The sequence below is a fragment of the Episyrphus balteatus genome, chromosome 1, assembly GCF_945859705.1.
Source record: "Episyrphus balteatus chromosome 1, idEpiBalt1.1, whole genome shotgun sequence".
Classification (NCBI taxonomy): Eukaryota; Metazoa; Arthropoda; class Insecta; order Diptera; family Syrphidae; genus Episyrphus; species Episyrphus balteatus.
The window spans coordinates 19,034,252-19,148,077 of record NC_079134.1 but is presented as its reverse complement, the minus strand read 5'-3'; the positions used below and the strand labels follow the sequence as shown (position 1 = coordinate 19,148,077).

General features: G+C 28.8%; 3 protein-coding genes across 7 annotated transcripts; all 3 read left to right on the top strand.

Annotated features, from left to right (window-relative positions):
• Positions 1 to 4,316: 4,316 nt before the first annotated feature.
• Positions 4,317 to 61,835, top strand: LOC129906300 (slowpoke-binding protein-like). Its single transcript, XM_055982000.1, has 11 exons — positions 4,317 to 4,387; positions 25,743 to 26,206; positions 26,285 to 26,401; positions 29,305 to 29,472; positions 49,117 to 49,324; positions 49,394 to 49,630; positions 49,761 to 49,942; positions 57,273 to 57,474; positions 60,748 to 60,873; positions 60,983 to 61,125; positions 61,711 to 61,835. Exons 1-11 carry the CDS (start codon positions 4,382 to 4,384, stop codon positions 61,748 to 61,750), a joined length of 1,893 nt encoding a protein of 630 aa, XP_055837975.1. The 5' UTR covers positions 4,317 to 4,381; the 3' UTR covers positions 61,751 to 61,835.
• Positions 61,801 to 68,592, top strand: LOC129906299 (uncharacterized). 2 transcript variants are annotated; one of them, XM_055981999.1, is made up of 2 exons: positions 61,801 to 61,929; positions 66,089 to 68,592. In XM_055981999.1, exon 2 carries the CDS (start codon positions 66,093 to 66,095, stop codon positions 68,328 to 68,330), a length of 2,238 nt encoding a protein of 745 aa, XP_055837974.1. In that variant the 5' UTR covers positions 61,801 to 61,929; positions 66,089 to 66,092; the 3' UTR covers positions 68,331 to 68,592. The 2 variants fall into 2 exon arrangements, with proteins under 2 accessions (XP_055837974.1, XP_055837973.1); XM_055981998.1 differs by having other exon boundaries at positions 61,812 to 61,929; positions 66,086 to 68,592.
• An 8,738-nt stretch (positions 68,593 to 77,330) lies between these two features.
• Positions 77,331 to 107,035, top strand: LOC129906304 (mitochondrial carrier protein Rim2). Of its 4 annotated transcripts, none has more exons than XM_055982005.1 (8): positions 77,331 to 78,236; positions 102,251 to 102,449; positions 102,611 to 102,678; positions 102,742 to 102,873; positions 102,937 to 103,210; positions 103,278 to 103,498; positions 106,494 to 106,609; positions 106,873 to 107,035. In XM_055982005.1, the coding sequence occupies exons 1-8, from the start codon at positions 78,190 to 78,192 to the stop codon at positions 106,908 to 106,910; spliced, it is 1,095 nt and encodes a 364-aa protein (XP_055837980.1). In that variant the 5' UTR covers positions 77,331 to 78,189; the 3' UTR covers positions 106,911 to 107,035. The 4 variants fall into 4 exon arrangements, with proteins under 4 accessions (XP_055837980.1, XP_055837979.1, XP_055837981.1 ...); XM_055982004.1 differs by having other exon boundaries at positions 102,251 to 102,470; XM_055982007.1 differs by lacking the exon at positions 77,331 to 78,236 and adding an exon at positions 99,382 to 99,536 and having other exon boundaries at positions 102,251 to 102,470.
• The last annotated feature ends 6,791 nt before the right edge of the window (positions 107,036 to 113,826 follow it).

Genomic DNA, 113,826 nt, shown 5'->3' with positions numbered 1-113,826 from the left:
TGTGTTTTTTTTTTTTAATTGGGAATTACAATTGCTAAAAATAGACCCAAATAACTGATAATGCCAAGATATTTTCCATATTCAATTCAATTTCTTGAAAATATTTGTCAAATATAGAATCAAACAATGGCGAAAAGATAAAAAAATAAAAAAAAAAATAACTTGAGAAAATATGATCTCTTCATAAATTACCACCACCTGCCAAGAACGTTTCAATTTTCTTTTCAAGGATGATGACACGACTCAAATTGAATTTTTATTTTCAATCATTTTTCCATTCCAGCAGTAACTTAACCATTCACATCAGGAAAATGCAAAAAAAAACTACCAACCAACCCACAAAACGACAACGATGACGACATACAATTTATCTATTTTCAAATCTTGGAAATTCAAAACCGTTTCCGTGGAACAATTGAAAAAAATACACTCCACTCACACACATAGAAAAAAAAATAAGAATTTTTATACATTCTTTCATCAGATGTCAGGAAACCCTTTAGGCTGTCTATAAAAATGAAAAAGGATACGATTCATTCCTTTTTTATTTTTTTATTTTTGTTCGTATGCACTTTTCATTATTTTTGATAGAGTAATTGAAGACACTTTCCTCGCTAAAAAAAGGAAAAATCTGTTAAAAAAAATCTTTTTTGGCTCAATGCCAATATGCATGAAAGAAAAGGCAAAATCTGAAGTAGTGTTTACAATTCACAATATTTTTCCATAAACTAAATTTCCAAATGAGACACCATCATGAAATGTCGTTAGGGTAATGTTAGAGAGTACTTATCTATGGAATGGAAAAGTTAATAATTTGATTGGAAAAGGTACATAAAAGTTTATTTTAACTTAGGGGAGTCTTTTATTTTGAAAAATAAAATAAGCAATTGAAGGCAGAAGTTGTTTCAATTTACTGAAACTTAATATTCCAAATTAAAGCACAGTTATATTTGCATTAAGTTATAGTGAAATAAAATATTATTTAAAAATAAATTTACTCCACAAAAAGAGACATCAAAGAGCAAAAAAAAAAATATTCTGTTGGTAAATAAAATTTGGAACTATAGAGGTTTATTTCAAGAACACTTTCATTCTAAAGAGTGTCAAGGACATCAAGAGTTTCAAAGAACAAAAAAAAAACTTGAAAGATTTTTTCAAATTAAATTCAGTGTTAAGTGTTAAATTTTACTTGTACGTCTTGACCCAACTATTTTAAGGATTGACAAATAAAACTCAACAGCTTTGTCTGTTTAACTACCCGCCTGTATAATTAACATTCATCTTACACAAAAAAAAAAGTTTATTTACTTGAAACTTGGCATTTAGCCTTTTTTTTAGATATTCTTAAGAAGTGAAAGAAAAAAATACATGTAATTGCTCTTATGGCTTTGTGCAGTAAATGATTAAAGAAGCTATTATGTTACAGCTTTTTGTTTTAATAAACTATTGGAATTTAAGATTTGGTTAAGTTTTCAGAAGAAAAATAAAAAAAAAATCGAAGTTCAAAAATTAAATTAAATTATTTTTTTAAACATTTTTTTTTTTTTTTGAAAGTTTGATCACATTTTAAACTTTAAATTATAAAAAATATCTGTCAGTAAATTTTGAATGAAACTGACCCTTGATGAAATAAATGATATTAACTAAAAAATAGTGTCGATTTTTGCAAGTAAATTTCCTTTTTCCGAATTTTTTGAGAAAAACTAAAAATGCAGTTTTGTTAAAATTACTGACAGAATTACTTTTATCAAACAAAATCATGAGAGCCATTTTCGAGAAAATTGAAATTACTTGAAAATTCTGTATGCGGAGGTACATTTTTTTAAGCTATATAAAACATATTAAAAAACAAAAAAAAAACAAAAAAATCATCTGCACTAAATTTCAACAAAATCCATCCACCCGTTTGAGCTGTGAGGCGACGAACAGACCGAAGGACGCACAGAGGATTATTCGACCTCAAAATCCGGTCAAAAATATTTTTAATGTTTTTCTTATTGGAATTGGCCTTAAATATTATTTTCTAACTTATAATGCATTAAAAAGTTACACTGAAAAAAATTTTCGAGTTAGTTAAAAAAAAAATTAATTAATGAATTTTTTTTTCAATTTTATTTAATTCATATAACTAATTTTTACATGAAATTTTTAAATATTGTTAATATTTCAAGTTAAAGAAAAAAAACATTTTTTTTAAGCAACAAAAGGCAATTTGACTGAAAATACCTCAAGACTAAAAAACCATATTAAAAAAAAAAGGTGGAAACATGTGGAAATTTTTTTAATGCACATGAGATGACAAAGATGTACAGTTAAATATAAAAGAAAATTTTTTTGCCCGATCATACCCGAGACTATAACAAAAACACTTTTTTTCTACCGAAAATTCCATAAATATTCACGTTTTTCTATGCACTCATGTCATCTCAATTTTTAATATATTTTCAATAAAAAAAACCTTGGACATGCATCAAAAATTTTTCACAATATTACCACAAATCACAATCAAAAACAGACTGCAGTGTTAATGATTAGAAAACAAAATAAATAGGTTTTAGACTATGATCTTGGGGATAAGGGGGTCAACAGTTATTATTTGAAACCGGATTTAGTTACCATGGGTATTGAGTAATGCGAAAAGCAAAAAATAACGGGTCGAATGCGATTTTTTTTTTTCTTATCACTTATGATCGGATTTTGGGGTCAAATACTCCTCTGTGGGTCGGTACGAAGAAAATCACTTTTTTAGACATCTAGTTTCAAATCCTCGAATTTTTCTTAGACCGAATCAATACTTGCCCATGGTAAAAAAAATGACCTTTGCGGATTTTTTTTCCAGCTATTGTAGCTCTTTAAAAAAAAATTCGAACATTTTTTTTGGTACAATGTCCAACTTTGTAGCTTCAACCTTTTTTAAATATTCAAGATTTGTTTGAAAGCTAGCCCAAAAGTGATCTTGCAAAATTAAAAAAATACGAAATTAAATTTTTTTACAGAGAAAATTTTTAGTCACTTTTAATTTTCAATAAAATTTGAATTTTTCTTTTCTAAAAATTGTAGCCTTTCAAAAAAAAAGTTTGTTTCTATAGGATAGAAAAATATTTAAAACTCGATTTTTTTTTTGTTAATCCTTTAAAGCTCTGAAGGGAATGTATGGCTGATACTCATTTAACACAATTGTCTTTTTGCTGCTCTCAAAATCACTATGATCTGGAATAATGAATATCTGAACTAATCAATATGTCTAAGCTTGTTTCTGCGTTATTGCAATAATATAAATAATCGAAATATAAATCGAAAAAATATGTCTTCAAACGAATGCAAATTTTGCAACACTATGAATTTAAGCACCAATATTTAAAAAAAAAATGCCCCACTGTGGGATTACTTCATTGGGCTTCTCATCACTGTAATTTCAATTGTATCGTGTATTCCAATCAATATGGGATTTACGTAAGCCTATTTGCTTGATATACAAGCAAATAAATTAGTAAAATAAATAACAAAAATACATTATTATACTTACCATTCAACATCAACTGAATTTCAAGGCTTTTCCAATATAAAATACAGTTTCAATATTATAGTAAAAAATAAATACAAGAGCTCTTGGGAACTATATATTCAAACTCATAACATCTACAAACTTAAAAACTTCGTTACAGTTGCAATGCTATGTGATAACTTCATTGAAAAACAACAAACTATACCATAAAATATGTATGATATAAAAGTATCTTTATTGAGTGCTCTTTCGAACGAGGAAAAAAGTTATATTTGGTTTTCGTAATGATTATTTATTTTAATTATAAAAATTAAAATATTTCAAATGCAGTCATACTGCTTATTATAATTTATACCAATGAAATAGTCAAATTGTATATAAAAAAGGATACAAAAATTATCTGCCAGCATCATCACAGCATTATCCACATAAAGAGTTTGATTTGTTACAAAACCCCAACATAATTGAACTTTTTATCTACATATTTTAAAAAGAAGTGCACTCAAATGTACTTATTAATAAAATAAATGATTGTCCTTGAATGAAAAAAAAAAACTATTCTAAACTAAAAGTTATTTAGTACCTATTCCTTTTTTTTTACATAAACTAAAATGCATTTTGCTAATATTTTTTTTTTTTTGTGGTTTTATTCCATTAGGTGAATTAATTTTTTTAATTCTAATTTATTACAAAATATTTTATTTGATTTACTAAAAATATTACATTTTCTAGGTGTGAATTTTATTTAACCACTAACCGCTAACCTCTTTTGTGTGTGTTTGTGTTTTTTGATATTTTATTTCAGACAGCTTTTTGGTGTGCCATTGGAGCTATAGTATTGGGAGCCATTGCGGTGATATCATATTGGATACGAAAATGCAGGTATGTTTTTGATTTTAGATATTATTCAATTTTGAGTGAATTTTAATAATGAATTATGTTATTATAAAATTTATTGAATTCTATATAATAGATGTAGAAGTGTGTGTTACAATAATGAGATTAAAATAGTTTTAATTTAATTTTACTAATAAATATTTATAGTATGTTGTCACATAAATATTAAAATATTGTTTTTAAACTTATATTGAAAGTTATGATATTTATTGGTTGGATGTCGAAAAAAAAATAACGAATTTAAATTCGCTTATTATAAACAAAAATGTTAATAAAAAAAATGTTGTAATATTCAGATCATAATTTATATATGTACAAATTAATAAGGGTATCATCTTTCCTATTGAAAGAGGGGTTTATTATTTGGTTTTCATAAAACTTTAATACGACTTTTCAGAGCTTAGTGGGCAGCGAATAGAAAATATGAAAAAATACTAAATTTTATTTTATTCTTCTTTATTCTTCAACAATTTTTATTATAACTTGGATATTTAATTTCGAGTTTTAATAAAAATAAATAAAATCATTTTAAGACAATAAATTGGCTTTCATGAGAAAGAAATTTGTGTGACGAAAGCTTCTTTTTGTAGAACATTTATATTGAAGAAAAAACTGTCCTTTCCTTTTATAAAAAATTACGTTTATATGATTACAAATGAAAATGAAAAAAAAAAAAATAATGCCATATGGGCTTTCAATTCTGATGTAATATAGAAAAGCGAAAATAAACAATGAATAAGAAAAAAAAAAAAAAAAACTTTCTTATTGTTTTCCTACTTTCTTCCTCTATTTTTACACACCCAATGATTCAATGTCAAAACGCAATGCGTGAATTCAAATCATCCAATATCATGTTACAAAAATATAAACTTTCATAATGCAAATCTATAGTAATTGGATTATATGACTGCGAGCCTCTTCTTCATTTACAAAACCATTTTGTACCTATAATAGTACAGGAAAAATGGCTGGAAATTTGTTCTATCTATGTAGTTATTTTGAAAAAAAAAAACTGATAGATGGCCATCGGCCAAAGCAATTTAAGACTTAAAATAAACTTAAAAATGAAATTGTGAATAGAATTAAAATTTTCAAGTCAATAAAACTAGCTTACTAACTTTTCAAAAAAAAAAATGTATGGTTAGGGCATGTAAATCCAGTTAAATCATACCCTACACCTCAAAATTGTTCAGTGTCTATGTCTAACCCTGAATTTTGCAGTGAAGAGTTGTTGAGCCTTTGATGTGCCTAGGAAGAAAAAAAAATCTACAATTAAGATTTTTGATTCAATTAGCTCACCGTCACTGAATTATTGTAAATCCTACAATCTTGAAACTTGGTTGAGTTTATAGTTTATATAATGCAAACAAAATTCAACTTTTGTATTTCTGCAGAGTGGGCGTAGTACCCACCCATTTTTAAAAACGTGTAACACTTTTGGTTACCTTTTATTCGAAAAATTTTAAAAATTTAACAATCATACCCATTGAATGATAGGGCATTGACTTTTTAAATAGCAAGTTTTCAATCAACTAAGCAAAGATAATTTAAATAATTTGTCTAGTAAAACAAAATTTAATCGAAAACAATTTTAAACTTAATTTACAGTTGTGTTTTTTACCGACTGTATTTTTTTTTTTTTACGTGATAACGTCTTATAAATCGATGAACCATGGCAGCCACCACAAAAAAGTGACGCCATTTCGCAGTGTGGCAAAAAATTTCAATTAAAAATTAAAAATAAACTATTAGAGATACAAAAATCTTCTATAGCTTATTTGAAAGATAATAACCTAAAGCTTAATTCAAATGAAGGATTTTTAAAAATTCCGTCATTTAATAGGGTAAACAGGGGTAAAACAGAAAGATGAAATTTGGGCTAAAATCTAAACGCAAAGTTGTAGAGAATTGATTTTTGTTTGCAATAGATAGATGAGACTAATTTAAGAATAACTGCATTTAAGAAAAAATTCCAAAAAAATTTGAAACTAAGCTATAAAGTTTTGTTTGAATGTTGTATACGTGTTGGGGCTATGACAAAATGATGATTTTGGGGAAAGTAAATTTTTTTGACAATTCTTAAGATGCCAGGTGAAAGATGAGGGAAAAAAAATTAGGCATCTAATACGGATTTTTTTCAAACACTCTGCGTTTCGAAATATGAATTTTGAAAATACCTTGTTTTTAGGGGTATTTTTATGGAATTTTTGATTTTTAGCTTTTTTTGGAGCGTTCAAAAAATCTCAAACTTATAGGACATGTAGGTTTTGGACTTATGCATATATGTAAAAAAAATATAAAATTGGAATCGTTTAGTGAGTTTTGACTGAATAACGGAAGAAACAAGTTTTTAAAAAACACGTTTTTTTACCGTTTTTACTTGATTTTCATCGTTTTTTATTTTTATCTTTTTTTCTTTAATAGATACAGAATAAAGTATATGGAGAAATGATAGACCATGACTACGACTATATGTGTGCGAAGTTTCAATCATTTTCGTAACAATTTTGAGATAACGGTAAAATAAAAATTTAGAATTCAACAGGTTATAACCTTTGACCAAGAGCAGATAGAAATTTTATTAAACTTTTATGAGCATCCTGACAATTACCTTTCATTTGGTATATCACACATAACGGTAGACTATGTTTGATCAAGTTCAAAAAATTCTAGCTCTTTTTGTAGATGTCTCATAGACCTGATCGATATATACTATACATATATTGAGCTAAGACAATAAGCTTTCAGATGGTATAAAATTTTGTATATGTTGTTAGGGAAAAAAATGGAATTAATGACGTGAGAAGATAAAAATTCATGTTTTCTTTGCTTTTTTTGATGAAAATGATTGTTTTCAATAAATTATTTTTATACTTTTTGCGCATTGTAAAAATTTAAAAATGGTTTTATTCTTAAGAAGAAATACTTGGCTTTAAAATATTGCATAATTTTTTTTTTGGAAGCTTTTAAAATAAAAAAATTAATATAATGAGAAAATAAAAAAGGTATTTGTTTTTAGATTTTGCTGGTAAATTATGATTGTTTGAAAAAAGTAAACGCTTCAATTGACTCATTTTAAACAAAAGTACACAACCGGTTTTCTGACGACGTTATCACGTAAAATCATCGTCCGTAAACCGGCTTTACAGACAACCTCTTTTTGTGTTTGTTACCTCATAACTTTGGACTGAGTGAACCAATTTCGATAATTCTTTTTGTATTGGAAAGCTGGTGGCTGCCATGTGGTCCCATTTCAATTTTTTTAGCATAGTTTTAGCTATGGAAGTCGGTTTTGTTTTTTGATAAAAATGATTATTTGAGTAAATATTGAGAGAAAACAAAATTAAGAAATTTATTTTTCGGCTATGAAACATTTTTATTTCTAAAAAAAAAATTATGGATATCGGATCTACAAAACAATTGACAATCATCAAAAGCTGATCCAAAATTGGATCAGAACCAACTTTTACAAAGTTTAGTTTCAATTTTGGTTTTTGCGTTTGAAGAATTCTTGAAAACGTAATATTAAAGAAAAGAAGATTGAATATTATCCATTAAGTATACCTAAGTTTTTTTCTTAAAACAAAATGTAAAATAACATTTTATGTATCTACTTTGGTCGTCACTGTTGAATCAATTTGGCAAAAAAAATTGAAATAAAAAACGACTATTTTCATTTTGATAAAAATAAAGCTAAGTAAAGGAAAAAGATGAATAGGGAACGTAGGGAAAAAGTATGAAATAAAAAATTTTTATTTGCATATAAAGGGAAGTGACCAAAAGAGGCCAATTCAACATAAACATTAATAAATTCAAATAATTGGTCAAATTATCATTCATTCAACTAAGTAAAAACAAAAATTTAGGCACAGTTCTGCACCTTGTCAGTAAGACTCTTGTATCTTATTTTAAATGGCTTTAAAATGTTCGTCCAAAGAATGTAAACAGCAACATTATTATCAATTTAAAAAAAAGCAAACAAAACTTAACAATTCATGATTTGGAAATTGATATTCTTCTCTTTCACTGCAGTTTTCGGCTGATGAAGATGAATCAAAGTGGGTTTTAATCGTGAACGCGTCTATTTTGTTTTTCCCAGACATGTTTTATTCAACTCAAATGTGATCTGTGGAACTCTTATCAGTGCAAATGTTCTAAACTTAGTGAAATAAGCAGTTAAAACATATAAAAGGGGCCTATGATCAATTTGAAATCGTAGTATATTACTGTCAGTCTTTAGATTTCCTTTTAAATTAATTCAAAAAAGAATATTATTCATTTTGTTCTTATTTTAACATTTGGCTCTGTTCTTTTAAATGCTAAATTTTAAAAAAAATTTAGGACCTAAATAAATCTCTCATAAAACATTCGCCAAAAGCATTTCTTTCCATACTTTGAATTTAAGGTCACTCTTGTCTTATCTTCGAAAAGAACTATATGTGCATTCATTTTGGTTTTTGAGCATTAGTTATGTATAGGAACATTACTAATCTGCTTAAAATAAGAGCAAATAAGTGCGACCTAGTCGTAGGCTTAATTTTAATTCATAGCTTAGCTTTCGAATTATAATTAAAGAACACTATTAACAAGTTCAAAGAAGTTCAGAACAATTTTTTCACTCGATTGGTGAAATAAAACGCTATCGAACGTAGGATGTTCAGAAATTTTTTTTTATGAAACTGTGGAAGCAAATACTTCTTATCGGTTGATGGTAAATATTTGAATGAACATTTTAAGGCTTTTGTTATGACAAAAAGTTGTAAACTTATGTAGAACTCATCAAGTTCAGTTTTAGAAAAGCGAAAGGAAATAACGGTGAAGCAATCAAATTCACTGATATTTTCATACAATTTTATTTTTTTAATTCGATAATAAGGAAATGGGAGATTCAGCAAGGACTCCAATGATTTAAAAAAAAAATTGTGGGAGTCTTTGGATATGCAATTTTTTGTTTTATAATTTCCCCTAGTAAGTAGCCGTGAGAGCTAAGTTCCAAAAGAATCACTGTCAAAAAAAAAAAAACTTTGTCTTAAGAGGCTTATAACTTCAGTAAAATGCAAATGGAATGATAGCATCACAACCCAAATACTTGGGGGAGTTATTTCATTTAAATCAATTCAAATATTTTTTTTTAGTTCCCTGGACTATGTTTCTGAACTGCGGTAATACCTTTTTCAAGTCAGTCGGTCCCTTGAAGCGTCAAACTGTTAATAATGTTGTAGGAACACATCAGTTCAAAAATACCATATCCCCATATACATATTTATGGAGGTATATCTTTGTATATGAATAAATATTCTATTTCTAAGAATATAAATTTTGCATTCATTTTTTTATGTTCAAGTTCAAGAGAGAGCTGTATCCACTTTTATATATTATACAGGTGAGTGGTTTTGCCTTTCTTTTCCTTTTTTTTTTTTTTTTGTTTAGTTCTGTTTGTGTTGCAATAAAATACACGACAGCAGCAATCAATAGATACCTACAACATCGGTTCGATGGTGTTTATGTGAATTGAAATTGCACTAGAATGACTCTATTGACAGATTGTCATGTCCATATGTGTGGTGGTATTAATTCAGAAAAAAAAAGATACAAAAAAATTACAAAAAATAGATACAAAACAAAAAAAAAAACTCATGACAAAGCCAAAAGAATAAAAAATAAAAAATAAAAAAAAACAAGAAAATCAATTCTTTTTCATAATCCATTTAGAGGAGGAAATTGTTGTCACAGTTTGTCAGAACAATCCGTTGGAGTCGGTTCTCATCAACGTCGTGACGCCCGCCATATACCAACGACCATCATCGACAACCACCACAAAATGATATTAAAATCACCTGAGTAATTAATGTTTTGCGCCTACTAGAGGCCCGCCGGACACCGACTCAATTAGTCTCTGCCAATTAATTTGCTTATAGGGTCTTTTTGTTGTTTCAAAAATTGTATATTCACCAAATAATCTGAATAAATACAATCCCAATTCTCTTTTATTGGATATCCAAAAAAAAAAACAATACAAATAAATGTTAAACGCGGAATTTAAAATTAAATAAAATTATAATTGAATAATGCAAGAATACACGCCCACTGCCGTCAAAACGCCTCCAGTGTAAATGAGAAACCCCATCATTCCAGGATTGAATTGATGTGTGTTTTTCTCTTTTCTGATTGTTATTCACTGTGCAATTTTCACTTAACAAAACGTGTAAATGCTTTTTAATTAAAATTCAAATTAAAATTAAAATTAAAAAATTTCACATTCGAAAAAGGATAAACACATCGTCGCGTCGTCCTTCTCAATAAAAATTAATTTTCCTGAAAATGCAATATGGCTTGTTTGTTTGTGTGGAATTGGAATTGTGTGACATGATGAGCTGTTGTATTCATTCAAGCAAAAATATACTTATCGGGTTTTGATTTTTTATTTTTTCTATCGGAAGTTGGATATTTTTTTTTTTCGATTTATATTGAATTAGCAATGAAGTGAATAATATTAACAAAAAAAAAGGTGTTATGGATAATGAAAATAGTTTTTATTGGATGCACGTGTTTGCAAGAGCAACTTCCTATAGTAAGCCACTTCCGTGTGTTTTAATTGTAGAGGATTCTATTTATCAGTTTTAATAATAACAAAAACAAAAAAGTTTACCTCGAATTAAATTTTTGTTGTGGCGTGCCTTTAGGCAGTTTGATATAGGTACTATAATCTGGGACAGAAAAAAAGTAAGTTATTGATTTGTTTTTGGTTCATTATTTATTTTTGTAGGAAATATCTATTATTTGGTTAACTATATCAGGTCACATAACATGAGTTTCGAAATGGATTTGATTCACATGGGAAGGTTTTTATTAGTACCTACACTTTTGATCAGAAAATTCCTTCAGGGAATTTGATTTGGTTTCCACTGTTTTTTTTTTTTTTTTTGTTTTGTTTTTCCACGAGGCTTTCATAAAGTTGTGAATTTTTATAACTAGTCAGCTAGAGTTTAACTGTATGAAATTGTGTCGCTGTAGGCAGTTTTGTATTTTTTAACTTTTCAATTCACGATTTTGTGGTTTTTATAAAATTTAGTTAAATTCAGCTAAAATTTAGAAAATAAAATTGAAATTCGTTGATAAAGTTAGATGGCTTGGAGCTCTTCAACAGATAAAAAAGCCATTGGGTCTCATGAACTAATTCCTGCAAATAAACTTTCACTCATTGAATTTGCCGATGGAAATTATTTAGTTTATAAATAATATGCGAGTTAGTTTTTTACTTGCGATATTCATAGAAGTGATATAGCCTATAGGGAAAATCAAGGCTTCGTAAAAAAATCGAAACCGAGATAGCAATACGATATGACATTACTATGTTAGAGAATGGGAAATAAAAGTGGGTCCCGCAATTCTGTCTGTATTTTTCTTCAAATTATATTTTTGAAATTATAATTTTAGAGCCAAAATTAACTGTATTTGCCATATGACCAAAATATAAAATGTTGTTTTCCTCAAAAACGGTTGTTACGATTTTGATTTAAAAAAGTGTATTTTGGAATTTAACGTCCTACTTTTGAAAAAAAAAGAAATATTTTTTGAGCCTTTACTAAATACTTGCCATAACTTTCTCATAAATTAGTAAAATAAAACCTCTTTATAGCTTTAATGAAAAAATTAAGAAAAAAATTTTAAAAAAATTGTTTTCGATTTAAAAAAATAAACTTCAAATTTTTTTTTTTTTTTTTTTTTTGAAAATGGGTTGATTAATTTTTTTTTTTGACGTGATAACGTCTTATAAATCGATGAACCATGGCAGCCACCACAAAAAAGTGACGCCATTTTTTAACGTTACACTCTCGCACTTTCGCATTTAATAGGGTAAACAGGGGTAAAACGGAAAGATGAAATTTGGGCTAAAATCTAAACGCAAAGTTGTAGAGAATTGATTTTTTTTTGCTATAGATAGATGAGACTAATTTAAGAATAACTGCATTTAAGAAAAAAATCCAAAAAATTTTTAAACCAAGCTATAACGTTTTGTTTGAATGTTGTACACGTGTTGGGGCTATGACAAAATGATGATTTTAGGTAAAGGAAATTTTTTATGACAATTCTAAAGATATGCCAGGTGAAAGATTAGGGGAAAAAATTAGAGGTCTAATACGGATTTTTTACCAACACTCTGCGTTTCGAAATATGAATTTTTGAAAAACACCTTGTTTTTTAGGGGTGTTTTTGGGTAATTTTTGATTTTTAGCTTTTTTTTGGAGAGTTTAAAAAACCTCAAACTTATACTGCCGTGCTAAGCAAAAAGGGTGCATATCCATTTTTGTAGTTTTGAAATAAATGCATTTTACTGAATAAGGAAAGAGTTGAGAATTGTTAATGTGCTAAGTTTCAAAGGGATTTTAAGCAACTTGTAGTAGGAAATATATATTTTTTATTTTACACAATAATAATATAATATTCAAGCTTCCCAAATGTGTAAAAAAATATTTTTTTTTAATTCCTAGTGTTAGAAAAATGCATTTTTCTATTAGAGAATACAGCGGGTTAATATCGTTGTGGTCATCTTCATTGACTAATTTGAGCCACTTGGAAGTGGAAATGCGATGTTTTTAGTTAACATATAAATGAGGCATTGTTTCAGGATGTCAAAAATACCCTTAACTCAATTTTGGGTTTTTGGCTCATATGCCCTTTTTGCTTAGTACGGCAGTATAGGACATGTAGGTTTTGCTCTTATGCATACATGCTCAAAAATCGTATAGTGAGTTTTGACTGAATAAAGGAAGAAACAAGTTTCTAAAAAACACGTTTTTGACAGTTTTTAACCGATTTTCATCGTTTTTTATTTTTATCTTTTTTTCTTTAATAGATACAGGAATAAAGTATAAAGAATAATGATAGACCATGACTACGACTATATGTTTGCGAAGTTTCAATCATTTTCGTAAGCACAATTTTGAGATAACGCTAAAATAAAATTTTAGAGTTCAACAGGTTATAACTTTTGACCAAGAGAAGATAAAAATTTTATTAAACTTTTATGAGCATCCTGATACAATTACCTTTCATTTGGTATATCAGAAATAACGGTAGACTAACTACAAGCTACACAATGTTAAATCAAGAAACTTGCGAAAAACCTCAAAATACCAGTGGAGATCTGTTGCCCCCCGAACAGCCACCAGTGTGGGAAGTACCGTAATCTCAGTCTGGAAATTCGACATGGTTGACTTTAAAAAATTCTAACTTCTCTTGTAGGCATCTTTGAAATGAGATTGATACGTCATTTGAAAGGTGAAATAATAAGTTTTCACATGGTAAATTTGTTTATAGATTGTCAAACAAAAAAATTGATTCCATAGCCTGAGAACATAAAAATAAATGTTTTTTTTTGCCTTTTTTAATGAAATTTGATCGAGTTCAAAAAATTCTAGCTCTTTTTGTAGATGTCTCATAAACCTAATCGATATATATATTTTGAGCTAAGACAATAAGCTTTCAGATGGTATAAAATTTATTATAGGTTGTTATATAAAAAAAAAATTGAATTTTTGGGTGATGGAAATGATTTTTTCGGGTTGGGGTCAAAATTCTGCCGGGGTCAAAATTCTTTTGTCAAAATTCTGCTTTCAAAATTCTGCTTCACAAAATTCTGCTTTCAAAATTCTGCTTTTCAAAATTCTGTTTTTCAAAATTCTGTTTTTCAAAATTCTGCTTTTCAAAATTCTGTTTTTCAAAATTCTGCAAAAAATTAAAAAAGGGTTTGGAAAATGTTAAAAAGCGCGCGCTTTTTAACATTTTCCAAACCCTTTTTTAATTTTTTGCAAAATTCTGTAAAATCATCTTCTTGATAAATTGTCTGCTTATTTGATTACTTACCTACATAATTTGTCATTCTTTGAATGCATATTAATTTTTGTTTAAATACAAAACATTTCCGAAAATAATTCAAATTTTTTTTAATTTATCAAATAAAGATGAATAATCAAAAATTTGAATAAGAAAAGGAATATTTTGTATCAAACAACATCGGTTCCAATAAGTTATAGATTTTATTCGAAAGACAGTCAGTCTATGCATTTTAAAAAATATTTCCGACACTTAAACAAAAAAAAATTAGGAAAGTCCCTATGTTGAATTACATTAATGAGGTGTATTTTTCTTTAGTCAGCACATATGCTATAAAAAAAAACAGAATTGGCAGAATTTTTTTGTTTAAGTATAATGCTGGCAGAATTTTGAAAAGCAGAATTTTAAAAAGCAGAATTTTGAAAAGCAGAAAAGAAAAAAAGCAGAATTTTGAAAAACAGAATTTTCGTTAAAAAAGCAGAATTTTGAAAAGCGGAATTTTGAAGCCAGAATTTTGACCCGATCCCGATTTTTTCACTTTTTTCATTTTTTTTAGCTTTTCTTGTAAATTATGATTGTTTGAAATAAATAAACGCTTCAATTGACTCATTTTAAAAGCACACAACCTGTTTTCTTACGACGTTATCACGTAAAATCATCGTCCGTAAACCGGCTTTACAGACAACCTCTTTTTTTTTGTTTTAATATTTTTTTTTATGTGTCAAATAATTATTTCTTCAGAATAGTATACTATATATTTTTTGGAAACATTTTTGAATTTGGAAAAATTTTTGAAATATTTTGAACACCTGTTCAAACTTTGCAAGGTCAAGAAAAATAGCATAAGTTGCGATTCATTTTTTTCTATAAAAAACAAAGTTTTAGTTTTCCAAAATAGCTTTACTCTTTTGTTTGATTCTATCTCAATCCAAAATAGAATTAAAAAAAAAATTTAGTCTGAGTAAGAAACAAACACAAAACAAATAGGTCGTACTAAAACAACGACCAAAATTATCGCTTTTAATACTCTCTAAATTACAATTGCTCAAATTTAAAAATTATTAGGTCGAATATTTTAAGCCTTATTTATTAACTAAATAATAAAATTCATTTCATTCAATTATCTTTACAAATGTGAAAGTTATCCACCTATCTACAATCGTTAAGCCGTTTATGAGACGGTACACCTCCCCTTAAGTAACAGTAATATAAAAATATTATAAAATTTTCGAAAAACATATTTTTTTTTGATTAAATAAAAATGAAATATTCATTTTTGAAAAATCAAATTTTTGACAAAAGAGATCAAGAATATTGTCCAAATTTTAATACCTATAAATTTCAAAATAGCATATCAATTTTAATTTTTTAAAAATGTTAAAAAGTTTTTATATGCAAAAAAATAAAATTTTTTCTTAAAACTATTTTGTATATAATAAATTAAACGGCATCCTTCATTTTGTAAATTTTGTTGCGAATTTTTTTGTGAAGTGGCTGCTTGTGGAGTGGATTTTTATTAAATAAATACATAGAGTAAATGTGTATTATAGCGAGTTTAATGAATTTCATGAATTCGCGACTTATTTACTGCGAGGACCTCCACAAAAAGGTGTCTGATGGTGAGGAAGATATCTCTGATCCAAATTATTTTAATTATAAAACATTTTTAGGATACCTAGAGATAAATACAGGTAAAGATCGATATAATAGTCAAATTTTTGAAAAAATTACTGCTTTCCGAAGAAAAAAAATCATTTATTTTTTGTCAAGAAAATTAAAAAATGGAAAATATTATCAGAACCCATATTCCTGAAATAAAGATCTGACAAAAGTGTGCTTAAGAAAACCTTGTGAAAATTTCAAGACGATTTGGGGAAGTTTTCTCACCGAACTCTGAAAACACCGTTTAAAAAAAAACAATGCGTTTAAATTTGTTTACCAAATCTTGTCATATAAACCGTTTTCTTAATTTTTGACTTTCTCATAAACAACTAAGCCGTTTGCAGCGAATTTTTTTAATATAGATGTAATTACCTAAACATCTTAAAGTTTTTTAAATCTTAAGTTTTGAAAAATTCCAAAAAATCATTATTATAAAACTAAACTAAATGGCAAATTTAGGTTGAAGATTAAAATCATTCAAAAAGGATATTTTCGTTGTTTTGAAAACAATTTTTAATTCTTTTTTACATTTCTAATACCTAAAATAAATGACAAGATTGGATTAAAAAATTTGTTTTATGAAAGCTATAAGAAACTTTAACATTCTAAACCACTTTTACCATAAGAGCAAGTTCATGCTACTTATTCGTACATTTGATTAATATTTCTGCTAATTTATATTTTCCCGATTTTTATGTAAAATTTTAAAAGCAAGCAAAGTGTTTTCAAAACACTTTAACATAAAAAAAAAATGTATTTACAAGGTTTTCTTGTCCTAAATATTAAGAGTACCATTTTACACAAAACAGCTTAATAGTTCTTTAGTTCTTGTCGTAGTTTGTTTCGATAGATTATGAGAAAGTTAAAAGTTCATTAGGTACCTCACGTGTGTCTTTTGAAAACACCTCACGCAATTTTGTTTCCTTAATCTGACTTTTTATAAATTTTGTTTAACTTTTTATAACTTCTATAAGCAAAAGATTAAGGTTTACTTTTTTACACTCTTACCGTAATTTTTGTTTCAAGAATATTAACTCTGACAAAATACTCCTACCATGGTTGAATATGAAATCACGTTCATAAGCATGACATATCCAACAAACTTTTTTTTTGTCGTTTGCTATAAAAAAAATCCCTTAGGACAAAATTGGATTTTTCAACAGACACATTAGAAGCAAGTCCTTACAAAATACTCTCAAATAACATAGGATTCATTTTTTTTTCTTTTTCGTGTGTGTTGGCGCCATCTCAATAGCCTCTTATAATGAAATACGTGCACCGTAGTTTATGTCAATAAAACTATATTTCATCTCAAGCACTCAAGAAAGAAATCTCTACAAGAGCTTTTTATAAGAAAAAAAAAACTACTTGATGCGCATTTTTTGCCACCAAAAAGAGGTAGAGAAAAGGGAAGCAACACTTCATTGTCATCTTATCGCCCGAATAGTTTGACATTTAATAAAAAAAAACTAAAAAATAAAATTGACAAGGATCTATGATTGCTTGTCAAGAATGAATCTATTTGTCTAACTATCGTGCCTGGAATTTACACGAGTCTAAGAGTCATTTAAGATTTCAATAAAAAGAAAATTTTTACTAAATTTCACATCATGTCGTTTTTTTTTTTATTTGAACCATGTGGGGTCGAATTAACCATAATGATGTTCATTGTTCAACAATTTTTGAAAAGTTCCACCATAAATTATTAGGATGAGTATATTTCATCAGCATCATTGCCAACAAGGGAAAAGGATTGTTGAACAAAATTAATGGGAACTTTGATTATGTTTGTGGGAAAGTTGATTGCAGAAAAGTGATTGCATTAAGTGCAATTTATAACCAGTCCCCATCGTTGTTGGGTAAAAGGGTAAAGCATTTTTTTTTTTGGTTCAAGCTGGCGATTTTTAATTACATTTTATTATACATAAATCTGATTTATTAATTAATATAATTGATTTATAAATGTTCTTCATTAAGTTATTAAAATATCCAGATGATTTATAGGACTATAAAATAAAGGTTCACGCAATGGAAATACGCGCTGGCTTAATCAGTTTTTTAATTAAATTTAAAAAAGAAACTTATTTACTTTCTTTGTGGCAATCGTTAATCTTATTTGTTTGGAACTGAGACTTGATTATATAAATTAATTCAAGTATATATATCTCGTCTTTTTGTCAGAAAATAAGGTATATCTTAAATATTCGGAACAATTGTATTGAAAATTTCATACAGTTTGGCATTTAAAATTAATTTTATGCTTTTAGCTTTGCCAAAAAAAAAAAAAAAAATAGTTCCATAAAATGTCCTGGTACCAAGTTTTTTTTTTTCTTCACTTTTGTTCATATGAGATTCAGAATGGTGGATTGAGAACTTTCTTGATATCTTAAATTTGGAGTTTTCATAAGAGTTAATCACAAAACTTCATATCCAAAAATTGAAACGAATTTACCTCTTAAAAAGCAATATCATGGAAAATATTTTACGGTCAAATTTTTGGATATTCGATGATATTTTTTCCAAAAATAAGTATTTTAAAGCTTAAATCAACACAGGCTGAGAAATTTGGGTATTTTTTGACATTTGTTGATGGAAAATAACGCCAGATTTGACACCCACGGTCTTTCACAGAATCGATAATATTACTGTAGTAGAGTAACTAAAGCAAATTTTATTAGGGAACCCTCTGATTTTGAACAGCTCTGATTTTGACGATTTTTTTTTCAAACGTAGGTAATTAAAAGTACTTTAAAGTCTATAGATTAAAAATTGCCGATGTTGCCGTATTGTTTTTTAAAATTAAAATTAAATTTTTTTTGAAAAAAACCCATTTTTTTTTTTGCTTAAATTTCATAAAACAAATGATAGCAAAAGATTCTCTAGGTAATTTAAGGAAAAAAAATATAAGGGAGTAAGGGACAATCTATACATTACAATATCTATTACTACAATATTTTAAAATACATTTTTAAAAAGCCAGAAGCTTATTCTTATCTCTAAAATTTAAATCCACTAAATTTAATTAAGAGTTTTTGAAAAAATGGTCCTCAAGCTCAGAATTAAAAAAAAAACGTTATTAAAAAAATTTAAAATAACTTTTTTCCAAACTTTTTCTAATAAAATATGAATTTTTTTACAAAAAAATTTTGGCCATAAATATTATAAGTTGAATTTCGAAGCAGAAAAGTTAATATATACATATCACACTTTTGAAAAAAAAAAAATTAAAAATTACTTCAATTTCAATGGGATTTTCGATACAAACTGAATTTTTGCATTGAAATAATTAATTTTCTGAAAGATTTTGGTAAATAAGAACTTTCAATTTTTTATTTAACTTTAAACAGCAAGGGTTATTAAATGAAAAAAATAATTTTATATTTAGATGTTGAACTTAAAAAAAAAAATAAGTTACATTTTTTTCAAAACTTCTACCTATTAAAAAAAGTTCTTCGAAAATGAAATACTTTTTAATTTTTTTAATAAACCGTAATACATATTGACATTTCCTTTTATTATTTCAAATCATAATAAATGCGACCAAAAAATTTTAAAAATAAATGCAAATTATACTACGAAAAAAGTTTTAAAAACGACATGCTAAATTTTTTTTTCAAAAGTCTGAGTTCAGTTACCATTATTTCAAAAGCCCCTACTTCAATAAACTTAATTTTAATTTTACAAATATGAGTAAACTTCTAGCTTTTTAAAAATGTATATTTAAATATTGTAGGTGTTGCAGTTGCGCTCAGATATTTTTTTTTGTGTTTGAAGTCAAAAAACGATGTAAGATTGCCCCTCACTTCCATATATTTTTTTTCCTTGAAGTTTTTAGACAATCTTTTGGCATCAATTAATCTATGAATTTTAAGAAAAATTTTTGAAAAAAAATTTTTTTGTTCACAAAAATCTCCAATTAAATTTAAAAAATCTAAATGGCAACACCGGCAATTTTTAATCTATAGACTTAAAAGTATTTTTTAATTACCGACGTTTAAAAAAAAAAGATTATCAAAATCTAAACTGTTCGGCCGGGTTCCATAATATTGCCAATTTTTGAGCTTTAGTTACTCCACTACTGGTCTAATAAAGATTTCAAATTTTTCAACCATAATATTTTGTTTAAAAACAAGAAAGCGCTTTTGAATTTTGTCTGCAGAAAAATAAATCAAGCAATGAAAATACAAAAATTTCTTAGAGGGTAAATGGTGCAAAAAAAATTTCTCTCTTTTTATTCATCTTTGATCGAGAGAATGATGGGCTACAATACTGAAAGTGATGTAGTAGCATTTTACTGCTTTCGAGAGATCGTACTACTGTCTCCTCCTTTCACATTCAGAGCACGGTTGCCACTCGCATAAAAAATTTCCTACCAAAGTTTCGAAAAAAACCTACCAATTCAAAGAAAAACCTACCCAACGAAAATTTTCGATTTTAAGAGAATAAATTCTTGTTTAAAAAAATAAAATGCACGACTGGGTCGCACGAACTTGCTCTTGGAGTTAAAGTTGCTTAAATTTTTAAGACTTTCTATACAGAAATTTGGAAAAAAAAATAAAATTCGTTTAAAAAAATAAAATAAAATCTGAAATTAAATTGCTCTCCAAAACAAGTATGCAGTTTTGATTGATATATAAACGTGCATTTTTAGAAAAAAAATTTCAAAATCGTTAGAGCCGTTTTTTAAAAAAACAATTTTTTATAAATAATTTTTTGGAAAAAAACTTTTAAAATAAAATTGTAATGCCATTTTTTAGAAATCACTAATCAAGAATGTGAAGTTAGTGTCAACACAAAACATGAAAATGGATGAGTTCAGACACCAACAATGAGGATACTGCGTTTACATACACTACTTAATAATATTACTCTCGGTTTAGATGGGCACATTTGTTTGGCACAAATATTTTGGGTAGATTTGACATAATTACAATTTTTTTTGTCAATTATTAAAAATAAAATTATTTTAGAGAAAGAACTTGGAAAAACCTACCAAATTGACTTCAAACCTACCAACCTACCCAAGGTAAAAAAACCTACCCAGTTTGGTAGGATCCTACCCACTCCGGCAACCGTGATTCAGAGTACCTAGTGTTTTTTTTTTCAAAGTTCTTGTGTCGCAAACATTTTACACAAACATCAAGGAGTTGAGTTATCCTAAAAAAAACACTTAATTTCGTTCGAGCTTTGTCATGTGCTGAAATCAAAACTGTTTACAGATTTATTCCTATTTTTTTTTAAGCTATACTCATCACCATCACTATTTTCGATATATACTCCCATGTTCCGCAATTCGAACGAAAGTGAATTCAATTTACTTTTCAATTTCACGAGAAATGAAATATCAATATATTCTTCATTTCGATCGATTTAGAAAACTTCGAAATTGCTTCAAACTGTCAAAACTGAAGGATCTTCCATTTTTATTTTGTTTCTAAAGTAAAATCACTGCTGCTTTTCCAATTGCAGATTCATTGAAAAAGACTCCAAATTCACGAACAGAAACATATGGCGTTTTCGATTGGCTCTCCGGAAGCGTCCGGAATCATTCCGAAGCCTTCTGAAAGTGTTTTATTCGCACAAAACTGACAGACAGAACGCTTCTCAGAAGAGAAATTCTCTTCTCGATTTAAAATCAGAAGCACTAATACATGAACACTAAAATGTCAACAAAAAAATACTCAATCATTCTTTTTTTGTTGTCATTCAAAAATTTAAATTAAATTAATATTAAAATTAATAAAAAGATTGAAATGGGTACCTTAATGCAGTGGAATGATTTTTTTTTAACATATTCTTCTTTTGTCGTCTTCAGGTCTATAAATTTTTATAATTTTTCCGGTTGAAAAAAAAAATAATATCAATATTTGACATTTGAAATTTCACAAACACAAAATAAAAAAACAGAATTGAGTGGAAACGACTTGACCTGTTCCATTCGATTTCAGAATGAGTGAATTCTTGAGTGAAACCAATCGAAAACGACAATAGTGAATTGAAGTCGGTCAGAAAATCTAAATGAGTGAAAAAATGCAGAACACCTAATTTCACTTTTGGCAAGTGAATACGCAAAAAATGAAATGCAGAACATGAAAGTCTCAAAAACTAATTTTGAATGAAATCAGCTTTTTTAATCAAAATCAGAAACGCAAATTGGAATTCGCATAATGATTTTGAGATATCAAAAATTTCTATTTCTAATATCTTTGAGAAAAATATTTTTTTTTGAAAAAAAGTAAATATACTAAAGACGATCAAATATGGCGTTAAGAGATTGCATAACAAAATTTTGCAAAATTTAACGGTGATGTAATTAGACGTTAAAATACTAAAAAAAATGATCTGAAGAGTTCGGAATTTGACTATAATCCAAAAACGTCAGCTAAGGCTCTTACTCAAACAAACACAAATAGCCGTTTCAGAATTTGGAGGGGACTCGAGCATCTGTGCTGCCTTTAAATCTCTAAGATCTACGAACAAGTTTCAGTTAGTCATGTAAATTATGATGAAATCAGTTAAATAATAACATGAACTTGAAGGCTTGGGGAGGAGGGGCTTGAGCCCCCTGAGGCGAAAAAGGAAGGAAAAGCCAAACTAAAACTACACAGCTCAAACTCTGTTTTGGATTTTGACCCAATAAATTTTTGGTGTGATAGGCTGAGTTTTATTATTATTTCATTTAGGATAAAATGTAGTTTTTTTGATTTTTCTTTTATATCTAATTAAAATAAATTGCACGACTGGGGTCGCACGTACTTGCTCTTATGCTTAAAGTAACTATAATGTTAAAGCTTTTTATTCAAGAAATTTAAAATTCGATATTTTTAAGTAGTATAAAAAAATTAAATCTGTTTTTATAATTAATAAAACTCCGTTTTAAAATATCTTAAAAAAAAAAACAAATATGCCATTTTATTTCTCGTATAAAAAGGTATTTTTAGAAAAAAAATTTTGAAAATTGTAGGAGCCGTTTTTTAAAAAAATAATTTTTTATATATAAAATTTTTTTAACATTTTTCAAAAAAAAAGTTGGTATGCCATTTTGAAGAAATAATTAATTTACACATAAAAACTAAATTTCAAAATTTTTCATTGATCCGTTTTCAAAAAATTGATTTTTCAAAAAAAAATTTTGAAATATTTTTTAAAAAACCAAAAATGCGTTTTTTGAAAATTTTCTAAAATTTTAATATTATCTTTACTTACACACTTTTGTATAAAAATTTTCATTTAAATCGGGTTAATTTTGTACGAGATATTCAGAAACGAAAAAAACCGTTCTATGACAGGTACCGTTAATAACGGTACAAAAAATATTTTTTTTATTTAAAAAGTTGGCCCTTATGTGTAGTATTACACACAAAAATTTTAATCAAAATCGTTAGAGCCGTTTTTGAAAAAAATTAACTTTTCTATTTCCGTTATATGGCAGGTACCGTTAGTTTTGGTCATAAAAAAAAAATTTCAATTTCCCCTCTAGGGAATCACAAAAAACTGCTAACTACCAAGTTTGAAGAAAATCACTTCACTCGTTTAGGCTGCAGCTCCAGATAGAGACAGACGGACAGACAGACAGACAGACAGACAGACAGACAGACAGACAGAATTGCCGGACCCACTTTTTTGGCATTCTCCATCATCGTAATGTCATGTAAAATTGTTATCTCGAGTTCGATTTTTTTTACGAATCCTAAACTTGCCCTATAGTACCTATATCGCAAGTAAAAATTTCTATGCATCTTGGTATAGCTATACTAGGGTTGGTAAAAAAAACCGAGTACCTTTTTTATATTTTTTTACTCCGAAAAATCGATTGCTAGGCTGCTCTTGAACATACTCACCAAATATGAGCTCTGTGTATTAATGGGAAGATCATCCACTTCGCAGTTTTCCATTTTTACATCAATCTTATATTAAAAAAATCATTTTCTTATTAATCTTTTAAGCAAATTTCTTTACATATTATTTTAGGAAATTGAACGCTTTACAAAAAAGGTATTTCACACTTTTTTCGTCTATCTAACCGTTTAAAAGATATTCAAGGTCTAAAGTTTGAGAAAATCATTATAAATTCGGTTTTTTTTAATTTTGTAACAAATTGAAAAATCATGATAATCAAACGACCAAGACATATTCTTGTAGGGAAAAAATTGTTCTACAAAAAAGGACTCAAATACTTTTTTCGTTAATCTAACCTAATCTTCTAACTCACTGAAAAGTCATTATTATCAAATTAGCAAATTAGCAAGATGTATTTTTGTAGGAGCTCAAACGTTCTAATCCGTGAAGATATTCATATCCAAATCCCAATGCATATTGGTCGTTAAAAACTATTGACAGCATGAGTGTATTTACATAAAAAATATTAGTCCTTAAGTTTAAAGCTATAACCGTTGTTATTTTAAAGGTACGGGAAGCAAATGTAATTAACAGTTTATCCTTTCCCCCAAGTCTGAAAATTCTCAACCTTGACAATCTGATAAAAACTCAAGATAAAATTTTTTTTGTTTTAGGTTGTTTTATATGAATCTCTATGGATAAGGTCTTCCGACTACGGGAAGAGTTTCAAACTAGATGAAAGTGAATTTTGCCAACTCGTCATTAGTGAAAAAATCTGAAACCGTATAACACAGCAAATAAGACTTAACTTATATGAAATTGTTACCGCAGATATCCTCAAAATTTGTTTTCTAATCTTTAAATTAAGACTGACTGGCATTATCAATTATTTGTCTTTCTTGCTAAGTTTTCATCCTTTTGCTACCCAAAAATATGAAATTTATTCAAAATAGTGAACCACAAAATAGACTACTCACAACGAACTAATTTAAGTTAAATTTAGTTTTAAATGCAAATTTCTTATAAGAACATTAATTTAAAAAAAATTTTCATTCATCATCATCTAAAAAATTATTTAAAAGCGTTTTTTATTTAAGAATCAACAATCGGAGTGTAGAACATACACCTTTATCGGTAGGTAGCAACCGTCCACTTTTTGCCATCACATCACCATAGAAAAAGCAAATAAATATAAATTAAAAAAAAAAAAAATCAAATTTCCACCCCAACAAAATTTTTAAAAAATTCCAATTTATTATTTCTTTTATATTTTGTATCGTCCTTTTCTTTTTAATTGGTATTCAAAAAAAAAAAAACATTGTTTTTTTAAATATTAAGTCAAATTTGTTTTTAATTCAGTTTCGAGTTTTCATTTCATGTTCAGATGCAACAAAAAATAAAACCAAAATTTTGTTATTTTCTTTATTGGCTGCTCAGCATGTTGAACGATGAATTGTATTTCTCTGCTTTTGTGATAGCAAATTAAAAAAAAAAAAAAACACTATACACCAAAAAATATACTACTTAAAAAAAACCCTTACTACCATGAACATTAAAATATATATAGATAAACAGCGTTCGTATACAAATAAATATTATTAAAAATGCAAATTAAAGAAAACGTAGAAATTGCTGCAAGCGTTATTTTTAAAATTTAATTTTATTTAATTTTGAAATTTATAATTTTTTTGTATTATTTGAAAATGCGACTTAAAGGCTGAAAGTTGATCACAAGTTACACACATAACTCTATGCAATGCAGAATTAAATGTGTCCTTTATTAAAAATAATTTATACAAAATATATATATTTATTATTATATCAACACAAATGCTTATACAAAAAAGACGACAAAAAAAAAATAATTAATATTTTTGTCTTGTTATTTCACAATTTTTATTTAAATTTTATTTGTTTTTTTCTTTTTCTCCACTTTTTTTTCATTTTGCTGTTTTACGTTTATGTGTGTGTTTGTATGGATATGTGTGTGTCTGTCTTAAAGGACACCACTGGGCAGCAATTACAGCACCAACACAATCACCAGCTTCAGCAACAACACCAACAGCTCCTCCAAGCGGCCGACAATAGAATCATACAACAACATCCAATCAAACAAAAGGATATATTTTATCAGCCTTTGCAGGCGAATACACTCCAATGCAATCTACCACCACATGCACCTCTGTCAATACCGATCACCGGCGGCGGCGGCGGCAACGGCCTACCAACATCCACACCCACATCGGCACAATCAAATCCCAAATCAGTATCAATTCTAGTATATAAGACCCTAAATACGGTTTTCAAAAGTAGTCGCAAGATCATCTTTCGAGTGTGCGAGGTAGCCAGTGCCAAAAAGTCCTTTACCATGTTCAAATTTAATCAGCGAGCGAAAAGCTCTGAAGCTACTGCGGCAGCTGCTTGTACGGGACATGATCGGTTTAGTCAAGTACGAGTTACGAATAAGTAAGTTTAATTGATATCAATTTTTGGTTTGGATATTTAGTTTAATTGATACAAAATTTGCTTGCATTAAATTTTAAGGAAAAAGAAGGACTTTTACAAGAAAAAGAAAAGTAATGGACTGAGACGAAGTAATTCTGCCGTCGAATTTGATGCTTCAGCACTAACCGCAGCTAATAGAAGGCAGCTTTTTAGTCGGTGAGTTGTATTTTTTGTTTGCAATTTTATTTTTTGCCGATTTATTAAAGCAATATAAGATCTTTTTTAATGATAAATTAACTAATATTTAAAAAAAAAAAAAAACGGTAAATTACCTCAAGTAAACAAAATTCTACCTCGATTTCTTGTTAAGTCCTTTACACTGACAATTTCACATGGGTTGAACATAAGTTTGGTTGCTTTCGTACTTACCTCTTTAAAAAATGATTTTTTGTAGTTTGCCGAAATCACGAGCTGCTTCCGGAAAAGCTTATGTATTGCTGCAATTTAACACGCTTCTTATCCGTACTACAACTGATCTTTTTTTTAAGACACACCAGTAGAGTCACAAAAAGTTCCTCCAAAATCAGGGATTTCTTTGTTAAAATCACGATTCACCTCACAGCCCTCATGATAAAATCCCGCATTGAATTCTTCAAAAACATAAAATTGACATTTGCCGTCATTAAAAAAAAAATTCTGACAGTTAAAACTTTTGCACCACCCTATAGTGACAGTATCTGATATTAATTTTACAGAACGAGCGAGGAGGCGAAGAGTTAAAGTTATGCCATTTCCAGTATTTTATTGGTAACTCAGTACTTAGCTCAGTAAAATAAAAACAATAACAAATGATTGCTAAGTATAAATAAAAAATCCGTTTGTTGTGGTTTTTCTGAGAATTTTTTTTTTTAACTTTATAAATTTTTGACTCTTCAATAACAAATTATTTATGTTTTTTAGAGTTCGTTTTAAGCTACATTTTGTTTTATTGTTCTATTTATGCTGAATAAAAAGAGTTTTAATTCATCACAATTAGTTAGACATTGTGGAAGTTGTGATTTTTGTCCTCGAGAAAGAAATTTCAATTTTTTTGTGACAATGAAAGAAATGAAAAATTAATTTCTCTGTTCATAATAATGGTAGAAAATTTTGTATGGTCTTAATTTTTAGAAAAAATGTTATTCTTTGTATCTACATTTAAAAAATTTTGATATCGATTTTGGTTGCTCAGATATATATTTTAAATACTGTTCATTTTTTCTTGCCCATGATAACACAAGCCAAAAAAAAAAAAAGTGCCAATACTTTTGAACGGACCTGCCTATCTTTATTTATTTTGACGTGCTGAATCCGAATCTGAAGTCAATTTTGCCCAAACACCCTCAAAATTTTGATAAAATTTTAAAAAAAATCATGAAAATTGGTGTTTTTGCAATAAATTGAAATTTCTTTCTCGAGTAAAAAACACATAACTTCCAAAATTTCTAACTGTTTTTAAAGAGTAAAACCTTTTTTTATTCAGCATAAATATAAATATAAAACTGTTTATAGATTTTTCAAAAGACAAAATGTTGCTTAAAACGGTCTCCGAACTCTAAAAAACGGTGAAAAAGTGTTGTACTTTGAGATTCAGCCCATAATTTGGTGCTGGAGCATAATAAAAAAAATATTTTCAAAAAGAACAAGTACTCCTCTTTTTAGAACTGTAAAAAAATCTGAAATTGACTGAAAAATGGCTGAGTAAAAAATCGTTGAAATCTGAAAACATTGAAAAACGCTTTTTTGACGATAACATGAAATATAATGTATGTATGTATTCAGTAATACCTACAACCTCTTCTAGGTCATTTCCAAAGTAATTCACATAATTTTTTTTTTGTAACACAGTGTAATCAGGAAATCTTTCTGTACTGAATTTAAATTGAATTGAAATATTTATCATTTTACGACTTAGCAATGTGAGAAGGTTAGGTAAGAAAAAGTGTTTTTAACTATAGCGGTGTATTTCTACAACTAGTTGTCTGAAATTAATAAATACCTACTTTAAAATGTTCTGTAATTCTTAAGGAATATACATACATACATATAAATATCAGTTCATCTCTATAAAATGTATTTGAAAAACTACTTTGGTGTTACGATTTTTTTTTTTTTTCAAAAATAACATGGAGACATTAATTAAGACATTCTAGTTAATTGTTTCGTGTTTATGTACCCAAACATGGGTGCACAAGCAATTACAAACATTCTTGAGAAAGTGATTAACTAACTTTCCATCTGATTACGAAATGAGACATTCAACCTTTGGGTCACCATGGTGTATACGTAACTTTTTCTTGGTTTTTACTTTGAACAATCTAACCACTTAAGATATGTTATTTCTTCTCAAATCTTGAAAGCTATTTTGATAGAAATTAAGATAGTAAGAACAGTAATGAAAATAATTTCTCACAACTCAACACTCATAAAAAAATTTAAGTAAAATTAATATTTCAAGTTCTTAATTTTAAAAATCAAAACATTTTTCATAAAATTTCCAAATGACAATACAAGGATTTTATTTTATATTATTCTTAAATGATCAAAACCAAAACTTCTTTTAAAAAATTGTATAATGTAGTTGGGCCCAACAAGTTTGAAATAAGCTTGTAACCAATTTGAAATTAAAATACAACTTATTTAAATCTATTTGGCAACGACTTTTTAACTACTTCGCAATTAATTTCCAACGAAAATGTATTATTTAATTTTGAACTAACATGCTATTGACTGGATAACAAACACTCAAAGAGAAAGGTGGACATAAAATATTTATTTCAATTAATATAGAATATTTAACAATATATTTATGTATTTACACAGTTAAATACAGGATTTCAATTGCACTATCAAATGAGATAGATATGAATTTTTCACACCAATATATTATAACAAAAAGTTGGATTTCTTTTGTGATTGATTGTGATTTGATGGGTTGTTTTAGTGTTGATTTAGTAGTTTTATAAAACAAAAAATTTAAAATGTTAATATTAGACATTAAAAAAAATATTTTCCCTGTTTAAAATAAACAATTTTGAATCATTTATTTTCTAAATCTTATTTCATTGTTTCATTTTCAGGAATCGTTCAGCCAGTTCAGAACAGGACAATTCGGATCAATCAGAACATTCGGAAAAATCCCCGCTAGTTAGCGCGAGGTTAGACAATCTAGCAAAACTATTTTTTAGCAAATCGATGCCATCGGAAACTGGAAGTAGAGATACAATAGAATCAGTGCTAACTACAAGGTTGCTCAATGTTTATACCTACACACATACAAAAAAAATTTTTTTTGTTCACAAAAACAATTTTATAGTATTTCTCATTAACATTATTTATATTAATTAACATACATATTTTAAATAAATTTATTAATGTTGTTTATTTTTTTCAATTGTAGACTAACTCTTGTAATGTAAAATCTTCGTTAAAAAAAAATAATAATAAATAGATTTTTCATCATAAAAACAAAAATATAAATAGTATATTTAGCTTGTATGTGCGTGGATTTACAAATAATATGAATGTGTGTTTTTCTTAATTAAAAAAAAAAAAGTTAGTATATTTGATATTTAAAATTTAACCATTTATATAAATTTTTTATTTTTAACATTGATGTTGCATGTTGATGGTGTTTTATTCAATCATACACAATATGGCTTACTTAAAATGCCACAGCACTAGCTTTTCAAACTTCACAATTCCGCTTATGTACTTGATGTGTAGTGAATTTAATTTCATTATTTATCTTTAAGTTTTTCCTAATTTAATTAATTTGTTTTCGAATACCAATTAAAAATACTTTTTTTTTTAATATAAAAAAGTATATAAACCAATTTTTCTCAATATAATAGTTATACTTATTTATTTTATTTGATAACTGTGTTTAATGTTAAAAAAAAAAACAGGTAAAAGCAAATATTCTAAAAAGGTAGGTGAAAGTGGTACTCAAAATGTATATCATCAAAAAATAATACCGGCATTTCAATATGTTGGTAGAAATTTTAAGTTATTACTTGTTTGAACTGTTATTAAAATTGATGGTGACTCCTTAACTCTTCAAAAATTAGGACCTCATTTTAAATATTACTTATTAGGCAAACTTTTGAAATTTTTAGTACCAAATAAACTGTATTATTATTTGATATTGCAGATTCTTAAATGCGAGAGAAAACAAAGGAAATTCGTTCAAAGGAACACTTCAGAAAAAGATTAATTTGTCAAGATCACGTATTTTTATACCACTTTATGACTGTAAATTGTCTTTTGGATTTTTATAAGTAGACTACTCTCACTTTTCAGTTTTTTGGATATACAGGGTGTCCCACAGTCACCGCCCCAAACGATAACCATGGATTCCTGAGGTCATTTTAAGTCGAAAAACTTCTACCCGTTTTCGAGTTTCCCAAACTACGTCTGATTTGAAAGATTTTTTTTACAACCAATCAAGAATTTATTACATTTCTACGAACAACCGTTTCTCAGCAATTTTGCATCAAACCCAATTTTCTTTGTTTATTCGGTTGTTTTTGTTCAATTTCATATCATTTTATTCAAAAAAATACGTAAATAAGTATTAATTTTGTTCACTTATTACACTGGTTAACAAAATTAAACTTTTTTTTTGTTACTGAACTTTTTTTCGGTGTGCTGAATTCGAATCCGAAGTCAAAAAATTAATCAGCTCCCGTTTTTGAAATATTACCGTTAGAAAATGCAGTAATTCTGACCTTATTCTTTTATATAAGGAAAATTGTTTGAGCATATTTAGTAATGATTTTTATAAGAACTATTTTCCACCTTTTTAAATCTGTTTAAATTTTTCCGATATCTCTTTTACTGCCCGAGATATCCTCAGTTGTTTGGTATTTTTATAAATTTTATAACGTCATTATCTTTTATATGACATATGAAGCCAAACCCACTTACTTCATTTTAAAATATCTTGGGCAATACAAAAGATATTGAAAAGATTTAAACAGGTGTTGAAAGATGAAAAATATATAAACAGTTACTAAATATACTCAAACAATTTTCTTTATACAAAAGAATAAGGTCCGAAGAACTCAAAAAAACGTTTTTTTGCATTTTCTAACGGTAATATCTCAAAAACGGGAGCTGATTAGTTGTTTCTGACTTCGGATTCGAGTTCAGCACACCGAAAACATTCAGAAAAGTATATTTTTATTTCGGTAACAAAACCCTTGTAAACCAGTGTTATTAAAGCCCAGTTTATTTTCTTAAAAAAAATAACTTTTTCTTTCATAAAAAGCCTACTGAAAGTAATTTAAAAAAATAAACAAACTGAGTGAATTAAAAAAAAATAATAATTTTTAAATACAAAATTAATTTAATTGAACTAAAACTTTTTCTGACTTTTATCTATTTGTTCTTTTCATAACCACAAAAGCTCATAAAAGGTTTTTAATTCATTTGAATTAATTTTGTATTTAAAAATAATTTTTTTTTAAATTCACTCAGTTTGTTTATTTTTTTAAATTACTTTCAGTGGGCTTTTTTATTAAAAAAAAGTTATTTTTTTAAGAAAATAAACTGGGCTTTAATAATAAGTAAACAAAATTAATACTTTCAAATCAGACGTAGTTTGGGAAAGATAAAGCCAGTTAAAGGAAAAATTATAAAATCCGCCATAACTCGAAAATGGGACGAAAACGAGAAAATTACCTTTTAAGTTTTTCGACTTAAAATGACCTCAGGAATCTATGGTTTTCGTTTGGGGCGGTGACTGTGCGATACCCTGTATATGTACATATTGTACATGCATAAATAACACAAAAACTTGGCAAAATTGACATAAATTCATAGATTCCAGCCTATGTTAAAGTGACTTCAAGCTCTTAACCAGTATTGGCTTTTTTAAAAGAACTTACAAAAAAGTAGAAAATTGGTAGAAATTTGAATCTTGAATTTTAAATTTTAAATTATCCCCCTGACTCTCCTCTTATGAAATTGTAAAACCCCGAGTTTTGCCGTTCAGTCTTATTTCACCATGACATTATTTTAATTTGTCAAATTTGTTTTTAAAACTCGTCAGATGTCTACCTAAAATTACATGAACTAATGATGCAACCAACAGTAATCTAAAGGGGCCTTTCAGGGGGAAGCATAGTGCATTTTACATGCCACTTCTTGAAACTCTAAATTAACATTTATGTTCCTTAATGAATTTAAAAAAATTGAACGCTATTTTAGTGGCTGCATCTACTTTTATTCCTACTTTATTTCTTGATTGGAAAACAGCGTCAGACCATTTTGACACTGTGCAATACGGCCGAATGTCCAATGTAATACGCCATCGCCATGAAATAAAAGAGGCGAGTGAACAAAAATTATTTTTATTCATATTTAGAAAATTATTTCTTGTAATGATTTGACATCAAAGATGGGATACGAGCAGTAAAATTTCAATAAAACAAAAAACAAACTCTTGCGTCCATCTCCATCAAAAGTTGCTCCTTGTCAACATATTTTTATTTTATTATTAGATTTCAGTATGTCGAAGAAAAAAGTACACATCAAATGGCTAGTTTAAAATTGTATACGTTTCTTAGGTGCGAACCCTTAATCAAACCAACTCCATGGCTTTGCCTGAATCAATTTAGGATGCTTTTTAAGGAAAATTTTCAATATGTACATTTAGAATACTTGATTATAGATTCTACTTCAGAAATAGTACTGTCTTTTAAACCTTTTGTAAAAATGCAAACTATATTCATTGTTATTTGCATTCAGTAATTCGATTTCAAACCATTCTTCTGTGCACCAAGCTTATTGTACAATCGCAATACATATAATAAACCCGACTATGTGATAACTTGACACCATTGAATTTAATGGCTTTTTTCTTTGCCGATCAAATAACATTAATTTGAAAGATAGGATATTCCAGCTGCATCATGATGATGTTTTTCTACCCTACTCCTAAAAATCATGTAGGTATTTAAAAGTTTTTTTTTTTAAATTTGTTACCATAAATATGTTAAGTTAAATTAACAAGTTTGCATTAAATAAAATTGTAAAAAATAAATGCAAAATAGAGGTTTTATTGTAAAAAATAGTTCAAATTTAAACTATTAACTAATTCTAAGTTTTTGGCATTTACTGATTTCAATAACTTTGACTCTAACAATATTAATCGTCTCTACAACTTTTTAACGTCTCAAGTCGATGACAACTGCTAACAAACCGTGAAATGTGATTTCATTGTATCTCTTGACAATCAACTTCAAAATAGGTTTATTCTATATTTGTTTCCTTTTATTACATTTTTTCAAACAAGACAAATACATTTGACCATTTCTCCTCCAAAACTAGTCTATCTATTTCATCATTTCAGTAAAAACCTGAATTATGAAAATGACCTCGATAAAAAAAAAACAGTTATTTCCAAAACAGCAATTTTCCAAAATGGTGACCTGTAATTTTCCAATGTGTTTATAAGTGTCGAAATTTGATTGCACTGTGATACTTAATTTTCAAAGGCTGAGGTAAGCTCGCCAGAATCCAAGGTTCGTTTTGAGAAAAGCAATCTTAAAACTCAGTTAGAGTAAAAACACCGAATTCTTTCCAATTATTTATGTTCTTTATTATTTCAATAGACTAACTACTTTCTTTTATAATTATTAAATTATTTACTTGTTTATTTATTAAACAATGTTATACCCTAACATGCTCTGATTAGAAAAGCCCGTTCTCAGGTTGAGTGGGAATTAGCCCAGGCCCAAGATGAGAGGGAATATTCTGGTGCACACCTCCTAGCGAGGGTGAATAGAGCGCTACCTAATAACTCTCGGAGAAAGCCCAGTCTCAAAGTGAGTGGGAATTAATTAAGTCCCTAGTGCACAGCCTCCTAACGAGGGTGAAAGAGTTATATATAAAAACTAAATAAACTTTTGCTTCAAAAAGTCGGAACAATTAACTAAAATTGGACCTCTGGCACCATAACCAAGTTGCTATTCAACTTTAGTAGCGGCGGGAGAACTACTTCTTTATTGTTTGGAGGTTGACCGTTGACGAATGACGATTCTCTTTGAAAAGTTCACCTCTGGTTACATATATTTTTGCTTAGACTAAATGTGAATTGTAAAAACTAAACAATAATTCTGGTACAAAATTACACATTATCATAATTCTTAAATATAAGATGTTGTTGTTGTTGCTGTTGATGGTGTGGTGATGGTTGGTACGCTTTATAGTCCGGGCAGTACGGTTTCTTGGATTTTATAGGCTGGGCGTACAGTTGCAAAAGGTAATAGTGGTAATAGGACAGGTAAATAGTCTGGGCGGTATGGTTGACTGGTGTGTATAGTCCGGGGATGGGGGTTATGGAGAGAATATGTAACGCTTCGTTACAGCACTAAAAGGCTGGGTCTGGACTTCACTCTTTCTTAAGTCACAAAATGTTAGCTCCATATTTAGGTATATTATTTTCGAAATTTTTGATTTAAATAAAAAATTCCTCAACTCAATTATTTCTTACATTTAAAGCCTTTAAGATTGCTATAGGCATTTTTTAACCCCCTTTATTTAAGTTACGCAACCATGACAATTATGTATAAAAAATATGTTCCGTTTCATGATGACTCTTAACTTCTACTCCAACTTGTTGTTCATTAAAAAGGAATTTTTTTCAAAAACAGAAAGTGCATATATGTGTTTTCTTGTAATGCAAGCATCCTCTTAATGTTAACACTTCAGGTTAAGAAAACAAAAAAAAAAAAAAAATAATTTCATAACTCAAAAACACCCAAGGCGAGATAAGGTACTCAAAACTGAAAAACACTTCTTCACTGTTATTCTTCAAAAATAAACAAAAAAAACTTCAAAGCTCACAAATGCCATCGCTCTATGTGAATAATAATAATAATTCTGATTGTATAACAAAAGACTTACAGCAATATTGTGTACCTTAACAAAAGAGAATAATATTTTTATATTTTATAATAATTCATATGAAAAAGCAGAAGCTATAATATCCCAGCTAATTGAAAACAATCCCCCAAACAAACCACTTGACTTGTCAGTGTGCAATGTCAACTTTATGAAATGCTTAAGTGGTCGTGTATATAGTTTTTTCTTCTTCTTGTTCTTGTTTTTCTTCGTTGTATATGTATTCTTGGAATCCTTTCAAGGTTGCTTCGTTAAAAATAATAAATTCTTGAAGGTGAAGTAGATTGTTGGGAAATTTTGTTTGTTTTTTTATTTTCTTTTCAACATTTTTCTATTTCTGTGTATTTTTGTGAAAGAACTACAAGAAATCTGGGAATTGTCATAATTCTTATTCAATTCAATTGCATAATGCATCCATTTTTCTTATTGTGTGTGTGGTTGTGTTGGTTATCTCAAGCTATTAGAAATTTTGCTTTCTTCTCTCTTGAGAAAGCAATCACCAACTTGCCATCTGATTACATTCAACAGACATCCAACTAAACATACAAACAACAGCAGCATATCCAACCTCTAGGTCACTATGGTGTATACGTAACATTTTTTCTTCTTGTTTTTCGTCCCTAGTCCCAAACACACAACACGAAAAGAAAAGAAATACAAAAAATAGAAGCAAATATCTACCTCAAGAACATCAATTGAAGAAAGTCCTTGAAATTTACATGCATTCATGTGGTTTAATTGATTTTTAGTTTTTCCCTTTCTTGTGTAAAACATGTACGAGAACGAGATCATACAAAATTCCACCTTTGGGACCATGAACTGATATGTCTTGTGTGAAAGGTAGTACACACAAAGCACTACAGTAAAGAGAAAGAGCGAATCCAGAATTCAATTGAACTGGGTTAAATCTTCATATCTGCATTGGAGCAGATGAACAGCAGAAACAGAAGCAGAATCAGAAGCCATGGCATCAGGTTAAGTGATAGAATACATCTTCTTCGCTCTTAAAGGAAATCCTATTTCGTTGCGGGAAGGAAGCAAGGGTGATTTGAAACAAGAACCCTCTGCCCTTCTGAATAAATATTGTGTTTTTTTTTTTTTTTTCTATAAACTGAGGTGAGGGATTGGTGAAGGTATATATGCGATATTCTAAAGAACACGCTGAGATTTATTTCATGCCAAACTATCTAGCACCTTTCGAGATGAATACCTATAGCACACCTATAGCAGCACTACGTAAAACCAAAACCATCAGCCCAGGCCAAGCCAACCAACCTGAACCTAGAGTAGTAAAAACCATCACCTTTTCTTCTCTATTCAAATACAATCAAAAGGATATCAAACGAGGTATTGAGGTTATGTGCAGCTCTAGAGTGATTTGAATGATGCTTCGTGTTGAACTAAGCGAGTTAAGTTTATAAATGTAGCTCTGTTGCTATATATGGTAAAAGGTATAGATATATATATGAATTTTAAATATTATAGCTGCAGCTACCGATAAATTTACCACAAAACTTTTGCACAGCAAAGCACTTCGTGGATTAATTAAATTGATATTGCTCTAGATGCGATGAATGTCGAGAGTTAGTTTGAGAGTGATAGGAAAAAATGTTTCAAAAGAGTGCGGTGGAGAAGGGGTTTGTTTTGCAAAAAAAAATTTATTAAAGTGGATTATGGTTGTCAATGGAGGTTTCGTAAAAAGAATTTTGTTAAATATTAAAATATATTTTAACAGAGAATATTTTAGTTTCATCACAAATTTTAAGCTCGAGGGTATTAGAAACTATTGTAATGGTGATAGAAATTGGGTTAAAGTTTTTTTTTAAATAATTAAGTATGAACTTAGTTTATGAGTATTTATTACAACGTTTTATCTGGAGGGGTATGAAATTTAGTTTTTAATTTTAATGCAGTTTGTTTGCAAAAATTATCAGATATAAATAAATGTATGCAATCAAAAAAAAATCGCGAATCCAGTTTCGAAAAAGTTTTAAAAATTATCCTACGACACTACAATACTAATTAATATTTTGTTCAATAGCGGTTAAAAAAACACACCTACGTACCTAATTAACGTCTTCAGTATCAACTTTCCAATCTCCGCTGCAATTTATCAGTTGACTGCATATTTACTTTGTCTTATAGGCCCCAGAACTGCAAAATACTTATAGAGGTATACGTCCAATGCTCAAACTCAATCTCCAACCCCTGAATAGTGTACAGTTTTCCAAAACTGAACTTTTACATTGTTACACCGAAAAAAAAATTTGATAATAACAGCTATCAAATTAACATTTTTCAGTGACAAAAGTCGTCCAACAATTAAAATATCAATTTTGATATTTTATCATATCATTTTGACATTTTTTAATTTCAAGTGGGATAGTGAAAATTTCAATTTGACAATTAAAATATCATTTTGACATTTTTTTAAGTTTAAGTGGATAGTGAAAATTTCACTTTGACAATTAAAATATCAATGTTGACTAGATTTTACGTTTTAGTGGCTGTGTTCCTTTGGGCTCAGCAAAGTACTTTTTAGTACTTCTGAATCCATTCAAAGACATTTTTTCTATAGAAGAAATGGAGTTGAATACAACCAGAAGTACTTAGCAGTAGATACTTTAGGCCAAAGGAACACAGCTAGTTTATTATAATGAAACCTATTTCTTTCCTTTTCATTTTTATTATTTTTATTATTTTAAGAATTTTCTTTCTTTTTTCAAAACATTACTGAAAGGGAATGCTCTTTACAAAATAATGGTGATATTATTTTTTTTCTATTATAGGTGATATAATTGTTTTGTTTTTTTTTTTCCCAAACTATGTGAAGTAAAATCTTAGTGCCGATCAAATTTTCTCAGTAAATCATACATTTTACTTCGAAAAAACACAAAGCGCCTTCAAATTAGTATACATTAAGAATTTTTTAATTAATATTTTTCAATAATTTGGAATGAGAAATTTATATGAATAAATGATAATAAAATATCAAAAAAAAAATTCCAAAATGTGACATTTAAATATCATCCTGATAATAAAAATGTTGTTTTAACATTTTAAATATCATAAAACACATTTTATAGAGCCAAAAATGGCTGATATTTAAAAAATGTTAATTTGATATTTAAAAAATGTTAAATTGATATTGGTTTTTTTTTTTCGGTGTATGGAAAGCTAAAAAAACCCGATTCTAGCTTTCAACTTCACAACTCAATCTTACATTTAGAAGGTACAAAATATTAAAAACTCCTTTAATAGTTTTGTTTCATAGGTTGTAACACCTATTGGTCTTGCCGTAGTTAATTAAAAATTACGATATTAAAAATATCAATATGAAAAAACAAAATAAAAAAAATAATAAAATTTGTTTTCAAAGTAAAAAACAATATTTTAAATGACATAATAAAGATATACCTATGTATTTAAAAAAAAAATTTTTATTAAGTAATGTTGATATGCCGTTTTGGATAAATTGCTAATCAACATCTAAAACTAGATTTTCAAAAAAAAGATTCAATGTTCCGTTAAAAAAAAATTGGATGTTCCAAAAAAACTTTTTTTTATTAATATTAAAACATTACAAAAATGCTTTTCTGTAAAAAATATAGTTGAAATTGAATTAGTCTTTAGGTTCTAGTGATTTTCAAAAATCACCTAAATTTTTTTTTACAAAATCGTTGTAGTCGTTTCGATAAAATTAAATATTTGCAAAGTTGGTATATGACAGGTACCGTTATTTTTGGTTTTAAAAAATGAATCCCTCTCTGTTATTTTCTTTAGTATAACTTCACTTTGATTAAATATTACTTACATATTTCATAAATTACAGGAGTTTTAAATATAAGTTATTTTACTAAACGGAACCAACAACGTTCATTTTAAGAATGAGAATCATTTTCTAATCTTGTTTTATAAGATTCCCGTTAAAATCTGGAGTAAGGGAAGTCAGATAAAAATTGAACACGGTCGCGAAACATATGAACATAAAGTTCTAGTGACTTAGCTATCAACTATAAAAAACAGTAATAATTTTATTGTTAAAGTAAAGTAATTAGGAATTAAAAATTGTATGTTTTCCGATTTTCAAAAAAAAAAAAAACGGGTTGGGGTCAAAATTCTGCCGGGGTCAAAATTCTTTTGTCAAAATTCTGCTTTCAAAATTCTGCTTTACAAAATTCTGCTTTCAAAATTCTGATTTTCAAAATTCTGTTTTTCAAAATTCTGGTTTTCAAAATTCTGCAAAAAATTAAAAAAGTGAGCGCTTTTTAACATTTTCCAAACCCTTTTTTAATTTTTTGCAGAATTCTGTAAAATCATCTTCTTGAAAAATGATCTGCTTATTTGATTACTTACCTTAGTAATTTGTCATTCTTTGAATGCATATTAATTTTTGTTTTATAAATGAATAAATTTGAAAATATTAAGAAAAGGTTTTTAATACTAAAAATTTCCGAAAATAATTCAAAATTTTTTAATTTATCAGATAAAGATGAATATTCAAAAATTTGAATAAGAAAAGGAATATTTCGTATCAAATAACATCGGTTCCAATAATTTATAGAATTTATTTAAAGAAAATCAGTCTATGCATTTTAAAAAATATTTGCGACACTTAAACAAAAAAATTTAATAAAGTACCAATGTTGAATTACATTAATGAGGTGTATTTTTCTTTAGTCAACACATATGCTATAAAAAAAAAAAAACAGAATTGGCAGAATTTTTTTGGTTAAGTATAATAATGGCAGAATTTTGAAAAGCAGAATTTTAAAAAGCAGAATTTTGAAAAGCAGAATAGAAAAATAAAATGCACGACTGGGGTCGCACGTACTTGCTCTTGCAATTCAAAGCACTTTTATGTTAGTTTACTTGTAGATTTTACGAGCTGCCTCTAAAATAAATTTTAAAGAAATTTTGTTGAGGTTGGGGAAGAGCCGACATTTAGACTAAATTTTTTTCATATAAAAAAAAATTTTTTTTTGTATTTGACTTTTTTGAGAAAAAATAAAAATACAATTTTATTGCCATTGCTTTAAATATTACGTATACAAAGTTTAATCAAAATCGTTAGAGCCGTTTTCGAGAAATTCGCAATATCGTATTTTTTTGTATGTAAAAAATCAGAATTTTGAAAAGCAGAATTTTGAAAAGCAGAATTTTGAGGCCAGAATTTTAACCCGATCCCAAAAAAAACACTATTTTTGAGAACAAAAATTTATAACAACTTTAATTTTTGAGAGTTTTAGAACAGAATGTAAGCAACTGCAGTTTTAGATAGATTAATATGATAAAACAGAAAAATCGTCTGATTTTCGGACAACATCTCAAAATGACTATGTGAATTTCATGCTTTTATCAGGTCTTAAAATAACTTCTTTTTCTTAGTTCCCTACATTCAATTATTCTCCGTTTTTCTAAGTCCGTAAAATTTTAACCTATTCTTCATCTAAAATATGTAGAGTTTTTACGTTCCTGATGTGAAATGTATTTCGTTTCAAATATTAACAAATTAACGGTTTTCTTTAAAAAAAATTGTAAATTGTCTTTTAACATTGAGAGCTCGGAGCAGGCTTTTCACCTGTGTATGTGTACACTTTTTTATTAGGACGGTTTTTCTTCACATTTGGTACAGATTTGTATTTAATTTTTTTTTTATTTTTTCTTTTCATAAAAACGTAGAACCCAATTCATGTGAAAAAAATCAAAAAAAAATGAGAAATATAAAAAATGAAAACAAATTAAGCAGAACCCCCATCAAAGTCACAGTTTTTCAATTATGATACGAACGGATCCCACTAAACTTGTTATCATTGTAATCACTTTTGTCTTTTCAAATATAAAAAAAAACGTTTCATATAAAAATAAGGAATAAATTTTGCTCATCTTGTTCTCCAGTGTATTATTGTATTATTCTGAGTTTGAGAAATTTGTTTGGTCACTGTGTGTTTTTCTTTCCAATTAGTGACATTTTGCACAATGCAAACAAAGTTTTAGCAAATAACATGAGTAAACCATCTATAATTGCACAAAACTAACCAAAAAAAAAATGTACGCCCGTTAACAAAACAAAAGACAAATATTTTTCTCTTTTACACCATTGTTATTTCTGAGATGAACACTTTTTTTATTTACCTGTTGCTCAATCTGTCGCTTTGAATTAAGGACATTAAAATATGCTGCTACATTTACCACCGAAGAAAAAAATGTCTCTTTTCGCATTTAAAAACTATTTTACCCAAAAACAAAATAATGCAGAAACCAAATAAAAACGCATTGTTAAGTTTAATAGATTTTTCTTACTATCCTATCATGTACCAAACTTTTTGATATGACAACAATACCAATAACGACTGAGACGCTCTTGTTCAAAACTTAAAACAATTTATAATTTTTGTTTTTTCTCTTCTCATTATAATTAAAAGCATAAAAGTTTGAGTATTTATAAGAGGGAAAATTTGAATTTTTAATTCAAACTTATTGCTCCATTTAGGCCCATAATATTCTGTCCTTTTTTAAAACCAGACTTTTAATTGTTCGAAATTCTAAATTTATCTAACCGTAACATTTACCTTTAATTAAAATCTGAAAATAAACAATCATTTACCAATTTCCCCTACGAATGACGATGCCGACCAGTGAATTAAATGAACGAATATTTTCGCAAACATGCAAACACGCATCCAAAATCAACTTAATTGCTTTCGTTTGCATTCAAATAAAATGTGAGCCTTTCCATTCTTACCACAAAGAGTCGCAATGCAGTAGACATATCATCAGACGACGACGACGACAACGACACACATAGGTATACAAACAAACTTATATATAAACTCGAACTTGGCAAACATGCAAAATGTCAACACTATATAAAGTGCCAAATCTATCCCACTTCGTATTCACTAAAAACCAGGCTTAGCAATTTATTATAATTATTATGCAACAACACACTACTCTTGGAGAGTTTAATGGTAATCCTGCCTTCTATATGGCACAATAAAGTGCGATATTCCCCCCCCCGCACTCATAGTGTCTTCTATATGCCATCCAATATATCGTTACGACACAAGTGACTTGTTCTTCGTCCCTGCGTTTTGCTCCATTGTTGATTCATATTCATTCCTATAGTCATGGCAATAGTCGTTCCTATAGTCGTTGTCATTGTCATCAGTTCAACCCTTGCATCCTTTGTGCGAATTGTCTATTCTATATTGTCATTATCCTACATTAAATGACAATTTTAGAAACAATGAATTGCGGTTGTGAGCTGCTAGCAAACACAGACACACACAACATTTTTCCTAACCAAATACACCACACACATAATGGAACACCGAGTTCGTTCAAGGATTCAGTGTCATCACTTCTCTCTCTGGCTACTTTAATTTCTAAAGCAACGAACGAACAAAAATGAAAGTGGAAAACAGGACATCAATTTCATCATTAAATGGTCTTTAACACAGTTAAGGGGACTTTGCTAGTATTTGCAATTAAAGTGAATGAGTTCACTCGCAAATACAATTAAAAGTGTTCACAAAAACTTGGTCAAATTGGATTTTCTTAACTTTAAAGTGAAACTTTTTTTCAAAAACATTTTTGCACAGCACTGTTAAACATTCTAAGGGAAAAATTAACCACAGTATAAATATTCTTATGTGTTGTCCTTTTTATTCCTTTTTTTTCTTCTTTGCCTTGTTATTGTTGTGTGTTTATTATTATGTCATGCAGTTACGCGTATATGTCACATTTCCTTTAGCTCAAGACCAAAGCTTCTATTGGCGGAATATTACAATGACAATAATTCTTAGGAACACGTCTAATTATTCATTTTACGTTGAATAAATGTTTTTTGCGAGCAGGGAAAACTGTCAGGACATTAACATAATTTATATATATCCCAGTATTCAGAGGATATAAAATAAAGTTTGCTGAAATGATGCGATGGTTGTTGCAGTAATACACAATAAGTCCTTGAATTGCGGGCTAGATGTTTAAGGGAAACCTTAGTTTTTGTTCTTGTTTTTTCTTTTGCTTTATTTTTTGGCGAAGATTACGAGGAGAAGCGACATTAGGTAGATATTAAGCTTTTTTCGTGAGGGAAATTCTTATGATAAAAATTCTTAAGATAATGATTAAAGATATAAATCGGTATGTACTACTACTAGCACATTCTTGAACAAGTTGAGTGTACTTGATAACGTAATATTGTGACAGCTCTGTTTTTTAATTATGATTTATGGTTAATTTAGTCAAGTAGAATGTATTATGTGTACTGTACTACATAACAATTATGTGGCAAAACGGAAGTGTAATCATAATTAAATTAAGATTTTTGTGCGTTAGTAGATACATTTAACTACTGGGATTTTGATATACTTATTAAAATATAAATAATACACTTTTTATGACAGCTGAGACTTTTGGAAGCTTATTTTGTCTATACGTTAGCAGTCGTTTAATATCAATCTTAAAAGTTAAAAATTGCTGCATTTTTTATAATTTAAAGTTTTCGAAATTGGTGGAGGTGTGGTTGTGTCTGGAACCTCTTAAAATAATAGGGTAGAGTTGCTAGTAGCCGGCCCCTTAAAGATTTTGTCTCAAAAAATAAAGCACAGAAACGTCAAATATCAACATTTTCGAAGAATTCTTGAAATAAAATGTACTTTATTTATTAATTTTTGGTATGGTTAACATAAAAGTTAATAATACTTCCCAAAAATATTTTATTTAAGTTTTTGTTTAAAAAAGTCCGATTCTCCTAAATCCGGCCTTTGTTTCCTATTTTCGGCCATCTAGTGTCCTATTTCCGGCCACTGACTTTATTAGGTCAACCTTAAATAAATTGAATGTTTTTTATTTAAATCTTTGTGTTTTAAGAATTTAGAAACAATTTTGATTGTAAATAAGTTATAACATTAAATGATTGAAAAATGTATCTATTTTTACTCATTTTTAAAACTTTTATCAATAAAAGGGGGCCGAATACAGGAAACTCTTGAATTTCGAAGCTTTTTTTTGTGTTCTATCTACGGCCTCCCTTAAAATTACCAAAATTCGCATCTTTTTCCTGTTTAAAACCTATTTTATTTGAAGAATAATATATATTTAATAAGAAAAACAACATTTCAAAGCATTAGCTCGAAAATTGTTTCCACAAAACACTTATTACGATAGTGGGTTTCGGCAGTAAAATTACAAAAAAACCATACCCGATTGCATCACTTCACAAAAAGTTATTTTTTCTAAGAAAACTGAATAACAAGAATAATAAGAATATTGTTATTTTAGGAGGTACATTAAAAAGAACAGCATAAGAGCAAAAATTTGGAATAAATCCTACAAAATCACTAGTTATAACGATTTTTCTGAAAGGTGGCCGGCTACTGGAGACGGCTGGAACTAGGCAACTCTACCCTACTCCTCCACCTCAATATTAAGATGGTTAAAAATGGATTATGATGTTGGAGCGAAAGCATTTTTTACCGACTTCCAAAAAGGAGGAGGTATTTAATTCGACAGTATTTTTTTTTGTGTTTTGTGTTTGTTACCGCATAACTTTGGACTGAGTGAACCAATTTTGGCTGGTGGCTGCCATGTGGTCCTATTTCAATTTCGTTCAGTTCTGGCCATATAGAAAAACCATAAAACCCAGTTTTAGCCATGAAAGTCGGTTTTGTTTGTTGACATTCTATCAACGAACTTTTCGCTGGTATCACAGTTTATATCATTTTCATAATGTATTGTTGTCAATTATAGTAGAGTCACTAAAGCAAATTATTAGGGAACCCGGCCGAACAGCTCTGATTTTGACGATTTTTTTTTTGACGTATGTAATTAAAAATAGTTTAAATCTATAGATTAAAAATTGCCGATGTTGCCGTATTGTTCTTATATATTAAAATTAATTTTTTTCTGAACTAAACCATTTTTTTTTTTTGCTTAAATTTCATAAGAAATTATAGGAAATAAGGAAAAAATATAAGGGAATAAGGGACAATCTTCCATCGTTTGAGCGATAAATGCATTTTTCTGACTTCAAACACAAAAAAAAAATATTTTGAAAACAACGGCAACACCTACAATAATTTAAAATACATTTTTAAAAAGCCAGAAGCTCATTCATATCTCTTAAATTTAAATCCACTAAATTGAACTAAGAATTTTTGAAAAATTGGTTCTCAAACTCAGAATTTAAAAAAAAATGTTATTAAAAAAATTTAAAAATGACTATTTTCCAAACTTTTTCTAATAAAATATGAATTTATTTTAAACATTTTTTTCGCCATAAATATTATCAGTTGAATTCCGAAGCAGAAAAGGTAATATATATCACACTTATGAAAAAAAAAAAATTAAAAATTACTTCAATTTCAATGGGTTTTTCGATACAAACTGAATTTTTGCATTGAAATAATTAATTTTCTCAAAGACTTTGGTAAATAAGAACTTTCAATTTTTGCTATTTAACTTTCAACAGCAGGGGTTATTAAATGAATAAAAAATAATTTTATATTTAGATGTTAAACTTTAAAAAAAAAATAAGTTAAAATTTTTTTCAAAACTAAATTTAAAAAAAGTTCTTCGAAAATGAAATACTTTTTAATTTTTTTGTGGCCAAAAAAATTTTAAAATACATGCATTTTATATTACGAAAAAGTTTTAAAAACGACATGTTAAAATTTTGTCAATCATTTTTTTTTTTTTTTTTCAAAAATCTGACCATTCTTTCAAAAGCCCTTCATTCAATTAACTTAATTTTAATTTTACAAATGTGGCTAAGCTTCTAGCTTTTTAAAAATGTATTTTTAAATATTGTAGGTGTTGCCGTTGTGTTCAAATATTTTTTTTTTTGTATTTGAAGTCAATTAATAAGAAAATTGCATCTATTGCTTGAACGATGGAAGATTGTCCCTCACTCGTAAATATTTTTTTTCCTTGAATTTCTTAGACAATCTTTTGGCATCAATTAATTTATGAAATTTAAGAAAAACTTTTGAAAAAAATTTTTTTTTATTCACAAAAATCTTCAATTAAATTTAAAAATTCAAAACGTCAACACTGGCAATTTTTAATCTATACACTTTAAAGTATTTTTAATTACCGACGTTTGAAAAAAAAAAGATCATCAAAATCTAAGCTGTTCGGCCGGGTTCTCTAATATTGCCAAATTTTGAGCTTTAGTTACTCCACTATTAAAGAATATTGTAAGTTACTCAAAACGGAAAAAAATATTAAAGAAAATGATTTGCAATGTAAATTCCTTTAGTGAAAATCAATAGACAGAGATGCCCTTACATCAAACCAAAAATAACTGCTCAGAAGTCACACACAAAAATTTGACATATCTTAGATATTTTCGCTTAATAGCAAAGATGAATAGACAAGATATCTTAGAGGGTCACTGAGGCGTATGTGTAACTTTTTTTTTATTGAAAAATTTAAAAGATTATTGTCTTATTTTTGAACAATTAATTAGACTAGTTGACCTTTTTTACCATTTTCTGAGTTCCAAATGGTTGGTTGTACGAAGTGTTAAAATGCAACAATATAGTTCCAATTTTTAATCTTCATAACAAATTAAACAAAATCATACCATTTTTAACATAACAACGGCTTAACCGATTTTTAAGATCTTCAATTTGTATGATCGGTTTTCGCTTCAGTCTTGATGACGAGGAATCTTGAAAGCCAATGAAGGGCAATCTCAAAAGGAGAAAACCTTCAGCCCAGGCCAAAAAAAAAGAAGATAATAAAAAGTGATTTATCTCGAAAGGACCAAATATCTTAATTAATTTTAAAATAAGGAACAATATATGAACTAGACACCATAAACTGGTTGCTAATCAACTAATATTGTTGGCTTATATACGTTGCTCGACGTTTATTGAATTAGTAATTAGAAATGATATTGGAGCCCGGTCGTTATTTCCTGAACCCCCGAATGATTCTATGTTTACTACCGCAACATCACAACAAATTACTACGGTCACTTTTTGAAAAAAAAAAAAAACGCTGTCTTATCATCAAAACAAGATATCTTAGAGGGTCACTGAGGTGTATGTGTAACTTTTTTTTATTGAAAAATATAAAAGATTATTGTCTTATTTTTGAGCAATTAATCAAACTAGTTGATATTTTAGTATTTTTGATTAAACCAAGGTTAAACCAAAAATGCAAGAAATAATTTTTTTAATAATCCGATAATAGACTTTAAGGTTAGAGGTTAAAATTAGTGTCAAATGAATGTAATGTTGTTATTAACACATGTGCTCAATTTTGTATTCCGTTATACATAAAATAAAATAGAATAAATACAATATGTAACAAATGTTACCGTTAATATTTATGGTGTCCTTTTCTTGAGTTGAAAAGTAGGGCAAAATTGTCTAAGGGAGGGGGTTATTTTGCTTTACCCGTGGTGCAAAAATACCCTTGAAGGCGCATGGTAACCCTTTTTTATGATATTACACAAAAATAAAAAATAATTTAAAATTTATAGACTAAAAACTATGGTAACAATAATAAAGTCAAAAAAAAGATAAAAATAATTTTTCAAAGAAACCAAAAGGTACGATTTTTGAACAACTTAAAGAAAGCCTAAATTGTATACATTATATTTAAGCTAAGAACCTTATAAAAAAAAAAACAAAAGGCGAGTGCCATCCGAAAGTTAGGTATCCGTTGACTCTGTTTAAAGGCTAAAAATTCACAAAAACACTTATTTTTTAGACAAAATTTATGAATTGTATAATTTGAAAAAGACCTTGACAATTTTTGTTTCTATGGTATTTATAAACTTTTTGACCAAATGTTAAAAATTCATTTAAGACTAAGAAAGAATATATTGTAAAGAAAAATAAAAACATGTTAAATTTGCTCTCCCTTCCCTGGTCATTCACTGAACTTTTCATTACTCCTTTATAATTCACCCTTTATATTCACTCATCAAATAACTTATGACATGAGTTCACTTAAAGGTGGCTATTAAATTTAATAATTCTTTCTAATACAGCGATCCATATATAAATGTGGAATAGCTTACTGAATTATATTTTCCCTCTAACCTCTTAATTACAAAGGTACTTAAAACTAAAAAAAAAAACACAAATCTTGAATTTTTTAATGGTCATAAAATGGTCATTTTAATAAGGATTATTAACTTTGAATATTGAAAACTCATTGCAGTCGGTAAAACGGCGTTGTTTGCAAAACAAAATACATTTTGTATAGTTTTAAAAACGAGTTAACTAAAAAGGCCCTCCTTCATAGCATATAATAAATTTAGTTTACTTCATTTCTTGTCATTGGCATCTGACTTTGATTAATTGATTTGCAATTTATTAAAGCTCATAACCCTCACATTATAACAATTGAACACACCTGCTGCTGTAAAATCGACCATACCTTAATTATACAAAAATTACAACAACAACAAAAAAAATACAAACCAATAATTTATTACTATAAAGCTTAGGTTAAGTTCCATTTGGTCATGGTTTATTTTAAAATTATACACCAAAGGAGGGTTTTTACTTAAAAAATACTAACTGCCATTAATTCCTGCAAGAGGATTAACGATGGTCATAATTTTTGTAACAACCAACCAATTAAATTTATTCCATTTATTAGTATGACGTCAAATCATAATTTAAAAGGGGGCAGTTTAAGGTTGGAGTTGAAATTAAAAAACTATTAAAGGATAATGGTTTTTTAAAACCAACTGGAAAACTGTATACAAATTGCATTAAAATAGGTATTGAATGTTTGGACAAATCTATTCTATATATCTTTCTAATTCTCTTTCACTTTATCAAATATGTAATTGTTGATGTATATAAAACATGAATATAAAACCGTACATATACATTCATATATGTACTTTCTTTTTCACCTTTAAGGATCTTTGCAATAAGCCCACTAAAAAGGATTCAATCTCCATTAAAACTCATTTTTTTTTTTTCTTTTTAAATATTTAATTACAGACCAAATTTAAAGTACCAATACTCAGCGCTAGATGGCGGTACTGGTGTCACTGACCGTAGTCCTCGCGAACGAGCCTCCCGTGATCGTGCCCTTAACGCTTGCAAGGAATGGGTGCAAAACTCAAATGGGCGTTACGAAGTTATCGCCCATCTTGACGAGATTGGTTCTCGTCACTCGAAGAACTGGTTTCTAATCAATGATTCTTCGGTAAGTAACCATCACCATCACCATCAAACCCAAGGACATTTTTCTTATTTGTTAAATTTTATTGTATAGGTCCGCACTGACCGCCTTATGACCTTACTTCCATTACCTCCAGACTGTGTTGCCTTAGATGAACTGCCACCATGTGAAAGTCCAAAGGGAATACTTATGGAATTGCTCGGTTCCCTCCATCATCCGTATATCTATCCTGTTCTAGATTTAGGTTTTTTACGTACCAGTTCAATTAATTATGCTTGCCTGGTAACACCATTTAATTCACGTGGCAGCCTCAAGGATCTTATTTATAAAGTAAGTCAAGTGCATAAGAAAATAAACACACACACACATAAAAAGATTTTTATTATTATATATTTTCTATATGAGAGAGTGCGAGTAAGCTTGTGTGAATAATTAAATTATTATTATAATCCTTTTGAAGGCCCAGTGGAATGAGCCATGGAATCGCAAGTATACAAGAAAGCCAAACGGTTTGCCAGCAACTCAAGTGCAAAGATTGGGTCGTCAGATACTTGAAGCTTTGCTTTTTCTAAAAGAACGAGGCTTCCCATTGCACGGTCATTTGCATAGTGGAAACGTTATTTTGCAGAATGGTGCCGCAAGGTGAGTTTATTTTTAAAAAAATATAAAAAAAAAAACATTGTTTGTGTTTATAAGAAACAAAAACAGAAAAAAATGCATATTGTTTTTTTTTTTTCTTATTTTAAGTTTTTTTGGGAGGGTTGTAAACTTTGATGCACATCAGGGTGAAAATTTGAATATTATTTTTTTCTATTTTTATTTTTCTTTTAGTGAATAACAAAAACAGATATTCTTAAAGGAATTTTATTTTTAAGTTCCTTGGAGTGTTATATAGTTTGGAATTGTTTTGCTTTTTTTATTTTATTCGATGGATTATATTATTGTGTAGAAGAGAAAGTTTTTATTCACTATATCCTATGAGTTGGAAGATAAATTGGATTTTTTAGGGCAATGGACCGTGAATATGGGATTTTGTATTCTATGGCTAAATTTTATAGTTTGGGTGTTAAGGATGCGATTTAAGCAGCTATTTTTTAAAATACTCATGGAGTAAAAAATATTCATTGAAAATGAGACTTTAAGAATGAGAATTTTACAAAATAAAAAGTAAGCCTTAATGGAGTAAAAAAGTCTTCATTGAAGATACGACTTTATGAATGAGAACTTTTTGAAGTAAAAATTATGTCCCAATGGAGTAAAAAATCTTCATTGAAGATGGGACTTTATGAATCAGAACTTTTTGAAGGAAATACTATGTTTAAATGGAGTAAAAAGTCTTCATTCAAGATGGGACTTTATGAATGAGAACTTTTTGATGTAAAAATTATGTCCAAATGGAGTAAAAAGTCTTCATTGAAGATGCGACTTTATGAATGAGAACTTTTTAAAGGCAAAATTATGTCTAAATGGATTAAAAGTCTTCATTGAAGATGCGTCTTTATGAATGAGAACTTTTTCAAGTAAAAATTATGTCCAAATGTAGTAAAAAATCTTCATTGAAGATTCGACTTTATGAATGAGAACTTTTTGAAGAAAAAACTATGTCTAAATGGAGTAAGAAGTCTTCATTGAAGATGCGTCTTTATCAATGAGAACTTTTTCAAGTAAAAATTATATCCAAATGGAGAAAAAAATCTTCATTGAAGATGCGACTTTATGAATGAGAAATTTTTCAAGTAAAAATTATATCCAAATGGAGAAAAAAATCTTCATTGAAGATGCGACTTTATGAATGAGAAATTTTTCAAGTAAAAATTATATCCAAATGGAGAAAAAAATCTTCATTGAAGATGCGACTTTATGAATGAGAAATTTTTGAAGGAAAAATTATGTCTAAATGGATTAAAAGTCTTCATTGAAGATGCGACTTTATGAATGAGAACTTTTTCAAGTAAAAATTATGTCCAAATGTAGTAAAAAATCTTCATTGAAGATGCGACTTTATGAGTGAGAACTTTTTGAAGGAAAAATTATGTCTAAATGGAGTAAAAAGTCTTCATTGAAGATGCGTGTTTATGAATTAGAACTTTTTGAAGTAAAAATTATATCCAAATGTAGTAAAAATCTTCATTGAAGATGCGTCTTTATGAACGAGAACTTTTTGAAGTAAAAATTATGTCCAAATGGAGTAAAAAGTCTTCATTGAAGATTCGACTTTATAAATGAGAACTTTTTGAAGTAAAAATTATGTCCAAATGTAGTACAAAATCTTTATTGAAGATGCGACTTTATGAGTGAGAACTTTTTGAAGGAAAAATTATGTCTAAATGGAGTAAAAAAGTCTTCATTGATGATGCGATTTTTGAAGAGATTTTTGAAGGAAATACTATGTTTAAATGGAGAAAAAAGTCTTCATTCAAGATGCGACTTTATGAATGAGAACTTTTTGAAATAAAAATTATGTCTAAATGGAGTAAAAAAGTCTTCATTGATGATGCGTCTCTATGAATGAGAACTTTTTGATGTAAAAATTATGTCCAAATGGAGTAAAAAGTCTTCATTGAAGATGCGACTTTATGAATGAGAACTTTTTGAAGGAAAAATTATGTCTAAATGGAGTAAAAAAGTCTTCATTGATGATGCGATTTTTGAAGAGATTTTTGAAGGAAATACTATGTTTAAATGGAGTAAAAAGTCTTCATTCAAGATGCGACTTTATGAATGAGAACTTTTTGAAATAAAAATTATGTCTAAATGGAGTAAAAAAGTCTTCATTGATGATGCGTCTTTATGAATGAGAACTTTTTGATGTAAAAATTATGTCCAAATGGAGTAAAAAATCTTCATTGAAGATGGGACTTTATGAATGAGAACTTTTTGAAGGAAATACTATGTTTAAATGGAGTAAAAAGTCTTCATTCAAGATGCGACTTTATGAATTTGAACTTTTTGAAGTAAAAATTATGTCCAAATGTAGTACAAAATCTTCATTGAAGATGCGACTTTATGAGTGAGAACTTTTTGAAGGGAAAATTATGTCTAAATGGAGTAAAAAGTCTTCATTGAAGATGCGTGTTTATGAATGAGAACTTTTTGAAGTAAAAATTATGTTCAAATGGAGTAAAATATCTTCATTGAAGATACGACTTTATGAATGAGAACTTTTTGAAGTAAAAATTATGTCCAAATGGAGTAAAAAATCTTCATTGAAGATTCGACTTCATGAATGAGAACTTTTTGAAGTAAAAATTATGTCCAAATGTAGTAAAAAATCTTCATTGAAGATGCGAATTTATGAGTGAAAACTTTTTGAAGTAAAAATTATGTCCAAATGTAGTAAAAAGTCTTTTTTGAAGATTCGACTTTATGAATGAGAACTTTTTGAAGTAAAAATTAAGTTCAAATGGAGTAAAATATCTTCATTGAAAATGCAACTTTATGAATGAGAACTTTTTAAAGGAAAAATTATGTCTAAATGGAATAAAAAGTCTTCATTCAAGATGCGTCTTTATGAATTAGAACTTTTTGAAGTAAAAATTATGTCCAAATGGAGTAAAAAATCTTCATTGAAGATTCGACTTTATGAATGAGAACTTTTTAAAGTAAAAATTTTGTCCAAATGGAGTAAAAAATCTTCATTGAAGATGCGTCTTTATGAATGAGAACTTTTTGATGTAAAAATTATGTCCAAATGGAGTAAAAAAGTCTTCATTGAAGATTCGACTTTATGAATGAGAACTTTTTGAAGGAAAAACTATGTCTAAATGGAGTAAAAAGTCTTCATTAAAGATGAGACTTTATGAATGAGAACTTTACGAACTTTAATTTAGCCCTCATGGAGTAAAGAGTTTTCATTCAAAATCAGACTTTATGATGAGAACCTTATGAGATAAAAAGTATTCCTTTATGGAGTAAAAAGTTTGGGAAGTAAAAGTATGCCCTAATGGATTAAAAAGTCTTCATTGATGATGAGACTTTTTGAATGAGAACTTTACGAAGTAAAAAGTATGCCCTAATGGAGTAAAAAGTCTTCATTGAAGATGAAAATTTTTGAATTAGAACTTTGCGAAGTAAAAAGTATGCCCTAATGGAGTAAAAAGTCTTTATTAAAGATGATAAAATTCACACCCAGACCTTTAACTAATAATTTAACACGACATAATTATGGTCAAATAAATCCCATGTGTAAACGGAAAAGCAAAAGTTTCAAAAACATGCATGTTCCTTTTTTCTATTTTTTTTAGCTTTACATTCGCGTGACTGCTTTGTGACAAGAATAGATTTGAATTTATTTAACCTTTTAAAGTCGTTTCAAATAAATTCAGACTAAATTTAACTCTCCAATTTAAGGTTACAATTAAAAAAAATCAAAATTTTAAATTATAAATTTTAAAAATGTACACTTTTGTTATTGCAGATCCTTATTCGTCATTTGATAGGTTTCTCAAGGGAAAAATAATACCATTTCCATACAACTTCATCTCTACGACTATTCCTCGAATAAATTTATTTTTCTATTTTCAAAAAAAAAAAACTTTTTAGGAAAACCTATTTCAAAGACCTAGTTGAATGAATGTGCATGGGTAACTATCTAGTTTTTTTTTTTTTGTGTTCTATCGCCTCTGCACATTTTAGTCTTTGCAATTTTTATATATTGATGGAATTTCTATATAACAAAAGAATTGAGTGCAGTTCTTTTATTTTTATTTTTTTTTTTGTGTGTGCAGTGTGCACATTAAGCACGCACAAAATGGGAAAAGTTTTTCTCCCATGACAATGCTGATGGAATGCAGATGTACTTTTACTCGTATTCCTACCTACAAGCTACGAACAGAATGTAGGACAGGTTGTTGTGTGTAATAAAAAATATAGATTAAGTTTCCCTGAAGAATTTTAAGCAACTTGTTGTTTTTATTCTTTTATCATTGAAAGAGAATTTTTAAAAAAAGCCTTTTGGTTGTTTGTTTTTCAATAAGGTAGGGAATTTTAATTTAAAACAAAAATAAAAATCTGAAATATTGATCTGTTATTTTTTACTTATCCTTACAGTGTTATCATATAGGAAATAAAAATTAAATACAAGCTTCATGTGGCATTAATATTCTCCTTAATGAATATCCTTCTTATTTTACATGACTATATGACTTTTTACATTAAATGTTATAAATTATGTGCAGTAGCTTTAGCTTTATAACCAACATGCTTTTTGTCAGGATTTGCATTTTGCCTTAGGGTGCTGCAGGATAAACCATGGTTTTAAACTATCACGCCAAAGGTGCTAAGCGTGCCTCATAATTTAAGCTGTTGTTTATAATTTTTTTTCTTGGCGGTTACTTTTCTTCTTTAAAATTCTGAAAGTTTAAATTTGAATAAACTACAAAATTGGTCCCCCATGGCGAATACGTACTTTTCACGTTTTTCACATTTTTTTTAAAAATGTATTCCCTAAAGTAAAACGAATATGAGAATAAACTTCTAGTAATATGAAATTAGACGAAAATTGGACATTTTTGACATGATTTTTTTTTTTTTTTGCTTTTATAGTAGGTACCTTGAAGTCTAAGATATAAAAAATAATATGAATTACTTGCTTTCTTGTGCCTCTTCCTTAAATTGATGTTTTCAAACCATAAATTTGTAAAGGCTTAGTGAGGAATGACCAAAACCCATAATCACAAAAAGGAAATTCCAAAAATCCAAATGGTGTGAAGACAAAATCTCCAAATAAAAATCCCAAAATGATCGCCCGTATGTATAAAAAATAGTTAATTCCAGCAATATGAAATAAATAAGTATAAACCAGGTTTGATATGTACGAAATGTGGATAAAAAAGTTCATATTTTACAATTTTTCAAGTAAAAGCATTTACTATTTTTATAATTTTTCATCATCCGATGTTGCAAAAGTTGTTTACCAAGCAATGTATTTTTTTGTTCAAATTTCCCCCTGCAAATTTTTTTCAAGTGTTCTATATAAATTCGGTAGTGATTTAATGCGATTGAGATATTTTTTTTTTTTTTGATAGATTATGTCACCCTTTTTAAATACAAATTCAAAATAATCAATCATTTTAAGGCCTCTTCTCATTAGCCATCTTAGCCTTTTTTGAAGTAATTTCAATTTATATTGTCGGAGAGTGAAGGGGTCTGGGCAGCAAGTATATTCAGCTTTAGAAATTAAAAATGTCATGTCTTTGGTCTGAATCTTTAAAATGACAAAATATAGACGTCAACAAAAGTTTTTAAAATCAGTTTTTACATGTTTCAACTTTGTTGCTCTGTAACTATTTTGGTATTCAGTTAAAAGAGTTGGACCTAAAAAACAGCCTTTCAAGTAGAGTTCTTCGAACCAGAACTTAGTCTGTACATTTTTATTTTACTCCATATTGTTTTCTCATTGAATCATTTTTACTTCTGTTACTTTTCATGCCTACAAATTTCTCGTGACCTTATACATTTTTGACTCTAATGCCTTTGTTTCTTTTTGCAAAAAAATTAAAGCTAAACTGCATTTCGAGTAACATTTGCTTTTAATTGGGTTTTAACTTTGACATTAAAAATCTTTGAGTTAAAGTGTAAAAGGATCAGCCCCTTGAAAGGTTAAAAACAGTTTCAGCAGAATTTATGCTTAAGAAAACTATTCCATAATCCTTACAATGGTTTCATAGCTCCCTCTACAGTCATTATTTTTCACTAAAAACATCCCAACTATTTAACTCAAAGCAAAAACATGTTCCACAGAAAACAAAAAAAACAACCTTAAAGCTAATTAATTTATTGATAACTCTACTTACACCAACATCAACAACAACTGACCACACATGAAAATCCCTTTAACCTTCAACAAATTATGTACCCCAGTTGGCTTATTTAAAATGAAACTCAAAAACATTAACCAAAATTAAGTTCCTCTTAAACAAAAAAAAAAAAAACAAAACAAAAAACATCAGTTCTAGTCCCTAAAAGGCGATAGTCATAGTCAAAAAATAAAAAAAAAAAACTTTAATTTCCATCTCCACTATGCTTTGCTGCTTAACTAAGTTCATACCTTTTGCATGAGTGTGGTGTTTTATTCACTCACTGCTGTGCAACCAACCGCAATAGCTTTTACTAATTTATATGCTAATGGATTTATAATTACCCGGCTCTAGTCCACTTCCACTTACACTTCCTATGCGAACGTCGAACCCATGTTTGTGCCATTACAGATGATGCCTATGCCTAGGCCAGTTTTCATCATTCAGGAAACAAGGACATACTCCATACCTCTATGCCTTTAACTATTTATATATGCTGCGTTTGTTGGTCGGTCGTTCGTTCTAGTCGTTTGACGTCTCTCTTCTCTTTCACCCCCTCTCTCTCTCTCTCTCTCTCTATTTCCTTCTATTAAGTTGTGCGAAAATATAAATTCAGCTTATACAACATACATACCAAACGATCAAAGGAAGCGGAAGTATGCAGTTGTGTGGTATAAAAATAGTTCTTCAATATGGCTATAGGATAGAGTGCAGCACGCGAAAATGTATTCCAGAAACTAAAAAATCTCCTTTTTTTAGCTTCTCGTTTACACGAACCAATGGCAAATCTATGATGCCTGCAAGAATCTAAGGATCACAAAAGTATTTAAGGACAATAAAAAAATAAAAATAGAGAGCGAAAAAAAATGTGCTATGGCATGGCAAGTCTGTGTGTGGTAAACCATATTGGAATTTGTCAAAGGATGTGTGTGGGAAAATAATGTTGTATTCTGTTCTTCACTTTAAAGACTATACGTGTTTAAAGGCCTTTGATGTTGCTTCAATCGGGTTTCCTTCCTTCCTTCCTCATGTTGTTGTGTTTTTTTATTTTTTTGTTTTGTTTTCAGTTTTTTTTTTTTTTTTATTCTTTTTGGGAAACCTTTTCTTTGAACACAGTTCCGTTTTTTTTATGGATTCTTTATATATATATATTTTTTTTTATTTATTTATTACAGACTCTCTGGCCTAGAGAATGGCCTTTTAGGGTTAAGTTCCCGCATCAATGCGATTATGTGGTCACGTTCAACCACAGACATCGAGAATGTAGATATCATTTGTTTCGGCCATTTACTTTATGAGATGTGCACTGGCCAAGAGATGACCACACCAAAACCGTCCATGAGAGTTCTTGAAATGGATCTAGAGCAATATCCACAGGTAAGTTTATATTTATAAAAAAAAATATCAATTTAACTATCAGTATATAGCTTATGGGACGATTTTTTTTATGTTGAAGTTATTGATGCATTCAGAAATATTCAATATAAGGCTTCTTGTTTTGAACATTTCATTCTTATCCATACAAAAATGCTGACTGGTTGGAAAACTACTCGAAGAATCTTTCTCAATTCGAAGAGTTTTCCTTGGACTTTATCAATGTCCTTGTCCATGTTTTCATTCTAAGACCGGGATAGAAAAGAAAACATTTTTTTTTTCAATACAAATATAAAGTATAAATACAATTTTGAACTTGTTTTGAAGACCGGGATAATTAGGGGGTTTCTAGATTCTTTGAGAGAAGCCTTAAATGTCTTCCCTTTGAATATACAGATAGAATGTATATAAGAAAACCGAATAGAGGAAGACCACACAAATCAATCAAGAATAACTGGTGTCCTATCTTCTTCACTTAAGCTCTTAAGGTCCAAGCCTCTGCACCAGGCGCTGGAGAGATAGCTTTACTGGTATATTGACTTCTCTGACCAAAGTAGCAGAGGTTCCTTTATTTTGCCCAGGGGACACGAATTTTCTGAATTTCATCTACAACTTTGAAAGATGCTATCTTTCTTGGGGAGGACTTGGGTTTTTCATTTAGATTGTACACTGTACAATCTAAATGAAAAACCCAAGTACAATGTACAGCTTGTAGAATAGAAGTGATTTTTCCATATCCTCAAAATCATTTGTGACTAGACAACGAAGTTATCTTTTTCGTCTTTGAAGGTTTTCATACAAGGTTTGTTACCTACCATAAGATGTGCTTTTTGCCATCTAATAAAACTTCCGATCCTGATTCATACTGTAGAATTCCTCTATTTTCTCGGCCGCTTCTTTCTCGTGTTCTATTAAGAAGCTGATTCCTCTGTTGTTTTTTGCTTGTAGAGCTCGCTGGTAGATCTGGTCCTTTTCTGCAGAGCTATTTTACAAGCTTTCTGTTTGATATAATGTTGCTGTCGGCATTCATAACACCGGTGCACAAAAAAAAATAGGACCAGACCTATCTTTTTATATGGTTTTGGACCCGCTAAATCCGAATTTCAAGTCCGTTTGGACCGTTCACGCTCCTGTTATGAGCAAAAAATGAGTCAAAAAAGTCATAAAAATTCAAACAAAATGCAGTCACAGCTCAAAACTGGAGGGTGATCGGGCCAAACGGACTTAAAATTCGGATTTAGCGGGTCTAAAAACATATACATATGCATATGCTGTACGCTCTGAACCGCACGACATGAGCTAATTTCTCAGAATAAAATGTAAACAACATGGATGCAAGGTTGATCAAAAAATTAAATTAATTTTCACTTAATAAAAATGTGGCAAACGAATTGTGAATTGAATAAAAACAGTTTTTAAAATATTTTTGTGTAAATTCAACGTATTTGTTTACAAAAAATATGGAAAACAAAAATGTAAATTGTGACAGAAGGCTATGCGCGAGTATGTTCATTATGGCTACTCCCCATGTTTTCAAAAACAGGACGAAGCAGTTCGTTGGATATTGACATAAAGTACAGGTAAATTTGTCATCAAAACCAGAAATAAAATGAATCATTGGCTTTTTTAGACCAGATGCAGATTTTACTGTCTCTTCGAAAAAACACCCTTTCAACAAAATTTTTTTTATAAAAACTCTTTATTCTTGCTTTCTATTCCAAATTAATGTTTTTACCAAATTCACTAGGGTGACCCATCATTTTTGTTTTCACTCAAAAAAACACCCTTTTAACCATGATATTTTTATAGACACTTTAGATTCTTGTTTCTTATCTTAAAAGTAGCATCATTGCTAAATTTCAATAGGCTTCCACTAATACTCTAGTATTACACACTTTTTCAAACATACCCATATTTTCTTTACATCTAAAAAAAACACCCTTTCACATAAAAAAAAATGTATAGACTTACATTATTCGTAATTTCCATTGGAAAGAGAACATATTTAATGAATTTCGTAAGGGTACCATTTATACCATTGATTTTATCGGACTTATTGCGGATTTTTACCTATTTCCCAAAAAAACACCCTTTAACCTAAAATATTTGTATAGACTTTTTAGGTTCTTGGTTTCTGTTATAAATGAAACATTTTTACTAAACTTTATTAGTGTAACAATTTTTTCCTAGTTTTTGTGGTACTAATTCCGAATTTCATCATTTCTTAAAAAAAAAACACCCTTTCACTCAAGATAATTTTCTACACTTTTTAGAGTCTTAATTCTTATACCAACCAAAACATTTACACAAAGTTTTAAAAATTAATCAAATTTAAGTCAGCTGTTATGATACCTTCCTCACACACAACTTAACCCATCAAAAAAACACCCTTTCAACAAAAATAATTTTAAGAACTTTATGAATCCTTTTTCCCTGCTTTATCTAAAACCTTCATCCCGAATTTCATCAGTGTAGCATGTTTTCCCATGGGTTTCGGTTATATTTTACCTGTTGAAGTAAAAAAACAAGCACCCTTGTTTTCAATCGGCTATAACTTTTAATAGAGCAATCGTATTGACTTTATTTTTATGTCATTAGAATCAGCATCAAGAAATACCTTGAAAACATGTGTCATATGATGATATTCGACAAACAATTTTTTTCAGTATATTTTTGACCTTTTTGACAAAAAAAAATGTTGTAAGGCTAGCAAACTTCTGGTTTCCACTTACGTTTATTGCTTCTTCTTAGTTTTCCTGTTTATTTTACTGTAAATACATAATGTGAATCATAAAAATCAAAACATTAAATTGTATGAAAATTCGATTTTAAAAGCTACTAACTCTTGCTGATGTTGATTGTTGGTAGTGTAGATCGGTTGTTTAGATTGCAGTCTCTCTGTTTGACGGATTAATACGTTTAAATGTACACTCTGGTTGCGTGGATTAGGTATCCCTGAAATGGGTCGACGAGTGGTTAGATTTGGTAGTGCGCTTTTAGTCGGGGAATTTTGTATCATCAGAACTTGGAGTGTAATATTTCGTTACAATTAAGGGATCTAACATTTCGTTCTTATTTTATCTGCAGAGTTCGTCAATAGTCAATCCGTCCGTATCTGAGGAACTAGGCACTCAAGGTCACCCATTCATGGGTACCTTGGGAAAATTATTAACATTCAGAATTATTTAACATTCAGAAATCTAAAAGGGTTCCGTTTTTTCTTCTTTTTTTTATTGTATAAACCAATAGCTGAGCTTCATTTCTTTATAATTTCAGATTTTGGAAATTCTGGGATTAATCTTTGATCCACCAGGAGGCCAATGTCCTTCAGTGGAGGAACTTGTGCTGTGCGATCTTTTCCGTAATATTGATTTGCGTGAACTTAGAGGTCCATGCTTTAGTGTAAGTATCAAAAACATAGAAAAATACTAACAACAAATTAATTACACTATAACAAGAAAACTCATTAAAAACTATACTATATAAATTGCTTGTTACTCCTTCTTTCCAGACAATCAAACCAAGTCTAAGTAGATCAACCCTTAATTTGCTGCTTGCCGTAAAAAAGCGACAAACTGCATCCTTAGGCAGCTCATTTAGCGAAACAAGCTCCCCATGCACACCGCCATCGACACCCCGCGACCGAAGGGTTGGGTAAGTGTTTTACGCTTTTTTGTATATTTTTTTTTCGGTTTTTTTGTTTTATTTTGTTTCCTTTTCACCCACACCAACCATATTTCGTCCTTTTCTTCACACCTCCTATTATGTCCCTCTGTTCATTATGTTCACACGAAAATTACCTTAAAAATTAAAAAAAAAAAAAACTATATACCTTACATAGAACAAAAGGGTAGCATTTTACATCCTAGTTCTCTCTCTATCTACTTTATAATTATTATAATCGTATATACCTATATTTTGTATATGTTTTTTTCATATATTTCGTGTTCGTGTTTTCCATGTGGACTGATTATGCGACTGATACATGTGTGACAAACCGCACATCAGTGTGTCGCTCAAAAGTTCTTTCATATTAGATTTTTTTTTTGTTTATGTCGTTCATATAAAAAAATCCCTGCATGCAAAACAAATTTATATATAAAAATCCTTTATAATCCTTTTTACAACAAAAAAATTAAATTTGTTTCTTGTGAATAATAAAATTTACATTTTTGTTTATTATTGTAATTTGTGTCAAAATTATACTTTGAAACAAACAATCAAAAAAAAAAATAACAGTTTTCCGCCTGCACCCTATGAAGTGTTTCGTTTGATTTAATTACCCATCCTTCCACCAAAAAAAAATTAAATTAAATAAACAAAAAAATAAAAAAAAAAAGAATAAATTAAAACCTAACTAAGCCAATAAAAAAGATTTAACTGGATTGTGTTGAATGTACCACTCTACTACTACTACTACCACTACACAGAGAATGACAGATAATGACACACGTAGGGGTAAGTTTATCAAAAAAAAAAAAAAAGAGCAACCTGTATCTACTCTACAACTCAATCTCACATGTAAATAGTTACAAAATAAAAACAAAAAAAAATAAATTAATTAAATAACAAAAAAAGAGACATGAACTTTGTAATGGTAGTATGTACTTTTGTATATTTTTTTTTTTTTTTGTGTAAATTTGTATAAGTATCTACGCCTACTCAAACAAAAATGAGGGTGCAAAAAATTATTTTCTGCAACTAATTTTTTTTTTTTGGATTATGCCATTTGCCATTATGTATACCAACATTTTGGGCTAAGTAAAATAAAAAAGCTTATTTGTCAAGGAACGGCTGATTTTAGCTGTTAAGTTGTTATGGCTATCTGGCTGACACATAAAATTTACACGTAATTAAAGAGTTGGTTTTTCTTTTTTTTTTTCTGTTGGCCTAAACACTCACGTTATTATTAGACTTATTTTTATATTTTGGTAGATGTAGCTTCAAAATGCTAAGAAAGTAATTTTTTTTTTTTGGTTTGATATTTTTATTGGTGTCTTATTTTATGTTTATTGTTAGGTGATTTGTTAAAGGCTAAAAAAAAGTTCAGGCGAAAAACTAAAACACGTAGGCAGTTAGACTGTAATGTCATTTTATAGGTATACACAATAACTTTTAAAAGGTTGTGAAAAATTAGCAATAAATAAGGTTCTCACGTGTGTATTAAAAATATAACTTGCATTCAAAACATGTGCGCTCTCAAGAAATTATAGAAATTATAACTCTAGAAAATAAATAATGCAATATATAATATATAATATGCCTAAGAAAAGCGAAATATATTAGAGTTCTTTATAGATACATACTTGCGAACTTTGTCATGATTCTGCAAATAAACGTGCAGGTTGTGAGAAAGTTTTGTAATTTAAAAACCAGAGACCTAGAGTTCTTAGTTGCTTCAAAATATGGATCTTTCTAGAATCAAATGAAAAACAGCTCTCGTTTGATTTTTTGTTTAGATTTTTTCTAAACTGTGAAAACTGTTTTACGGTACATTTTTTTGTAACTTAATTTACAATATGTAAATGTGTCCAATAATTTAAAATTAATACTTTATTACGAAAAGTTTTAAAAATAAAGACAAATACCTACAGTAGTTTTTTTTTTTAGTTAATATTTATTTTCACAAAATTCTAAGTCTTCTTAAATGTCTTCTTTTTTTATTATTATTTTATATGAATAAAGTTTTAACATTCTAGGCAACTTGTGATTATCAAAATTAAATCAACTTATTTCCAAAACGTAACAGCTCCAATAATAAAATGTTACTCATACGTCACAGTGACCTAATTTGAAAATTGATTTTTTTAAATAAGACTTTTGGAAGTTCTCTTTAAATTGTGGTTCCAATTCGAATAAACGCTTTTTGCAAGCAATATTTCAATGTATCCTATCCATATCTACTCTGCAAAAAAAAAATATACTTTTAAAACAAATGTTTAAAAAATGTTAGTACTTATTATTTCACTCAGAGAAAAAATAGTTTAAATGGGGATATTTATTTTAAATAGTCAATTATTGACTATGTAAATTTTCACAAATTAATTATTTTAATAGTTTAAATTGACTATTTATTAGTTATTTTGGAGAATACCAGTACTTCTATTGATTATTAAAATAGTCACAAATAACGATTTTTAACTATTTCAAATAGTTATCCCGATATTAACTATTTTTTTCTATTTTTTTATTAATAATGCGTCTGTATAAATATCTTTTGTCTTATTTTGAGAACGTTGTTACTTTGTACTTGTTTGTTATTTCATACTTTTTCCAAAACATTTTAACAGATTTTGACGAAAGTATTTCAAAAGAGAATAATACGAACTAAAAATTCCTTACACAGAATCTTTGTAGGTACTCGTTTTATTGGGAAATATAAGAAAATCTCTAAAATTATGTTTGATTTATCTTTTCTGCATTTTGTTTGACTTATTCTTGAAATTGTGAACGTAGATAAAAATACTAGTGTTCATGCTAGTTAATACTAATTATCTTGAAAAAGACATAATTTTGTGTTTAAAATGTATTTAAAGTACGAATTGTTTTGTGTTCTTTTGTTTCTAAAATAATCAAGCTAACAATAATTCTGCTTGTATAAAAATGAACATGCTCTAAGACTACATAAAGTGCACGACTGGGTCGCACGTAATTGTTCTTATGACAGAAATTGCTTAGAATATTAAATGCCTAAAGCCTTTAAAATAAAAATTCATAAAAGAATACAAAATAAGTTTTAAAAATTCATTAAGAAGGAAGTAAACTTTATAATTAAAATGGCATCTGTATGCACATCTTTAAAGTCTTGAAACAATAAAAATTATTTGCATAGTGAAAGTTACATGAGGTAAAAAATGTGGCGTTTCCAAATATGGATGTTGGACAGCTCATTTTCTTCTAAGCGAATATTCCAATTTGAAAAAAAAAATTGTATACAAAATTCATCAAATTCAAACTCATAGTTTGGATTTTTATATAAATTTTTCAATTTTTGAAAATCCAATGTAAAGAACTGGTTGAAGAATTTTTTGGAAACTGGTTTAAGATAAATTTTAAAGATATTTCAAAAATAGCTTAACAGCTCAAAAAATATTTTTGTTTTAACCAATAAAAATTATTTAAAAAAAAGAATAATTATTAGTTTTTTTCTTAAAATCTCGACAAGATATGACGTGGCGTACGTTTCTATCATTTTCTTTCATAATAAGAAGTCAATTATATAAGCTAATAGAAAAAAAATGGTACCCATACACCACAGTGACCCACATATATGCAGAATTTGTCTTTATATGTAAAAGCTTCGGTGAATAAGGTAAGATATAGTAACGAAACTAAAAAAAAAAATTAAACGGATTTAAATACTGAAGACAAAGGAAAATTTAATGAAGTAAATTTTAAATACATTTTAAAAGAGCTACTAAACAAAAAGCTGTGAAATGCTAAAAGTTTTATCTGCTCAGTAGAAATTATTTTTTAAATGTCAAGTATTTTTAATTAAAAAATGAAAGTCGGCATAATTTCAATATTTTCAAATCAACCAGCACTTTTATATTATATTACTCGAAAACAAAAATTTTACAGGAAACCTAAAATAAACCGTTTTGAACTAAGACAAAGTAACCTTTTTAGTTTTTTTTTTAAACTAAAATCAATTTTTCAGCGTGAAATAAGCAATATCTCAAAGACTTCTATATTATTAAAAGATACAAAACTATTTCAAGTTCAAATTTGTGTCATTATAAATCATTTTTAACAACAACAACTTATTTCTCTTAAGTTTTATCTTAACATCAATTCTCTTGAATTAAACGTGATAAACTGCGTTTATTTTTTCAAATTTGAAAATAACAATAACTAGGCACATTAGTAAATTAAGCATCGATTTAAAAAAAAAAAAAAACTTTATGCTACCATAAATTGCAATAAAGCTTAGTTTTGAATGAAATAAAAACCTATCTGCACCTTATTAATAAAAATTGATTGAATATATAATTTTCATTTTACTTACCGGCACTCAAACTATATTTTGCACAACTCAGCAGCATCAACAACTTTGTATACAAACCTAATTTAAAAATATTATCTTCCATCCAAGAATTCCTAGTATCTCCCAACTCCCATCACTCCTTTATACTTCCACTTTGTTTGTAGTTTGTTTTTATACTCATCATTATCTAACCAGAAAAAGCATGCTCTATCCTCTGGAATGTTGTGTGGAACTCAGCATGAACCACAGTTGTTAGTTACTTGTGGTTGCATACATACTGTTTTTATAAGTACTCCCCGTAGAGCACCCATATCTACAGCTCCACACACACACAAAGTATAATGTATCCAGTTGACTAGGCACACCTCAATGTATAATGTATTATTTTTATAACCTAATTAGAAAAGCAACAACAACAACAACACTTTTTTGCTAATTTAATTAAAAATAGGCCCAAAAACATTCCTCTAAAAAGTCTAAACTTGTATTGTAACACTATAACACACTATATCTACATATCCTTGTCATGGTTGATAACAAAATCTAATAGCAATCTCTTTTCTCTCTCTCTCTCTGTTTTTATCTTCCTTTTTTTGCATAACAAATATGGATCACACATGCATCCAGCAGGACAATGGATTCATTTGATATATCAAGCGACTCTGAGGAAGGCCTGTTGGACGAGATTGTGGTTACGGGCAATAACCACAGTTGTTATAAGCATCCCTTTAATCTACATCATCACAACCATCGCCACCAACAGCAGCAGCACCATCACCACCCACAACAGCACCAGCATCATCAGCATGAGCATCAGCATTCCCAATACGATCCACTCACTTTCCCACCACATTTTTGTGAACATAACCTAAACTCGGATGACAATAGCAGCTCAATCAATGAAACATCCTCCGCCTCCACCACCACTGCCACCGGGGCATGTATCAATGAAGAACCAGCACAATGTAACCCTAGTGCAGACGGAAGTAGTTCAAGTGAGGCCTCCACAGCAACCACATCTCGTGGTGGAAGCGGCGGTGGTACCGTTGGTGGTGGTGGTGGTGGTATAGGGGCAGGAGACAATTGTTATGATGATGCAGTCGAGCTATCGACATCAGGTCAAGTAACTCTTGGCACTGCCACTACCTCATTCAATCATCAGCTTACCGCTGACATGTGCAGCTATAAGAATTCAAAAAGTCGTCGCTTAGAGTACTCGTTAAAGTGCTTAAAATACGGTCGCAGCAATCCTTCGCAAGATTCAGCCTTTGGGTCACTGACCGATGGTGACTTATCCATCGGTTCGTCAAGTTTTCGTTTGAGCAGTTTCCAATCCATTACATCACCAATTGATGAAGGGGTTGAGGATATCATTATAGCCACCACAACAGCTGGAAGTGAAACTTGCCTGGAACTAGCAACGGTCTCGACAAATGGACAATCTAACGATTCGGCTATTTCGACACCTTGTCGAGAAGGTTCACCGAATTTCCTTGCCATCGATGAGAATTCCTTTACTACCACTTCGGGAAGTAACAATCATAATCGTCCACAACAATTTCCTGTCACTCTCTCGCCTAAAATTCAAATTACCACCTCAGCGTCCACGTCCAATCTTCAATTTGACCCGCCGAAAATTCTGGTCAATGACCAGAATTCTATATACACCACCTCCCCGTCGAAACGCTCCGGCACCATTGAGGTTTTCTCACAAAAATACAGGGTATGCTCCTTTGAGGATATGTCACCGAATCGCAAACAGTCAAAACATCATTTGAAAAATGCCAATCGTTTGGCTTTTCGGTCGTTGGAAGAGGAGCAGCGCATCGATAGCGCTTTCATTCCGATACAAAATCGTACAAATTCCGAAAACAGGGTAAACATTAACAACAGTGAGAAATATAAGAAACTTACGCATTCATCGTTTAGTCGAATTAGTAAAACCACTAGCAGTGTGACGGTAGCCGTTGAACCACCGCCAAATCAAACAAATGCTGGTTCCCAGCAAAGGGACAGTAGACACACGCTCTGGCGGGATAGTAAGTTCTATCGGAAGAATCGCATAGCAAAGTCTAATGATTCACTATTGGAATCGCCTAATCATTCTCCGTCGCCATGCCGCCTTTCCCCATCTTCACTAAGAGACAATCACTACGAAGCTTCTTCGCCTCTTTCGTCGTCTTCGTCATCATCGTTTACCCGTCATGGGCTAAATCGGGGTAGTTCGGTGAATGAAATCTCCAACAATTGTAGTGGGGGATCGTCATCACACCGACGATATTGTAGCTCGAAAAGTGAAGACCTGGGTGATCTGGGTATGCCTACAACTATCGACAGTCGTAAGTCACACTCCGAACGTCATCTTTTCGGACTGTCAAAACTTCGGCAAACCGCAATTACTAATACAGTTGGTAATGGAGGCAATGGTATTGGCGGAGAATGTTTCTCTGAAGACGAAACTTTTAACCATCAAGATGACAATAAATCTTTGAAAAGCCTGAGTACATGTTCCATAAATCGTGTCACATTAACAACAACAACAACGACAACAAGGACCAAAAAGAAGACCACCTCAATGGCTGTTCTACCTTCAGGGCCAACAATAACGTGTAATGTTAGAAATTCGGTCTTTAAGAGTTTAGATCATGCACTCAACTACATCGATTCGAATGGAGATGATGATGATGTTTCGAGCTCTACCGAAGAATCACCGAGACGTCATTATAGTGACATTGCAAGGATATTTGGGTCGACGACTACGAGGGCTTCAGATGATCCGCATAGTAGTAGTTGTAGTGAGGAGAAGACTCCGCTGCTGGACAGCGTTGAAATGTCACCGATAAGTCCAACCGAGCCGGATCTCAATATGTGATATACGCAATTTAGTTAAAATGGTCATTTTTTTTCAATTTTTAAGGGCAAGTAATTTTATGGTTTCGTTAAAAATATTTTATGATTTTGATGAATATTTTTTCTTCTTTTTGTACTTAAATATTAATCATATTTATAATTAAGAAATAATAATTGTAGTAAGAAAATATACCGTTACGTAAGAGAGGAAGTTAGAAATTTCAAATGGTTAAGTATGGAGTAGGTTGAGAAGAATTTGAGATGTTAAGAAATAACATGTACAATGTACATACTTCATACAGTACATATTACAAATACTAACTGATAGTCCGATTCAAAACTGTTCGTTCAATCTTCGTCAAAACTATTCAATCATATGTTTTTAGTTTTTTGTGTATTTTCCGATACATACATCTATCTAACTTAAGGAAAGACCAAAACTGTCCTCCCAAACGAAAGAACATCAAATGTCAAGAGTTTTCGTTAAGTTTGAATAAAATTTTGCAGACCCTGACCAAGTTCTCGTTCACTGCAGCATACAGCATACATAAATGTTTTAAATCGAAAATTTCTACAGTAAAAAACTTAACGAAATTAGGAAGAATTATTTTTTTTTCTGTAAAATTGACTAGAAAAAACGAAAAGAAAATTCTTCGTGATGATAAAAAAATGCAGCTTCGAATGTGCACGAAAACTTGACGAGAGATGAAACTACTCTTTATGTGTTCAATATGTGAACTTCATGTGTTCTCTCGGTTGCGCACATGTCTCTTGGACCTTCTTCAAAGTTGACAACTATAAAGAGCTAATGTCAAACAAACAGAATAACGATTATTGATTTTCAGTTCTTTTAGATCGGTAACCACCTCAATGGAAGTCGAAGACTAATTAGTAGATCAAATACAATTTACATCTACACGTTCGTTTCTTAACCAGAAGATGTCAATGTGCTGTTTGTATTTCTTGTACTAGATTTTCATTTTCATCACCATCACTGATTTCTATAAAACACTGGATAGTGGATTCATTATAAAAAATGTTAACTCCAATTGAAGCACTGCTATAATCAGTTCATCTATCTTTTTCCTTTGACAAAAGTGAGATAGAATTGTGCGCTGGTGCATTATTCAGTACAACATCTTTTGCGTCATTTGTTTATGGCATTAGAAGATTATTTTTAGACGTATGTACAATCTATCTCTATCTTTCCTATGTATAGAGCGAGATAGAACTGTGCACAGGTACAACCTAATGTCAGCTTCAATTGGAGCAACAAAATTGATAGGTATAATTTTTTGGGAATCCACTATCCAGAGTCTTATAGAAATCAGTGTCTACCATCCAGGGTTCGGACTTTACTTCGATCGATAAAATCTACTTCCGTACTTCTCTTTTTCAGGATCTACTTCTATTTCTTGATTGAAAAATATTTTTCAAATAATAAATTTAGAGAAATGGATTTAACTTCAATTTTCAATCTGGTCGAGGCATTGAGAAATAAAGCTCAACTGAACTCCCAAAAGATGAATGGATGTCAATTATTCTTCGAATTCAAGATATAAACAAAGTTTATCAAAGTAATGTTGACTGATTTTGAAGAATTCCTGATCAAAAATTTGTTAGATTATGCTGAATTAACCGTTTTATCCCAAAGTACCGTTACAACCACTAGATGAGAAAGGTTTTTTTGGAAAAGATCATAATAAGAAAAGTAAAGAAAAATAATTTGTTTAGAATAGATTTTTGTAAATAAATGTTCTGAAAGTTAAATTTTGAAATCTACTTCCGAAATTTTGGATCTACTTCACATTTTTTCAAATTTGCTTCGAAATTTTGAAACTGAAGTCCGAACCCTGCTACCATCTGTTATTATTATTATGTTATCCCCGTTTCTTTGGAGGTAAAAACATAAAATATATTAACTCTATTTATCATAGTAAGTTTCTCCGGAGCTCTTCTTGTCTTTTTCGTTTTAAGGCCATCCATTTTTGAAGTGGTGTGAAAACGTGTATAAGAAGCACTCAAATTTGTACTTATCGATTATACATTTAATGGCGCAATTAGTGAGATATTGTGGAAATTAAAAAAGCGCTATTCGAGTTTTCCCTACAAATACCAAAATAGACGACAGAAGCATAAGCCTCGTTCTAAGAATTAACTACTAATGATGACAATAGTACTAGATTTTCTTTTTCATCTATTTATTAGTACTCTACCATATCCAAAGAAAAGATATGTAATAAAATAAACTCATGTCAGTATTCAAACTAAAATTCAAATCAAAAATTAAAGACCAAGTATAATGATTAGAGCAATGATAAACGTATACTCATACAGGAATCGGGTTAAACATATTGAAAAAAGAAGAAATATTTCTGTTTTCGGCAGTAACCAAACAGACCTATCGTGTTATCGTTGACGAAATGATGATAAACAGAAGATAAGGTATGCTCCATAGATTTTTGACAGCTCGCTTTGACGTCATCGCCATCTTACTCAGAATTAAGGTCTATGTACATTGGCTCGAAAAGTGAAAAGGAACAAAAGTGAACATTTTCAAACGTACTCGCTTGTCAAACTCGGAGATGGCGATTGCGTCATAAATTTTTCAAAATGGCGATTTGGTTTTTACTATAAGCATATTGTTTTCTTTTTATCATGGACGAAATAAATGCTTTCAATTAGGTGGACAGGAACGAAGACACTGGAGTACAACAATTATTTTGATACTGTGAACATTCGCGGTGAATTAGCAGTTGATAAGTAGAAACCACGAACTTTGGAACTAAACATTTAGTCAATATAATAATCTGAACGTTGGAAAGAGATTTTTCTCGACTTACTTTCCAATTAACTTTCTAATAAAGTTGCTAAATTGGAACAATTTATTTTGACATTTAACCACTCAGAGACCCGAAGATTGATTAACTTTTGAGTCCCTAGTTCAAAAACTTGCCCAGTGATGGGATCTGTAATTTTCACGTCCGAAATTTTCGAGTCCGAAGGGCTTAACAGAGATGAACATTTCTTTGCCGTTATTCAATAAGATCTCAAGTCAAAAAATGTATGACTTAATTTTTCATAACTCTTTAGGGCGTTTTCAATTTCTAGCAAAAATAGAAAAAAATATAGGTTAGAGATGCTAGATTTAAATCCAAAAAACTTAAATTTTGATTGATGAAGGTTACCATACAAAAAGAGTAACGGCCATATTATTCACTAGTTTAAAAAATACATATTGATGTAAACAATGTCAAATGTCAAAAATAAATCCAATTCCATAATATTCACTACATAAATCCAAACTTAAATCCAATTTCGTTAAATCCAAACAAATTTGAACTGCTCTCTGGAGGTCTGTTTATTTTTAAAAATCCAGATGTAAAATTCATTTTCACAGTGTTCAGTTGTTTTGTCAAGTATTTTGTAAAGGAAAAATTAAGATAAATGCAAATTATACAAAATTTATTGAATATTCACATAATTTTTTTGAAGACCCAATTTTTCAATAGTTTTTTTTTATATTGACATTTATTCTTCTGATAGTCTAACTGACGATTGAAAAATCAGGGCTAATATGAATATGAACAAAAAAAAAAAAAAATCCTTGGATTTATTAAATTCTAATTTAATGGATTGGATTTAAAATTAACTTTAATCCAAACTAAATCCAGAGTGAATAATATGGCCGTAAATGTTGAAAACTTTAAATGAATAGGTAAGACTCACATGGTTCTCAATTCTTCACTTCCTACGCTTAGCTAAATCTTTTTCTTATAATTCGAAAAAAAAAAACATCAAATAAAATTATAAAACTTCTCAATGGTCCATTACTAATACAATTATTATAAAAAAAAAAAAATACTAGTATTATATTATAATTCTAGCAATGATATTTGCGCTTTAATCACACCTCCATCCTTATGATAAAATTTAGGTAAATAATGTTAATTAAGGCTCACACTTATACGTTATAGAAAACAATAAAAAAAAAATAAATAAAAACATGAAAAGGGCAATTTTAGAAAAATATTCAAATTACACTAGCTAATTTTATTACAAACATTAAAATTGTAAATACAACAAAAAAAATATATAAAACTTATACTAAAAAAAATAAAACAAAAAAATAATGAGCTTTACTTTTCTTAAATTTATAAATAATATCTTCTGTTGTATTGTTAAAAATAAAATTGAATAGGTATGCATTAAAGACTTCCATTCCATGAGCATGAGCAACAAACAACAACAAAAAATATTTAATTATGTATACAAATAAATATAAATCTTATATAGTGCTTTGTTTCAATTTTCACTTCACCCTCAGTATGAAATTTAGATTATTGTCTATTATTATCTTGTATTAACAATTTTCTATTTTTTATGAAAAAATCTTATTTAATATTTATAAATTACTAAATAACTTGAATTCATAAACCGAACAGCAATATATCAATTTCTAAAAAAAAATAAATCATCAAGAAAAAAAAAAGAATAAAAAAAAAAACAACAATAAACAATTTTAGTGTCTATAGCAAATAATACAAAAAATGTAAAATATTAGAATTCTTTTCGAAATATTTAACAAAAACTAATAACAAAAAAAAAAAACACTTTAAAATTTAAGTTTAGCAATTAAATAGAATAACTAACGCAACACACACACTCCTACTTTCAAGACATTATTGCAAATCGAATAGAATAAATATTAAAAAAAAAATAAATAAAATATAGAAACGAGATCCATTAATCAGACTTAACAAAAATAAATAAATTAAATAAAAATTCTCTTTATAAAAAATAGTAAAAACACAAATTTCAAAAAGTGACATATTCAATTCAATAATATAAAAATAAAAACAAAAGTTAATCTTGAAACGCAAAAAAAAAATATAATAGAATCATTTTATTTACACAGTACGAGTAATTATAAACAATCAGACAGTTAGTGAAAAATTTTGTCTTAATTTTAGAATAATGTTATTCAACACAGTAATTTAATAAAAACCTACCTATTATTATGTAAGAAATTAAAAAAAAAAAAAAACATTTAGTTTTTCCCAAAAAAAAAAATATGTTTAAATTTTTGTTAAGTTTAAAAAATAAAAACAAATATTTAGTTGAACAAAAAAAATGTATGAAATTTATTTGAATTTATTATGTATGTACAAAATGTTGTATAAATCTAAATTAACAATAAAAACATCGGTGATATTATTTAAAAAGGCTAATTGGTTTTACTCATTTAACTTCAAATAGTGAGTAATAACAATGATTATGTTAAAGATTCGGTACCTTGTGTTGGGTCATTGGTTTTGATCGAATTCTGCTATTCTGCTATTCTTCCGGACTAAAACTAATCTATCTTTAAATTTATCTTTCACGAACTTAAGTTTTTCCTACAACCATAGAAGACCATAGATAACCCATGATAGAATCCATAGCATCCGAAACGAAGACGGATTCAACTTCTAAATACCTACACACGTTATTATGAGAACTGTTACGTTTTCATAAGAAGGTGTGTATTATATCGAGCAGTCAGTAATGGATGTTTAAAATATTAAAATACCCCACTCTCAAATGCCTCTGACATTCTTCTTTAAAATGATAAGGTACATTTCATTTTAAGACTCAATTAACCCTCTGTTGGCACACTTCTTTTTTGCGAATTTGGTTTATACTTTTTCATAGCGCTAGAACTTTTTTCGGTCTCACTTTTTTATGGAGAATCATACATGAAATTGATGTAGAATTTTTCGAGGAAATCGAATACTGTATTTACAATTCCAAAAAAAATGTATTTTCACCCTTATAAAGACACTTTTCTGTGACCACTTTTCATTTTTGTCCTGCCAAATTCGCACCTGTGTGCCGACAGAGGGTTAAAAAATGAATTAAGAAGTGGGTTGAATCGGGCTGTCGTGAGTCGGGGTGTACAAAGTCGTGTTGTCCTGAGTCGGACTCTGCTTCTACTTCATTCCGATATTATAATATTTGAAGTAATTTTTTCATGTAAAATTGATATGTTTTTAAATGGTTCACAAAAATTCATCAAAAAATTAACTTAAATCGATTTTTTTAATTTCAACTTATTGGGCCATATTCATAGACACTGCCCAAGCTACTTCTAAGAAAGACTGAAGCTTATAGTGCGATTAGGTTGAGTTTAAGTTGCAAAACATTTTGCTAAAGTAATTTTCTGTTTTTTGAAACAGATTTTCTAAAGACCTACATAAATGACGATATTGCATGAAAATCATTTTATTTATATAAACTACTTTAATTTTAAAGGAGCTGGCAGCGCCTATTCAGATATTTTACGTTAATGGCAATGCTATTCAGTTTTTCGTTTTTATGTTTTAAGCGCCATCTGTGTATATTTTTTAGCTTTTGTTTATCACATGCAACAACCATTTTCATAAAATAAACTATGTATCTAAGGGAAATTTGTCTTCAATCAATTAGCAAGTAGCAGACCCACATTGGCGTTGCTCCAGGAGAATATTTTTTAGACGTGAGTGATAGAAAATCTGAAAAAATATTTTTGGCATTATTTAGATTGGTCTTTCGATGCTTTTTAAGTTTGTCAATGAACAATAATTGCTGCCCAACACGGTTATAAAAATATTAAGTATAACTTGCTACTTGGTTTTTTTCAAAATTACATAAAAAAAAACTATAATTGCAAAATGAGTATTAAAAAGTTCGCAATAGCTTAAAATAGCTAATGTCAACAAAATTGCAAAATATAATAACTAATGGTATTCATGAAACCACGTAAGCGTGGTAATCCTAGTTAAATGGTAAATCTGGTTAATGAGCTGTACAAATTTGTATGGAAAAACCTAAAGCCAGAACCATAATTGGCGGATGGAGTCGGAAGCTACTGTCAATTGTTGTTGTTTTCTTTGTATTTTCGACAAGTTTTCATCCGTCGAGTGCGGTTGCGAGCGCTGTTCCTCTCCGTTTTCATCCGACGATCCGACAATTATAATTCTGGCTTAAACCTAATATGGTAAACTTTCCCTCACAAAATTTAGCTATGTTTTATTATGCATGTGGCTCTACATTATTTCACCATACCAAAAACCAATTTAATAGCCAGTTTAAAGGCGAATAAATTTTATAGTCGTAAAATTCGACTATAAAATTTAACTAAGAGTTTAAACTTTCTCTTAAATTGGTTTTTGGTGTGGTGAAATATGTAGAATTCAGTAAAAAGTACAAAACTGATCGTTTTCAAACTTGATGGTGGTGGTGGTGTTTGGTGGTTTTCTGAGCGGAAAACATTTTAAAATGTTGCAGAAGGCTTACATTTTAGAAAAATAAATTTATCTATTATTTCATAAATAAAACTGCTCAGGAGAGAAAAAAAAATGTTTTCCTCAAGTCTAGTCTAAAGATGGCGCCCTAATTTATAGCTGACATTTTTTTCTCCATTTCTCATCGTACTTAATTAAAACAGACAATTAACGTGCTGTTGGAAACAAAAATATGATTTTATTGGCTGGAGCTGGGCACTGACAAATCGGTTGAATTTTTTGAATTAATTTTTTAGCTTGGCTAAATTTGGGAGAGAATATGGTAAGCGGAAAAAATGAAAATAAATAGAGATTTTTGTAATTTTATGATGGGAGAGAATTTATTTTGATCAAATGATTTTTTGTTACAATTATGCAAATAAAAGTATTCTCAAAACAATTTTTTTTATTGTTTGACAGTTTAACAATATCTAACTATCGTTCCTAAATGATTTGTAAAAAAACCAACAATTTCTAACAATGACACATCAAACATATCTTTTGACATAACAACCATAAGCCCTGTTACATTGGAGGTGATAGTCAACTTATAGTAATTGTTTTGGTTAAGCCTAGTACGCTGCTGAAGCGAAAAGAAATTTTCCATACAAAATTTCGTTAACGAAATATTGAACGAAAAATTTCGTTTTACTTTTCGTTTTTCAGTACGCAGCTCTGGCGGAAAATTGGAGAGTTTCCACTCATTTGTCACTTACTTTTTACTGTTCTGTGCATTTTTCTTGACTCCAAGAGTAGTGTTTGCGGTTTTATTTCTTGCTTTAAGGCTTGGCCACACCGGAGGGTATGCGGTAGAGGTACGGGTAGCGGTAACGATATTTGTATGAAAAAAATTACACATCTGAACGTGGATATGTCAATTTGGAATTTTTTTCATACAAGTACCGTTACCTCTACCCGTACCGCTACCGCATACCGTCCGGTGTGGCCAAGCCTTTAAAAATTATTTTCTGTTGATTTTTCTTGATTTTAAATTAATTTTGAATTTTTTTATTTTGACTTCGACAAAATACTCGATGATATTTTTCGTAAGCATTTTCGTTGTCGACTATGGAGACTTGAAAATTTTTTGTTTCACATCAGCAGCGTACTAGGCTTTAATCTTGTTCTATCATCTATTATCATGCTCTTCTTCCCGAGTAGATACGATTTGTATTGAATTCGTTAAAAGTGCGTTCCATTGAAAATCTCTAGTAAACTACTAGTAGTAGGTACTTTGCCACCTCCCAAAGGAACAGGGCTATTTTGGCTTCGACAGAATACTGAATGATATTTTTTCGTTATGGGGACTTTTCACGAGTCGATTTTTGCTGTGTGGCGAAGCTTTTCGATTCGTGTGAACGAATCGTGATCTTGCTTTTCATCAGGATCACGATTCACGAATAGTGATCATTGACATTATGTATTTTTATGCCATTTCTGTTTCTTTATTAATTGCGTTTTGGATATTCTGGATAAACTATTGTTTTATCACGCCATTCTATTCCATTCCTCATCTGAAAAAAATAAAGCAACACACTCTCTACGATTTGCTGCAAAAATTTTTTTTTTCACTACGCAATTAAAAATTTTCTGTCCCAAACCATAATTCTACCTATCTGGCAGTGCCTTTCTCCATTCAACTTCATTTCAACCATAAACTGACATTTCTGTTCAACCAACAAAAAAAACCCAACTTCAACCAAAAAATTTCTTCAACTCATTCGACATTTCTCATGAGAAATAGCACCAATCTGCACGTGAATCCCCAACAAACAGTTTTTAAAATATTTATAACTTTTTATTGTTTTTATTAAGAAAATAATATTGTGCGCTATATAAAAATATCGTGAATATTGATTGACCTTACAAATGAATTTTTAAATTGCAATCGTATTTAAGAAAAATTAAGAAAAACCACATCGAAAATAACAAAAAAAAAGAGAAACCATCAACGACTTCGACGAGTGAAAAAAAACACACATTTTCCCTCTTGTGTTTGCAAGTTCCTTTTTTTTTTTTTTTTTAATTAAACATCGAAAAATAAGCCAAAACATATATGAATTTTTATTAATATTTTGCTCAAATAACGGAATTAAATTGAATTGATAATTCCCTAAAGAAAAGAGAATAATCGAAACTCAAATTATTTACACCAGCGTCCCTTAAAAATTACATAATCCAACGAAATTCGGGAGAGAATTTGTCAAAATTTTGTACAAAAAAAAATATATTTAATTTTTGATTAAAATAAATAAAAAATATTTTAAGTTTTTCTTGTTTTGATTTGCGTTTGAAAAAACAAGTGAAAGAAAGAAAATTTTATCTTGGAATTTCTTGTCGTGAGCGGAGAATTATGTAGATTCAATCGTCGAGTGCACAAGTGCTCGCTGTTTCGCTCTTTTTTTTTGTTCTCGGGGGATTCTCTTGTATCCTCGTCATTCATGCAAAAATTGAGCTGAAATCGAATTAGTTTTATCAAAAATCATTCAATAAAATTTTGTTAAACCAACAAAAAGCAAATTAAGTTTAATAGAATCATCAAATCGGCAGAAGTTAAAAGACGACAACAAAAAAGACATGACCCAAAGAGAACGCGACACTATCATTCATTTGGTTGCTGGCGGGTAAGTGTGGAAAGTTTATTTTTTTTTGAATATTTCTTTTCTTATTCTGGTTTTTTGTGTTGTTTATTTTTGGCAAAAATACAATATTTTTTTGACTTAGAAACAGGAAAATTAGCCAAATGTTGTGAAGAACATGAAGAAAAAAAAATAAATAAAATATTGATAAGACCGTGGACGTCGTTGGTCGTCGTCTGTGAGTTTCGTATTTGCTTGGGTAGATATTCACAACAACAGACTATCTACATACATACCCTACTTTAATAACTACCCGTGAGCCGTGATATATACAAAAATAGGTACCCACTCTTTCGCACCTCGTTTTTTTTTTTTTTTATTTTACCTTGAATGAATATCGTCTACTTTTATATTGTCTACGCCTACGATTTGTAAGGTAACTAATAAGAATTTCTTCCATCTTTGCATCGTTAAATAGAGCTTTTTGTTTTGATGAAATGGAAAAAAATGAGTAGGCATTTCTACCTACAAACTACCTTTATTATAGTAAGCAAGTAAGCTTAAATAGTGAGTGGCTTCATCAACAAACAACAAATACCCTCTTGTCCCCGTATCTTTTTTGGGGTCGAAAACTTTTATGCAGTTCAAGTTCTTGTTATTTTTTTTTGTTTTTTTTTTTCATTTTTTTATGTTTTTGTTTTGAAGAGCTGTTTTGCTACTTTTTCTCTATCTCTTTTTTTGGATATACTTACTACAGCTACAGTAAAGTAACTGAGGTCAGTGATGAAAAAGTTTTTACTTTTTAATATTGCTATACTATAGTATTTAGTACTTTACAACATGGTTTATAAATGTATTTTCTAAACTTACGATTGATGCAATTGAGATGCATAAAGCTTCAAATCAATTTTAACCCTCTGTCGGCACATGGCACAGTGCGTTGACCAGTGGACAAAAATAAAAAAAATCAAGTCTATTATATGATGAAAAACTAGTGCTTCACATGTAGGGCTTATATTCAACAATAATAAAACACAGTTTTTCACTGCTTAAATATAAGATTCAAAAAGATAAGTGGTGTTTTTCATGATATTTTGATTATTCAAGCTAAGGTTCAAATTGATGTTTATCATTTTTACTTGCTCTATAGGGCAAGTATTGGTTTCGTGTAGAAAAAAAAAATCGAGGTTTTAATCAAAACCAACATTACGATGATGGAGAAGATCAAAAAAGTGGTTTTCGTCATGCCGTCCGTCGGTCTGTGCGTGTGTGCGTCTGTGCGTCTGTGCGTCCATCTGTACATCGAGCTAGGGCCTAAACGGGTGGATGGATTTGCTTGAAACTTGGTACAGATGATTTTTACGTAATTCCCTAGGTCCGTTTTTTTTAATTTTTTAATATCTCCAATTTAACGCATATCTCCCATATAACGTTTTCGAGGTATTTCAAATTTCTCGAAAACGGCTCTAACGATTTCGTTTAAATTTGGTGTGCGCAGTACTCTTATTGATTTCAACAAAACTGCGTTTTTAGTTTTTCTCAAAAAATGCCAAGAGCGGAAATATGGCGTTGCCGTTTTTCAAAAATTGACATGTTTTTTAAGTCCATATATTTCATCAAAGCATAGGTCAATTTTTTCAAAATTTACAGACATCATAGGTATTGAAGTGTAAAATGTAAAAAAAAATTAAAAAAAAAAGTTTTTCAAAAAATTTTTAAAAAATTGAATTTTTTTAACTTTCGATTTTTTTTTTTTGTTTTTATTTTTTTTTTTTCTTCACAAAATCTTAAATTTCCAATAGATATTTAAGATAAAGATGCTTTGAACTACAAGAGCAAGTACGTGCGACCCAGTCGTGCATTTTATTTTTAAGTGAAAACAAATGTTCTTGACTTTTTTTTTTGTTAATTATCAAAATGATTATCTGAAGATCAGGTGTGTATGTCAATTTGTTTTTGTAAAGTAAAATTAGTATTTAAAAAATATAACCAAAAAAAAGTCTGTTTTTTGTGACTCAAAAACTAAATTTATATCAGACTGTAACAAGCTGTAGCAGAATCTTGAATGCCACAAGGTTCCCTTATATTTCTACTTTCTTATCATGCTCACCTTTTTTGCTCATACTTGCTCATCTTCAAAATATGTATTTACATTTTTGTAGACTCATTTTCAGTACTAAAAAATAAGAACTTTTTCGAAAAATTGGCTTAAATTGTAAAATTTTCTAGCATAAAGGTGCTTTATGAGTTTATTTTAAGAAAACAAAATGCTGTGGATACTAAAGCGCCTTTCAAAATATTTTGTTCCAAAATATCGGGGAATTTAATTGCACTTTTGTCATTTTTTGGACAATTTTCTCATTTTGCCTGTAAAATTAGCTCTCATTCGATATTATTTAATTGTTTATTATTTTTTTGTGAAATTTATCATTACTTTGATGAAATATACCATAAATATGTGTTTCTGCAGGTTTTCTTATTCAAAAAAACACAAATTTTTTATATTCTGATTTTTGTCCAAATCCTCCATACACTCGACGCACTGTGCACGGGTGCGAATTTGGCAGGACAAAAATAAAAAGTCTTTATAAGGCTGAAAATACTTTTTTTTTGAATTGTGAATACAATATTTGAATTCCTCGGAAAATTCTACATCAATTTCATATATGATTCTCTATAAAATGGGAGACCGAAAAAAGTTCTAGCGACATGAAAAAGTATAAACCAAATTCGCAAAAAAGAGGTGTGCCTACAGAGGGTTAAAAGTACTACAATCACTTTAAGTTGTTAGGAGGTTTGTAATCATAAAAATTGTGAAACATCTGGTCTGGTTGTCAAAACATGGGCATGGAATCGGGAGTAGCCGCCATCGTGGAAAAGTTGTTGGTACAGTTTTTACTTGCTCTATAGGAGCGGTGACCATATTTCTGGAAGCCATTTTTTAAATGAGTTTTCATTTCTTTTTTTTTTATATCAAGATTTCCTAAACGATTTTATGGGAGCGTTTTTGTTGAAATCATTTAAGTCGTTTACGAAATCAGAAATCAAGAAAATGGTTTTCTAATAATGTCTGTTAATAACTTCTAAAAAAATTTTATTTAATCAAAATCGGGAGATATGGTTTATTAACATTTTATTTAAATGGTTTTGAAATTGTATGAACTTTAACACACATTTTAACATGTCCTTAAAAGTTTTGAAACTTATCTGGGTTCTTTACTCTTCCATATGTTGTTCTTGATTCGAAAACATTTTTCCTGGTGTACCAACCTAACAAACAGAAGCTGGAACTAAATAATTGACGAACATTTAAAAAAAAATAAAGCCTAGTCTAGAGGCAAAACGAAAATTTTCATACAAAACCAGCACAACGAAATTCTTACCTGTGCTAGAATATATGGAGAGTTTTTAATCGTTTTTTTTTTTACTTTGGAGACTTAGAAAAATTTTCGTTTTCCTTCAGCAGCGTACTAGAAAAATTTTAATTTTTCTTGTTTTCCGTACAAAGTATTTATATTGAATACAAAAATCAGAGAGTGTACAAATACGGGACAATCACTGGACAAATTACAAAATACGGGACACTTATACGTCCCGGGTTTCTTAAATAAATCCCGGGACAAGCTGTAGAAATACGGGACAGTCCCGGGTAAACCGGGACGGATGGTCACCGTATCTATAGGGCAAGTATTGGTTTCGTGTCGAAAAAAAAATTTGAATTGGTAGAGCAAGTACGTGCGACCCATTGGTTCATTTTATTATTAAATTATGTAGTTCCACTTTTGCTCATTTTAACGAAAATAGTCCTATGTTACTCACAATAAAATTGATATACAAATGAATTCCATGAGTTAATTAAATTCAATTTTATATTTGGTCAAAGTCTGGGTTTGTCTCGAAAGGTTATAGCAAAATGACATTTTTTTTAAATACCTACCTACATACCTGACGAACTTTTGATTTGGTTGGGTAATTCTTCAAAAATGAAGTTTACTCGAAGTTACTTAGATAAATATGTACATTTTCTATAATTCGCTTATTTGAGTAACTTACTCAAGTAAAGTGAAGAGTAATCCACGGCTTTTTTATTATATAAATGTAATCAAACAAAAAATCAGGAAAAAAAACGTATTTTTGGGTGATTTTTCTACATGTGAAATGAGAATTTTTATAAAGCATTAGGTATACGAGTAGGGAGTAGCTAGGTAATCAATCTGCCATGTGTTTATCATGTATATGAATAATTTAATTTTTCTGAAAATGCAATCAGGTTTCTGTTTTTTTGAATTGTAGTCCAATAAATAAGTTAGTCATCTTTCAAATTCAATTTTATTAACTAACCTTTTACTTCTTTTGGTACTTTTTGGAAGATTTTTCATTTTTAGCACCTATGATTGTGAAATAAATTATATTATCTTTATTCTGACAGCAAAAATCCTCAAAATATTCTAAGGTGTCATGTTATCATGGATGACAATGACAACTCACTCACAAGCAACATTTTGTTCCTCTCTCTTTTATGTCTGTTCTTTCTTTCCTCACTAAAAAAGGGAAAAATAAAACTATTTCACAATAATGGTTAATATTTACTACTAGAAACTTCTGGGACCTGTTCCAGATCAGAACTACCTACTATCTACATCTACATCCATTGTGCTTCTAGAAGCACTCTGCTTATAAAATATGCACTATTTTGACCATAAAAAGTATTTCCCAATGTTCAATGGAAATAAATTAATGATTTTTGAGGTCAGCGATGTAGTTGCACTGAAATAGAAGTCTGGTTGCTTTTAATAACTTCAACTTTATGGAAAATGTAAGTGAAAATTATGACATGAGTGAGAACATTAAAGACTGGATTAATGTTAAAGTAAGATTTCACGCTAACTTTATAAGACTGAAATAAATTAAACAAAATATAGACTTGGTGAAAACACCAAGTTGTTGTTCAAAGATGATGATGATGATGATATTCATAAAATATTCAGAAAAATCGCTCATTAAAAATTAAAAACAAAAAAAAAAAAAACCTAAGTTTTGGTGTCGTTTTTTTTATATCGCATTTATAAGTCTGAAATTTAATTACTGTTTTTTTATGCCAAAAAAAGTAATTTTATTGTTAATATTTCAGTAGACCAATGTACTAGCTATTCCTATCTACAGCAGAACTAAAATTTGAAACTCAAGCCTGGATATAAGCGCCACCTTAATTAATAAAAACATACAAATTCTTGAGTAACAAGATAGTACCCAGTTTAAAATAAATTGACCCATTAAATTAAGCTTACTTAGACCTTCAGAAAACCAGACAGATTGACGCAAAAACAAATAGACTACCAAATGTTTGAATGTTCTTCATAATCGTTAGTTATCTTATGTTTGATTGTTATCTAAAGCTCATAAAGATGTAATACACCCGTTATGAGTTATCTAAAGATATATACCGAGTACCGACAACAAGCAAAATGTGACACATTTTATTTATAAACACTTATTGCAATACATAATTAAGAAAAAAATTTGTTAAATTAATCAAATATTATCTACTAACAATGGAAAAAAAATCCTTAGGTGATATTTTTTGAAATTTTGTATTTTTCATACCTGTTGTAGAAAAATTCTTTAAGTTTGAATGTTTTTAAAAGAACAGTGTATCTGGTTAAAGCAAAAACATTGCTTATTAAAGCAAATATACCCAATTTGATACTTTAGTAGCGAATTTTCTTGCAACCCTGGTTATATATCTTCCTATCTTAGGTATTTCCAGTTTTTGTTTGCTACTACGTGCATTCAATAGCAATAAATCATAAAATAAGACGCAAAACAAACCTTAAGTTTGTTATTGGGTTGTATTTTGTTTTCTTCTTCTTTTTATGCAATATAAAAAAAAAATAACATTTTTACCGGCAAACTGCACCGGTTGAAAGTATATTGTGACTTTTAAAACAAAATCCAAACCTTGCGGCTCTACTTAACGCTCATTTTTTTTATTCAAACAACTTGGGTTGTAATTGAATAACGTGAAACGTAGTTTGTTTATATTTACTTGGATGTCAGGTTTTTCTAGTATAGAAGTATAGATAGACTGACTGAGTGTTCATTTTCATCGTCAACTGAATAATAATTGTGAACCTGGCGTTTGATTTTATTTTTTTTTTTGTATTTAAACTAGATTCTGCGCTCTAACCAAAAACGTAATTTGGGTTACAACAACAAAAAAAAATCAGTTGAATGAATAAAAACAAATCAATTAAGCTAACTTGAGTGAGATAGAATAGAATAGCCTATTATATGGCCTTATGGATGGACAATGAAATTCGTGAATAGACGTAATTTCTTTAAAGATTGATTTTATAGAATTTACTTACCTAGTCAAAGTGTATTTTCTTTCAATTAGCGTAGAGATAATTAGTTCCAGCTAGAGTTAATTACTTATGAAAGCAAAAATTAATTTACAATAATTGAAAAGCTAAATTAGTTTTAATTAAACTTGTAGCCGTCTGTACTTGATTATAAAATAGTAAAACGAAAGACATTGTTATGGGGGACTTTTATTATTTGCTAACTTTTCTACTTCCCATCCAGACTATTTCTCATATAATGTGCATTGTACACATAGAATGCAAATAAATTCTTACTTATTATGACTCGGCATTTAATTTAAAGTAAATAGAAATAAGTGATCTAAAGTGTGACAAGATGCAAATACGGAATGTTTGATTTTCTAACAAACTTATTTAAGATTTAGCTAGACAGTTTTTGTGTTTAAGAAGACAGGATTCGAAAACAAAGTTTAAAATTGTGTGTTTTTAAATTCATAAAATTTTATTTTTCTTTTTGTCTGTTCCTTGAGCATTAAATCAATTTCTTTTTGTCTATTCAATGCTCATTGCAAGAAGGAAGAATTTATACATTGGGTAGATTATTGTTCAGTTATTTGAGTCTTATAAAAATATAAGCCCCATCAATGACATATTTTGACCACATGTTGGCTTATTTTTATTTGTTACTTGATTTCCTATTTCTTTTTTTTTTTATTTGTTAAACATTATTTTTTATAAAAAAAAAGAAAGGCATAAATCATGACAGTGTTTTTAATGTGTGCATTAGGGATCATTTAAGTTGGTTAAAAAATAAACTCCATATCCAGACCGATTTTTTTTTTTTCATTCAGCTGCTGTCATTTTTGGGCTTCTAAATTTAATTTTTCGTAAGGAAAATATTACCAAGTGAAGCAGTTATTAATACTCTGGATTTTATATCTGCCTGCTATTCTGTGTTTAAATACTTCAACGAAAGCCTAGCTGACTCGCTTTGCGTTATATCGCAATATATAGCTAGTGTAAAGGGTGTGGTCGATATTAAAATTAATTTTTCATTTTAAACGCTTTAACCTTTTAAAATAGTACTTATCAGGTTCATCCAAAGATTAGTGCTTACTCCAGTGACAAAATATGTTGAGATTTTTATTAAAAATGAACTTTAAATAATGGTTCTAAAATACCTGTAATAAAGTTTTGATTATGCTGATTCATTAAATTGGCTAACTCATGTTATAGAAGATAAAAGTACAAAAGTAAGTAATACCTACAGCTTTTCTTTGCTTTACCAAGAACGTTTAAAGAATTCTAACACATTTTGAATTAAGAATTTAAATGTGTTCTTATTTCATTAATAATGATCTATGCACATTAGGGCGTTCGTTATTAAGAATAAAATTCCTAAATGGAAAAAATAATTTTTTAAGATTTTTATTTGACAATAGATGACACCCCAAGAGGATAAAAGTTTTTTCATATTTGAAAAAGTTATATACAATGTTGACTTATGAGGTCAATTTGTTTTAGATATAGCCTTAAAATAAAAATGTCGTTTTTAAGAAGTTAAAAAGCATCTTTCTAGGACCAGGGATTTAGTAAGGGCATGTATAGTTTTATTGTAGACAAGAACCTCATCAAACATTTTTACTTTAAGGCTATTAAAAAAAGGGCTCATAAGTCAACATATACATATGTACATACCTATTTCAAATGAGAAAAAACTTTAACCCTTTTGGGGCGCCATCTAGCGTCGAAATAAAAAACTGCACACATTATCGGATTTTTTTTTATTATTTTGAAATAGTTTTTCCACTTAGGAACTTGATTCTCGAAAAAAAAACCTTCTTAATTTTTGCACGAAAAAAATAAAAAATCATATACATATTGGTTATTCAACCGATTGCAATGAAAAATGGATTGACGAGACTGCTTTTATAAAATTGAAAAATAAGGAGCATCGTTAATTGCATTTCTGATATGGAAAAAGAAGCTTTGTTTACTTCGTGAGTTATTTCAGAATGTTTATGGTTAAGGTAAAACTTTCAAGTTTAATTTTTGTATATCTACCTACTTAAATAATTTTTATAAAACATTTTAATAGTCTTTTTTTTTTTAGTTTTCTGCTTTAACAACAATATTTGTTAGGAAAGTACTCCAAAAATTTGTTTTTCTTCTTGTATACCAGTGGCTCAGATCTTTAGCTAATTAGAAATGAAAGCTGAGTTAAACTTTATTTTATAAAAAATATTTAAAATGCGGTTGAAAAACTGACTAAAACATCTGCAAACATTTTGATTTTGTTTGTTTTAAAATATTGTTAAAATAGCTCATAAAATTCGATTGTAATATTTGAGTTACCATGGAAATACTCAAATATAGATATTTGTGTTAATTTCTTATTCAAACAATATTAAAGAATGAATGATACCTACCTTGAAATCAACTTCTGCAAAACAAGTGAGAAATTCTCAAGATATAATATTGCCGGTTACTCTAATTTGTTTTGGTTGGTAACAGGGGAATTTCAAAGAACTAACTAAATACATTTCTTATTAAATTTGTGATGCTAGCCCAATATACATATGTATGTACATAAATGTACATAAATAATGGAAATTTTTGGATTTCTAAAAAAAATCGCTCTCTCGGTTTTAATAATTGTGATTACTGAAAAAAGAGTAGGTACCCAAACATAAATAGGGACATCTATTGCTCAAGCTACAGTTTTTAAAATTCCTTAAACTTGTTGGTGAAGTGTTTTTTTATGTCTTTTGACCTTTAAGTAAAAATAAGTGAATCGCATTAAAGTTATCAAACAATAACTCAAGTTTCATCTTACAAAATTCTCATTCTTTAGTTACACTCAAGCCAATTACGTACTTATTCTTACATAACTTTAAAATGAAATAATCAATAAAAATTATTATATGGCATTAAGCGCAATAATTTATCATATTTTTTTATTCAGTAAAAAAAAGTAATCAGATCTTTGTATTTTTTCATTCAAAGTTTAAAATTCTACCAAGAAAAAAAAAAAAAAAACAAAACAAAAAAATTAAAACAGTACAACAACCACAACGAGACGACAACACGGTTGTTATTGAAGCAGTATTAGTTTTGTTGTTATTTTGTTGCTATTGCTGTTGTCTGTTATATTTATTGCGGCTTTTCAGAATCTCAAGTATTTGAAATGACCGGCTTAATGAACCCCCGCATAATATAAAGCCCCCAAACAAGTCTAAAAATAACTCAAGAGACCAATACAACTGAATAATTTATCTATTATAAGCATGTAGTTGATTCTTGTTTTTTTTTTTTGTTGTTCTTTTTCATTTTTCGTTTCGTTTTTATTTTTTGTTTTTTTCTTTATTTTCTGTTTTGTTTTGTTTTTTTTTATTTCATTTTATTTTTTTTCTTTATTTATTTTTTCGCATCGTATGAATTTCCCTCGATATAATGTTTTGAATTTCTTTTTACCAACCTATCTACTATCTTAATGCCTTCACTTGGTGACCTTACTTGCATTTGTATAGCAATAAGTTGTATAATGTTTTGGTAATTTTTTGGTTTTAAATTAATAGATGCTTGCTTTAATCTGCTTATGGTTAAGCTTTTGGTAGTGTTAAATAAAATATCTAAATGGTGTTTATTTAATTAATCGATTTCATTCTTTATATTAAGTTTTCTTAAGCTTTTTGCTAAATTTAAAAGTATAGAAAATAGTGCGGTGTTTATCCAAATTTATTTCACTTCTATTTTACTCCATCTAATATACCTATCCAAAAAAAAAGCGTTCCCGGAACACTTCTATAATTCCAAAAATGATTTTCAAATGGCTTTAATACATATCGTCGGTCTCATGAGAAAACCTCGTAACTCCCAAAATCAAAATTTAGTTGGGAAGAAACCCGCTGTGCAAAATTGAATTTAAGTTTATTTAGAGTTTTCGGAATGACCCCAAATTTTCTGGGTTGCTCCGCTGACATATTTTCTAAAGAATGGCATTCAAAAGTCATTTTTGAAAAAAAGTGGAGTTACGAGGTTTTCTTATGAGACCGACGATATTAAAGTCAATTGTTTTAAGGTATTAATATTATTTATATTTTTCTTGGATTTTTACATGTCTTACAATAAAAATTAAATAATATCGAAAGTGTCTTAAAATGTAGTATACATTTTCTTGAGATCTATCATAAGAAAATGAGTTGAATTGGAAAGTTCTCTTGTTGTTTTTTTTTTCAATTTTTTTTATATACATACGTAGTTTCTGAAAAGTGGTCAAAAATAACACAATGCACAATTCATTTCTATCAAAATAACAAACAAAATTATATTTATTTTACATTTTGTGAATTTTTCATTAGAATAACCTGACCGTGTTCATGTTTTTCTATTTCTCTATAAGTGGTATGTTTTCATGAAAAACACACATTATGATTAATCATCATTAATGCATTTCGCCAAATCACTTTTAAAATTTTTAATTAATTCAAAAGAAATAGATGGTTTTTATTGTTTGAATTGCTGAGTTGTTTATGTTTATTTCATTTTAGATATTGCGAGTTAAAATAATGGTTTTTATAAGAATTTTATTTAAAATAAACATGTTTTGATTGTTTTCAAAAACTATAGGTAAGGTACCTTACTTGTTATAATATTTATTAGGTACAAAACCAAATAGAAAATTCTATTTTAAGTATTTATATATATAAATATTTATGCATTCATATTGTTATTGAAATTAAAGGTTTAATTTAAATGAAAATAAATAAGACTGACAAACTTTATTTATACTTTTGCAATCAAGTCAAATAACCAAATTTGCAAATCAAATATTTAAGAGCATACAATTTTACATTTTTAGAGGTAACTCGACTATAAAAATAACCCATACCGGGAGCAAACAAACAAAAAACCAAGTTCCGGCAAACCAGTCAAGCATTTCTTTTCTTCATTCAACTTGAACCACCTTCTTCCAAAAATCATTCAAACTTTTTCAAATTTGAACAAAACAACTTCAACCACTGAAAAATACGTGAGTACCAAAATAAACTCCAAACCAAACAGCTGATGTTTGTTGTGAAGTTCAAAATGTAAACAAGAAAAACATGCCAACAATCACGTACGCACTTTTGGCTCTTGTACGCAACATTGTTTCCTTTTCCCTTATAATAATAATATTAAACATTCTCAAGGGTTGATGACGTCGATTTTAGGTTGTATCATAGAATTATGTAGGATGTCTTAAAATACCAAGGCAATTCGGGTGTATTTATATATTTACCAACCAAACGCCACTCATCCATCAGCAGCCGGTAAAAATAATTTTTTAATGAAAAGAGCTCAAAAAGAAGTTCGTTTTTTTTTGGGACAGAAATAAAAAGTACATAAAAGCAAATTTAGTGCATTATACTAAAAGTACTCAATTTTTTTGAATTTATTTTTATATCATGTAATTAATTTTTATTTCCCTACATGAATGCAGATTTTTAAAAATATATGTAGGTTTATTTAAACTTGTTTAGTATTTAATTTAAAATATTTTTTTAAAAAGTATAGGAACCAAGTCTTTTCAAAATGTATCTTAAACATTTTTGTGTGCTTTGAGATATAAAAATAAACTTTGACGTAGATATTTTAAGTTCAGGTACTACACTCATGCATTAGTAACAGTTTAATGTTTAAATTGTTATGAAATTTCTTCTGTTGTCAACACACTAAAGACGCACGACCGTGTATCGTCTTCGCGACGCTAATGTGACGTCAGTAGTTGTATTTTTAATTGGTATAAAATTGTTTTGTTTGCTGAGTTTTTATTTTTCTTTTATCATGCATATTGATATATCTGACGTTCAGATTATACTTGTTTAAATAAAATTCTTCCCAAAATATACATGTTCGGTTCGTTCTGTCGGTCTTTTTTGAAGACAAATCTGGGAAAATATTTATACAAAATGAATTTTGTTCAGATTCTGCAACAAATTAATTCAATTAATTTGATGAGAGATGTTTATGCTTGAGTTCAATCATCTTTTTGGGTAATTTATAATAATACACTTTTAAAACAAATGACTTACAGTTAAATTTAATCGTGTTTCTGAAAAATATAATGTAGGTACTTGAGAGAATTTTTATGACTGCTTCTTTTGATACGTTCTGTTTTTGAAGCTATACACCTGCATTGGTATCTAATTTATTATACCTTTCCTATCCGAGAAAGAGGAAATTTACTCTACAAAAAAAGTAAAAGTGAAAGGGCAAAGGAAACGAAATCATTTAAATGCTAATTTTTCTGACCAATATTGACTTTTTTGGTTGGAAAAATTCACTTTTAAACGAAATTTTGTTACGTGAACGGGAATTTTCAAAGTGATTGATGAGTGGTTTTTGGCATAGATATCCTTTTGTTCAGCAGGAGTAAACATGTACAAAACAACAAAGCCATCGATTAAACAGAAGACAATACCATAAAGAAAAAGAGCTTACATATAGTTTAAGATATCACTTCAAATTTATTGCAGCATACTGAGTAAAGTCTCGTCCCAGTATGGATTTGTGGAAAAGTTTTTGAATTTTGAAAATGTATTAAAAGCTGTCACATTACCTATCCATACCAAAAGAGTGTTTTAATTAGTATAACCGGAAAATCATTTCGGGAACGCTTCCATAACTCAAAAAGTATAATTAACCCTCTGTAGGCACACCTCTTTTTTGTGACGTGATAGGCACACGGGTGCGAATTTGGCTTCTACTTTTTCATGTCGCTAGAAATTTTTTATGTCTCATATTTTATAGAGAAAACAGATATGAAATTGATGTAGAATTTTCCGAGGAATTCGAATATTGTATTCACAATTTCAAAAAAAAACATATTCTCAACATCATTTAGAGACATTTTAACACCCACTTTTTTGAAAAATTGTTATTTTTCTATTTTTATGGTGCCAAATTCGCACCCGTGTGCCGACAGAGGGTTAAGTTGCAAAAATTACATTAAAACAGAACAACGAAGAAATCTAAGTACATAACTTTGTTTTTAGCACTACTTAAAAATTTTTCTTTAAGAGTTAATAAATGGATTACAAGAAAAAATTTTTTTTAAATGTTTCTATGTATGTCCAAGTATTTTTTGAATACACAGAAAGAATAAATTAAAAATGCGGTTATTACTGGAGATAGAGATGACGAACGCCGTTACCGATTTAAAAATATTTTTTTAATCACTTTTAAGATATTGTGTTAATATTATATAGTGGAGTAACTAAAGCTCAAAAATTGGCAATATTAGGGAACCCGGCCGAACAGCTTAGATTTTGATGATCTTTTTTTTCAAACGTCGGTAATTAAAAATACTTTAAGGTCTATAGATTAAAAATTGCCGGTGTTGCCGTTTTTTTAATTTAATTGAAGATTTTTGTGAACAAAAACAAATTTTTTTCAAATATTTTTCTTAAATTTCATAAATTAATTGATGCCAAAAGATTGTCTAGAAAATTCAAGGAAAAAAAATATATGGGAGTGAGGGACAATCTTCCATAGCTCAAGCGATAGATGCAATTTTCTTATTAATTGACTTCAAACACAAAAAAAAAATATTTGAACACAACGGCAACACCTACAATATTCAAATATACATTTTTTAAAAGCTAGAAGCTTAGTCATATATGTAAAATTAAAATTAAGTTAATTGAATGAACGGCTTTTGAAAGAATGGTAATTGAACTCAGATTTTTGAAAAAAAAAATTATTGAAAAAATTGTAACATGTCGTTTTTTAAATTTGGTCGTAATATAAAATGCATTTATTTTCAAATTTTTTTTGGCCGCATTTATTATGATTTCAAATTATACAAGGAAATGTCAATATGTATTACGGTTTATGAAAAAAATTAAAAAGTATTTCATTTTCGAAGAACTTTTTTTAATAAAAGTTTTGAAAAAAAATGTAACTTATTTTTTTTTTAAAGTTCAACATCTAAACATAAAATTATTTTTTATTCATTTAATAACCCTTACTGTTGAAAGTTAAATAGCAAAAATTTAAAGTTCCTATTTACCACAGTCTTTGAGAAAATTAATTATTTCAATGTAAAAATTCAGTTTTAATAAAAAAAAACCATTGAAATTGAAGTAATTTTTCATTTTTTTTTTTTCAAAAGTGTGATATATTTTACCTTTTTTGCTTCGAAATTCTGATAATATTTATGGCCAAAAATTTTTTTTAAATAAATTCATATTTTATTAGAAAAAGTTTGGAAAAAAGTCATTTTAAATTTTTCTAATAACATTTTTTTTTTAATTCTGAGTTTGAGGACCATTTTTTCAAAAAGTCTTGATTAAATTTAGTGGATTTAAATTTAAGAGATAAGAATGAGCTTCTGGCTTTTTAAAAATGTATATTAAAATCTTGTAGGTGTTGCCGTTGTTTTCAAAATATTTTTTTTTGTGTTTGAGGTCAGAATGTTAGAAAATTGCATTTATCGCTTAAACGATGGAAAATTGTCCCTTACTGCCTTTTATATATTTTCCTTAAATTACCTTGAGAATCTTTTGCTATCATTTGTTTTATGAAATTTATGCAAAAAAAATGGTTCTGTTAAAAAAAAATTAATTTTAATTTTAAAAAACAATACGGCAACACCGGCAATTTTTAATCTATAGACTTTAAAGTATTTTTAATTACCTACGTTTGAAAAAAAAAAATCGTCAAAATCAGAGCTGTTCGGCCGGGTTCCCTAATAATTTGCTTTAGTTACTCTACTAATAATTATTGTAATTTTTGAATAAAACCCTCCACTAATGGCATTTTGAACGAAATTTTTTTAAAACAAAAAACTGCTTCAAGCTGATCTACATATCATTACGATTAACACAAATGTTACACTTTCAAAAGTTAAGCGTTGTTTTCCCGACACAAGAATCTAAAACTTTTACAATTTATTTTCAATACGCAATAAATAACCTACATATTATGTATACATATGTATGTTTCACACAGTATTTAATTATTAATAATTAGGAAGACAAAACGGATCCCTGCGACACAACAGAATTTATTTTGTGAATTTCAGATTTAAATACTTAAATCCAATTCAATGTGAGTATTGAACGATTTAAAAGGTAACATCTATTTTCAGGGGAGTACCAACGATGCCAAATGTACTAATTTTATATAAAAAAGAGCTTTGTGCTTAACTCTATTAAATGCTAATGAAATATCAAGCACAATAATATTACTTCCTCCAGGACATTAAAATTTATTTCACTCTTAGGTGAGATTTACCATCATATCTCCAGTGGATTTATTGCCAAAAAAGGGTGTGTTGTTTCCGTTTTTTCATTGGTAGTTATTATCAATTTTTATATTATTACTATGCTGTTTTCTTTAATTTAAATTCAAAAACAAAATAATTTGTATTTAAATTAATATTCTATTTTTAGTTAAATCAAAAACATTTTGATTTCTACTAGAAATAACAAAGTCATCAACCTTAATTTTCGTTTTAAAAACAATTTAAATATGCACAATCAAGTTTTGATATTTAATTGAAAACCTAATTCAGAAAACTGGTTCTTAAACAAATAATTTAATTTGTTTAATCTGTATTATCTAAAAAATAAAAATAATTTCTAGGAGGCAAGTCTTGGATGAATATGAATAAAATTAACTAAAAAATAACAGATGATTTTTATCGTATTTCATCGAGTCTACAAGATTTTTGGATAATTTTAAAAAGTCTTTTCAATTTAAGTAGTCACTATTTAAAAATTGCGTTTATGTTAAGACATCTCAAGGTTCAATCAAATACAGCAAAAAGCCCTTTGTTTTTTATGAAAACAAACTTCGAGTCAAAAATTCATTTTTCCCTGGAGTAAAAGTCTATAACTAAAGACACAATGAATATAGTTCTATATTATTATCTTCTATATACAAAAATCTAAGTACATAATTTTACATAAATTAAAAATCTTTTTTACATAAAATTTATCGTTTATTCTTCTGTCTTGCTCTATTCAAATCAAAATTGCAAAAAATTATTTTTGTATTCCCTCTGCAAGCCTCACTTTTTGTAAACTTCTTTTCAGAGCAATCGACTGGTTTCCAACTTCCGTGCTCTCTCTGATGGTATCCAATCGATATGGTACCTGCAGATGAATTACGAAAATTGCTTCCAGCCAGCTGGAATATGCAGTATTCGAATATACTTTGAATTGCGGATGACAAGATTTTGTTGGTGAGTCATTGGAATTATATTCTTTTTTTTTTTTGTTTTTTTTTAATTTAAACTTCACTGAAAATTAATTTTCGAATATGTAAGGACTCAGCAGATATCGTGTAAGAATATGCAAGCAAGACGCAAATGTTTTTTAATGTAAAAAAATACAAAAGTAATTGTTTAACCTAATTTTTCTTATTTAATAAAAACCGACTATGAGGCTCATATGTTTTTTAAATTAAGGAACGGTTTTTCATACAATTCGAACTACTGTGCAGCAGTTTTGTTGCCAAAAATGTTTCTCAATATTCTTCAAAAAAAATCCTTAAAGTAACAAAAACAAAAATTGTTTACGTAAAAATTGCACAACCCCGTTGATGCTTCTTAATTTTTTCCTTACTATCGACCAAACAAAAAGGTAGGTATAAAGTCCTGTAATATAAAAAAATGTGAAGACAGATAAATGGCTTTCATAAAATGCCAAAGTTTAATTCTGGTTTCATGATGTTTTTATAGTTCTTTATGTTCATAATGAAGTTTGATAATAAATTAAGTGTTTTTTTTTATCAGCATCAAATTCGTTTATATAAGTTTATTTTATATACCCTGCCAAGGACTTGCACAATATCAAAAGAATCCTTATAGATAAAAAGTCAACATAGCTGTTGTATGATTTCTCGTATCTCCACAAAAAAAAATAAAAAGTGTTTTCTTCGAGAAAAGAGCTTGGTATTTTTCTATTTGTTTGCTAAGTGAACAAAAATCCTTGCCAACAGCTGGTGACCTTGAATATGTGTGGGTTTTAGAAGGGTGTACAACTATGTAGTTTTTTTTTTTTTCTTTCATTTTCATTGTGAAGTAAAATCAATTTTCATGCAGATGATAGATATCATAGAAATATTTATAGATACATTATGTTCCTAGTTCCACTTGTTATAATGTCGTCTTATAATTATTTTGTTGTACATGATGTGTACTTAAGGTACACGTTCTTCATGCTTTTCATGAAAAGTCAAGAAAAAAAAATTAATAATGCACACGTTATTATTATTCGTTTCATATTTAATACGTCTCAGTTAATACACATGAATTACCGTAGGTATAAACTTTTGTCATAAAAATGAGCCCTGTATTTGTATCTATATTATATATTTTTTATAGGTTGAGGTTAGGTAATTTTTATACACAAGCTACTAAATAAAAGAGGCAATGATGGCTTAGTAAAAGTTTAACAACCGTTAATCGTTATCAACTTCCTGTTTATGGGTCTGGGAAATTTTTGGACTGAAAAGTTAATTGTTCATAAAATTTATAATAAATCGATAATGATTTAAAGAGTTTAAATGAATATGTATTTTTTTTAAAAGTGGCCTTTGTTATTGGTAATGTATTTTATTTTTGTGTAGGTCAGTAAAATTATAACTTTTTGTGGACAACGTTTTCTATTTTTCAAAAACATACCTACCTTATTTTAAGTTTCTGATTAGACTTTTGATATGGTGCCAATAAGAAAAAACACTCACAACTTTTGTATTGGGAATCGGAAGATATGTACATACAAAAATTATCAATTTCTTTCCTAGAATACCTGAACGATATACATTTTTTTCGAAATTTCAGTTACAACTTCCAGCTACAACTTCAACGAGCAAGTATTTTGGTTTTCATCCGTTGCCAAACCATTGATAACAAATATGCTATTAATCTTTGTAATGTTTCATATTTGGATTAAATTTTTAATTAATTTCCAAGCTCGTTTAAAGTTTTATGTTTTATTTGGGCTTTAATGATCTTTATTTTTAGATGCAATTAATGAAACACTAATTCATCTTTTTGTTACCCTACGTTTCGCCGGTTTCTTTCCAGCTTCCTCAGAAGATTTTTAATTTGACTAATATAACCAAAAATACAATTACAAATTAGATTCATAAGGAGAACTTACTTTTAGTGGTGTTTTTTTTTTTATTATTATCTCCCTTAAAAAAAAAAAATACTTCCTAAATAATGTTTTCGGAAACGAATCTTAGATTTAGATTAAATTGGTTTACCTTCTCTTCAAATGGATTAAAAAAGTGACATAAATTGGCATATTTGTATGTCCCTCACGTTAGCAAAGCAAGGTGAGCAAAACATAATTTTTGTGATCTTTAAATGTGATAAATTAAATTAAGTGTTATTGGAAAAAATTTCGTTTTCCTTTGCCTGAAAAAAAAAATTTGATCTGCACTTAATCCCAAATATTTTTAAATGTAGTGGGTCTGGTGGTAGACCACTCTGATCTTAAAAGATCCATATTTTCTGTCTACTTACCATTTTTTTTTGTTGATAAAATAAGAATATTTCAATAAAAAAATGAGTAAAACTGGAAAAATTTTAATTTTTGACAAACAAATTTTAACTGGATTTTAGTGGTTTTAAATTTTTGAGCTTCTTAACGATAAAAACAGCTCAGTCTTTTCGTTTGAACCATAAATTAATTTATTAATTTTTTTCTTTAGTTTTTCTTGTTTTAATTTAAAAACTAAAAAATTATTTATTTAAAAAAAATACTAAGGCCCAATTTATTCACTCTCCATTATTTTTAAAGGCTCCATTAAAAATTATAAAACTGTCAAATCGCATACAAATTTTAAAATTTCCCTTTTTTAATGGCGACTTTAAATTTAATGGAGTGTGAATAAATTGGACCTAAGGCCCAATTTATTGACTCTCCATTAAACTTAAATCGCCATTAAAAAAGGGAATTTTAAACTAAAAACCAATTTCGTTTAATTCAGCCTCTTTTAAGGATTTTTTTTGAAGTTTGGCATCATTAACTAATTGAGCATTACATTTAAAAGTAGTTTTAGTTAAAACACCAAATTCGACCTTTTAAGAGGGATTTTTAGAGCTAATGGAGGTTTTAAACAGAATTTCTATTTATTCACTCTCCATTAGTGTCAAATGTCATTTCATTTATTTTTTTTATTTGAATTATTATTTTATTTGAAAAATGTCAAATTCTTTAATTATTAAAAAAACATCAAAATTATGAAAAAAGTCCAAACTAGAATTTTTTGTAGGTATACACACATGCATTTGTACCATAAAAAAGAACAAAATTCAAAGAAATTAATGCATTTCTTGTCTACTTCGCACAGATAATACTAGATTATATTCTCCACTTCAAAACTAATCATTTTTGAGATGCTGCATAATACATACATAACATACATAACATTGCAATTGAAGCCATGAGAAGAAGAGATATAAAGCTTACTTCTAAACCAATGACACGAGATGAATGCCGATAACACTTAAATTTAAGTTGTTATTTGACACCGATGGAAAAAATTAAAAATTTCACTTAACTCCTTCTTCTTCTCATGGTTTCAATTGTAGGTTGTAGCATTCTTTGGTTACCACTGGTATATCGTTAATCTCTTGTATTTTCTGGCGTTTTTAGCTGCAAAATACTTACGGGTCATAGTTTTTTGGTTTTTCTTCCAATTCAAATCTCTTTGATTTGACAAAATTGTAGCTTTTGACAGATTATTTTTCAAACAAAATAAAAAATCCCTAGGATATTTTTAACAGAGTTTTAAATTTAAAGTTTCCATTAAAAGTAAGGACTTTAACTAAAGAAGAGTGAATTAAATGAATTTTTAATGATGTATACTTAAAGGCGACAATAGTTTAACGAGGCCGTTAACTAAAGCGATAAATTTCAAAATTTAATGGAGGCTCAATAAATTGGCCCTAAGTAAATTAAAGAGAATAAATGGATCTTTCAAAATCAAAAGAAAAAAAATGCTACTCAATAACGAAAAACCGTTATATAAAGTACCTTAATAGTTTGAACAAAACTAAAATTTTTTATTACATTGAATAAAATTAACATTTCTTTGAAAATCTTATTTTTTTTGTGTACCTACATTTTTTCTACTTAATAAAAATAAAGTATTATGAATGAAATCTCAAGAATTAATATACTGAATTTTTTAAACCACGAATTAAAAATTAATAAGATCTAGAGTTTTGTTTTTTCTAAATGCTTGTATAAAACGAACCAAAAAACAATCTTCCAGTAAAAACAAAACTATGAACCTGTCTTATTAAAAAATGCACTTTCTTTAGTTTTTAATTTATTTCAGCAAAAAACAAAAATGGTACGGGTGATGCTGTCAGATACTTTTTTTGTTGAAAAATTCGAACGACAGTAAAAAAAAAAACTACAAACAAAACTTTAACAATCAATTTAAATCATCGGTAATTGTTCCAGCAAATTACTTACGCAACACTGGCTAACTACTTCATCTATTTTAAGTTCTATTTATAATTCCCGTCACGAACGATAACAAAGTCATATTTATAAATGTTTGCAACTTTTTGTTCACTTTGTGAAATTACCTACAGTAAAAATGGAATTATTTTTCATTTTCCTCTAAATTATGAGCACAGTTGACTGAACAAATTGTCAATTTTATATTTATGAAATTATTTTTGTGAACTCAGGTAATGTAATGTATACCTACGTAATTATAGTTTCATTTATTCAACGCAATTACTTTAAAATTATGCTTTAAAAAATTACAAAGAAAAAAAACGAAACTGAAAACTAAAAAAATGCAATAACATGTCGGCTCACTGATTAAATTAATGTCTTTCATCTAATCAAGTTTATAATATAAAAGTTCAACGTGATTATTTTATTTTATACACATCATTCATCTTCGCAGATTCCAGATTTGAGGTTATCTGTGTTATTCTCGGGAATCCACTTGAAACTAGTTTTCTCTCGAAGGCATCAGGCGCAATGAATCGGTTTAGGTTATTTTTTCTTAATTGTGAATTTTTTTATTAATTTTTTTGGTTATAAATATACAAAATTGATATTTTTGTTTTCAAATATTAATTTGAAAACATTTTTGAGGGCTTGTCGACGACATGCAGGGTACTTTATCAAAATAACAACTGATAATGAGCTAAATTTTGTGTTTGTCCATTTTTATTTTTTTATATTTTTAACCACCACTTGATTGTTATAAGTGGGTAAATACACTTTGCTGGGGAGTTAACTTGTAGGGGTTTAGTTTATTAATATAATTTATTGCGTCGCTTGCATTTTGTTTAATGTGCGTTCAAAATTCGATAAGGAATGTTTGTTTATTATAAATTTCAAAATTTTGTTTTATCTAATAGACTACCTTACCTGGCCTTCAACTTAAATTTGTAATCTGATAAGACTATTTAGTACATACATAAAATTTATACTTGGTTCAGAATAAACATTTATAACATCAAGCTAGTTTTGGAAAATTTTAATGAAATTATTTATTCTCGTTTGTGTGAACTTCTATAAACTCTGAGTGGCAAACCTTATCTATGAACTTTACACTCTGTTTGTAGTAGGTTCATTCAGTGATTTTCCCTGGGGAGGGTCTGGGCTTCGATTAAAGATCAAAGCTCTGACCTCTGACACATATATTTTGAACTGAATGGATGATGAAATACTTTTGTTTTTAACTTAATATAGATTGACCACTTAAAGTTTTTAGAAACGAATGAGATTGGGAGATTTTCTCCCTACTGGAATATTTCTTACATTTACTTGCCTTTTCAATGTGAAATTTGTATCCTGTTATATTTTGTTATTTTCAAAACCAGATATTGGTACCTAATGAAATTAATATATATGGTTGATTCATCAGCAAAAAAATTAAAGAATATCCTCTGATATGATTTGGATAATTTTTTCTACATAAAAACTAGGTATGCATGTATGTACTTAAATGAAATTTGTGGAAAATTCAATTCATTTCGTCAACTTTTCGCTACCGTATTAAACTTATTTCTGCAGATTGTATGAGATCCTGAAAATGTAAGTTCCAATCCAAGTCTATTCAATTCTATGCTGAAAAAAGCTGATTTTTTAAATTTCACTTGATTTTGACAACTTAAAGAGGTGCCGCTCAGCATTTTGGAACTTTATTTTTCACTAGCGTTACATCTAAAAGTTGTCAAACAGAAAATTTGGGAAAAGATATCAATTTATGTGTACCTAATCTAGCAATAAGTTCTATTACACGATTTCAAGCAGCCATGGCTCACCCGTTAGAAATAAGATCATATGCGATATTTTTTGATCATTTATTTTTCAGAGATAGCAATACCCATCAAAATCCATCCATCCATTACAATTCAGAAAGATGGATCCTTCAAAATGACTGTTTCTGCAAAAATAAAAGCAAAAAGTAAACAGATGTGGCTAAGGATAAATTTTCCAGATTTTATAACACATAAAAAGACCATCGGAAAGTCCAGATTTGAACCTTTGGATTACAGCTCGCTGAAAGGATTAAAGGACGTGACCAAAAAATCTATACAGGAATTTATAATTATTTGAGGAAATGTAAGCCCGAAGCACATTTATTTTTTTCTGTGACATACATAACAAATGTGTTACTATTTTATTTGTAATAGAACTTATAGCTAGACTAGGTATTATAATAAACCTACAATACCTACATACCTACCTTCCTATATGATACTGACAATATCCAAATCTTTTCTCACAAAATTTATAAGCAAGAAGAAATTTTCTTTTTCAATGTTGCATCACAGAAATGACAATTCTATTTCCTATTCATTATGTTAGTTTTGCTTAATAAACGTAAATGAACATTGTTTACAAAAGAAATAGAAACATATATTTCCCACAATTCATTGTATTTTCGAATATTTAAATATTTATTATTTTTTTCTAGCCTTCAACCTCAAATTATATTTTAAAGCCAAGAGAAAATGTCAACAAATGTCCTTACACGAAATAGCAAACAATTTTAAAATGCCTGCCTCCGCGAACTATCTTAATTGTTATTTTTAATTTATCAATTATAGGGTAAATTGTATAGAAATTGTGTATTTTTTTTCTTGAGCTTCACACTTATAGACTTTTACGAACAAAATGGGTATTCTTATTAGCGGTGATTTGGCGTTTTCAATGCTTAGTTAAAATTACAAAGCGTATCATTATAAAGTTCAGTAAAAAATCAGTTTTTGTCTTCTTTCGGTTTGGAAGTGTTGGTTTAAGGGGACCCTTATATATGTAAATTCTTAAATGTTTAATTAGATTTACAAAAAGAAACTAATTTATCAAAAAAAAATGACATTAATTATTAAAAAACTTGACCATCTCAATCGAAGAATGTAGCTTTTCTGTATGTTTTTTTCGCCAATTGTTTTTCTTTTTGCTGACTTACCCACACTTGGCACTCGAAAAGAATCAAATTAAATTAAAAACGACTAAAAATCAATTCCTAAAAGTGTTTTGCGGGTAACAGCGGCGCGCGTTAAGCAATCAAAACAATTTATTTTGAGACATTCACTGGTGTTAAAGTTGCCATGTGCAATTTGTTGTTTTCGCTTTCTTTATTTTCTTATATTTTTTTTTTTTGTCATCTAAATTTATCTCTTATTTACAAACAAATTTTATGACTACGAGTATGTACTAAATTCTATTTTTTTCTTTCTCTTTAATTTAGAACTGCTGGCACAGTTGGAGCTGTATTAACATGTCCCTTGGAAGTTGTTAAGACACGGCTACAAAGTTCATCGTCATTTGTGTCACCACCACGCCTACCAGAAGCACCAGGATGTGCCCATCAAAATGAGGGACTCCTTAGACCTGAACAACGCCGTAAACTATGTACAACAATTCTACGAAAACGACCGCAGCCACAGGTGATTGGGGGTGTCCGGAGGGTAGTACATTTTATTCCTTAGTTGTGTTTGTTTTCTTAATTTCTATGTTCCTTCGATTCCTGTGTGTCTAATTACCTTCAATGTAAATTCACACTAATAATTTGAACAATTGAATTAACTGAATTTATTTTTTGTTTAAGATAATGGCCATCTCACATTGTGGCATATCATCAACAGCTAAAAGTATGAGCATCGTGCAATGTTTGAAGTAAGTTTTTACCCCTTTAAATGGGTCGTTTCTCTTACTCATTCTGTATATTCTTTTTTCCAGGCACATAGTACAAAATGAAGGACCACGAGCTTTATTCAAAGGATTGGGTCCGAATCTCGTTGGCGTAGCACCATCACGCGCAATTTATTTCTGCACTTATTCTCAAACAAAATCTATGTTAAATAGTTTAGGGTAAGTATTTGGAATACCCTTTTATTCAATATTAATTAAATTTTACATTTTTGATTTTTATAGCGTTGTTCGAAAAGATTCACCAGTGGTACACATACTAAGCGCATCATGCGCAGGTTTTGCAGCTTCCTCAGCAACAAATCCAATTTGGTTTGTTAAAACCCGACTACAATTGGACTATAACTCCAAAGTTCAAATGACAGTTAGAGAGTGCATTGCACGAATATACGCACAGGGTGGTGTGAGGGCTTTCTATAAGGGTATTACAGCTAGTTATGTTGGAATCTCTGAGACTGTTGTTCATTTTGTCATCTATGAAGCCATCAAATCGAAATTGGTTTGTTTAACCTTAACACTAACTGATATATAATTGATTTTTAATTTGTTAAATAAATTTTGTTTAGGTTGAGTATCATGGTACACATCATCCAGGAGATTTGAAAACATCGAGAGATTTTCTTGAATTTATGATGGCTGGTGCCACATCTAAGACAATTGCATCGTGTATTGCCTATCCACATGAAGTTGCGAGGACAAGACTGAGAGAAGAAGGTAACAAGTACAATAAATTTTGGCAAACATTACATACCGTATGGAAGGAAGAAGGTCGAGCTGGACTCTATAGGTAATTACATATTTTGTTTTTGTTTTCTTATTATTTATTGTTAATTTATAAGCTGTTCCAATTATTATAAATGAGACTGTGTAAGAGACAGTTTTACTAAAAAATTGGCAATAGACTCCCTTTCAGTCTTCAAGTCTGCAGTCATAGGCGTCAGTGAGATTTTGTCTAAAAGAGAGCAAACTAAACAATGTTGCCTTGGCTCAAGGCCAGGTAGGGCATATCACCTGTTGTATTTGTCAAAAGTCCATTGTACAAAAATATTAAATGCATCCTAAGAAAGTTTTGGTTCAGAGCCAAGAGAATATTAAATGCATCCTAAGAAAGTTTTGGTTCAGAGCCAAGAGATGGCAAAATTTCTCCTCTTGCTCCTCTCTGTGGGCGACTGTGTCTGTAGAGTCTGATAAAATCATTTGAATTTAACCCAAAGATCTAGAAAAAAATTTTGGGGAATTTTTGACAAATTTCTATTCCAACGCTTATTTTCAATGATACTCCGCTTATTTACTTGGAACAGTTTTTTCGCAATTTGTTTTTTTACCCAACCACACTTATGTGGCATACTAAATTTTTCACTGATTACAAAACAATTTCAAATCATTCGAAATTAATGTTCATCGGTTGATCATTTTGAATCCACTTTGCTTCTCGTTGTTGTTAGCCAGATGAAAATTCAAAAACTAGCGTGAGAATACATTTGCGCTACTCGACATTTGTACGAAGGATATGGTGGGTGAAACTGCTTCAAGAGATCTTACATACAAAGTTTATTTATAACCACAATGAATTTCAGTGCGTTTAGATTTAAGAAAAAAAACTCACAAACTACCCATTTTATTATTCTAGATGGCTCTTTTTCTTTGGAGTTAAAAACAGTAATATTCACAAGAATTTTCTGAAAACTTCCAAGTTCATCGGTTTTTAGGTGTGTGAATAATTACTTTGGCTTACTTGTTGGGGCTCTAAAGAGTCACAACTTAATGGATATATCGATAAAATCACTAACAAACATGCTGCAATAAATTCAAAGTATTTCAGAAAGCGCCCCCTTCTTTATTTCATTTGTCTTTTACATTATTTCATTCTGAGAGGCGCAAAGAATCAAAGGATTTAGATCAAATTGATTGATGTGACTTGCCGAGTTATCAACCATACTAACCTACCCTTTGAAAATTGAAATTAAGATTTTTTTATATCAATTACGTTAAAAAATCGTACAATATAATACATATTAATTACCAATTTTTTTTTTAAACATTCAAATAATAATATCTATTTGCGATAAGATTGAAAAATTGGAATAACCCTAACTTATCTGTCTTATAAAAAAAGAAACATTTTATCTTATCTTTATAAAGAAAAAAAAATATAGTTGCTAACTGATAGAAAACCTTGCTTAGAAAACAAATATTTTAGCTATTGAGAATTTTTAAAAATAAATTAAAGTTATCATATCATTTAAATCAAAAACATCAGATTGCACATCCAAACAAAACAAAAAGAAAGTGTTTACTATTTTTAACCCAATTTTTGTTTACACATTTTATCGTCAAGGTATTTTTTTTTTTTTTATTTCTTGCTTAAATGCGATGTTTTGTTTTTGTATAAAATGGAATAGTCCAGACAGGACTTTTTCTAAAATAACAAAATTTAATACCAATTTTATTTTCAAAGTTAATTTATTCGTTCAGTATTGAATTTGCTTTATCTTTGATTGACGATGTTTTTATTAGTTAATTGTAGATACCCTAGGGATACATTTAGATATTTCCAATATGATGTTAATAATACAAAAAAAGAATGATAAAACATTATGTTTAATGATTTGTGTGAAACAAATAAATTTTTGTTATCATAGCAATTGAAATGATATTTATACAAAATGATTAACGATGATGGTGTATACAACATCGTCGAGTGTCCAACATTCCTTAATAATGCACTTAAAATTTGTTTTTAAAATTCATTGAAAAACAGAGCCGCGTCAATTCGGCTATATTTTTAGAATTATTTTTATATTTATATTCGCGTCATTAAAAGAGTTTTATCTTTATAGCTATAACATGAAATGCGTTGATCGCTGTCATGTTTTAGACGAATGGCGCTATACAAACCCAACCCACGTATTTGTGTAGTGTGAAAAAATAAAATACACAACTAGGTCGCGTGCGTTTGCCTTTATCGTTGAAGACGCATACAAAATTTTATTTTTATTATTAGATATATATTCTTTAGTTAAATAAGAATTATTTTTTTCCCCCACTATCACAAAAAGACGTATTTATATCGCAATTTTAAGTTTTATTTTTAAGAATTTTTATTTGGTTAAATTAAACTTTAAAAAATTGCAAAGTAGAGAGGAATGCCCAAAAATATATGGAGAAAAAATGCAGCATCAAAAACCCATCCTCGGAATTTATTTTCAAATTATAAAGTGATTCTTCAGAAGCTTTCAGACTATAATGATTAGTTTCGAAAAGTATGGCAACACTTAATAATTTAAAAAATCAACGAAATTCTAAAAGCAATATTCTGGAGACCATTATGTGATCTTAGGCTCAAATTATTAAATTGTATTAGCTTATCATATACATATTTTTGGCAACTGCTAGTCTTTAAAGGCTTAAATCAACAAAGACTGAAAAATTCGTGTATATTTCGGCATTTTTTCACAAATTCTTAATCAAAAATATTATGATGAAGCAGTCCTTATTATACAATTATTTGTACGTCACGATTCTTAGAATTTCCCTTTAAAAAACACTCAGGGGGAACGGAACTCACTTTTTGGCATTCTATGTCATTGTTTGAATCCTATACATTCCAAGTAAAATCAAGATCATTCTGACCCTATAACTTTTAGAAAAGTATAAACCCATACAAAATACTTAAATTAAAATGTGGTATGTATGTACAGACAAAAATTAAAATTCCATATATGAATAAATAGATACAAATGAACAAATTAAAAAATATTATTCTGTTTTTTTATTTACAGGGGCCTAGCAACACAACTAGTCCGGCAAATACCAAATACAGCTATAATGATGGCCACTTATGAAGCCGTCGTTTATGTTCTAACCCGACGATTTAACAGTGGCTTTTTGGATGCTGGTTGGTAAAATTTGCTCATCGTAACGGTATCTCAACCCTCCACACAACCATCCACCTAACTAATAATTTGTCTTAACTAAAACTCAAAACCGCTATGTAAACTTAAATGCTAGAAACGCAACAAAAAAATTACCTAAGCTCTAAACTCACACACACAAAGAAAAAAAAAAAACTATTATTATTGCGCAAAACTTACAAAAAATTTATTAATTTGATTACTTTTTTTTTTGTTTCAAAATGTATTTTATTCTCAATGCTTTCAGAGGATCAACCGATAATTTGTGATCTTGTAGATCTATAGGATGCTTATGGATCTTACAAAAAAACTTTTTTGTGTTATTTAAGTTATTTTTAAGTTTTTACATTACATACATTATATTTATACCTTATATTATATACACACACATATATACATAGTTTTTTTTTTTTCAAAAAACAAACAAAAAAAAAAGAAGAAGAAAGTCATTTTATTTTTCATTATTAAATGTATTATTATTAAACTTCTTTGTTTTTTGTGAAAAGAAAGAAAGGTTCGAGTAATATTAAATATTAAATAACCTTTCATATTTTTGATTTCAAATTCCTTTAAATAAATATTAAGCCCTAAAAGTATCGCTGGTGTTTTAAAAAATTTCAAAAATCCTTATCTAAGTGGTTTAAAGTTCTCCTTTGAATGAAGTACATACATCTAATAGAAATGGAATCGATCTTATTATTGTTTTGGAATTAAATTTTTAGAAAAAGTCAATCCTTTAAGACCTCTTCTGTTTTGGATTATTCCATCACATACACTTGTGTCTTAAGAGACTTTAGATTAATCATAGAATTTGTTTTGTTTTAAAAATAAATAAAACAACAACAACAAAAAATATATATGTTTTGAAAACGAAAACGAAAAAGGCTGCTATTCTTATAAATTATGTAACTTAAAAAAAAATATTTAATGTGTTACATTTAAATTAGTAAAAAAAAAAAGAATAAAATAAAATTGCGTATATAAATATATACATACATAAATACATATATTGTTACTGTGAATTTTATTTTAACTGTTTGTATATAGATAGAATCTTTAATTTTATTTTTAAAACGCATATTAAATATAATTACATTAAAATTATGTTTATTTTCTTAATTATAGTGTCATTATGTAATTTTTTTTTGAAAACAAAAAAAGTCGAGCCAAAAAAAAAAACAGTAAGAAAAAAAAACTGTTTATTTTTGAATTAACTGTTCATCTTTGAAAATGCATTGTACTAATTATTACCATTAAATATTTTAAACGAAAAACTGAAATATAAATACAAAAATAAATATATATAAAAAACAATTTTTTTTTATTTAAACAAACAAATAAAGTAAAAAAATGGTAAGTTGCCTGTTATAACGCTAAGGATCACATCCAAATGTTTGTTCAGGCCATGGAGTCCGCTGCTTTTATATTCTATTCAACTTATTTCTCCTTGCACGTTGAGTCGAAAAAACCCATGTGTTGAAAATTGAGGGATTTCCAAGTGCAAAAAACGTTTGATTATTTGATTTGTTCAATTCAGTTGTCGTTTTTAAAACATTGTAAGTTTGTTCAAGTATTAAATTACATATTTAATAAAATGTTTATTAATTAATTGTTTACATCAGTCACGTGTTTAAATCAAACAAGACTTTTCTTTCGGTGTAGTGAGAAGTTTTTTTTCTAAAATTAATTTTGAAGTTGCCGACTTGAGCTTCAAAACTGGAGAGCAAGAAGCTAATGAATGCTGCCTCTATTTAAAAAACACTTTTATCATCATTAATTATTGTCCATCAAAGCACATTGTAATATTTCTTATTGGTCAATGTCAGACTAGTCAGTTGCACTCCTCCCCTTAAAATTGCAATCGTAACACTCGCGCTTCTAGGAATGCCTATCAGTTTGTCCTTGAGTCCAATTTTTAACGTACAGTCAAGTAAAGGCACTCGTTCTTTAGCCGCACAACAAGAATGTGAAATCATTTACCCAGCTCCGTTTCCCCCCTCAGAAGATGTTCTTTCATACTCTATTTTTTTCCCAACGCTAGCAATTTGTTGTACATACAACATTAAAGGCTAGTCATAATCCCGTGGAAACATTTCAAACCATGATTTCAAAAAAAAATCAAAGTCTTGTTTTCGAATACAAAATTTAAAAAAAAAAAACCATTTTCTTAAACGAAAAATCTATTCTTGTAAATGGGCTTAAATTAAAATATTAAAGATTTGGGTGAAAATTGAATGAGTCGTTCGGAGAAAATCTAACCGTAATATGATAGGTACCTTAGCCCTAAGCCCTATTCTGGGTTTCACGGGAACGAGAATGAATTTTAGATATCAGCTTTTCACTATTTTGAGTTCCGTACGAAGTGTGAAGCCAACATAATAATAATATTGAGCCGTATGCATAAAAGGTAGCATATGCTTTTACTAGTAAATTTTAATAGTATTTACTACTTTCCATATGCATAAAAAACATAGTAAATGCTGGAAAGGTAGTATTTACTAGAAGAATAGTATTTACTAGTTTTGGATGAATTTTTATAGTAAATACTGGTTTTGATATGCATAAAAAACTAGTACGAACTTTTACTTTCTATGAATGAATGAATGAATGTGTTGTGGGGGAAAGTTGCACTGCGACCTTAAAGGTCTATTGTGCCCCCAAATTTGGCTGCAATTAACTACTTACAGTACAGTCTCCAGTTTGATACTTTTTAGGTATTTGATTAACTGGAGTATTTCTATCGACGGTAGATCTTTACTTGTTACCTGGTGCTGGCCCAGGTATCTGTGTCGATTGTGCATTAGTGCTTCACAGTTGCCCAGTATGTGTTCTGGCGTCTCTTCATTATTGTTGCAGAATCTACAGGTGGCACTGTCTGCCAGGCCAATGTTGTTGAGGTGTTTTCTCAGCTTGCAGTGGCCTGTAAGGATCCCTGTTATTATTCTCAGGTTGTTTCTACTCAGGTTAATGCAGGTTTTAAATCTTTTTTGGTTGTAATTCCCAAGTAGTGATTTCGCCTGTCTGAGTTTAGGAGTCTCTTTCCAAATTTTAGTTCGTTTGGCCTCCTCATCGGTTTTTATCATTTGTTTGATCGTGCTGTCTCCAATTCCGCAATATGGTTCTGGGCCCATAAGAGGTGCGGTTGCACCTGCTTTTGCTAAGGAGTCTGCTACTTCGTTCCCTTGTACTCCAACATGTCCGGGAACCCAGTACAGTGTTATTTTATTTGCCTTGCCAAGCTCGTTCAGCTTCTTCACACATTCCCATACGAGTTTGGAGTTGATACTACTTTCTAGTATTTACTGGTAATTTTTCAAGTTTCTAAATACCAACTTGAACATTTACTAGTAAAAACTTTCTCATGTTAAATGTTATTTATCCTCTTCTTTAGTTGGTCTCCTGTTATTAAAATACCAGTGTTGGCTTGAAACTCAGAAATAAACAATTTTAAGGCTTCCGCCTTTGCTTTTTTTTATATGAGGCTGTTGAGATTTGTTAATAAGTACGGCATACTTTTCTAGTATTTTAACAAACTTTACTTCTACTTTTGCCATTTTTTTAACTTCGAACACTCACTTTTAAACTCTTAAATTGTGTTGAAAATTAATTTTAGTTTTAGCTAGTTTATACTAGCTAGTAGAAACTAAGGTTTATGCATACCGAATGTAGTAAATACTATTAGTTTCAGCTTCTACTAGTACTACTAGTATTTACTATAAACCTTTTACTACTAGTAATTACTTTTTTTTATGCATATGCCTCATTGGGTGATATGCATAAAAAATAGTAAATGCTTTTACTAGAGAATTTTCAAGTATATACTATTTTTCATATGCATAAAAATCAAGTAAATGCTGAAAATTAAGTATTTACTATCATTCATAGTAACTACTTTTTTGGATGAACTTTTTCAGTAAATACTTTATTCCATATGCATAAAAACTAGTAAGTACTTTTTTTCTTTAGGAATTACTAGATTTTTTCAAGTTTACAAAATACCAACTTGTAAAATTGATAGTATATACTTTTTTGTTTTAAAACCGCAATTATGAAGCCATGAAACTTATGAATAGCAGTCTTGAGTCGCAATCTTTTCATGGTATTTCTTAAAAATGGATGGTTGTTAATATTTGTCGAAATGGTAGAATTTTTATGTATCAATTACCAAAAAGTTTAGAATGATCGATAATCGGAGAGTTAGATTTAAAAAAAACTTTATCAATAAGTCATTATTGTAAATGAATAGTAATTTTTTATTTTAAGTACCGTAAAACCGGGTGACTTTGGCACGTTTTCAAATTCAAATGTGAATAACTTCTGCAATAATTTTTTTTTAAATGAAGATTTCAACCAATTTACCTACTTCGCTCATTCTATAGGTATGATTAATCTTGAAGAAATCTGTCCGACAGTTCCATAGATAAATGCCAAAATATGGGTGGCCAAAGTCACCCTCCATTCCGGGTGACTTTGGCCGGTAGGACGTTTGCTATATTTCCAGTTCAACTACAAATAGCACGTTAGTCTAACCCAGCCCAAATGAAAGAGCAGATTTTTTAAAAGATGTGGGTATTGTTTTTATTTTCGTACACAGAATTGTCTGTTTTTATTTGGTGAAAAAAAAAACAAAACCTTAAAATTAGCATACATTTTGATATCCTTCAAAATATATGAAAAAAATAGTTGAAACAGGAAGTTTCTCTCCAGATCACTTTTGGTAACTTGTTCAACATCTTTTTTTTCTGGGTATATAAAAAAAAAATTTCAAAATAATATAAAATTTGTTTTAAAGTTAAATAACGTTTTTTTTTTAATGCATCACAAAGAATTCGAAATCTAGAGCCGCTTTTTTAAAAAGAAGTTTTTTTTTATATAAAAATGTTCACAAAATTTTTTCAAAATAGATTTTTCATACAAAATTTCGATCTTTTTTTAATCCAAAAATGATTTTATTGAAAATTTTGTTTTATTTTAATATTAAGGCCACTAAAAAGTTTTTTTTTCATATTTTTTTATTGAAATTGGTGGTGTCGTTTACTAGAAAACGGTTCTATGGTTCAATATTAAATTTTTTAAAGAAAATCGTTAGAGCCATCATATCTGATTGTTATCTCAAGTTCAATTTTTTTATGCTGCTGTTAAGTTCACTTTTGACTCACAAAAAAAGCACGAACAGATGTTCACATCAAAAAACTCAAATTTAAGAAACAGTAAAAATTTGTATTGGATAACTTGGTAAAACTTTCAGAACAATTTATTTGTAAGCTGCTAGTACGCTGCTAAAGCTAAACGAAAATTTGTCTAGGTCTCCAAAGTAAAAAAACTTTTTTTTAGCAAGTAAAATGACCTGGACAATTAAATGCTAGTGACAAATGATTTTAATTTTTCCAAATGTGCGGGCAAAGCTAAGAATTTCGTTGGCTAAGCTGAAAATAATTTTTCGTTCAATACCTATAGTTGTGCATTTTTTTGTAAGAAAATTTTCGTATCACTTCAGCAGCATACGTACCAGGCTTAAATTCGAAACGAATACCAATCATCTAAGAAAAAAGTATTTACTATCATTTTTGGGTGAATTCTAGTATTTACTTGGATGAATTTAGTATCTACTTAAAGTATTTGCCTGCTAGCAGGTACTTTTTTTTATGCATACGAAATTAAGTAAATACTATGAATTTTACCTTTTACTAGAATTTATAGTATTTACTTTCACCTTTTACTTTCAGTAAGTACTACTTTTTTATGCATATCACCCATTATCTCAAAAAAAAATTTAAAGTTAAATTTATATTTCTTACGAAAAATTCTTGAAAAAAAACACGTAAAATTTGTAGTTTTTTTTTTCAAAAATCTAATACATATTCAAAATTAACGACCAAAAATTGCCCCTCCTCCTATTAAATTTTGTTGTTAAAATAAACTCGGCAAACTTTTGTTATCATTTAATTTATGAAATTTAAAAGAAAATTGTTGAAAAATCGAGGTTGTTCCGGCCACAACAATATAATGGTGCATGGAAGCAGATCCAAATTCTGCTTTTTAACTGAAAATTCTATTTTAAAAATTCATCTTCTTTTCTATTCGAAACCTACTCGAACCTCGAACTGAAATTCGTATGAAATCGAAGAATTTTCCGCTCCGACGCATACCTCGCTAGGGCCGAATATTATATCTTCTGCCGTTAGAATGCATGTGAGCCTCAAAAAAATATTTTTTTTCGGTTTAGTTTTCCCAAAAGCCTTTCGCGTTTTACATAATCGCTCTTTTTCCCACCTGTGAAGGTGGGAGTCCTTTGAAATGGAACTGGCTTGAGAAGACGGGATTCAGCATCAGCGGTATTGAAGAGTGATTGCCAAATACTTGGATTAACACTTTTAAAGCCAGTAAATCAGTATAATTAAATTTTATTTTGGGATCTAGGACGGAGAGTTATTAGGATTTTAGTAGTCTTAATTTCAAAATTATTGCATAAATTGTTGGGGAGTTTACGGTAAGCTCTAGATTTGTATGGGTGTTAAGTCATACTCGTAGCTGGCGAGGTCATTCAAATGAAAAATAGAATTATTTGGGGTCACTGTGACGTATGAGTTACATTTTGTTTCTATAAAAAATTTAAACTTCTTCTTACTAATAAATATAGGCAATTGATTTTTATTTTATTACATTTTTGTATATACAGGGTGTCCGGTAGAAAATGGATAAGCCTGAAATGGCTGATAGGTGCACTTTTGACTGTTCTAAAACCGAATAGAAAAAGTTTCTAACGCAACCAGTTTAGAAAATATTAGCTTTTTTTCGTTCTTACTTTAAATTTCATCATCTTACGTTTTCTTTAACCACAACCACGAATGAATGAATTTTATAAATTTCTTATTTTTATAATTTTCTACAATAATTGGCTCACTACATAAGAAGTTAAAAGTTTTTATAACTGTTGCATCTTTTCTTTAAAAAAATTTTGAAATTTGTTTTTCGATGCAAAATGTAAAAAAAAATATTTTATGAAAATTTTCAAACACTTGTATAAAAAAAATCCATAGGAACGTAGGTGGCCAACCTTTTTTAAAAATATATTGTTTGTTGGGCTATCAGCCATTTTAGGCTTATCCATTTTCTACCGGACACCCTGTATATCCTGAATTTGTTTCTTCCATTCTTTTTAGTATTTTAACTAACACTTAATTTTTAAGACCTTAAAACA

Coding starts and splice junctions, on each gene's coding strand:
- LOC129906300 (XM_055982000.1), top strand. Junction 29,473..49,116: donor GAATCAGTGCTAACTACAAG/GTTGCTCAATGT, acceptor ATTTAATTACAG/ACCAAATTTAAAGTACCAAT. Junction 49,631..49,760: donor TCAAGGATCTTATTTATAAA/GTAAGTCAAGTG, acceptor ATCCTTTTGAAG/GCCCAGTGGAATGAGCCATG.
- LOC129906299 (XM_055981999.1), top strand. CDS start 66,093: ATGGATTCATTTGATATATCAAGCGACTCTGAGGAAGGCCTGTTGGAC.
- LOC129906304 (XM_055982004.1), top strand. CDS start 78,190: ATGACCCAAAGAGAACGCGACACTATCATTCATTTGGTTGCTGGCGG. Junction 102,471..102,610: donor TGATTGGGGGTGTCCGGAGG/GTAGTACATTTT, acceptor TTTTTGTTTAAG/ATAATGGCCATCTCACATTG. Junction 103,499..106,493: donor GGTCGAGCTGGACTCTATAG/GTAATTACATAT, acceptor TTTTATTTACAG/GGGCCTAGCAACACAACTAG.